The 119,459-nt window shown below is 35.9% G+C and overlaps 11 protein-coding genes and 1 non-coding gene across 33 annotated transcripts in view; 7 read left to right on the top strand and 5 right to left on the bottom strand.

Annotated features, from left to right (window-relative positions):
* Window positions 1-10,723: 10,723 nt before the first annotated feature.
* LOC140838570 (uncharacterized) lies at window positions 10,724-18,218 on the bottom strand. Its single transcript, XM_073204984.1, has 3 exons — window positions 17,427-18,218; window positions 11,213-13,297; window positions 10,724-11,123 (listed from the first exon to the last, which is right to left on the bottom strand). Exons 1-3 carry the CDS (start codon window positions 18,079-18,081, stop codon window positions 10,777-10,779), a joined length of 3,087 nt encoding a protein of 1,028 aa, XP_073061085.1. The 5' UTR covers window positions 18,082-18,218; the 3' UTR covers window positions 10,724-10,776.
* A 1,300-nt stretch (window positions 18,219-19,518) lies between these two features.
* On the bottom strand, window positions 19,519-25,472 carry LOC140838569 (protein DETOXIFICATION 40-like). The gene is made up of 7 exons (XM_073204983.1): window positions 25,003-25,472; window positions 22,450-23,081; window positions 21,430-21,486; window positions 20,832-21,070; window positions 20,597-20,715; window positions 20,381-20,467; window positions 19,519-19,867 (listed from the first exon to the last, which is right to left on the bottom strand). The coding sequence occupies exons 1-7, from the start codon at window positions 25,318-25,320 to the stop codon at window positions 19,802-19,804; spliced, it is 1,518 nt and encodes a 505-aa protein (XP_073061084.1). The 5' UTR covers window positions 25,321-25,472; the 3' UTR covers window positions 19,519-19,801.
* A 6,120-nt stretch (window positions 25,473-31,592) lies between these two features.
* LOC140838567 (uncharacterized) lies at window positions 31,593-34,429 on the top strand. Its single transcript, XM_073204980.1, has one exon. The coding sequence runs from the start codon at window positions 31,659-31,661 to the stop codon at window positions 34,131-34,133; it is 2,475 nt and encodes an 824-aa protein (XP_073061081.1). The 5' UTR covers window positions 31,593-31,658; the 3' UTR covers window positions 34,134-34,429.
* Window positions 34,430-34,604: 175 nt separating this feature from the next.
* LOC140838568 (basic leucine zipper 34) lies at window positions 34,605-37,279 on the bottom strand. Of its 2 annotated transcripts, none has more exons than XM_073204982.1 (5): window positions 36,596-37,279; window positions 36,368-36,458; window positions 36,135-36,261; window positions 35,259-35,439; window positions 34,605-34,981 (listed from the first exon to the last, which is right to left on the bottom strand). In XM_073204982.1, exons 1-4 carry the CDS (start codon window positions 37,159-37,161, stop codon window positions 35,276-35,278), a joined length of 948 nt encoding a protein of 315 aa, XP_073061083.1. In that variant the 5' UTR covers window positions 37,162-37,279; the 3' UTR covers window positions 34,605-34,981; window positions 35,259-35,275. The 2 variants fall into 2 exon arrangements, with proteins under 2 accessions (XP_073061083.1, XP_073061082.1); XM_073204981.1 differs by having other exon boundaries at window positions 35,263-35,439.
* Window positions 37,280-39,750: 2,471 nt separating this feature from the next.
* On the bottom strand, window positions 39,751-43,750 carry LOC140838565 (glucosidase 2 subunit beta). Of its 12 annotated transcripts, none has more exons than XR_012119617.1 (7): window positions 43,490-43,750; window positions 43,275-43,388; window positions 41,361-41,456; window positions 40,662-40,826; window positions 40,459-40,514; window positions 40,183-40,290; window positions 39,904-40,012 (listed from the first exon to the last, which is right to left on the bottom strand). XR_012119617.1 is itself a non-coding variant. In XM_073204970.1 (6 exons), exons 1-6 carry the CDS (start codon window positions 43,578-43,580, stop codon window positions 39,887-39,889), a joined length of 651 nt encoding a protein of 216 aa, XP_073061071.1. In that variant the 5' UTR covers window positions 43,581-43,750; the 3' UTR covers window positions 39,768-39,886. The 12 variants fall into 12 exon arrangements, 9 of the variants coding, with proteins under 9 accessions (XP_073061074.1, XP_073061071.1, XP_073061072.1 ...); XR_012119616.1 differs by having other exon boundaries at window positions 39,920-40,012; window positions 40,103-40,290; XR_012119618.1 differs by having other exon boundaries at window positions 39,932-40,015.
* Window positions 43,751-46,645: 2,895 nt separating this feature from the next.
* On the top strand, window positions 46,646-47,410 carry LOC140837709 (LOB domain-containing protein 2). The gene is made up of 2 exons (XM_073203823.1): window positions 46,646-47,261; window positions 47,349-47,410. The coding sequence occupies exons 1-2, from the start codon at window positions 46,646-46,648 to the stop codon at window positions 47,408-47,410; spliced, it is 678 nt and encodes a 225-aa protein (XP_073059924.1).
* A 2,019-nt stretch (window positions 47,411-49,429) lies between these two features.
* LOC140838564 (uncharacterized) lies at window positions 49,430-69,547 on the top strand. 2 transcript variants are annotated; one of them, XM_073204968.1, is made up of 19 exons: window positions 49,430-49,851; window positions 50,693-50,767; window positions 51,785-51,935; window positions 52,204-52,272; window positions 52,381-52,553; window positions 57,875-58,012; window positions 60,479-60,604; window positions 60,835-60,933; window positions 62,083-62,203; window positions 62,364-62,427; window positions 64,191-64,245; window positions 64,331-64,455; window positions 64,726-64,799; window positions 65,967-66,016; window positions 67,588-67,674; window positions 67,793-67,843; window positions 67,921-68,004; window positions 68,972-69,022; window positions 69,302-69,547. In XM_073204968.1, exons 1-19 carry the CDS (start codon window positions 49,504-49,506, stop codon window positions 69,383-69,385), a joined length of 2,025 nt encoding a protein of 674 aa, XP_073061069.1. In that variant the 5' UTR covers window positions 49,430-49,503; the 3' UTR covers window positions 69,386-69,547. The 2 variants fall into 2 exon arrangements, with proteins under 2 accessions (XP_073061069.1, XP_073061070.1); XM_073204969.1 differs by lacking the exon at window positions 49,430-49,851 and adding an exon at window positions 49,896-50,326.
* Window positions 50,250-50,345, top strand: LOC140840366 (small nucleolar RNA snoR113). The gene has a single exon (XR_012119954.1). It is a non-coding gene; the product is annotated as a small nucleolar RNA snoR113 (small nucleolar RNA).
* A 3,170-nt stretch (window positions 69,548-72,717) lies between the features above and the next one.
* Window positions 72,718-75,088, top strand: LOC140838563 (uncharacterized). The gene is made up of 2 exons (XM_073204967.1): window positions 72,718-73,900; window positions 74,742-75,088. Exons 1-2 carry the CDS (start codon window positions 72,880-72,882, stop codon window positions 74,753-74,755), a joined length of 1,035 nt encoding a protein of 344 aa, XP_073061068.1. The 5' UTR covers window positions 72,718-72,879; the 3' UTR covers window positions 74,756-75,088.
* Window positions 75,089-75,515: 427 nt separating this feature from the next.
* Window positions 75,516-79,692, bottom strand: LOC140838562 (14-3-3 protein 9-like). Its single transcript, XM_073204966.1, has 7 exons — window positions 79,436-79,692; window positions 78,678-78,984; window positions 78,511-78,598; window positions 77,505-77,614; window positions 77,268-77,416; window positions 75,871-75,911; window positions 75,516-75,781 (listed from the first exon to the last, which is right to left on the bottom strand). The coding sequence occupies exons 1-7, from the start codon at window positions 79,506-79,508 to the stop codon at window positions 75,779-75,781; spliced, it is 771 nt and encodes a 256-aa protein (XP_073061067.1). The 5' UTR covers window positions 79,509-79,692; the 3' UTR covers window positions 75,516-75,778.
* A 20,686-nt stretch (window positions 79,693-100,378) lies between these two features.
* Window positions 100,379-113,350, top strand: LOC140838559 (probable serine/threonine-protein kinase SIS8). Of its 9 annotated transcripts, none has more exons than XM_073204961.1 (17): window positions 100,380-100,596; window positions 102,166-102,554; window positions 103,906-104,109; window positions 104,746-104,937; window positions 105,069-105,328; window positions 105,469-105,585; window positions 105,727-105,804; window positions 106,706-106,801; window positions 108,310-108,396; window positions 108,686-108,803; window positions 110,156-110,447; window positions 110,859-110,982; window positions 111,079-111,098; window positions 111,593-111,749; window positions 112,499-112,787; window positions 112,886-112,958; window positions 113,063-113,350. In XM_073204961.1, the coding sequence occupies exons 2-17, from the start codon at window positions 102,306-102,308 to the stop codon at window positions 113,143-113,145; spliced, it is 2,439 nt and encodes an 812-aa protein (XP_073061062.1). In that variant the 5' UTR covers window positions 100,380-100,596; window positions 102,166-102,305; the 3' UTR covers window positions 113,146-113,350. The 9 variants fall into 9 exon arrangements, 7 of the variants coding, with proteins under 7 accessions (XP_073061065.1, XP_073061062.1, XP_073061059.1 ...); XM_073204958.1 differs by having other exon boundaries at window positions 105,715-105,804; XM_073204960.1 differs by having other exon boundaries at window positions 100,380-100,650; window positions 105,715-105,804.
* Window positions 113,351-116,226: 2,876 nt separating this feature from the next.
* Window positions 116,227-119,459, top strand: part of LOC140838558 (uncharacterized) — a 3,344-nt gene continuing 111 nt past the window's right edge. The window contains exons 1-9 of the mRNA XM_073204957.1: window positions 116,227-116,422; window positions 116,813-116,957; window positions 117,438-117,528; window positions 117,838-118,026; window positions 118,135-118,373; window positions 118,492-118,623; window positions 118,720-118,787; window positions 118,879-118,940; window positions 119,215-119,459. The exon at window positions 119,215-119,459 is cut by the window's right edge and continues 111 nt beyond it. Coding sequence (XP_073061058.1) covers window positions 116,295-116,422; window positions 116,813-116,957; window positions 117,438-117,528; window positions 117,838-118,026; window positions 118,135-118,373; window positions 118,492-118,623; window positions 118,720-118,787; window positions 118,879-118,940; window positions 119,215-119,351 — 1,191 coding nt within the window. The 5' untranslated portion in view covers window positions 116,227-116,294 and the 3' untranslated portion in view covers window positions 119,352-119,459. The remainder of the gene's footprint in view (window positions 116,423-116,812; window positions 116,958-117,437; window positions 117,529-117,837; window positions 118,027-118,134; window positions 118,374-118,491; window positions 118,624-118,719; window positions 118,788-118,878; window positions 118,941-119,214) is intronic.

Below are 119,459 nucleotides of genomic sequence, written 5' to 3'. Positions count from 1 at the left end.
TTGTGCCACCGAAACCAAGACTACTGCCTTCACCCAGGGTTTAAGAGAGGGTGAATTCTTCAAATCACTAACCAAAAGGTGCCCGGGGATTTTGAGGACCTGTTGTCCCGGGCAGAGAAGTACATAAATATGGAGGAAGCCCAGAAACAAAAGAGAGAAGCGGTGAGGAAAGAAAGAGGAGACCGGGTATCTAAACCCGAGGAGAGGGGACAAAAGAGGGGCAATTCAGGGCATTTCTCTCATCATGTGCCTCTGAAGATCGCCCGAGAGAGGGAGGTGCAAGAATGTAGTAGGGATTTGGCCCCGGATCATCAACTGACTCGGCCAGAGAAAAAGGGATTTTGTGTTCTTCACAAATTGGGATACCATAATACTGAGGATTGCAAAGTTCTGAAGGGAAATTATGGTGCGCCTTCTCTCCCAAAGCCTATTATCCATACACCAATGTCTAGGGTGCCGCCATGGACGTCCCGGCAGCCCGGATCTAGTTCTCGGGGAGGGGGTGTGAGAAGCAATCCTAGAATCGAAGCTGGAAGAAGAAGGGGGCCTGAACCCGAGCAAAGAAAGAAGTCACCCCCGGTTGTAGGAACGATTAAGATGATATCTGGAGGCTCTACTGATGGAGACTCCAATCGGGCGAGGAAGTCGAGGAGTAGGAGAGAATGTTTGGAGGTGGAAGGATTGAGGAAGAGTGAGGCAATCATCAGTTTCGGCCCGGAGGACCTGAGAGGGGTGAATCTACCCCACAACGATGCCTTGGTGATCCAAGCCCGAGTGGCGAATTATGACATTCTGCGGGTTTTCGTGGATTCAGGCAGTTCTGTGAATGTAATTTTCAAGGATGCTTTTGAGCAGATGGATTTACAGGGCTATCACCTGGAAACAGTGGAAACTGCTCTTTTCGGCTTCGCCGGGCACGTGGTTTATCCAGAAGGGGAGATTGTTTTACCTTTAACCCTGGGCTCTCACGATCTCAAGAAGACAGTGATGACTTCTTTTACTCTGGTGGACTCCCCATCATCGTATAACATCATCCTTGGGAGGCCGGCCATGAATGAGTTAAGGGCTGTAGCGTCTACCTACCACCAGAAAATAAAATTTCCTGTGGGAGCAAGGGTAGGAGAAGTCCGGGGAGATCAACCCTCTTCTCGAAAGTGTTATGTGGAAGCGGTCCGGGCGGATAAAAACAGATCTAAGAAGGAGGGGAAGAGGGCTAAGATAGGTGAGACAGGAGGAAGGATAGTGGAGAAAGGGGAGATACACTTTGTGGCCGAGGAAGAGCAGGAGGCGGTGGAGATTGGGCCAGGACAGCAAATCCGGGTGGCTCGGGATCTCAGCATGACCACCCGGGTGAGTTTAATTAAATGTTTAAAAACTAACATTCATGTGTTTGCCTGGTCCCAGCAGGAGCTTACGGGGATTTCTCCCTTTATATCGGAGCATCATTTAAACATCCTCCCGGGGTCTCACCCCGTAAAGCAGAAAAAGAGGCACTTTGGTCCTGAAAAGGACAAAGTCATATCAGAGCAAGTAAAGGAGCTCCTGAAGGCGGGGCATATTCGGGAAATTCAATTCCCTACCTGGCTTTCCAACGTGGTTTTAGTACCTAAATCCACTGGCAAATGGCGCATGTGCGTAGACTTCCGCGATCTAAACAAAGCATGCCCCAAAGATCATTATCCGCTGCCCCGGATTGACCAGCTGGTAGATTCCACCTCGGGTTATGAGCTGCTGAGCTTTATGGATGCATACCAGGGGTATCATCAGATCCCCTTGGCCAAAAAAGATCAAGATAAAGCTAGCTTCGTCACCTCGGGAGGTACATTTTGTTATATTGTAATGCCTTTCGGGTTGAAGAATGCAGGGGCTACCTATCAGCGTCTTATGGACAAAGTATTCGAGAAGCAGTTGGGGCGGAACGTGGAAGTCTATGTGGATGATATCTTAAGCAAGACCCGGGAAGTCACTACTTTTATTGATGATCTACAGGAAACTTTTGCCACCCTCATGCAACATGGGATCAAGCTTAACCCGGCCAAATGCATTTTTGGCGTAAAAAGTGGCAAATTTTTGGGATTCATGGTTACAGATCGGGGAATTGAGGTAAATCCGGAGAAGGTGAAGTCTGTCTTATGTATGCCCTCTCCCCAGTCTGTAAAAGAGGTGCAAAAGTTGACGGGAAGGATTGCTTCCCTTTCTCGATTCATATCCCGTTCAGCACACAGAAGTTATCCTTTCTTTCAAGTCTTGAGAAAGGCCCAGCACTTCGGATGGAACGATAAATGCGAACAAGCCTTCCAGGATTTGAAAGCCCACCTTGCAGAACTCCCGGTATTAGTAAAACCCGAGCCCGGGGAGCGATTATTCTTGTATTTATCCTCTACAGAGCATGCTGTCAGTTCGGTGTTAATCAAAGAAGAAGGCTCTGATCAGAAGCCTGTCTATTATGTTAGCCACGCTCTAAGAGGGCCCGAGCTCCGGTATACCGAGGTAGAAAAGATTGCATTGGCTTTGATCGTGACTGCTCGGAAGCTAAGACCTTACTTCTTATCGCATCAAATAGTGGTTCTTACCAACAGCCCTCTTGGTAGAATCATGACTCATGCTGAGGTATCCGGGCGAATGATTAAGTGGACGGTGGAATTGGGGGAGTACGATATCGAGTACAAACCACGAATGGCTATCAAAGCACAAGCTTTATCAGACTTTTTATCTGAGATGGTCCAGCCCAGTAGAGAGGAAGTGTGGAGAGTCTTTGTGGATGGGGCGTCTAGCCTAGCGGGATGTGGAGTAGGAGTCGTAATGATATCCCCCCCGGGAGAAAAAATCAAATTGGCAATAAGGATTGATTCCCGAGTAACTAATAATGAGGCCGAGTATGAGGCTGTGCTAGCTGGAATACGAGCTGCTCGGGAAGTGGGGGCTTCCCGGATAATTATATATTCCGATTCACAACTTATAACACAACAGATAAAGGGTGAGTATGAAGCTAAAGATGATAGGATGCTGAAATATCTACAGCTTATCAGAGCTCGAGCAGAAAGCTTTTCGGATTGGAGTATTGAACAAATCCCCCGAGAAGAAAACGACGAAGCAGATATTCTAGCAAAAATGGCAGCATCCCTAAGTGAAGTAAGCACCCGGGAGGTATTGCATGTCTCCCGCTTGATCCTCTCGACTGACGAGGAAGGGATACCCGAGCCCGAAAACTCCTGGATGACGCCCTTAATCAGATTTATTGAAAAAGGTGTACTACCCGAGGACAGAGGGCAAGCTCGGAAAATTAAGAGACAAGCTCCCAGGTTTGTTCTCTTAAACGCAATCTTGTATAAAAGATCATTTCAGGGGCCTCTTTTAAAATGCTTGCCTAAAAAGGAGGTAGATTATGTACTACGGGAAATTCATGAAGGATGTTGCGCGGAGCACCTCGGAGGAATGTCTCTAGCCCGAAAAACCATGCTCGCAGGATTTTGGTGGCCAACCCTGGGTCAAGACGCAGCTCGGGTGGTTCAAACCTGCGAAGGCTGTCAGCATCATGCAAATTTCAAACACAGCCCGGCTGCTCTTATGAAGCCTATTTGGGCATCCTGCCCTTTTGATCAATGGGGCATGGACATTGTAGGTCCTTTCCCGCTTGCCCGAGCTCAGAAGAAATTCTTATTAGTAGCAGTCGATTATTTTTCCAAATGGGTGGAAGCTGAACCTTTGGCCAGAATTACTGAAACGGAGGTATTGAAATTCTTGTGGAAAAATATTGTATGCCGATTTGGAGTGCCCCGGAGATTAATCTCAGATAATGGCAGACAATTCCAAGGCAAAGGAATTGTTTCTTGGTGCCAAGAAATGAAGATCACTCAATCCTTCACCTCTGTGGCTTATCCTCAGGCAAATGGTCAAACAGAAGTTGTCAATAGGATCATTGTACAGGCGTTGAAGACGAGACTTCAGGGTAAGGGGAAGGATTGGGTTGAAGAATTACCCAGTGTTCTTTGGGCCTACAGAACTACTCCGCGGGTACCGACTCAGGAAACCCCTTTCAGCCTCGTATACGGCTCGGAAGCAGTTCTCCCAGTTGAGATTGGAGAGACTTCTCCTCGGGTAGAATCTTACCCACGTGATAATAATGAAAGCAGAGCCGGGGAGTTGGATTTAGTCGAGGAAAAAAGAGACCGGGCATTTATCCGCATGGAAGCATACAGAAGTCGAGTGATGAAATCTTACAATAAGAAGGTCCGAATTCGAGATTTTCAAATTGGAGATTTAGTCATGAAAAAGGCCAATCCAGCGGGAGAAGTGGGAAAATTAGAGGCAAAATGGGAAGGGCCTTACAAAATCACTCGGAGAGTCAGCTCCGGATCTTTTTATCTAGAGGATGCACAAGGACGCCCTCTCAAAAGACCCTGAAATGTTGTATTCTCATCTCTCACATTCCGGGAAGAAACAAAAGCCCAGGGCACTACACCCTGGCTCGGGGCCACACACCTCGACCATTCCCAAGTCCCGGGACATGCTCCCCGGCCCAAGGCTCCGCACCTTGGTTCTAAAAAGCCCAGGGCACTACACCCTGGCTCGGGGCCACACACCTCGACCATTCCCAAGTCCCGGGACATGCTCCCCGGCCCAAGGCTCCGCACCTTGGTTCTAAAAAGCCCAGGGCACTACACCCTGGCTCGGGGCCACACACCTCGACCATTCCCAAGTCCCGGGACATGCTCCCCGGCCCAAGGCTCCGCACCTTGGTTCTAAAAAGCCCAGGGCACTACACCCTGGCTCGGGGCCACACACCTCGACCATTCCCAAGTCCCGGGACATGCTCCCCGGCCTAAGGCTCCGCACCTTGGTTCTAAAAAGCCCAGGGCACTACACCCTGGCTCGGGGCCACACACCTCGACCATTCCCAAGTCCCGGGACATGCTCCCCGGCCTAATGCTCCGCACCTTGGTTCTAAAAAGCCCAGGACACTACAACCTGGCTCGGGGCCACACACCTCGACCATTCCCAAGTCCCGGGACATGCTCCCCGGCCCAAGGCTCCGCACCTTGGTTCTAAAAAGCCCAGGGCACTACACCCTGGCTCGGGGCCACACACCTCGACCATTCCCAAGTCCCGGGACATGCTCCCCGGCCTAATGCTCTGCACCTTGGTTCTAAAAAGCCCAAGGATTCACACCCGGGCTCAAAACTCCGTATTTGGCAAGGTTCGCTTTCTTTACTTTCCTATCGAATATAAAATATTTGGTTCGCTAGAAATTAAGATATTGCACAAGGAAAAATAATTCTTGTGACCAGAGCCCGAGGGCAAGAATCACACGAGGAGATATGGAAACCTAAAAAAACAATCCTAAACTAGAAATACTGCAGTAGACTCCTCCCCGGTATTCTCAGGAGCCTTTTCGGTCTCCTTATCGGCATCGTCATCATCTTTGGGAAGAGAGTCAATGGCTCGATCTATGTCAGGAAAGCCCTCCTTGTTTGCCGGAATCAAGTCCTCCTCCTCAAATTGCTCCCGGCATTTCGCAAAGCCAACTTTGAAGTAGTTGTACGATCTATCTTCAACCGCCGCTTGGAAATCCGAGGATTGGAGGAAGACAGTCTTCCATTCCTCATGAGTGAGTTGGAAAAGCTTGAGTTTATCTTCAGCAGCCACAACCCGGTGTTGTTGAAGAGTGGCTTCTTCTTCAAGGAATCGAGCTCGGGATTCCAGAAAAGCAATTTGTCTTTGAGAGGCTTCTTCTCGAGCAAAACTCTCATCCCGAGCACGCTGAGTTGAAGCCAATTGTTGATTGGCTCTTTCCAAAGAGGCCAGGAGCCCGGCAACTTTCTCCTCGTGCAGCTTCTCGGCCCGGGCGATCTCCCCTCGGAGCTGGTCATGAACTTCTTGAGACGCCCGAGCCTGCCTGTTCGTCCTGGTGGCCACTGCCGCCACTTCTTCAAAGGCCGAGACCATCATATGAGCCGCCTGGACAAAGAAAAATCAGGAGAAATGGGTCGGTATCAGTATTAAGCCGTAAGGTGAAGAGCTTACCGAGAGAAGCCGGTTTGATCCTTCCAAAAATCTGTTAGGGGCAGGGATGCTCTTCAAGAATATTGCTTCAGTAGGACTGAGCATCTGCTTGAAGCATTTAGCACCACTGACCGTAGCTCCCTCGAAAAAAATATTGTTGGAAGGGAGCTCGGAGGATGAATCCCCAGTAGTTTGGGGGGGAGGACGAGGTTGTGCAGGTGGAGAGGTACAGGGGTCACCCTCAGAAGGGCCTTCCAGAACCACCAGCTCGGGCTCTGCCACCGCTTTTCTTTTCCTCTGGCTTAGAGGAATAAGATCTTCAGTTTCTTCTGAAGTCTCAGCCATCCCCCGAGGGGTGTCCTCCTGAGAAAGATCTTCCCGGGCAATTTCAACTCCCTGAGACACATTCTCGGCCGCTCGTTTCTTTTCCACTTCAACAGCTGCGCGACGAGCTGCAAGTTCCTTCTCTTGGGCATTTTTCTCAGCCGCCCTTCTTTTAGCAAAAGCAGCCTGCATCTCGGAATTATCTGCATGGAGAAGAAATAGTGATAAAAAAAAAAATATCGAGGAGGAAGAGCAACAGGGTAAAAGGTTGAATTACCGGGTTGAGAGCCCGAGCCCGCCACCTCATCAATAATGTGGTCTTCGAGATCCTCAGGCTGGGGACTCAACCCGTAGGTAGTCAAATTTTCATCCGAGATAAGGGTGGAGGATGAATATTTACGTCCCTCTACCAAATCTTGACTGATAAGGAAGGGTTCTTCGAATTTGTAAGTGCCGGGGAGGGAAGGTTGTGTAGGCAGAGAGGGGAGAAAGCCGGTCAAGCAGGGAAGATCCTCCGGGAGTTGAATAAAGAAGTATCTTCCTTTCCACCCTTTTTGAGAAGAAGGTATATCATCAAGGAAGCGAGTATTGTGCCGGGCAGTCAGGGAAAAGGCATTATCCCCGAGCCGACAAGAGAAATAGTAATGAAGGATGAGAGGAGTAATGAGAAAATCGTTCATACGGAAAAGAACGAAGGTGGCAGCCATTATTCTAAAGGAATTAGGGTGAAATTGGTTAATTGGTAAACCAAAAAATTTGGCGACTGCGATAAAGAAAGGATGAACAGGAAATCGTAGACCATTCTTAATTTGGTCTCGGAAAAAAGTGGTATACCCGGGAGGGGGGTTGTTGGCTCTATCAGAAGGCCCGGGTATCAAAATAGATAGAGCGGAGGGAATGTGACCCAAAGTCCTAAGTTCTCCATCCGCCCCTGAGCGCAGGGTGCTGCTCAAGGAGGAGAACCAGGGAACTCCCGGGGCCTCGGCAGGAGGAGGGCCCGTGACCCGAGCTTTACCCTTACCCTTCTTTTGGGCAAGAGCTCGGGAGTGACTTGGAAGGGAGGGTTTAGAAGAAGAGGGTCTGGTTGAAAGGACTGTTAGTTTCTTAGCGGGTTGGGTAATAAAGCGACGGGGTGAAGGAGATGGAGAAGCATCGGAGCGAAGTGCAGCAGATTCGACACTAGGCGAACCTCGCGCATTGGCCCCAGAAGTAGAAGAAGTAGAGTTAGACATTTTATGAAGAAAGACTTACAAAGTTTGAAGACAGGTGGTCGGGGAAACTGGCAGTATTAGAGGCGCACCGGAGACGAGAGAAACTTCGTAGAAAAGCTTTGAGAGGATTTTTTGCAAGGGCTTCGCCGGAGTTTCGAATTTGAAAATGATTCTCCAGGAAGAGGCGGTTAGAATTTATACGAGAGAAAATTGATCTGCATCGTTGATTAAAAGTAGATCGAAGGGGTGAAATAAACCTCGAAATCCGCGAGGATAGGTGAAGAGACACACGCCATGATTATTGTCAGATTTATGGACTCCTCGAAGTACGAAATGTTTGTGATCGTCGAGTAAAGGGGCGCGTGGCACCATGACACCCCTTGGGATTATCCCAAGACGCGGGTGTTTATTTCTTATCCCGGGAGGGTTTGAGGCCTCGGGTGTTTATTTCTTATCCCGGGAGGGTTTGAGGCCCCGGGTGTTTATTTCTTAGTCCGGGAGGGTTTTAGGCCCCGGATAGTTATTTCCCAGCCCGGGAGGGTTTTGAGGCCCCGGGTGTTCGTTATTTTTTAGTTCGGGAAGTTTTAGATTTTCGGGCGTGAATTTTGTAACGCAAAAAGAAGCTAAATCGAACCACCTCGGTTTGACAGATAAGTTCTTGTAATAGAAGAAAAGACAAATATGAACTAGAAATATTATATTTAAAGGTACATATTACATCTGGGCCATTTTCGAGGCCACATCGTTCTTCCATTCATTCATCCAGTCGGTCATTTCCTGGATAACGAGAGGAGTGAATGGCTCAGAAGCTAGTAGTTTGTTCAGCTGGTGCCATTCTTTCCAGAGCATTGCACGCAGTAGCACCTGATCGGTGGCTAAGTCTACAACTCGAGCTACTCCCAGCTCTCGCCTGTATTTTCTTGCTACTGCCCTTTGTGCGCGATTAAGGGCTAGGCCATTTTGGTGTGTAATGTTAATGTCATGTATCTTGTACCAGGTGGACATGACCTTCACTTCGATATATTCTTTGATTGTCCTTTTCAGAGTCTTCACATAAGGACGCAGTGCCACAGGTATTTGGCTATACTCACCAAGGGAGGAGACCGCACTACTACAATCGCTGGAGCTAGACATATTGAATGGGTGATTCCCCTATAAAGTTACTATCTTATTTATAGATGCGTGATACAGAGGATAAAAGAAGTTAAAGGGTCACGACCAGTTGAAGTGTTTCCAGCATTAAATACCCATTATTGAATTCACACACATGGATGATTAGGGTATGCCTCGTAAATTGTTCCGGGTAGTCAAAAAGGTGGTTTCAATTATCGAGGTCACGGCATCATCATAACCTAGGAGGTGTGGGTATATCCTCCCCATGCGAGCGTTTCCATGTGGAAAGCTATTTTACTATGGCATTTTGTTTTATTACCCGGGTATCCCGAGCCCGGTATTTTATCACCTAAGAACTCGAGGCTGGAATACCCTATCTTATATCTGGAGGGTTTTTAGATTTCGTTTTTAAGAATTGATTATTAGTTGAGAAAATAATAATAATAGTATTAAAGTGCAAGCAAGGGGAATAAAATAGGACAAGATTTTATTCATTCGGGAAGGGTCTACCCGCTACATTACAAAACTCCTTTTCAACCGATTTCATCCATGCAGCGAGCAGGGTCTTCACCGAGCTACCGGTAAACGCCTTGGCAAAGCCATCCGAGGAGAGAAGCTTATGCAGGATCCTCCTCTCCTTGTAAAGCATAAGTTGAAGGATGTAGCGGTCTTCAAAGAGATTTTCCTCATCAGGAATCTGCAAGCGTTCCCGATATTTGGCCAGTTTAGCCACCAGTTGAGGAGTGATAGCCTCCTCCCACTCATGTATAAGCTCGAGCCCTTGTAGTTCCCTCCAGTAATGAAGGATTTGATGGAAGACCTTATCTTCCAGTTCAGACTTGCTCTTTGCAAAAGCGGTTTGCATAAACTCTTCCGCCATATCAGGAGCTTTGGAACTGCTGGGACCTGCCATTGTATGCTTTGAAAATAGAATTACTGGATGGGCTAAAAAAGGAAGCAAGCAACCCATTATATAAACGAACGGTAATCAATCTCTACCGTGGATTTGAATCCAATCGAACGATCAGAAAAGTCTGGGAAAATGGGCCAACAGATGAAAAGACATGTATGGATATCGAGGGAGCAGGCTCATCATTACCTCAGCATATGAAGAGATTTTTCGGCGGTATCCTTACTCATGCATGAGTAATGATGTGTTTGATTGATTTCCTTGGAAATAGTAATTGGCAGATATTGAGGAATTCGAAGTATGGGATGTAAGGCACTTAGATGGAATTCCTTCGCTTCGTATTTATTCGCCATGACCATCCAAGAGTAAACAGGAAGGATTGAATCGGGACAGCGAGTCAAGCTCTAGCCCGACTATTTTAGGGATGGGTGGTGATACCCCCATTAGGATCCGGGTAGGAGCGTCCAGGTAAGTCTACCCGACCGGTTGAAGTTTTCAGTTATTAGCCCGGGTCCTCGTAAAGTGGACCGTGTCCTTCTCATCTTTCCTGGTAAGTTTCCCGGTTGCATAACCACTTGGGCAATCTCGAGAATAGCACCATCTCGATAAGTGCACCACACTCGAGTGCAATCATTACACGCCATCCCATCTGTCAGAACAATTTGGGCTTGGAGTGTCCGAGAAGTCATCAGAAGCTAGTATGGTAAACCGACTTAATAGGTGACGCAGGAATTAAGGTAACTACCCATTCCTCACCTATAAATAGCAGGTATTAATATCATTAAATGATCCTGAAAAACCTTTGAACTTTAAGCACTCTACGTATTTCTCCTCAAATATTGTTCGAAGTTCATCATCAAAAAAACTTCTGACTTTATCATCGGAGTGGCTACGTCGGAAACCTCTGCTTCCATTCACGAGTTCTTTTCATTGTTTGCAGGTGTCATTCAAGCCATTGTCTTCGTTCAAAATTCCCAAAACATTATAAATTGTTGATTTGATCCGATTGGAGCTCCTTACCCGGCTCACCCCTTTCCAGCGGATCTCATCACCCAGCAACATTAACATTAGTTCTTATTTAACCTCACAAACGAAACATGAGTATCAAACATTACCGTTCGATCAATTAGTTCTTATTTAAAAAACATGAGTTTTTTAAGAACGTAAAAAACATAAACACGTAATTATTTAACTCTTCCTCCAGTTATGATCTAATTAGCAAAGAACTTCAATCTTGATCTTGTTCATCTTTGCTACAATATCTTTCATATTGGGTCTCCCTTCAGGTAAATCTGTTGTGCATTCCAAAGCCAGCCCCATGATTGATCTCAAGCAATTTTCATATTTAACTATCACGGCCGATTCTTCACTTGTATTCAGCAAATTAGCATCACTAATCCGTATAACAGCATTGGGAAATGACTCGGAAACCCATTTCTTGAAGGTTAACTCTCCAAAAAACATCTCATCTGATGGCTTCTTTCTTGTAAATGTTTCCATCAACAAAATCCCGTAGCTGTAAACATCCACCATTGTCGATACTATGCCTGTTGATCCGTACTCTAACATCCAAAGAAAACGAGTGAAATGAACTTGGCCCACTTCGAGAATCGAAAACAACTAACTAAAAATTCAATGAGAAGAGCCTTACCTGGTGCCATGTACCCAATGGAGCCCAAAGTCTTAGTTTGTGCCATCCTATGATCTTCTGATAGGAGTTTAGCGATGCCAAAATCGCCTATGTACGCAACCATGTCTTCATCCAGGAGGACATTACTTGGCTTCAAATCACAATGGACGATTGGTGATGAATAACCAATATGTAGATACTCTATGGCACATGCCACATCTATCATTATCTCCAATCTTTGACCAATGCTCAAGGACTTTTCAGGAGAATAAAGCCATCTGTCAAGGTTGCCGTTAGAAATATATGTCATCACCAACGCCTTAAAGTCGATATTGGAGCAACTTGTAACGATTTTGACTATGTTTCGGTGCCGAATGCGACGCATGACTTGACACTCAGTGTCGAAGCTCTCAAGTGCACACTGCATGTCTTGATTGAAAACCTTGATAGCATACGTTTTCTCATTAGGAAAGAATCCTTTGTACACCGATCCGTAGCCGCCACTTCCTATCAAATTCTCCTGGTCAAAGTTTCTTGTGGCTCGAAGAATTTCACGGTACGAAATCCTTTCGTGCTTAGGGCCTAGAGGCAAGTTGGACAGCGCTGAAAGCAATGATCGTTCAGCCCGATATTTTAAAAACAAGCTTATAAGAAACATGGCTGCAACAACTACAATTAAAGCTATTGGTGGCAGTATATATCTCAAAAGCTTATTGTTTCTTGAAGCTTCAGCAATACTATCCAATTTGCACTGGGGGACATTGAATCGGGAAGCTCCACACAACTCTATATTACCTCTGAAAGAATCGGCTGTGAAGTTCACGAAATTCCCTCCATTTGGAATTTCACCGCTGAGTTCGTTGAAAGAAACATTGAAGTAACTAAGATATACAAGTGGCTCCAATGACTTTGGGATTGAACCGGATAGACTATTGACGGACAGGTCCAAGTATTCCAAGCCTTTTAACTTGCCAAATGAATCGGGTATGGAGGCATTGAACTTGTTATCCGACAGTGATACATAGCTTAAGCTTTGAAGATTTCCAATATTTGTTGGAATTTTCCCAGAGAGTTTATTTCCTTTCAAACGTAACTCTGCCAAGCTATCCATATTCCCCATTTCTTCAGTCAGTAAACCATCAAAGAAGTTGTTAGATAAATCCAGGCTCTGAATTGCCTTATTTAACCAAAAAGTGGACGGTATATTAGAATTGAAGGCATTGTCCGCAGCATCGATCATTTTCAGGGAAGGAAGGCTTCCTAAACAATTGGGTAGCTGTCCAGATAGCTTATTAGCCGAAAAAGATGCTCGAAAAATATTTCTCAGGTTGCAAAAGCTCTGGGAAATGGGGCCCACCAGCGTATTGATGGTAACATCAATCACTTGCAAGTTGCTTAAATGCTGTAAAGTCTCCGGAATAACTCCCGTGAAGTAATTATCTCCAATGCTAATCAAAGTCAAGCTGCTTAGATTACCGATTTCATCCGGGATCGTGCCGGTTATTCTGCAAGAAAACGCGTAAAAACTCACAAGTGATGCAGATAGATTGTTCGAGCCTAAGGATTTCGGTAGCATTCCTGTTATGGGATTAATGGGAAACTGCAATAGCTCCAGATTCTCGCATTTTGTCAGAGGAGTGATAAATTCTTGTTCGGGTATGGACAGATCATTGGTGAAATAATTCTCTGCCAAGTCTAGCACTTGTAGCAGGCGTAAATTCCCGAGAGTAACGGGTATGAGTCCACTGAAAGAATTGTTAGAGACACTTAGAGCCACTAATCCTGAGATATTCGAGATGGAATTTGGGATCGTTCCATTGATTCGATTACGGCCCAGATATAGAGCTCCAAGATTTGGAAGATCTTCATCTATGGAAGAAGGGAGGTTTCCGGATAACTGATTCTTGAGAAGCGAAAGCATTTGCAAGGTTGAGAGATTGAAGATGGATTGCGGTATATCTCCGTGCAGCATATTTTCTCCCAAATCCAACCATTTTATACTCCGTAAGCGCCCAATTTCGACAGGAACTCCTCCTTGAATAGAGGTATCCCTGATCACCAGTGTCACCAAATTTGACAAATTGCCAATTGATGATGGAATAGTGCCTGCATGTATATCCACGTGTGGCTCAAGAGTTTTGTCAATTACTTTTGGCAAATCAAATACGAAGCAAGTGAATATTTTCGGCAGTTTATGTCACGCCCCGAGTCTGGCTCGTGTCTGTGTGACAGTTCAATATATCCCTATAGCAACTATTTCGTATATGTCATCGCTTTATGAAAATGATGAATTCAAGTTAGAATCTAGAGGTAGCTCCTACAGGGTCAAAATGTGACTCTCGTCATGTAGCACTTTGTCCCGCAGGTTCAAGAGGTGACTCTCATGCACGTAGCACTTTGCCCCACATAACACTTATTTCTCGGTGTTTCTTGCTGATGACCGCCTATGATATCATTCTGTCGCGCCTTGAGCCCGGGGTCGCGCCTGCGTGACTATACAATGAGCCCCTATAACAAATACTTTGTATTTGTCATCACTTTACAAAATGATTAACTGAAGTTGTTATAGAAGTCCAATGTAGCTCGTTATAAACTCATTTTAAATCTTTAATTATAAGATGTGGGACAAAAGGTATTACAGGTGATTGTAATATCCTTTGTCTGACATCTTAAAATTTAAATATTTAAAATGAGTTTATAATGAGTTACAATTAGGGGTGGGCATAAAACCTGAAAAACCGAAAAAAACCGACCGAACCGAATAATTCGGTTTAAATGGTTCGGTTTTATCGGTTTTTCGGTCGGTTATGGTTTTAAAATATATAAAGTTCGGTTTTTCGGTTCGATTTTCGGTTTTAAGCCCCAAACAAACCGAAAAACAGAACCGGCCATATTTTTGTTAAATATAAGGTTTTTATGTATAATGGGTCATATTATTGTTAAATATAAGTCTTTTTATATATAATGGGCCTATTAAGATTTAGGAACTTAGTATCATTAACCCTCAATTTTTCAATCCGATCGTTTTCTCTTATTTCTCATCACTCATCAGTCGACGTTCTCTTTTTTTCTGTATATATTTCTTTAATATTTCGTAAGATTATTTGTGTTTCATTCGAGCTAATTGACACCTTGTTATCATTCTTATTATTGAATATTCCGTTGGATTCAGACATTTTCCGTGTTTACATGGTTAATTAGTTATATATAGTTATTATATTCGTATGACATGTTTATACACAACACATGTAATAAATATATATAAATATATATATATATATACATGATCAAGCCTCACAAATTAAATATTTGAAAAATACTATGATTTAGATTTTAAAGACATAAAGTGACATATGATTTTATCTCTCGACAAATTTTAGCCAACCGTATATAACCGGCCGTAAAAACCGAACCGTATTACAAAAAAGCCGAACCGAACCGTAATAAAAAGGTTCGGTTTTGGACTAGAAATATTCAAAACCGAAAACCGAAAAACCGAACCGTTGTAGACTAAAATCGAACCAAACCGATCGTTGCCAACCCCTAGTTACAATGAACTTCTAAAGCAACTTAAGTTAATCATTTTCGTAAAGTGAAAACGAATATGAAATAGGTGTTATAGGGATCCATTGTGCAGTCACGCAAGCACGAATCCGAGCTCAGGACATGACAGTTGATGTTATAAATGAGAGCTTTGTTTCTACCAATATTTTGTTCGATATCTATAAAGAATTAGAGTTGTAAATTATTTTGTTGTTCATATATATTGATTTGTCGTTTATGTACTATACATCATTCGTCAATCACATCACATGAACCAAAAAATGCCTCATTGTGTAAATCAAATTTAATGATTAACATAATTATTTCTTTCCGCCCAAGATATATAAATTTTCGAAAAATTGCTAAAATTTATTTCATATGCTTAGAAATAGGGAAATACATATTTTTGTTTTATAACTTGTATGTTTTTTTTTGTTAAAAACTTGTGTGAGACGGTCTAACGGATTGTATTTTGTGATACAAATCTTTTATTTGAGTTATCCATGAAAAAATATTACTTTTTATGCTAAGAGTGTTACTTTTTATCGTGAATATCGTAGGGTTAACTCGTCTCACATATAAAGATTCGTGAGACCGTTTCACAAGAGATCTCTTTTTTTTTGTCATCTTATCCGTCAATTGATAATCTTAGTTCAATAACTTGTTTTTTTTTTTTTTTGCAATTTTAGTCATTTTTCACTGGATATTGGCATGACACCAGACAAGTTAGTAATGTTTGTCGCCATGATAGAAATTTTGGTGACATGTTAAAAATTAAAAATTGAATAATGCCTACAAATCACACTTTATTCTCGTTTATTGGTTGGTTTATTGTCGTAGATTATGAATTATACATATTTGAGGTAAAATTCACCAACTCTAAAATTATTTTGAATATTCAGTTGTGATTATTTGAGTTGCATTAATATTGTCTTATGATGTATATAATTTTCGAGTTTAAATTTTTACCTGAAAAATCTATTGTTGTAAATTTTGGGAAAAAGAATCAATTGGTTGAGATATTGAGAATTATTGATGTTGCAATTATTATTGGATTGTGTTGCTATTTTTCTAGGGCAAAGACTTGTGTGATACGGTCTCACGGGTCGTATTTGTGAGATTGATCTCTTATTTGGGTCACCCATGAAAAGTATTACTTTTTATGCTAAGAGTATTACTTTTTATTGTGAATATGGGTAGAGTTGACCCGTCTCACGGATCATGGCCTGTGAGACGGTCTCACATGAGACTCACTCTTTTTCTAGTTAGAATAACCAAAAAAATGAATAATTATGAGATTTGAAAAAAATTGGGATAATAGGATTTTTCTAGTTGGATAACTCAAGGAATAAAAAATATCAAGTTATTTTCAAACCAAAAGGGCAGACATCGACAAGGGGAGGGCTTACATCAATTACAATATGAGTGGGTCTCATGTGAGACCGTCTCACGGATCATAATCTGTGAGACGGGTCAACCATACACATAGTCACAATAAAAAGTAGGCAAAAACTTGTGTGAGACGGTCTTACGGGTCGAATTTGTGAGACAGATCTCTTATTTGGATTATCCTTGAAAAAGTATAATTTTTTATGCTAAGAGTATTACTTTTTATTGTAAATATGGGTAAGGTTGACTCGTCTCACAGATTAGTATCCGTGAGACGGTCTTACATGAGACCCACTCTAAAAATTAATATTCTTAGCATAAAAAGTAATATTTTTTCATGGGTGACCCAAATAAGATATCTGTCTCACAAATACGATCCGTGAGCCCTTGTCACACAAGTTTTTGCCTTATAATGAGTGGATCTCATGTGAGATCATCTCACGGATCATAATCTGTGAGACGGATCAATCATATTCATAGTCACAATATTTGTTTCAACCAAAACCACTGAGCAAATTGAATTAATTTGAAAAATCGGTTTGATTTACTTGGAAGTTCGATTATAGTTTTTTAAATATCGGTTAATTCGATTTGATTTTAATGTTAAATAAAATTTTGGTTAACTGGACAAACCTAACTTTTATAAAAAAAAATTAAAATTATAAAATTTTCTAGTAATGTTTTTAAGGATATAAATATTATAAATTTCTGATAAAATTTATTAGCTAGTAGAATTATATTTAAAATATTTTTAATAAAAAATTTATATTATTTAATTCAATTTTATATTAAATTTTTAATTAAAACTTGTTTTTTTAAAAAAAAAATCTTAAAATTCAGGTTACCGACAAAAATAACCAATTTTTTTAGTTTGATTTGTTCAATTTACGTAGTAAAGTTCAGTTCGGTTAATTGGAAAAAAAAAGCTTTGTTTTTTTCTATTTTAAAAAATTCAGTTTGGTTTTAATAAATCTTCACCTATATTAATATTACTGTCTAACATGGGTCGGAGTCAGACCAGATACTTTTGAATCCTAGATCCGTCCTGCACATCATCATTTTTTGTTGCCACAATAGCATACTAAAACTCTAAATTTATAGAGTGTTGACAATATATATATATATATATATATATATATATATATATATATATATATATATATATATATTTCCCCTTTAAAAAATCCTCTAACATTGTGCGGTTTCTATTATATAAAAAACTTAAGAAACCTATATCATCTCTTCAACATTTTTCACATATGAAAACCTTTCTGAAATAATTTCTTCTAATTTTTTGACATACCCGTTAGCGCACTTCGTCCTACAACTAGGAACTGGAGCTGTGACAAGTTTCCTATTGCCATTGGTATGCTTCCAGTGAATTTGTTGGTAAAGAGATCTAGTTTCTGGAGTTGTACGCAGTTGCATAGACTATTCGGAATTTCCCCACCAATTTGATTAACTCTAAGACGTAAAATTTGCAGGTTTCGTAAATGATTATCGCAAATATCCAAAGGCAGTGTCCCAGATAACTGGTTCGTTAGAAGATCCATTTCTTTCAGCGCGGAAAGTTTGAAAACACTCGACGGTATTGCACCACTGAGAAGGTTTCCCGACAAATTAAGCCTTTCAAGATTGATTAGAGATCCGAAACTAAGCGGAATCTGACCAGTAAGCTGATTGTTGGCCATTCTCAACACAAGAAGGCGTCTCAAACCCCCCATCTCGTCTGGTATTTGGCCATAGAAGCTGTTGTTACTGACGTCCAGGTACGTCAGAAAGGAGAGGTTCCCGATTTCTTGTGCTATCGTACCTTCTAAACCCATGCCGAAAAGATCCAATCCCGTTACTCTAAGGTGCCTTGGACTGCAAGTGACCCCAATCCAGTGGCAAAAATCGGTCCCTTGTGACCAATTTTTAGCCAATATGGAGTTTGGTGTCACTGTCGAGCGAGCCATGACGGCTAGAAGGGAAGATTCGTCGTCGAGAATAGCTGCGGCCGAGCAAATGCTGACCAAGAACACTATTACAAGTTGCGATTTATTGTCTTGGTTTCCATTAGTTTAGAATCTAATCGGAAGCAAGAGATACACAAGAAGATACCCTCCAAAATGTGGTGTTTACTAAACTATAACCATTGCAATAGAACTAAATTATTGCATGTATTACGATGGATTTGACGTGCAATCTCAATGATTGATTATTAAATTAAACGAACAAAAGTCACATCTTAGGCCAGACGTTTGTTACCTAGGGCGGTACGATACATCGTAGTGTATAAAAAATTCTAAATCGTATATTATATCGAAAATATAGTATAAGAAAATTTTATATATCGTTTTATACCAAAACAACCTTATTTTTTTATAAATTTATATTTTGGTCTTTTAATTTTCAATTTTTTTACTTTCTGTCTTGCATGTTATCAGTCAATTTATGGTTTTAGTTCATTAATAAGTACTTTTTTTCTAATTTATTCATTTTCATATGTGTGTTGACTTGTCAACACTATATCTGGTGTCATATCATCAATTTTCAATGACGACACGTCACCATTTCTCGACGACGTGTCGTCATTTCATTTAGCAACGTCACGTCAGCACTCCGACAAAAAATGACTAAAATCGAAAAAATGTGCAAATTTGTTGACAGACTGTAAATTGACTGATGGCGTTACTCAAAATAGAAAACATGCAAGTTACGTAACAAATTAAAAACGCGATTTTTCCTAGTTCAAAGTTTTATGAAATTTTAATATTTTTTTTACAATTGATAGTTAATGTGCACTTCAAGAACATTAAGTGATAATATTCAGGTTCAAGTTTTTAGCCGAAAGAGAACGTTTAAGTTTTAACAGACCATCGAGAACTTAGACTTTCTAATTATTCAAGAATTGTCATAAAAAACGAAATAGTTCGAACTTCGTTTCTACACGCAATTTATAAAAGATCTTTAATAAATCATGAGTGTTCGAAAACGACCTCAAATAAGTCAACGAATCAACCTGACGTATGTTATTCATGTACAATTTTAAGACATTGCATCGACTTTTTTTTTACGATATAATTTGTCACCTTCTGAAAATCGACAAAGAAGAATGTTTGAAATGACTCCGGATTATTGTCATAAATCAGAGTCTATACCATAGGTAAAGTCGTCGTTAGATAAATGTCAATATACAATTTATTTAAAATAATTAAGAATGTTTTCGAAAACTTTTATAACGCAATACCATAAGTTTTTTTTTGTTGATCAGTGATATGTGTACAACCAATAGAAACTTGCCAACGGTATTGATTATATAGTAAGTCTCTTGTGAAACGACCTCACGAATTTTTATCTGTGAAAACGGTCAACCCTACCGATATTCACAATAAAATGTAATACAATTAACATAAAAAATAATATTTTTTCAAGGATGACCCGAATAAGAGACTCGTCTTACAAAATAAGACACGTGATACCGTCTCAGATAAGTTTTTGCTTTGATTGTAAAAAGTTAAAAGAAGTATCGACTCATTAATTACGAATGTGATGGAAAATGATACATCGATTGTTGATGGAGATTTTTTTTCCTCATATTAGGTTTTTGCCACGGTACGTACTCAGAAACTGAATGGAGGAAACAAAAGAAATCAAATGTTGAGGCACAATCATTGTAATCGTGCATTTTTTTTGTCATTTGTCGCAATTTTCTTCCTTTACGCCAGCCCATTTGTCCAATCGACTCCTTGCTTTATCCACCTGAATATTCCAAAATATGATATTATATATAATGGTGTATTTTATAATAATATAAAGAATAATTATATTAATAAATAACGTCATAGAAAAATATTAATGAATAATTCACAAATTATCCCTTAGTTTTTAAATTTGTTTGACTTCGTCATCCTTAAATTTTTGAGTAATTTAATGTTTACCTGCCATTGGACAGAAAATATTTGTTTCTGTGAAATAAACATGAAATCAATTTATCACTTTTCAAAATTGATTAAGAGTTGGTTCTAAGAAATCACTAAAAAAACTCTTATGAAAATGAAAAAATAAAAATCATGTAAAATTAATTTACTCTAAGGAAAAAAAAAAATTAATTAAGCAATCTATATTTTCAAGAAAAGATTATATATAGATAGGGTATCAAATATATTTTTATTTTATGGTAAAAAATAATATAATTACTAATAGATTATTTCATATTAATAGAAATTATGATAAATCGTATTTTTATAAATTAGCAAAATAAAGAACGAGTACCTCTTTATTCCAGTCGGTGCGAATGGTGACCCATATTAAGATTATGGTCTGCATGGCTGTCCCTCCCATCATGCCCAACCATACCCCCTGGCACATAAATCAATCCTTACCATTCCTATCACCCAACTAAATAAGAACCTACCATACCCCACAATCCAATGAATAATGGGAGAATTTTTGAAGTATAGAATTTGCCCTTTGTAGCAACGTACGTACCTTGGCACCGAGGTTGAATTTGAAGCCAAGAACAGCGCCCACTGGAATACCAACTATGTAGTAACAACCAATGTTCACGTAAGCAACAAATGCTTGCCATCCACATCCAACAGCAACACCTTTATAAGTAACTCATGTATTATTGTAAGCATATACATACAATAATACATATGTGTGTGTGTGTGTGTGTGTGTGTGTGTCACTCGCAGCGTCTGCAGGCCTATATCGATCATACCAGATAAAACGGGTTGAACCCCATTAAGCAGAATGGCTCCAGCTAAAAATGGTGCAAGATCTGAGACAGCATCAGAAACAACTTGGCCAGAGGTGAAGGCGTAACTGAGCTGATGACGGAACACGAGGGAGACGATGCCGAACATGAATGCAATAATTAAAGAGGTTAAGGTCACCACCAACACACTAAATGCAGCCGATTTCGGGTGCCCCGCTCCAAGCTCATTGCTAACCCTAACACTATTTATTCAAATCAAAGCAACAACAGAATATAAGTTACATTTATATTTTTAAAAAATTTACTTATGTTCTGGACGTGACAATAGTAGAAATCAAAGTACATGCTTAATTAACTCAACGCTCAAGGTGCAAAAATAACTGGTCATATATGTTTGTTTACTTACGATTTTGATATTTTGAATTGACGCATTTCTATTTTAGCAATGTATCTTTCAATTTTCGATAATTTTAATTTTTTTTCTCGTGATTCCTGATATGCCACTGCATGCATCGATTACAATTTCTCCTATCAATAATGCACTTTAATTAGATTTAGAATAATTAAATAGCCACTGAAAGAAACAAAAACTTATACTAACCTCGCTGCAGCGTTGAACCCCACAGACACCATAAACACCCATCCGAGGATAGTCACACTGCATGCATGTAAAGTGAAATCATGTAAACTGCATTTTTAATTAGGTTTCCATCAAGGAAAGGGTCGATGAGATTGTACGCACTTCTTGTCTTGTAAACAGTTATATTACAATAAATTGATTCTCATCGTATATCAATTAAAGTTTGTTTCGACAGAGAAACGAACCTTAAACAATTAGGAAAAAAGATTCAAATTTACGATAGTTTAACTCAGATTAAGAAAATTCAGGAGTTCTCATGGAGGTCTTTGTGCTTGTTGGTTCACTATGCTTTGTGCTTGCAAGAGCAAGAGGGATGTTTCTATGATATAATCTCTATTTTATTACAAAGCATGAGGATGAGGGGCTACTAAGAAGAAAGAAAACTCCATTGATACAGAAGTTCTTCGTTGTAGGAGTCAGGAGAAAGAACAGATAATATCATCTGTATATCACAAATCTGAAAAATGAATGGATGTCATTTAATTGCAGAAAGGCATTATTGTTTGCAGCTTGAGCTCCCTTCACCATTGGAAGAAATCAGATGCCAAGGAGAAAAACAGAATTCAGAGTTACGAGACCTAGCGCTCTGATACCATATTATAAGGAAAAGGAGAAAACTCCATCGACGCAGAAGAAGTTCTTCGTTGTAGGAGAAAGAACAGAGAATATGTTTTGTATATTACCAATCATAAAATGAATCAATGTCATTTAATTACAGAAAGGCTGGCTTTGACCTTATATATTGTGCAAATAAAAGAAATCCTCCTAGCAAAATATCTGACTAGATTGATCGTTTTTTGTATGACCTATTGCACCAATTTCTACCCATCCCTTATTTGATACTTAGATTAAACTTCATAGACTTATTAATATTCTTACTTCATAAATGGGAAAAATTCGTTTCATGGATTTTTCGGATATAAAAACTTTTATGATGAAAGAAAACCGAGAAATGAAGAGTTGGGTTTGTTGTTTGGTTACCAGACAGACAAAGAGTCGAGTGTCACTTCGGGATCAGGCAGCAAACCAGCAATCAACATTATAATCTGATAATACCAAGCCTCCAAGCACAGCATAACAGCAGATGCAACCGACAGTTTAAAGAACCCCCACAGCCCGGAAAACGCCAACATACTGAACCCGGTCCACGTCTCCTTACACCGGTCTGATACCAAAATGTAAATAAACTGCCCCACAACTATAATCCACCATGACAGACTAAGTACAAAACCAGCACCCAAAAGACCCCAATTAAACACATACAACACGAGCCACGTCAAGAAAAGGTGCACAACCAATGCTCCTGCCGAGATATAAGCGCTCGGGTTCACTATGCTCTGTGCTTGCAAGAATTTTTGGATGGGGAAATTTGCAGCGTATGCAAATACTTGAGGTATTAGGCCATACACAAATAGTGCGGCTGCTGATGCGACTGTCTTTGATTCCCCGAGGAAGATCAAGATTTGCTTGGAAAATATGTAGATGGTCAGTAGGGGGATGCCTGTGAGCGTGAGGAGGATTGTTGATCTTTGCATATATATTCCGAGCATTTCATGTTTGTTCGCTCCGTATGCTTGCCCACACAAGGTTTCTACCGCACTTCCCATTCCGAGCTACTCATATAGAGGAGATTCAAAGGAAAAAATTGAGCAAGTACACAACACATGCATACCTATTGATGAATTGCATTTTTTTTCTAATTTTAGTGAAAAACGAGTGCTGACATGCGATTTACAGAACAATATCATCATTTTTCGGTATCACGTATATATTTATTTTCGGTGTAATGTCGTCGATCAAATGAAAAAAACTAAAATTGAAAAAAAAAAATCGCAAACTAGTGGCATAAAATCGTAAATTAACTGAGAGACAAATCTTAATGCCCTATTACTAATATAAATATATTTTTACAAAAATCAAATAATATTGCAAAAATCATTTCATGAAAAATATTTATGACTATTTATCATATACAATTACTATTTTTATGATAGTAAATTACACGTCAAGTCCAAAAATAAATTAAGATAAAGAAAAATGTGAAATATGGCCATTTTTTAGGATTTTTAAATAATCTAAGGTTATATGATAAAAAAATTAAGTAAACAAGGCTATTTTAAAAAATAAAAGTTTAAATGGGTCATTACAACTAATTTATGTGTGTTTACACATAATCCGAGACATGGATTTGATCCTCGCGAGTTCAGGTTCGAGGATTCCTCAAATCCGAAAGAAACAAAGATGAAGATTGATATGAGAATGATAATACAATTCAAAGTCGAAGATGAGAACGACAAATCTATCAAATAATGTTGTCATCCCCGTATGATGACACGAGTACAATATGTATTTATGAGGGACCTTAAATTAAAGTCGGTACACTCTATTAACCAAACAAGTGGGCCGAGTGTAAATTTATATTTTTATTCCAAAAAAGTCGCACACAATAATAATATATAAATAACGCCTTAAAAAAATAACATATAAAAAACAGCTCATGATTCAATAGTCAATTAAACTTAAAATACTAGTTAGAGATTGAGACAAAAAAAAAATTTAACACTTTATAAAATTTGAAACTAGATTCGGGCATGCTTTTATGTTTTTTCAGACATAATTAGTACACCTTTCTTTCCAGGTTCATATTAGTTGATTGCTTTTTTTAAACTTAGTGATGTAAGATTTGTTATAATTAATACTCGAATCTTATACTTAGCATCAAATTTGAGATTTCGTTGTCAGATATGTTACAAGCAGTATATGATCGGCCCTGTTAGTTGATCTAAAAGTAATATATAGCATATAATTTTTTTTAAATTTAATCCCTTATTAAGGTAACAATATTACAAATTATTGTAAAAAAATTTAAATATAAATTTCAAAATAAAAATGTATTGCATTTTTACAAAAGATATCAAGTGTCAACTCAACAATCAACAATTTGGTAGGAAAAAGGTGAGACGACAAAGAACAAATCTTTTTGAAATTTTACTGGTGTATCACGTGCTCTCCCAAATGGTTTTCTCTTTTTAAAAAGCAAGAAAAAAAAAACGGGAAATTTGGGTTCAGTGCCCAGCCGCCATTTTTTTTTTGTGTTCAGTCCCTAGGAACTTTTTTAGTACCATATTTCCACATGAAGTGTACCACATTTCCACATGAAGTATATCACATTTTATATGACATAGTACCACAATTTTGTGAGTAGAGAGTGAAGCCAAAGAAATTTTTTAATTGGAAATTTTTCAAAAACTTCCCCAAAAAAAAAAGGCAACCTGATTCGATCAAATTCAGCCTGCTTGTTTTGTAGAGATTAATCATTAGTTATAATATATATGTATATATTTGCGCAAACTCATTTTCAGTAGCTACCCGAACATATGGATCTACTGTGTATAAAAATCAGAGATAACCTTGGGTACGGTCGGGTTTGTCATCTCCATTCTCGTTCTCGAATTTTATCTCAACGAAAAACTGTTGTCTCTTAGAACATAAACATGAAATTTAGAGTCTAATTTATTGGTTCGAAGTATTTACCATGACTCCATACGTCAAAAGCTGGATGCCACTGTTTCCCAAAGTAGAAGCAGCGAGTTCCAGATTACCGAGATGCCCGCAAAATATCTGGGAAGACACGGAAACAATATTATTCAGCAGATAAACTACGATCGCAGGACCTGCAAGCCTGAATAGATAGCGGAGCTCGAGTGCTGTGGCTTTCTGGAGGCGGCGGCGCCGTGACAAGGATGTATCCGAAAGGATGCCCTCGAGCTCCGAGCTAACCTCCGCATCCTGTATTTGGGATTTCAACAAAGATTCGTTCACTCCTTGATCTAGAGACGACGATGAATCCATTTTTGGTCGATTTAAAATTATCTTAAAATGTGCGCTGAGTGATAAAAATGTGTGATTCAGAAGTGTCGCTGAGTATGAGAGTTATTGGAGGATTGTTTGACTCGAAAGAGAATTTCGTCAAGGTGGATGTGTTGTAGATGATAACCAAATACTTGGGGAAAATGATTTTTTTAGTCTATTTATTTGTTTGGTTGAATAAGTTTCCAGAAATTTAGTTTGGGTGTGATAAATTTTAATTTTATGTTATTTTGGTTTAGTCGATGAATTGATATCTGACAAGTCAATAATTTATAATTTTACGATGTTATATCAATGTTTTTTCGATGTCATGTTATCATTTGACCAAATTAGTTTAAAATTAAAGTTAATTTACAAAAATTCAATTTTTGAAATTTAATAGACCAAAACGTAGAGTTGAGCAAATTAATGAACTAAAAACTATTTTACTAAATTTATTTTAATTAATGAAAACCTAAAATTGAACAAAATAACGAAATAATAAATATTTTACCAAATTTATTCAACCATATCGTGGCGTGCGGATGTTGGACCCTATTTAGGAAATGATTTGGCTCCCTCTAAGCCACTGGATCTCCGGTCGCTGTATTATTATTCTCAATATAGCTAGCATCAAATTAACCAATAAGTCAATTTTGTGAGATAAATATTTTATTTAAGTTATCAGCATAAATATACTTTTTTATCGTAAATATGAATAACATTGATTCATCTTACGAATAAATATCTATGAGATATTTATGATAAAAAATAATATTTTTATTGATCCATCTCCTCTCTACGAGTCTACGTCTTTAAGCTAAGTTTTATTTCTGATTCACATGATATTTTTACTATTTCAATTCATCATCGAGAGGCTTTTTGCACTTTAATTTAATATTCATTTTTGTTCAAGTATTTGTTGATTTATGATTTATTTATAAGAAAGTTGTATGTTGATTAATCTCACAATTTAATTTGATATATAATTTTCTACTGTTAACCATGAATTTAGTTATTCGTAATTGTCGTGAATGATTAATACGTGAGTAACATAGATTAGATGTGTTGTGCTATCATAATATATTTAATCTAAATAAATCGATGAAACTCGATCTATCAATTGCATTTATCTCGATTGTTAGATTTTAGGATTAACTGTTTTCATAAAAAAAATGCTATTTTTAATTAATATGGAACGCTATCGTGCTCAGTTAGTTATTAATATTTTTTTACTGGAAGCTTGGTTTGGTCAGTTAAATTAAGAAAATACAAAAATTTAACGGCTATCCATATAATTCTAAGATTAATTATTTGTAATTGTATGAATAAATAATATGTTAACCGATGAACACTGACACAATTGAATAGTAAAAATCCCCTTGAATCAAAGTTTATTAATTTAATTCTCATTTAGATTTATTATTTTTTATTGCTTTCTAGTTTTAATATTTTATTTTGTTCTTGTATATCCAATCAAACTCCGTATTATTTTTTTCCTCGAAAGAAATCATCTTATGTTCCTTGTGGATTCGACCCTACTCAGCATTACACCTATTTTACTTAGAGATTATGAATTTAAGTTTGGTTGTTAAACGACAGTACACCAATGACTCTGATATCACTTGCAGTGTCATGACAATCACATATTTATATACAATGGCATATATTATCCACTTTGGATTTAAGCACTCGTGAGTTTGTTTTTGAACTTTATCCGAAAGTATATTACTAATAAAAAAATCATTTTATCTTATTAGCACACGATCTTACTCTTGATCTTCTAATATAAGATTTGGTTGCATGCAGAACAAATCATGGGTATAAGGAATTGTATGAAGATTTTATTCAATTCTTATCCCATTATCTTCTCTCCATCATACAATAATAAATAAATAAATAAATTGGACAAGAATGTGTGACTCGAGCTGGACATCAAGGAATAAACAAATCGATACTTCAAAAACACATAGAATTCTTCCATCGAATGGTTAAGTCGCTTGCTAAAGTTTGCTAATATTTTATTTTAATCACGCTAAATTAAGTTTTCATATATTTAGGTAATTGCTTCTTTTAATTTTAATGTATTTTATTAATTTTAATGCAGCAAAAAATCTCAAAATTTCTTTTACACGTGTCTAATTTTAGAACCTATAATGAGATTCTAAATTTTTTCTTCTTTTTTTTTAAAAAAAAGTCTCATTCATATTTTTTAGAAAAAGAAAAGAATTAATCATCTAGTCAAAATTTATGGAGTAAACAGACCCAAATTAAACCCAAATAATGGAATTATCTTCCACTCCACACTGTGAAAACATGTCATTTTGGCGGGTTAACCCGTAACAAGCAGCAATTCGTCGTTAGGCGGAGCGGAGCTGAGTTGGTCGAGCTTTCATTTTGGTTGGTGGCAAAATTACTTGAATTGTCTATTTTGTACGATGAGACAAACGTATCGATTTTGTGTTGAGTTTAGTGGGTGGCGATCAATCCGTCCCGAACCGACACTTATTTTGGCGGTTAGAAATAATATCGACTCAATTTATCTATTTTACGGGACATAATAGATGGGTCGATGGACCTAACTCGTTTTGAAAGTTCAATCATCTAAGATAGAGAAATTGAATTTTGAAAATATTTCAAAAGATATATTAATGTTTTATTTTCTTTGTAAAATGGTAAGAAAAAATTTAATTATAATAACCAAATCAAGTAAGTATTGTTTTATAATTAATTTTCAATATTATGTAAATTGTCATACCTGCTCTGTTTATTAAAATAATAAAAAAATAGGTAACGTGAGAGAATCAATATTTGTTGATTTTATAGTAAATTAATTGTCCAGTCGACAAGTTATATGTCACATCGTTGACGTCACGTCTTTAATGAATTATGAAGGAGACATATATTATATTTTAATACATCAAACTAATTAAATAATTGATATTTATATTTATATTTTCCATATTAAGTAAAATATAGATATTAAAAAAAACAAAATATATATAATATAAATAGACTCGGAGCTCATTAATAGGAAGTTGATATCTTGTCCCATAATAAATTATATTCAGCCCATGACTCAAGCCAGAGGTTATAAATTTAGTGAAAATGACCCAAACTGCGAGCGGGCCAACATCCATGAATTTAATGGCTCACCCATGCGTGTGGACCTTCTCAGCCCTAGCTAGCTCATCACTTCTACGATTATTGATGGATGCACCAGAAACGTATGATCTGAAAATTCACCCGGCTGAGTCCCTTCCTCTCGACATAAATCCAATTAAAATGCAAGTGTTCGAGTTAGTAGAGCAAGTGATGTTTATTAATGGTCAGAACTTCGATTCTTAATATCAACATCTTCTCGGGTGAGTTAGAGCTTGCTCAATGTGATTTATCTGACTAGCGCGGTTTGCAAGCTACATCTTGGATCGCCAACTTTCTCTCTTCGTGGCAAGAAAGTCCAGTTCGAGTACTTAGTGGAACGAGTGTCACACAGGATTAAGGGCTGGTGCGACAACTTTTTTTCTGTTGGTGCCAAAGAAACCCTAATTAAATCGATGCTACAATTAATGCCTACCAAAGCAATGTCATGATTTCGTCTTACTACGACAACATGTGCTTCTATTGAAAGGGAGTGCGCAAATTTCTGGTGGAGGTTGAAAATGAGAGACGGGAAATGCACTAGAAAACAAGTGACTTCCTTTGTGAAGCCAAATGCTTAATTAGTAGGAATGGGATTCGGGAAAAATGAGAGTTTTTAACAAGAGTGGATCTCATGTGAGACCGTCTCACGGATATTAATCTGTGAGAGGGTCAATCTTACCTATATTCACAATAAAAAGTAATACTCTTAGCATAACAAGTAATACATTTTCATGGATAATCCAAATAAGAGATCCGTCTCACAAATGCGACCCGTGAGACCGTCTCACACAAGTTTTTGCCTTTTAACAAAGCACCACTGGATGAACATGTGTGGCGATTAATTCGGAACCCAAATTCCTTAATTGTGACTGTCCTTAATAATATCCAGTTATTCTTTCTTTCTTTTTTTCATATTCTCAATTTCCATTGCTTTTGAATTTTGATAATATCCAGGCTCTTTCTTCTGCATACGTACCTATTGGAGCTGTTCTTATGAGCCCTGAATTTTACGATGTCATATATTCTCAGAGCAACAAGCTTGGTTGGTGGTGACATTTAAACTTTTAATCTGATATGATTTTCATCATAAATCCTATGTACCGACTACCGAGTTGCTCAAAAATTTGTTTTGTTCAAGGTTCTTTCTCCCATGGATTCACCTATTCTGGACACCCTGTATCCTGTGCTGTTGCTTTGGAGGCACTTAAGATCTACAAGTATGTTGTCATTTTTATTTCCTTTACAATTGATCATTATCTTGATCGAAAGATTGATAGACTTCTCTGCTACAATCAATGTAAGGAGTGAACTTGCACAAAGAAAGAATCTCAGAAAACAGAACATTTATTACGGGATCAAATTTGATTTACTGAGAATATAAGCATGCTGGAAATACTCGTCTTGGAAAAGTGAAGCTGACGATTTTGGGTTCTATGATTGGTTTCAGGCGTTAAGCAAATCATGTAATTAGTGAACAATCGTCGAATTTAGGGCATTGCAGTAAATATGTAAAACTGTGGTTATAGGGAAGTTTAAGTCACAGAGTTGAAGGTCGAAACCCACTTTTGATCGACTCTAGAGCACTCGTGTGCGTGTACAATATTTATTAATTAATTTAAAATATATTCAAATAAAGATAATATTATAGTTGTAAAAATTAACGAAAGATCATCATTTGAATTGATTATATTTATATGAACGTCATATAATAATTTTAAAAATTATTAAAGACCTAAACAAAAAAAAAACAAAATATAATATTTACATCATTTTAAAGATAAAAAATATGATTTATTTTTCTCTCTATTAGGAAGATTATTTATATATCTAAATATAGATGAGACGTTGATAAGTTAAGTTCGCATTTTGGTAACCCAAAAAAGGATGTATAAATCATTATTACCACTTAAGATGCAACTATTAGATAGATGATTTTGATTTGGGAGGGATACGAAGAGTGGGTCTCACGTGAGACCGTCGCACGGATCTTAATATATGAGACGGGTCAACCCTACCCATATTCACAATAAAAAATAATACTTTTAGCATAAAAAGTAGTGACTTTTTCGTGGATGATCCAAATAAGAGATCCGTCTCACAAATAAGACCCGTGAGACCGTCTCACACAAGTTTTTGACGGATACGAAAATCTATTATAATTATTATTGAAAATATTAACTTGAATATATTAAATTTAAAATTTAAGTAGTCAATTTATGTTTGACTGATCGGATCAATAAACACATCATTTTAAAATGTTGGTTGAATTATGGTTTTAAGAACCGTTTGATCTGCCATTTTTAAAAAATTAAAATATCTATTAGTTATTAAACATTAAAATTCCAATTAATTGTTCTATTAGATTTATGAGAGTGTATTATGTACGTATACAAAGATTTATATAAGTAACCAAGTTAAGTGTGATTTTATTTATAATATTTGCAAAATTAAACTAGTAGCGTTCAAAAGATAACATAAAATTGAAGTAGAAAATTATTTTATGAAACAAATAACATTTTGTAGATGGGGAAAAAATTAAAAAGAAATAAATATTTTTTTGAAAAAAATTAAATTTAGTAATTGTCATAGAACATATTTAATAATATATATATATATATATAATTAAGTTTTCATAATGATAAGTAATAATAGGTTCGATTTTTTTAGTCATGTAAATAGTCAGTTTCATCAAATATTTGAGAATTTTCGTTATGAACTTATTATTACTTATCATTATGAAAACTTAATTAAAAAAAAATTAATTATTAAATTATGTAAGTCAATAAAATTTTATGGCTTTCCTATGTCTAGGGTAATGATTTCATTAAAATAAATCATAACTTTAAATTTAAAACTCGTGATATTTTAAGATTAGAAGTAATAAAATAAAGAGAAATAATAAAATATAAATGAAATAAAGTTTATAATTTAAAAAACACAACTTTAATGACTTATTTAAGCTATATAAGTAAACTTTTTACAGACGCCAATATCAAAAAACTTAAAAAATAAAGAAGATTAAAAAACGAACGGGCTGGCCCAGCCCTGCTAGATATGGGCCAACCCAAGCTAAAGGAGCGTTAAATTAAATTTTCTTACCCAAAAAAAAAAAGGAATTAATTCTGCAGTTTGAGTAGTCTTTTCACTTGTTTTTTCCTTGAAAGTGTAATCGTCTGTGGCTGCACAGAGAACGAAACATGTCCAGTCCCTCGCACTGCCCAGAATCTGTAAAGCAGCAACAGATCAATGAATCCGGCGAGGATCCTCTCTCACTAAACCTAACTCGAGAAACCCCTAATCAACCCGACCCACCATCAAATCCCGACGGTGAAGAGGGGGAAGGAGAAGAACAAGAACAAGAGCAAGAGCAAGAACCGGAAGAACAAGAAGAAGAGGGGGAAGAACAAGAAACCCCCCAAAACCCATTACTTCAAATGGGTATGAATCTCGATGTCGTCCCGCCTATTGTTGACCCCCACGAGTCAGTTTCTGGTGTCACTCTCGCGTCACCCTCCGACAACCCAAACCCTCGGCGAGGACCGAACAAGCGAAAGAAGGCTAAGCCCAACCTGAGAAAACAGCGGTCCATCCTGAGAAAGTTAGAATCTTTGAAGGTAAACTTTAATCCCATTCCCTTCATACCCGTAAAGATTCTTGATTTTTCCAAGCATGAGAAGCTTTTGAAGAAGCTTGGCCTGTGGGATTTCGTTCACATTGATTTCGATAGGAATATAAGGGTGGACTTGATTGGGCAGTTGGTTGTTAGTTATGATCCCAAATTGCAGTGTGGTTACGTGGATGGTCACCGCATTTCTTTCATCAGGGGTGACTTTGCTCGTGCGTTCAAGCTGCCTTCAAAAAAGAAAGCCAATGTGGGTGGGGTGGAAGCTGCGGTGTTGGATGTTGAGGATGTGTCGGACGATTCAATAGGGTTCATTCTGGAGTTTGTATCGGATTGGGTTCTTTTGCACGAAGACGCGTGGATAACACCGAACCCGGTTATGAAGTGGTTAAGTTTGATAAAGGGTGGACAACCTGAGAAGGTGGACTGGGCTGGATTGTTTAGGTTCATGGTGGAGAATGAGTTGAAGCAGGGGGGTCAGTTGGGGGATTGCTACTATGCATCTCATTTGCAGTACTTGTTGAAGTTTCAGCGTGAGACGGTGTTCACAAGGCAGGATGATCTGGTGGCTGAAAAGGTGGAGGTGGAGGTGGAAGCAGAAACCAAGGGAGAAGAAAAAGAAATCAATGAGGAGAATGTGATTGCCGGTAGTTCAATATTGGATGATCAGGGTGAGAAAAGTTATGTTGTCGAGGCGCCGAGCATTGAACTCACCCTTGGACAAGATGGTGGGAAGGAAGTAATCATGCAAGATCTTGAGATGACTGATGTTGAAATGACAGATGTTGAGAAATGCAAGGGTGATGGTGATGGTGATGGTGATGGTGATGATGATAATGATGAAGATGATGTTGATGACGAAGATCGGGAGGAGGTGGGCAAGGAGCAAGGACAGTGGCTTTTACGTGGGGAGAACAATCTGGGAGAGCATTTCTTACAACCTTGCAGCGTGGAAGATGGTGAAGGCTTTGAAAACCTTGAGGATGAAGATGGTCAAGGCTTTGACAACCTTGAGGATGGCAAAGAAGATGACGTAGAGGAGACAGAAGGGGATGGCGATGGTCAAGACTTTGACAACCTTGAGGATGGCAAAGAAGATGACGTAGAGGAGACAGAAGGGGATGGCGGTGATCATGGATTTGATGTTTTTCCTGCTGTTAATGATCTTGATGGTGAAGGGCTCACGGGTAATTTTCTTCAAGCCATGGAAGCAAACCAGGCTGCCTTTAATTCACAGGAGCGGCTTCATGGCCCTTCTTCGGTGGATACTACTAGGGATGATATGCGGTGCATGGATCCTAGCCCATCTTTCTTTGACCCCTCGGGTAAAAGGGTTATTGAACATGACACTGATATGGGCCACGATTCACTCGATGATAGCAACAAGAGATCGAGGATCAATGAATCCTGGAACCATAAACCTATAGATTTTCATACCTGTATGGAAGAAATTCAGCAACTGGTGGGAAAAACTAGGATGTTGTATGAAGAGAGGGAACAAGCACTGGAACAGGTAAATATGAATCAACAGATCTTGCTCAATGAGTTGCAGAAACGGGATGCCCTGATGGAACATTTGCACAAGAGTAGAATGGAAGAGATGCAAAAGAAAGACGGGCTGATTTATCGCCTGGAGCGTGAATTATATCTAGCGGAGAGTGTCATCGACGGTTACCGCAAGGCTTTGAAAGAAACCCGTAAGACATTTGCAGAGTACAGGCAGAGCGTTCAACTTACTGAAGAGCCGACATACAAGGATGCTGGACCTGGGGGTCTTATGTTGAGCACAACCGAAATAGAGAAGATACGCCAGAAGCAGGAGGAGTATAATACGAACTGTTTACTTGTGGAACAAAAGTTCAAGGAGGCAGAAGAGCAACGTATGCATGAGTTTAATGCATACGTCGATAAAATCAATATTCTTGATAAGAAGTTGACAGATGTAGAGGCGGCTGCTAAAGAACTCATTCAATCCTATGGAACTCGAAATGTTCAACCAACTGAAGACAAAGTAGATGAAGTTTCAACGCCGCCTCATCCGATTGAATGATTTCTAAGCTGAAACATTTCCTTTTGTCCTGTACAATTTGCTAAGATGCACTTTTGCTTTGGTGTGAAAATGCTCCGGAATTTGGTCTGCTATTATTGTTTGCCTGCTCCTCCTTGTTGATAGCTTACCTATCTTAGTATCTCTAACGGTAATATCAGTCAGATAAGCTGACTGATGTAAAATGGTTTATATCTAGATTCATGTTGTTCATCTTATTGTTGTGCAACTTGTAGGCCATTTGCGCCTTTCATTTTGCTGCGTTAGTACCTTGTATCATGAATGGTATTCATTGTTTATCAGCCTTCTAACAGGCTCGTGGGGAATGATATTGAAGAAAATCAAAATATTTGGGTTTTTTAAATTTGGATTAAAAGTTTGGGATCATTTTTGTTTCCCCCCAATACATGAATATAAATGTCTCATTGTAATAATGTATTATTTTTTTATATATATATAGTAAAGATGAATGAATATTCACGGAGAATTCTTTATTTCATTTCTTAAAGAATACAAAGACATGCATGCACCAGTGCAGGCGAAAAAATACTGAAAAGGTACAGTAGACCGACACTGATCAGCAAGAAAAACACACTATCAATATAGCAAACCAAGACTGGCAAACAAAGATTAATAAATAAATAAACAACACTCATCCAAATTAAATTTAAAAAAAAAAAAAAAGATAACGATAAAGGGAAAAAAAAGTGGAATTTCCCCGAACCCAGATAAAAAGAACGAAAATAAATTAAATTAAGCCTTCTCATTGAGTAATTTCACCTCTCATGGATATCCTTTTTCCAGCACAACTAACATTTTGCAAGCAAGCTGAGTTACATATGATGATGATCCTGCATGATCAATGATTGTCATTAGTGAAAATCTTGAATATGAATAGACGTACAAAATTAAAAACATTATCTCATTTTTAACTGTATATGTGGCGCTGACACACGTAATCTAGTATCAACATTCACAATTGTTAGTTGTCTCACATCAGTTGGATAAAATTCCTAGAACTTATATATATGAGCTTGAACAATCCCCTCTATGCGTTGTCTTTCATTCGAATTAATTTAATTATGTGAAATTTAAAAAATAAAAATAAAAAGAAACATAAGCATAAACATACCTTAAAACTTCCATCAGTTAACTAGTTGCTCAATATTCTCAGAAGCACGGTTAGTATCAGCGGTCCCCAGTGGTGATTTCGGCAGTGGCACGTTAGAGTTGTCCATGTTCTTTATATTTTGTTCACAATATATTATCCTCAGCCTCTCAATTTCTCTTTTTAACGCTTCTTGATGGGCTATATATTCAAAATCAATACAAAGGAATTAGAAAGGCTATATATATAACCACGCATGCCTAATTTTTTTTATACGGATATATGAAGAATTTACTCAACAATTAAACATCTCGCACGCAAGCAATTGGATTCGAACCGAACCAAGACCACCAGGGTCTTGGAACCATGCATATCAGATTCTATAACCAGGGGTGAAGCCACAGTACTTTTCACCCAGGCTTTAGCCCGGTGGTCCAAAAAATTTTAAAAAAATTTATATTTTTTATTAATTTTGGATAAATTTGATATTAGCACGGGTAGATAAATTTAAATTATTAAAAGATTTTAGAGTTTAAAATTCTAGTCCGAGTAGAATCGGATTCTTGACTCCGCCAGTGTACTATAATTCAGAGCTCGTAACAATGATTTTGTTTCGATAATTATTATCTTGCAAAATTTATTGCTTAAAGTTTTTGACAATCGTATATGTGTTTTTGTGTTATAGGGATGGTCAATAGAGGATCGATGGGAGCGCGTCGTTGCATCACATGAAAAAATTATATAAATTTCTATAGCTGATACACACATACATATACACACACATACCTACCTATAAAATATCTATAATGAGTAGTTAAATACATAAGCTCCACCATTTCACCAATTTTATATGTATGTATGTAAGTTTTTTTTAAAAAAAAATGACAGATATATACCTTCTTTAAAAACTTGATCTTGGGCTAAAGCTGCAATTCTTTGCTTGAGAACACTGTTGTCAACATTGAGTACCAGGCGCTGGTGGTCCAGAAAAGCTACCCTCGGGGACAACACTGAAACTTCAGCCTTCACATGAGTTTCATAAAATTAATTATATGATTGATTTTAAATAATATATGTAAATCATGGATTATTATACGAAACTTAAAGTAAAAAATAGATGTTAACATACTTGAAGCGAAGTAACACTGCGTTCTAGCTCGGATACGTACTGTAGTTTCCTGACTCTTGACCTTTGAGCAGATTGCCGATTGGCAAGAATTCTGATGATGATGATGATGATAAAGAATTAAGCAATGATTTTGATTTCGAGTTGCTTTTGTATTTTTCATGCAAATTGGTATGTGAAATTTAATTAATTATGCAAGAGCTAACTAGCTAGCATGATCATGATGATTACCTCTTAATCCTTTTTGGATCAAAAATTTTCTCATTTGAATTATCTGGAGTATGCTCGGCGTTGAGCTCGTCGGATTTGCATGAGCTTTGCACTTCCTCGGGTTCACTCTTAGGCTTCAGATGACAGTACGACGAACCTAGTTTCTGCACATCGTCATCCATGCTGTTATGATCAGACGGAGATGGAGACGAAGGGTTCGAGCACGACATCGTGGGCCCCGCCTCGTCGGTGAACATGGACATGAACTGCTCATCGTCGAATCTTTCGAACTCGTCACAACCCATATCATCATTCGTGTTGATCAGAATGCTCCCATTTGGTACTATTGATGATTGCCTCCAGCATTCTTCGACTATCGGCGGATCAAGAAACGCGACGGAGTCGCTGGCAGACCTCCGGTGTGATCCGCGACGAACCGATGAGTAGTTGAGAAACTCATCGATATTCCACGATGGGTTTGACGTGAGATTGTTTATTGATAAGTTGTGATCATTTGACATGCTTTGCGGTGAAAATTGAGGCCAATTCTGTGTCATGCTCGGCACTTTTGGAGGCAACTGCGCCATGTTCGCTAGAACTAGGTAAACACATACGGTATTGATATCAAGTATATATAATCTAGCATAATATGAACCAAACCATTGGAAAGTTCACACAACAGGGTAATAACATATTATAACACACACACACTCGAAAATTAATGACACAATATATGCTAGAATAAAAGTATTAATTTTTTATGATAAGAATATTACTTTTTATTTGAATATCGATATGGTTGACTCGTCTCACGGATAAAGATTCGTGATACCGTCTCACAAAAACCTACTCGACACCAAAATTTAAACTTAAAATTTTCACTTTTGGTCTAATTATAATCTATATCAACATTTCCTAATTATGAAGTTATAATATTCATAATTTTTTTTTACCACTGCAAGTTCATGTATAGATACATGGAATGCATAAAATATAACATATTTCAGTTGATAATAAAGGGAATGGAATTAATATTATGTGAAGGTGGGGTCACATGGGTAGATTAGGACAGCTGGGAACAGATAATACGGAAGTTGAGACCCAACCATATTTACTGGAAAAGTAGTCAGAAACCACGTGCATGCCTCTGTGTATTCCAACCTTAAATAAACAATTTCGTATATCCTCTAAGCCAAAACTATATTGAGATGGTCTCACGAGTCGTATTTATGAGACGGATCTCTTATTTGGGTCACCCATAAAAATGTGAATATGGATAGGATTGATCTGTCTCACAGATTATGATCCGTGAAACGGTCTCACATGAGACCCACTCTATCCTCTATTATATGCATTATATATATATATATATATATATATATATATATATATATATATATATATATATATATATATATATATTTATATTGGATGAATTATATATAGTGAAAATAGCATGTTTTATTTTATTTTCTAAAAAAAAAGACATATTTTATATTTTTATTACCTAAAATAGTGGAATTTGAAAATACGAATTTTATGAGCAAAACCTAATTAATAACAGTGCTTCGTATTTATGAAGAAAGACTGCTACAAGGTACATGCACTTCTTTAGTGTATTTGCACTCAGCATTCCCATGCTTTGATCCAACACCATGTGCTCTCTTCTGGAGGAACTTGTACCTAAACTAATAAAAACACCTCTTTAGAAAAAAAACATGAAGTTTATATTTTTATTATTAGATACTTTTCACAAAATATTTTCAAAAAAAAAAGTTATAATCTCATCCCCGGATACTTATATGTATCATATATGAAAAATTCCAATTTTGATCATAAATGTTAGTTTTTTCACATGTTTGATCAGCTCTGTATGGTCAAAATTGAGTTTTAGTCATGTATTTTTTTAATTTTTAAATTTTTTCCGATGAAAACTGATGAGACATTGTACATGTCAACAAGGTTGTGCCATGTGGAAATGATTGAAACTATATACATATAAAAAGGAGAAAATAGCAGTTTATGACTAAAATTTTTACTACATTATTGCTATTAGACAATAATCGCAAAAAAGATAAATATATTTGACAAAATTGTAAATTTCCGTGCATACACACATATATATATACACACACACAGCAAGTAACGTGATCATTGATATCTTTTTTTCCATGACCACCAAAGTGATGCTTTGCAGTGCACTAAAGTTTGTTCCCACAAGAGGGCATGCCATGTGATCCATCTTCCAATATTTCAATCACTTTTTCCATTTGTAGCTAACTAGCAAACCGAACCAACAAATTTTTAAATCACTTATATGTATAAACATATGTAATCAAAGTGGGCATATTATATGATATTTAAAAGAACTTTTATTGATTGTCTCACTGGAAAACTTAAACTATCAAATTTTGATATATTTAAACAATGAACATTTCAACTAAAAGCATAATGTACACATAAAAAATTTATGATGTCCAAAAAAAAATGTCCAAATGGAATTCATGAACATAAAGTGTGTAGTTCTGTTCAAGCACATTCGACGCGTAATCAAATATCAACCAAGATCATGCATGTGTAGTAGCATCGGAGTAAAAAAAATTCAAATAGTTATGGTATGAACATGTATATAGACGGTCGATGCGTCGATGCCATGTTCCAAGGCTTGAGCTATGAGGGGAAGAAACAGAAAAAGAGAGTCGGGGGATTATAGCAGGGAAGATGAGGATGGATGAAAGGTGATAATGCGTCCTCATGTGAACATTGCCCCCCAAATGGTATCCACATGTAGGGCATCTCTTATTCTATGCTGTTTCCTCTATTTCAATGCAACTTCTTGAAATTGGACTTTTGATCATTTATTTATCTTTACTAATCGTGATTTATAATTTGAAGCCACTTGTGGAATAATATATATCCTTATTTTATATAATGATAAGATCACGTTCTCCAAAGAGTTAGAGTTAAAAATCGTTATGTTATCTTTATATATTGATTTATCATATTTACATCATACATCATCCTCTCCCGACTTGCAAAACAGTGTCTTATAAGTCATAAGTTACGTTTGTCAAGGGGATCCATGATACCCCGAAAGAACAATACAAATGGGATGCCAATGTTTAGGAAAATAGAAGAACAATGCCCACCAAACCGAGGGAACCAAATAATGCTTCAACCATTATGATCATGTATATATTCACACCAATTCCCAATTCCGGTACGAAGCTCATACCACCACTTATTATAATATTTTCAAGTAACGAGTTATATTTCATGGAAGTATAAATTACTTGGTGATATGTTGTTATTTCAGGTGGCGACTAACCTCGGTCGGCTCTTCCTATCATACCCCTCAGTTGAACCAAATCTCCTATGGTCGTCAAGGCGTCCATTCCCTAAGACTCCCCGAAAGGAAATGGAATTGATGTCGCATACCTGCTTCCAATTGTGTTATAATAATTTATCTAATGCTTTTGGATGAATGAAAAGTATATATTTTATGAATTACAAACAAGAGTCATTTACCTCTCTATTACATAAGAAAACAAGCGACGATAGCATCAAAGTACTCAAAAAAGATGATGAAACATCATCTAAAACAATACCAATGTTGCAGTCACAATCAAGATATCAAGGGGCATTTAATCCATCAGGAGTCATAGCTAAAGATCTTTATCAGGCTTCTTGACTGATTGTGAGAGAACAATTTTCATCTGCAGTATCTCAGTCATAATTTACTTGGGTTCTACATAACCTACACTCATAAAACCAATTTTCAGAATCCAAAGTCAAGTGAATACCCTATCAATTAAGGGTTATGTCAAATAAGACTTACCTTAACAAAAAAACGAGTAAATACAAAGAGATGAAGGATAGTATACCAAGTTTAGAGAAAGATTCCAGTGGTGAACCCATTCAACGAGTTCTTCTTCTGGCTCTACGTTTGCAAAATAGTCGAAAGGTCACAAAAAAAACAACAAAACCCAGCTGGAGCCAGACCAAAGCCTTCAAACCTGGAATTGTATCTTACTGATCACCATCATAAAATTATTTAAATGCAACTTGATACCACTCAAACATGTACCTCTAAGTTTATGTGTCGACTCCTCCGTATTAATCCCAGGTTTACTTTTTCTTGAATTACCAAATGAGTCGTAATCTCTTGTTTGGTAAACAATATTTCCACCCATGACGCAGGTGTTGGGACAGATTACAGTTCCATCATATTCATCACTCCCATCACAACAATCTAAAATAAGAGGAAAAAATAAATTGTAAACCTTATACTTCAAAGACATAAATTTAAATTGATTATTCACAAGACAAACAATACTAATTAACGTTCATCAGATTGCTATAAAAAAATTCTATGACTTGTAGGGAAAAATGAGGGCTAGGACAAATATTGTACTTCTTTGCATGGTCACTTACTGATGTGACACTCTCAATCAAAGAGGAGTGCTTGGGCATGGAAATTGGGGATGAGAATTATGCAATATAAGAAAAAGCACTACTAGGTAGTTCATGTCAAAGACACCTCGCACCCAAGTATGATGTAATCCAAATGCATATAGAATATCGACTGACAAATCTTTGACTAAATAAAGACAAAACTGTAAATCCATCAAAGTTATTCATGAATGGTTTGCATTAAATTGCAAGTATTATGCATCTAATAACTTATCTTGTCGCTTGGCTTTTTGGTTTTTTACACTTCAAGGACTTGTATTGTCGCTTACCTGATGTTATATTCAGAAAACTTTTAACTCAAACTACCACTCACCACAAATATCATCATTCACACGAGATGAAAATAAGAATCTTGGAGTACTTCCTGCATTTCTGCAGTAGAATTTACCAGCTGGGCATGCAGAAGTTCCTGCATATCCAAAATGAAAGGCCAAAAGAGCTAATCAGTGGATGACTTTCTCAAGGGCATTCAAATCAAAATCACACAGCTTGCGAAAACATAAAGAGTATGATACTGAGGTTCATAAAGCAACTACCACCTTCCAAAAAGTCATGCACGTAGATATTCCGTGCACCCTTTTCTTCTTTTGTTAATATGTCCGAGCACAAATACTTGGTATTAATCAAGTGAAAATTTATGCTCAAGAGTTCCAACCCTCGCATTTGATGACCAAAAATTATTTTAGACTAAAACAATAATCAGTGAAGTGTTGCTATATTAAGATTATTAGAGTGAGCCCAATGCAACAAAACTTTATATGGTTTGGAAGGCTCAAAAGTGCTTACACACAATCATTTGTTTTTTTCCACTAAGAATCCACTAAATAATCTTTAAACAATACACTGAAGCAATATAAGAATATGCTATCAATTGTCAAAATCACTTGGAACCATATGACTGGACAACTAAGATAAACTGAGACTCTAATCTTTTAAGCCGTTAACAAAGATTATCCTATACGACCAGTCAACCAGTCAGAAAATTTTGGATTCACGCATGACTCGATGATTGTTCACTTTTATTTAAGTACCTCAAAATGCAAAGTGAGTGAAAACCCAAAGTAACCTCAAAAAACAGATTTTTGAAGTCCAAAGAGTCCACATTGTTTTTGCTTATGAAGAGATGAGGCAATTACACATCGAGCTTGACTGATTAAACTCTCAGTAGTCTCAATATTTGACAAACTTGCATATTCATAGGCAATTTTTTCAATGGTCAGATTTCAAAACTTGAAAATACGGCAGCGACTGTCCTGAAAATCCCCAAAAGGTATCACGGGTTAGTTGCCTTGTTTTATCTTTATTGCGGAAATTAGAGTCTAGGATCACTAGCCTCCACCGCAATCCTTCTAAAAGCCTGTAATTTCAACTTTGATTCAGCATAAACAATTTGGCCCTCAGCCATGTCCAAAAGATAACCTGGAAGTCACATCATCTCTATTACCTTAAAAGGAAACTTCCAGTAGGCATAATCAACCGGATACCCTTGATGTCAATGCCTTCAATACCAGAGCATAATCCTATCTAAAAAGACTAAAACACGAAACGTACTCACTTCTAAGTTTTTGTCATCATCCCAAAACCTACAGACAATAATGATTGTAACAAGGCCATTTCAATGTTATATAATTAAAAAGGGTATACTCATGGACATTTTAAATGCTTTCGCTGTATAAAAGTATCATGTGATATATTCTTACAAAATTAAGAAAAAAATTTAGTTTATGAAAAGCATGTGAATTTTTTTAATATGAAGAAAATAATCTATATGCCCAGAAATGAATGGACCCATTTGCTTGGTGGCTAGTTTTATATGATATGTACTGTATACAAGTTCCATACAGACCAACTTATTAATACATCATAATTGCGATATCTATACTGATATATTGGTCTATAGTATATTGCAAGAGGCGGTTTATGGACGTTTTTCCTTTGCTTAAGTAACTCCTCTTTCCTTTTAAATCCTCATTCTATTTAATATTCTAAGAGAAGAGACGCTAGTAGACTATAAGCTTACATTTTTCCCTTTGATCGTCAAATTCTGTTTCTTTTGCGTAAGTGAATTAATGTTATCAACGAATTCCTCCGCCAATTAGTTCGTAGCTCACTAAATTTTGGCACTTGTGTCACCTGCTAGTAAGAAATGGAAACCCACTATCCCAACAAACAAACAAAATTTGGAAAAAAAAAACAGGAATTAAACTTTTCAGGGGAAAGGAGTAACCAGGTTCATCGGTTCCATCTAAGCAATCGCAGAAGTTGTCATTGAGACGTTCTCTGGAAAAGGATTTGGACCCATCTTTACATCTGATGAAATCTCCATGGTAGTACTTTTCATCTGCAATCGCAAACACCAATGCTGCAATTTAAGCAAAAACCGCATATCTGTCTTGTAAGTGTGCCTTTAGAGGGAGACAACAAAAGGAGAGAAAAATTTACCTAAGGGATGGATCCCATGCGAAGAAGACGAGGAACAAGGGACTTGAATGCAGAGAGAAAAAAGGAACAGACAAACAGCAAAAGCTGCCATATGGGTTAGCTTCGCTGATTTTACTGAATCCACGACTGCATCAGCAGAAACCCGTGGAAAAAAATTCACGAGAGGCAGCCCCAACTGCTAATCGTATGCCGGAGAAGAGAGCAGCGGGTGGACCCTTTGGAGTTGTGTGCGCCACCAGTCGAGTTGAAATCAGAATTTTAAAATTAATAATTTAGATGTATTTATTTTTCTAAAATTAAGTGAAAATGCCACCAATCACATTTATAATTTTGTTCACATAAATTCTTATGACATCATATTACATGTTAATTTTATAAAAATATATTTCTAATCCGACCTATTTCATAAAAAAATTATTACCTTAAATATAGAATTGATTGATCTTTCTTACGAAAATAAATTTGTGATATCGTCTCATAAGATACCTACTTAATTTTTTTTCTTTTGAGGTGAGTCGATTTTGTTCTATATCTCAAATTTAATGTATGATCTCATCAACTCATCTTCTAAACATGTGTAATTTATTTTCTATCTGAATCTAAATATAAAAAATAAGTCTGTTAAACAAAAGTAGATGTCTCGGTGCTTTCTCTATTAAAGTATTATTAACAAGTTGGACTTTCGAAAAAATCTCATCCTCACAAATAAGATAAATACTATTATTTAGTTGTTTTCTTAAAAATAGTTTGCATATTTTCACACCTCCGGTTGAAACCAATTTTTTTTTTTAACCAAACTCTCATAATTTACAAAAATATTTTAATATTTATGTATTATCCAATTAGAGAACATCCGGATACTAAGTAGATATCCGAGTAATCGACTAATACTCGATAGTTCAAAGAAAGAACTTGTGGATTGTCACTTACACCACTAAGTAGAGCGATCAATGTCGAGAGTGGTCGTCGAAAACACTCCTCAGTAAAATTTACAAAAAAACTAGAACATTTGACATAATAAAATAGTATACCTTGAAAATGAGGTGACTTATCTATTTATACATGGGTAAAAAAATTTTATGCTAAGAGTATTATTTTTTATTGTAACTATGGGTAGAGTTGACTCGTCTCATAAATTAAGATCCATGAGACCCACTCTTATACATTTTAAGAGAGTTTTGCGGCTTTTGGCCAATATGAGCTTAGTTGAATTTTTTGGTCTTGATAAATGATCTCAATAATAAATAATAATAAAAAAGAAGTTTGAGCTCAATTTAGTGGGCTAAATAAATATTGAGTCATTACCAATCAAATATCATATTATATTTAACATAATACATCGTGACTTAAATTTTTTTAGCACTTATTCCTAAGTATTAGTGGAAAACAAATTAATTTAGATATAACCTAATAGCATTTATAAATAAAAAATAATTCTATCAAAAGAATCACATGTACACATTTCATAATAGACAATATTATTGAACAAATTAATTAATGTTTAATCTAATCACGTTTAACAATATTATTAAGTAATTATATAATTAAGAAAATTTGTATTTTTGATAGGCATGTTACGATAAACAAATTTGGGTCCTATAACCAATAAATTTTTAAATGCTGTCCTTTCTGCTTTCCATAAATTATATAATTGACAAAAAGGTCTTATATTTTTTGCGTGGTATATATTTGGTCCTATATTAAATTTTATATATAAGTGAAATCAATGTCTTTTTATATTAAAATACGTATTAATTAGAACTTGAAATTAATTATTTTTCATTACATAGGGGGGATAAGAAGCTGCTTTATATATTGTTGATGTTTGGTTTCTCGTTAAGAAAATATTATTATCGTAGATTATATAAAAAAATTATAACTAATGATAATAATACAATTGAAATCTTATAAATTATACAACAATTCAAACATCGTGATTTAATTTTCTAATACAGCTCATCAATAATCGATATATGGTTGGTTATATGAGGATTGAAAAGACACTGGAATAATACAAAGCTCAAAATTGTGTTTAAATCATGTGTTTTGATTTTTCTCAAAGAAATAAAAAACTTGTAAGAAATTTTCAATATCTAAAACAAATCCAAATAAATGAATCTCATATATGTGGAAAATTATTATTATTATTTTATCTTGTAACTTGTGATTTTTCAACTTTTGTACTTGCTAACAATGATTTAAATTTTTGTCTTATAATCTGTATGTTTTTTTTTTTTTTCATTTTTGTCACTATTAGGATGAATTTGCATTTTTATATAGTTATGCAACTTGTAGTTTGTTTCAATTTTATTTTTTTGTTTTGTTAACGGTGCATTTGCAATTAAAGACTTGTAACTTTGTTTTTTTTTTTTTTTTGTTTTCATTTTTGATCTTCTTTTAACAATAACCCGTCACATTTTCTTCCAAATAATAAAAAATCACGACACATATGTAACTTTTCTTCCAAAATCAATATCAACACCACGTCCGCAAAACAAAAATGTAAAATATGCAAGTTATATGAATAAAAATGTAAATTTACCGTTAGCGGCAGGACCAAAAATGAAAAAAAAAGAAAGAATATGCAAGACAAGTCTACAAATGTAAATTCACTTTAACATAACCAAAAGAAAAAAAAAACATATAAGTTACATGACCAAAAATATAAATTCATTGTTGACATGACCAACGTGGAAAAAGCGCAATTTACATAAAAAAAAATGTAATTATCCAATATATATACACACACACACAAAAGTTTAAAATTCTTTTTTCATAAATCTAAATGCATTGATATTGATATAGATTCAACAAAAATTTTAATAAATCCAGGCCACAACTCATGATTTAAAACTTCAATTGGTTGCTATTCATGTGAGTTACCTACAACTAAGAAAAAGAAGTTTAGCTTTAATGAATTGACTATCTTTTCATGCTCTCTATTAAACAATTTCTGGACCACTACCAGTCTTCTACTTGTTATGCCTTATCTATATTGGCACTCTTTTCATTCTTTCCAAACTAACAAGTATTTAAATGTGTTGCATTTTTTTTTATTAATTAGATTCCTTATTACATCATTAAACTTTCTCACATATATACGAAACCTTATTAAAATTTTTATTTTTTAGGGATCAAATTTATGTAGTGGTAATCATGCAAAGAACTACAAATACAACATCTGCATGCTCATCGTGCAAGCATCAGAGGAAGAAATGCACCGATAAGTGTATATTGGCACCATTTTTCCCAGCGACTAAAGCCCTTGAATTCCAGGCCGTTCACAAGGTATTTGGCGTGAGTAATGTGACGAAAATCGTGACGAATCTCAAGGAGGAAGATCGGAAGATAGCCGTGGATTCACTCGTATGGGAAGCCTTGTGCCGGCAAAAAGACCCTGTGCTTGGCCCCTACGCCGACTACCGAAGAGTATGTGAAGAGCTTAGGCTATACAAAAACCAATTTCGCCAACTCCCCATCACTCAAGGGAGTTTAGTTTACAAACCAACGCAAGGGCTAACCGGGTGGAATTATAACAACAAGGTTGCGAGAGACGACGACGACGACGGCGTCGATAATAATAGTTCTATGAATAATATTCACATAAACGGGAATTCTGTGATGGATTTTTACCCCTTCAGCTATAACGATTCTGCACATAATATTCAAGATTCGAACAAATTTATAAGACCCGAAAAACAGAATGACTCTTCTTTGATTCTTCCTCAACAATATCTGCCGAATGGTTTCAACCAGCAGTACTTCCTTACAGGTATACGATTTATAATAATCAACTTTTTTGATAGTAAATAAATTAAAGTTTATGATTTTAATATTGTTTTTATGTATTTAATTACAGGCAAATACAATCTAATGGATTCCAAATCCATGGAAAGCACGTTATGGGAAGGCAGCTCTTAGTTCTTCTAAATTTGCTTAGCTTTATGCCTTTATCTTCTCGTTTATATACAACGTTGTACTTTTGTAAAAGAAACGTTGAATAAAAAAATCAATAAATTTAGATACATACCATTAATTATTAATACTCTTGGGCTTCGTTTGGTACATGCGATGAGATAAGTAAATGATTAGTAATTAAAGTGATTAAAAAATGAGATATATGGATTAATATTATGGTGGGATAAATAACATGGTGTTTGGTATTATTTTAAAATGATATATTAATTTTGTAAATTTTATTGCAATGACAAAATGCCCCAAGTGTTAATTAAATATATATTCTTAAAATAATTGGATAGATAATTAAATATTTATAATTATAAATTACATTTATTAAAATTATTTAAATATATTTATTAGAAATAAATTTGTAAATATACATTTATTTTAATAATTAAAATAGCAATAATATTTTGAATGTTAATATTAAATAAAATTTAGTAATAATTATAATATTATTGTTTTTTAAAATAATATAATTATAATTTATATTTATTAAAATTAATTTAAATATATTTATTAGAAATATATTTGAAAATATTATCGTAATTATTAAACAAAATAAATTAGAATTTAATAAATATTTATTTTCATAAAAAAATTCATTAACAAGATTAAAAATTTATAAAATTTAATTTAAGATAAATTTATATTATAATTTATTTTTTTAAAATTATTGGAAATAATAAAAATATATGAAATTAATTTATAAAAAAATATAATAAAAATTTAAATATTATATTAATTATTAAATTTTTACTAATTTTAATTTTTATATTATATTGAAGAAGATAATTCAAAGGTATTATGGTTAATATACAATTTTATCATTATTACTAAAAATTATACGTTATCACTCTTTTGAGGAGGGATATTTAATCACACAAATAACATAAATAGTGAGGGCTTTCAATCATAATCAATGGCCTCTATGCTAAATTAAAAATGAACCAAACATGAGATAAGAGATTATTATTTAATAATCATTCTCTTATCATGAGTACCAAGCATAGCCTTAAGGATTTAATATTTTTCAATAAGTTTTGACAATTTAATTCTCCGATATCCCCTGAATTTTGTCCACTTGGTACAATGTCGAGAGATGTTAGCATAGATTGTCATCCCCTTGTTATTCATGCTAGTGTACTCTCGCATACTTGTACATTCTTTTTTTTTTTTTTTTTTTTGTAATTAATTTGGTTTATGTTCAAATATGAGTAATATCGTAATTGTAAAAATTAACGAGGAGTCGTACTTCAATTTGAAACGATAATTTTTTTAAAAAAAAAAAAAAATGAGTCATACTTCAATTTGAAACGATAAATTTTTTTTTTAAAAAAAAACACTGATCAAACGCCAAATTTATATATGTTATCCAGATTTTTAATAATAGTATTAGATAAAAATATATTTTATTTATAGTTTGTAATGGTTTAGGAAAAAAAGTTATAAAATATTACAAATATTCTTATGAGATCGTCTCACGGACCGATTGATAAAAATATATTATTTTTTATGTCAAAAATATTTTACCCCAAATATGAATTGAGCCAAACTCATTTCACATATATAGCTAGATAAATGAGACTCTCTTACAAGAAACTTAATCAACAAAAAATTTATTAACTCGTGATAAAAGATGTAGAGAATTAATGGTTTTTGAATTTTTAGGAATATGACTTTTTTGGTTGAGTGGGTCTCATGTGAGACCGTCTCACGGATCTTAATTAATCTGTGAGATATGTCAACCCTACCCATATTCACTATATGTTCGAATATTAAAATCTCTACATATTATTTTAATGATGAAAAATAAAAATCGAATGAAAGATCAGAGAGTGAGTTCCTCAAACTCTTCAACCCAAAAGAAATATGAATAAAACTGGAAATCCACGTAAGCCCTAAAACGTAAAAAAAAAATAATTTTTTAAAAATATATATTTTTCCAAAAAAATAAAAATCCACGTGAACCCTAAACCCCGGTGCTATATCATAGAGCACCGGGTCTCCTCCTACCTCAAGCTCTTCAGCTGGTAGCCATTCCGTAATCCGTTATGGTCGGTCCCTTGTTTCGCACTCTATTCTCATCTACCAGCAGGAAATTCTGCTCCAATTACTTCCAGCGCCACGGGTTTTCACGGGCTTTGGGCTTCACTCGGCCCTTCTCACAGGTCGCCGCCGCCACCTCCGCCTCTGTCGCCTCATCATCGCATGAGGCCGCTGGAAGCGGTGATTTGGACCCTTGTCGGCTGCGAAATGTAGCCGTTATCGCGCATGTTGACCACGGGAAGACCACACTCATGGACCGGCTCCTACGGCAATGTGGCGCCGATGTCCCCCATGAACGGGCCATGGATTCGATCACCCTCGAACGAGAGCGTGGAATCACCATTGCGTCGAAGGTTCTTTAGTACTTTCCTGATTTCATGTTTTGTGATTGTGATTATGTGAAGGAATCAGTTTTTATTTGTACTTGATGTTTTTTTTAATATTACTTGAATTTCATTTCGATTGTACTTCATTACCTTGTTAAGGTTTTACTTTGTGCATGTTCCTGTTATTGAGGAGTGATTTGGAGTTTTCAGGGTTTAAGTGTTTTATTTAATTGGTATTGTTGGTACGAGTAAGGTGTAATATCCTTATCCTAGTTTTTCTTCAATTATTACTTCTTATTATCCTTCACCTCAAGGTAATGAAGTTCATTAGTGCATAGCATCTTCTGAAGTTTCATTTTAAGATGCGGTATTTTTTACTGTTGAATTACATTGTTGAATCCATATGTTGAGATTCCATCGGCTGTGGGCTGTGATGAAAAAAAGGCCGGGCTTACGGCTGCTGCCATGTGGTTGGTAGTAGATTGATGAAAGCTTGTGCAAGGTATCTTTTTCTGAGCCATCTGCATAATGATGTAAATTCATGCATAGTCTACTATTACTTTGTGAAAAGGTACAAATTATTGTTTCTACCATCCTGCGTATGTTTCCTATTGCAATACAAATTGGTTTTCTGAAGGGCGAATTAAACTAGACTTCCAATTGTGGATTATGAATATTTCTTACGGAATGTAACTTTAAGTAACATGACATTCACCAGTTGAAGATTACATTTTCACTTTATGATATGGGAAATATGTGGCTTCCTTTAACCTTGTACTTCTATATTTTATAGTGTTGGATTCTTGATATAGTGTTGGATTCTTGATAGCTTTTCATTCACTATGTTTATCATCATAATCATATGCAGGTTACATCTATTTCGTGGAAAGAGAATGAACTGAATATGGTTGACACACCTGGACATGCAGATTTTGGTGGTGAAGTATGCTATTAAGACTCCTTCACACCGCACTTTAAACACAATGACATCTTCGAAGAGCTTAGAAATTATGTAACATAATGTTTGTTTTAATGATGATAATTGGTTCAAAGTATCACTGCTTCAGCTACTTGGCACTGATAAAAATTCATTTCTCTGAATTTTTACTTATAAATTTGTTGTTCGGTTGTTCCTTTTTCTTAGGAATGGGGAAAATGAGAGATGTTGACTAAAATTTATTTTTCGATTTTGCTGCAGCTGTCAGTAATGGGCAATATACAATCCCACGACGTTGTGATTGAAATAGTCACTTTGATATATAGCAAGTATATGTGGGTTTGGCACTGATAATTAGCTGGTTAAATTTTCAGTTTCAAAATATTGGCAAATAAATTATCTATGTGTATCAATATTCAGCTTCCCTTTGTCTTTGCCAAGTGATTTGTATCAAATATTTATAAAATGGGCCTAAACCTCATAGAAAAATGCGAAGCAGTCCAAATACCATGGAAAATGTTTCATGATACAACTCTTGGTGAAGGCGTGAAAAAAAATAGTTTCATAAATCGAGTGTAAATTTTAAGCTGGATAGGACCAATTTAAATAATTTCTCCCCTTTGATAATTTTTAATCCTTTCAGTATTGCTATGTTCCCTCATTCAGTAAATCAGTTATTCACAGCCATTATCAGAACTAATATCTCCATGGCAACCTTCTGGAATTCTGACCCATATAACACCAAATCTAAATTTTCTTCCAGTCTTTGCCTGGTAACTGTTTCTGTTCCTGTTCCTGTTCCGTAATGAACTAAACAGTGCAATTTTCATTATTCTAAAAGTTACATGTTACACATCAGTTCACCTTACTCGGCTCATTATTACTCTTGCTGAATAATAATAGTTTTATTGACTTGTCGGTCATTCCTTAGAAATAATACTTGGAGCTTGAAGTGATGCCTTGTCTCATCTTTCCCTTTGCTATAAGTTAACCTTTTATCATTCATCATCTATTATGTCATAGGTTGAGCGGGTTGTGGGCATGGTTGAGGGAGCAGTTTTAGTTGTTGATGCTGGTGAAGGCCCCCTTGCACAGACTAAGTTTGTTCTTGCAAAGGCTTTAAAATATGGTCTACGTCCTCTACTTCTTCTAAATAAAGTAGATCGACCCTCAGGTACAATGTATTCTGTCTTGTGGGTTGGTAAAACTTCTCGTGGTGTTTACATTCTCTTCAAGCATGTCAATGCTAAAAAGAAATATTTGGAATTAGTTGAAATGATCAAGATTCAAGACACATACATATGTTCACTGGGGTATTGAAAATATATAGGAATATCTAAATTGTTAATAATTAGAGAATCCATCTTCTTCATGAATAAAACATGATTTCTTCTATTTTAAAATTTTGAAAAAAATTTAAACTTGCTTTTCACACATTATAGTGACCGAAGAGAGGTGCAATGAAGTCGAAAGTTTGGTGTTTGACCTTTTTGCCAATCTTGGTGCTACAGGTGATTATCATATTGCTAAATTTTTAGTAATTTTCTTGATTTTGATTGCCATTTTTAACAATGATTGTGCAACCAGTATTTTTCATTTGCTTGGTACGATTTCCTCAGAGGAGCAATTAGAGTTTCCTGTTCTGTATGCATCTGCAAAAGAAGGATGGGCTTCATCCACCTATACAAAATGTCCTACTGATGATGCCAAGAATATGTCTGACTTGCTTGATGCAATCATAAGACACGTTCCTCCTCCAAGTGCTAGCCTTGATGCACCCTTTCAAATGCTGGTTAGTTAGGGTCTCTATTTAGCATATTTTCTTCCGAAAGAAGCACTCTCTGGAACATAGTTGTCAATAGCCCCCGTAGCCCTCGCTATAGCGAATAGCGTAGCGAAGCGAAACCACATCGCTACGGACCGCTACGCGCCATGTACTTTGCAATAGCGCTCGCTATCCTCGCTATTGGCACTATAGCGACAACCGCGATAGCTGAGATAGCGGTGCTATTGTAAAGGGAAGCTACATGCCTATTTTCTGTCCTTTTTTTTCTTCTAATTTTTGTTTTTTTTTGCATGCACTTAGTTATGTTTTTGCTGGAAATTATATTTTTCTGCATTTCTTGCTTTATTTTTGTGTCTTCTATGATATTTCAATGAAAAAACTTAAAACAATTTCAGGTTTTAGTATTTTACAATTAAAGTTGATGGAATATTATGCTGAAAATTAAGGTTTTTGAATTGATGTTAGTATATGCTTTATATTATATATTTATATACTTGTAGCGCTTTACTTTCAAATAACCCTCGCTACGCTATTCGCTATGCGCTATAGCCATGGACAACCTTTTCGCTATGGGGCGCTATGCGCGATTGACAACTATGCTCTGGAATTAATTTGTTGCATCATTATTGATTTGTTTTTGATGTTGATAAATCCTTGACAAAGAAAAGCCTGCTGGCTTCAGGTTCCAGATTTCTAACAAGTTATGATACTCTTATGTATCTTGTTGGAAAATAATGGAAGTATTTTAAATGTAATAAATTAGGAATGTATATTATTGACTTCATAGAATTATGTTGTAACTAGTGGTAATTAGTCTTGTGTCATCCATCGATTTACATTATTCTAGGACATCCAATAAATTAGGTTTGATACAGTGCAGCGCAGGTCTAGGACATCCGATTAGTCTTGGTTTCAATGCACCTGTAGTGGTCTAGTTCCTGCCACAAGCTTTGCAAATATACATAATTCTATGGAGTCAATAAGTCTTGGTTTCAATGCACCTGTAGTGGTCTAGTTCCTGCCACAACCTTTGCAAATATATATAATTCTATGAAGTCAATAATATCCGATAAATTAGGAATGTATATTATTGCCACAAGCTTTATCATTTTAGACTAGGACATCCATCGTTTGGGATCCTAAAAATTAGGTTTCCTGCTCTGTTTAAGGGATTGAGGAATGAGCATTTTCATTGTGAGATTTGCAAGCTAACAAAACATAATCGTGTACCATTCCCAATTCAAAATAAAAAATATTCTATTCCATTTTACTTACTTCATAGTAATATTTGGGGATCTTCCACGGTCTCAAACGTGTGGCTCATGGTGGTTTGTTTCATTTATCGACGATTGCACGAGATTCTCTTGGATCTCTCTTCTCAAATATGTATCTGATGTTAGCAGTGTACTCCCAAAATTCCATGACATGATCCAAAATCAGTTTGAAGTGAAAATAAAAGGGTTCAGGTCTGATAATGCGAGATTATTTCAATCAACCACCTGAGCTTTTCTTTTACATCAAAATGTTCCAAAGAACTATTGGGGTGAAACCGTTCTTTGAGCCACATGTTCGATCAATCAATTACCTTCCAAGGGTTTTGGCGTTTAAAACACCAATAGAGACTCTTTCTAAATTCTATATTTCTATCTAGACAACAAATAATCTCACTCCTAGAATTTTGGATGCACTGCATTTGTTCATATTCACAGTCATAAGGGGGGAAAATTAGATCCGAGAGCTATTAAGTTTCGACTCAGAGGAATCCTTCAACAAGAAAGATGTTTATTTCCGTCGATGCCGTGTTTGAAGAGCAACTACCTTATTTCTCTTATTCTTATCTTCAAGGGGAGACATTGTCCTCTATGGAAGATAAGGATATGAATTTATTTCTACTTGATCTACCCTCTGCAATATCACGTCCATCCAATCTCATGAACATGTATTGTTTTCTCCAATTGAGTCCACCACAGCCAAGCGCAGTGTCAAATATCTCACCCACTACAGAGGATAAAGCCCTTAGTGACTCATTTAGGTTTGACCAAGTTTACTCCAGACGTTTAGACCGACTTCCAGCTCGTGTGCAAGCTCAAGAGTCACACCCTATTCCTGGAAATGAGGTAAGTGCAGTTTCAAATATTGATTCCGATTCTCATCAATTAGTAACTGGTGATCATTTGCTAGTTGCTGTTAGAAAAGTCACAAGGGATTGTACCAAGCCTCTAATATATTCTATGACAAATTTTGTGTCATTCAAAAATTTCTCACCATCACACAAGAACTTCCCAGTCAAACTAAATACAATTCATATTCCTAATACTATTTTTGAGGCATTATCTGATGAGAAATGGAAAACTGATATGACAGAAGAAATGCAGGCTCTTGAGAAGAACAACACATGGGAAATATTAGAACTGTCGTTAGGAAAGAACGTAGTTGGATGCAAATGGGTGTTCGTTGTGAAATACAAATTAGATGGCTCGTTGGAAAAATATAGGGCTAGGGTTGTGGCAAATGGGAATTGACTCTCCCGTGGCAAAAATGAACACAGTTAGAATTTTGATATCACTGTCAGCCTACTTCAATAGGTACTTAGAATAGTTTGATGTGAAAAATGTGTTTCTTCATGGAGACTTGGAATACGAGATTTATATGGAACTTCCTTCGGGATTCAAAGGGAATTCAAAGAATAACAAGGTTTGCAGGTTAAAGAAGGCAATATATGGTCTCAAACAATTTCCTAGAGCTTGGTTTGGAAGATTTTCCAAAGTGATGATAGCCTCAGGATATAAATAGAGTCAAGGTGATCACACCCTCTTTATCATGCACTCAGAGCCAGGGTGAGCGATAGTTCTCTTGGTGTATGTTGATGATATAATTGTGATAGGTAATGACGAGAAGTAAAAAATAAGCCTTGTATAACCAAGGAGTTTGAGATAAAAAGCTTGGTAGGCTCAATATTTCTTGGGAATCAAAGTAGTGCATTTCAGTGAAGGAATTCTCATTTCACAACAAAAGTATGTCACCAATCTCTTGAGAGAAACAATAAAGTCATGTAAACAAGCATCTACGTCGATTGATCCGAATCACAAACTTGGTGAAGCAAATGAAGATCTAGTTGTGGACAAAGAGATGTATCAGAGGTTGGTAGCGAAGCTCATATATCTGGCTCATACTCGACCAGATATTGCATTTGCTGTTAGTGTAGTGAGCCAATTTATGCATAGTGTAGTGAGCCAATTTATGCAAAATCCCAAAGAGCTTCATTTGCAAGTAGTTAGCAGGATACTACAATATCTAAAAGAGAATCCTGGTAAAGGTATATAATTTAGGAAAAACGGGGGACTGACACTCGAAGTTTATACCAATGCTGATTATGCAGGCTTACCTATTGATAAAAGATCAACCTCTGGTTATTTTTTTTTGATCAGAAACTAATATATATTAGAATAATTATGTTAAAAGTTTACAATACAAGTGGATGAGCCATCCACGAAATACGAAAACAACCCTGAAATACGAAAACAACCCATAAATGTAATTTGTTCAACAAAAAATATAACACCAATCCCTAATCAAATCAGATAAAAGGTATGTCCGAAACTTTGGTACGTTAATCGTCCACGTCGCCACCCTTGAATCTTTTCTCCCAAACGTCATCTCTCGATTCTTCTTTGTCACTGAATAATCTGTTGTTGCGCTCCAACCAAATCGACCAAAAAACACAGTGAACGATTATGTACCAGAATTCTTTGAATCCCTTTCCTGTGAGAAATTCATTCTCCAAAATGAACATATCTCTTGACGATTCTGGAAATGTCCACTCGAAACCCAAATGTTTCATTACCTTGTTCCAGACACTCGTCGTGAATGAACAGTGAATCAAAATATGGTCCTGATCTTCCTCGTGTTTCTTGCATAGGTAGCACCAATGTGGGTTCAAAACATGGTCCGGCCGTCTCCTCTGTATGCTGTCACAAGTTTGCAGTTTTCCCAAAGCTACTATCCAGGAGAATACCTTCACTTTTTGTGGGATAAGAACTTTCCATATGTTGTAATAGTAAGGAAAGAAAAGGTTGGTACTACTCTGAAAAAATGATGAGTATAAAGAACTGACATAGAAAACACCGGATGAATCTCCTAACCAAACCCTGACATCCCCAGAACCCACACTCAAAGATACTGACTCTAAAACCCCTAAAAGATCAGTGTACTCGCCCAACTCGACATCGTTCAACCCTCTCCTGAACCTAATATCCCATGATATGACTGAATTACCTTGAGTACTGGACACCGTGAAGAACTGAGAAATAGTTTTGTCTCTGACGGTAGATAATAAATAAATGTGAGGATAAGCAACTTTGAAGGACAATAAACCCACCCACCTATCCTCCCAAAACCTAATGAGATTCCCCCCCTTGAGCACCATACTAATCAGTGTTTGACAAGTCGAATAGGACCGAGAAATAAACTTCCAAGGGCTTTTAAAAGTCGTGTTCCTTGCGACCCTTTAATTTCCAACCATTATTGTGAAATCCGTAAATGCTACCAACGACTGTTTTCCAAAGAGAGTTATCTTCCACAGCGCATCTCCACCGCCATTTCCCTAACAGTGCCATGTTCCTCAGTAGAATTTAGAACAATGGCTTTGGGAATATGCAAGCTTCTATGGATTAAAATAATTTTAGAGGACAAGATCATGTGGGAAGAGCTGATGAGATTATAATGTGACAAGTCTGCGATCAAAATGTTCAACACGATAGAACAAAACATATTGAGGTAGACTGACATTTCATAAAGGAGCCGGATAATAGACTGATTTGCACCCTTTATATCTCGACCAAGGACCAACTTGCCGACATACTTACCAGGGGACTTGATGGCACAACATTTCAAGGATTTGTCACCAAGCTGGGATTAAAAGATATATATTCTCCAGCTTGAAGGTGTGTTGGAAAATAAGGGAAATATTTAAAGGTAATAAATTAGGAATGTATATTATTGACTTCCTAGAATTATGTTGTAATTTGTCTTCTTGATTGTATAGGAGATTTATTTTTCCATTTTCTTTTTACCGTAGTCAAGGCTAGAGATTATTGTTCGCTCTTATATAAATAGAGGTGTCGGCCTCATTCAAAGATATATATTAGAAATATTATTCTCTCGACTTCGCTTTTGTTCTGGGTATCTACCTAGCGATTGCTTACTTTATTTTAAAATTTTCGTTTGCCTTAGTTAACTTACTGTTTCAGAATATGCAAATTGGTTTCTATGGTGGATTTACACGTTACTGAGAAACATTAAGGAAGATGGTTAACAGTTCCTTTCAGGTGTCAATGATGGAAAGAGATAATTATGTTGGACGAATTTTGACGGGTCGTATCTCCTCCGGGATTCTCCATGTTGGTGATAAAGTACACGGACTTCATAAAACAGATTCTGGAATTGCCAAAATTGAAGAAGGGAAGGTTTGTAGCCCAGTACTTTGCTCCTAACTTTACATATCTACCTATCATCCTATCTTGTTGATATGCCTGATTTCATGGATCTTGTAGAATCTTGTTAAAGTTTTATGTGAGACTGGATACAAAGTTATTTATAAGCCAGTGGTCCATGTCATTCTACTTACTTCTTGTAAGAGCAATCCAATTTTACTTTACTTAGCTTTGTGCTACACATATGCACATATTTGGAGATGAAAAAGAAAAAAAAAGGAATTTAAATTAGAGAGAGTGCTACTGGAGTTACCTTTTCTTTCGTAGACAAGACGTAATTCTGCAAAGTAACCCCATATGAAGTATAGTAATTATCTGGACTGAAAAAAGCGTTGGAAAGTTCCTCTTGCTACTTTATTTGGAACTCGGTCATGAGCTAAGGTAGATTTTCATACATGGATTCCCTAAACTAGGACCAATCTCTTTTAGACATCACAATTGTCAAGAAGTTTGTAATTATATTGAAAACACAAGTTCTCTGGGTAAACGCTTCTGAATCTGGTGGTCATGGATCAAAAGCTCATCAGCTTGCTCCTTATTCTGAGGTTGTTAAAGTGAACCACGCTCCTTGTTTGTCCAAGAATGTGATGTGCATGAAGAAAGGTGAAAAACACTCTTACAGAGATCTACAATGACATAATCTGCTAGAGTCTAATTGTGTCTCCACCCATTACTAATTGTCTTACTAAATAGTAATCCTACCCTGCCCAGTCAAATTGTCGTCTATTTATTTTCGAAAGCTGTATAGCTACACCAGGTTGGGAGATTCCTGATATGTGCGCTAAACTATGTACTTCTTTGTGAATATCAGGCCTTGCCAGGATGAGAAGGTAGTTTAACAACTACTTCATCCATGTGGTTACCCTTTATAACAAATATTCACCATCGGATTCTGTAAAATTATGTTTAGAAGTTTTAGGAATGTCTTTGTCACGTTCCATGCTCACCGGCTCGCACAATGTGACATTAAATTATTAGCTCCACTAGCAGTTTTTGCGTGTTCATCCTTAATTTGCAATCATAGTTAACTTAATTTGCTAGACATTCAATTGCTTTCTTAAAAAGTAATTCCTATATAGGCCACAATTCAGTGTGGGATCCTTCAGATTGCAACAACCTCATCATGGCTTAACCGACTAAATCGGCTATGTTTAGTAGTGGCTTCTATTGGTTTGGGAAATGGTCCCTGTGCGCCCAGTATTTTCTCTCTCACTTCGAATCATGGCTCCCGTGCAAAAATATCTTGTCCCACAAAGCAACTACCTTCTGGTTTTCATGCTTGTGGCAGTCTCCTATACTATTTTGTCTACCACCCTGAACCTTTAAATATATTGCAAGTTCAACTTTAACTCCTCTAGCAGTCATTTTGTATTTGTGCTCAATCTGCAGAAGTGATTAGCTCAAGTTGCTAGAAAATCAATTGCATTTTCTAACGAGTTTCTTCACACTTTTCCTGCAATCTAATATGAGGCAAGTATTAATACAATGCCTGTCAAAACCTCTCCCCTTGGTTTGGTGGTTGGAAAGTGTATTGGAAAAGATAGATCTATTGAACTTATCTGTGAGCTGTTGACATGATTGTATGGAGATGGATGTGATAACCAACACAATCACCAGGGGAGGAGCTAGACATTTTTATTAAGGGGGCGAGAATAAATTTTCTAGAAATAATTTATTGTTAAGAAAATGTAATAGTGTTTAATATGTATTAACAAAATATAGCAATAACAATATTTACTATATTTGACATATATCATTAAAAATTGATTCTAAAACATAATCTTAATTTAACACAATTAAAATTCAAAACGAAAAATTCAAATTAAATTATAAAAAAATTTAACATAATGAAAACATCAAAATTTCCAGTACTTTGACAGTCACAGTTTGTAATCTGCTGCTTGTCATTGAAACAAATTTATATTGGGCCTTGTAAAAATATTCTAGCTTGATTCACCTCAAGCAATGGTCATGATGCTTACTTCTGAGTTAAAAAACATTTTATCTGGCTAGGAGTTGAGTGAACCTTAAAACATGGCCAATCAGCGTTTCAAGTAGACAAAATCACTTTTTTAGTTGACAAAAGTAACCCTTGGACAAGAAAGCCAATATGAACAAGAGAAAATAGTAGTACAGTGGAAGAATGTCCAGTTCCTAACTTTCACATAGTTCGTAATATTAAATGATCTATTTGTATGCAATATATGCATATAAGGTATCAAAATGAAGGCTTGATGGATTTATGTATGAGTTCTTGTTAGTATTGATATTATTGATTGGTATTTGGGAATCACCATTATTAAAAATGTTATTTTGGAGGAAATAAATGAATATTAAAGACTTCTTCTGCAATGGCTGTTGAGAACTAATAATTTATTAATGACGACCTTAATTATTGTCAATGGTTATGCGCATCAACATTTGTTTGATATTTTTCAGGTTGTGAAACTGATGAAAAAGAAGGGCACCAACATTATTTCTATTGATAGAGCTGGTGCTGGTGCTATAGTGTCTATGGCCGGGTTAGCTAGTCCGGCTATAGGGCATACAATTGCAAATGTTGAGGTACATAGACCCCTTCCCAATTGTTTGTTTTGAATTCTTGAGCATTAATTTTTCATATTTCTTTTTTGGCTTAGCCACTTTCCTATTTACCCCTTTTTATGAAAATATATTCATTTATTGTGATAAAATGTACTTGTGAGGATAAGAGGTCGTAGTGCTGCAACTAGTAAATACTAGACTGTCAACATTTTTACATAAATTTTAAATTGACGTTCTTAGGTTTCTGGTAGGTCATGACTGCTTTGCCTAATGTTGAGCTTGATCCTCCAACCATTTCCATGACTTTTGGCGTGAATGATTCACCGTTGGCTGGTCGAGAGGGTACTTACGTAAGTGCCATATATTTTTGTTGTCTTGTATCTTTTGTTACATGTCTTACTTGACAGTTTCTTGTGATATTCGTCTTTACAAGATACTGATGTGGGAAAAAATATTTCACACTATTTTCTACTAATTCAATTGTGAGACACATGATTTGGGACAACATTCTTTTCTACTTCTTCCTTCTTAACTCGCTTTTATGCTGCCCAAATGGACTTTTTTATACTGGAGAGTTTATCCACATAAAAAGAATATAGAAGTCTTTATTTCTGTATAATATGTTACGTGTCTGCTTTTAGTCCTTTGTAGGCATGCAAATGAACAAAATTTAGCTGAATATTAGCTTAAGTTTCATGTTTTGAACTATTTTCTAGCAGACTCAAGCTAAATTAGAGTTTGAACTCCTATAGTGCGCCTAGAAGATTTTCTCTTTGTGGTGGAACAAAGTAAGTGAAAGGAAAAGGACAAAATAGTGAAATTTGCAAAAAAGAAACTTAGATTTCTTTTCCAAGATCTGCAAATTTCTATGTTCCGCTACCATATGGTGATTTTTAGATCTGTGGGATCCAGTAGTGCTTAAGGCTTTACTGCACTCCATGGATTTTGGAAATAATGGATTTAGTTTCTGAAAGCATGGAACTTGTTCGTCATGAATCATGATATTTTAAAGCAAATAAGATTTTCATTACGGTTTGGTTTCGATTGAATGTAGGGGATAAAAATGGATATACAGAGTTAAAGAAAAATTAGCTAGCTTTTCTAGGGATTGAGCAGCAAGAATCCAGATAGGGTGGCTGCATTGGAGAGAAGAAATTTAGGATCAGATAATTTCTTAGTTCCCATAGAGTTGGTTTACATTTGCAATATACATAGAGTTGGTTTACATTTGCGATATAAAGTATTTTACCGTAAAACTATAAAAACATTGATTAATTAAAGTTTGCGACCAGCTCAAGAGCTATTGAAAATATTTGGCTCGAATCTGGCTTTAAATTGATCCTAACATATTATAGTTCGGTTCGAGTTTGATAATTCTGTACACGAATCAAATATTATTCAAATGGGTTTGACGAGCTGATATGGTTTCTTCTCACCCCGATCCTGGGATTCATTTGGCAATAAATGTGCTGAATATGCAATTATCCTCTCGTAAAAAGCTGACTGGAAGGCAAATTGGTGATCGGCTAAATGCTGAAGCTGAAAGAAATCTTGCAATAAATGTTCTCCCTGGTATGTCGGATTCATATGAAGTTCAGGGCAGGGGAGAGCTGCAATTGGGTTAGTTCTTGTGTTGAGATATTTCTAAATGAATTATTTGCTCTTATCTCATACAATAATATTTTCAAACGCATGACTCTGGGTGTTGTCAGTTGCAATTATTTCTCTTTGCATATCATTTAGTCCCCTAAGTTTGTATTTCTATTAACTATTTAAACAGGTATTCTAATCGAGAACATGAGGCGTGAAAAATTTGAGCTCTCTGTCTCACCCCCGAAAGTCATGTGAGTTTCTTGTCTTCAACTTTTTTTTCATACTTTTTCTTCTCGTCTTTTAACAGTTATTTCATTGATTGATTTATATTTATAATTATATAGCTGCTGTCTTTATCTGCAAACTTTTATTAAAACCAATTTAGGGAGGTACTTGGGGGTTGGGGAACCCTTTATGATGCTTCTCAAGAAACATCTAAATTTCTCCACTTCAATCTATTGGAATGATTTTCTCTTGCAAAGCAATGCGTTAAGAAGTTTAGTTATGTTTTTATGAAGCATTAAGGGGTGGGGGTGGGGTGTTTTCCTATAGCTGCGACGTGCGACTAAAATGGATATAATTGATGCTTATAGCCAGAGTTTGATATGTGTGTCATCTAGTTAAATAATATGCTTGTCAATTTGTTCAATTAAAATGTTTTCTTGTGGAGTTTCAACTGTGCACTTTTGCTCTGGTAAAGTAAATTCTTTAAGGAACACCTTGATCATTTTACCTGTTTTTATTTTGTAATTTTTTTTTGTAAAGCAAGTTGGTTTGCGGGTTTTCAGTTCAATGAATGCTCACTAACTCTTCTATAAAAAATTTGGTTAACTGTCGTTTATGTTCAAGGGTGTGACAGTTTTAGTCTTTTACTTATGACTATCACGTATTATAACGCAATAATTGATTCTTGTTCTTCTAGCCAAAGTCTTTTAACGTTCCCTCCGAAATTTCTTGATTTATATCTTTAACGTTCCCTCCAAAATTTCTTGATTTATATCTTTTAATTAATGCCTGAAATTGATCATCAGGTCATAATCATAGGCTTAAACTTATTTTTTTTCTAAATTTAAAGGTTATGTAATTCATTGTTTAATTTATTATTTTCGTTTATCAGAAATTTTGAGTGTATATGGTTATCAATTGCAGTTTAACATTTCCATTCAAATAATCAAATATTAATTATTCTTGTTGAATCTTAACTTGAAAATATTTTGCTGGAAAACTACAACACTTTGTTGACAAAGATTAAAATTGATTGATCCATAGTTGTCAACAGCGTGCGCTTGGCTTCCATGAGGCGAGCGCTTTTTTGCGCTTCATAGAAAAAATGTTTTTTTAAAACAATTATGACATAATAGAGATCGCACAATAAAAGTATTATTTCTCCTCTATTTATTAAAAAATAGTGCATGGAAAATGTTTTCTATGTCACATGTCTCCTTTGTCTTTTGCCCTCACATTTTAATATTTGATACTTGGAAGATAAAAATTGATAGATGATTTAATATTTGATTTCTCATGTTTCATATTTTTTAAAATAAATTGATTTTTTTTATCTTCTTAGAATATTTTATTCATAGCGCTTTACTTCCCTAAAGCGTGTGCTTTGCTTTGTGATTTAAACCTAGGACATCTGAGCACTTTAATGCGCCTTGCGCTTTTGACAACTATGATTGATACAGAATATTTATGGGACTAAAATTGATAATTTCACATGTAAATGATTAAAATGTCACCTATCTCGGCATATAGGGCCAACCATAAAAAAATTTCTAAATATCAAGCTACCAGATGTGCCTTTCTAATGAAGTGGTTATATGTAATATATTCCCAACATCGATCAAATCAAGCTAATATTATTTGGTTCAGTGTCTATTAGAAATTGCCATTGAAGGCTAATTAGCCTTGAATTTGTGATTTTGAAGTATAAATGAATAATCATATATTTTTTCAAACAAAAAGCTTGTTCCAGTGATATTTTCATCTTTTGATAATTTCTATTCCTAATTAGGTATAAGATGGAAAAAGGACAAAAGCTGGAGCCAATTGAAGAAGTGACCATTGAGGTTATAGCTGTGTGATTCTCGATTCATAGGCTTCTTTGTCTTTCATAGCTTAATAACCGACTTGTGAACCACTTTTTATTGCCAGGTAAACGAAGAGCATGTAGGTTTAGTTATGGAAGCACTTTCTCATCGGCGAGGAGAGATTACTGACATGGGTCCAGTCCGTGGCCATGTTGGTAGGACTAGAATTTGTCTGACTTGTCCTTCAAGGCATGCACTACTTTATAACTCTGTTATGATATTTGTTTGTTTTTCAAACACTTGTTGGTTTTATTTTTAAATTCATTTCGTTCTTTCTTTGTTTTACTTTCCTCTTTCATCATGAGTTCTAGGTTTTTTTTTAAGTTTGCAATCTCTTAGATGTTCTTCTGCCTGCGATTTCTTTTATATTCCTGCATTTTTCTGTCCATGATTTTAAAAGACTGGATAGAATTTTCGCTCTTTTGAATATTTGCTTTCTTCTTGTCTGGTTAACTACAGGGGGTTGGTTGGGTATAGAAGTGTTTTCAACAGTGATACAAGAGGCACTGGATTCATGCACCGTGCATTTCTGAGTATGCCTTCATGTCTTTAAGACTTTTCATTCTGTGATTTGGATTTCTTTCAGGGTGATGATGGTTTATCTTATGTGTACTCCTCTATTTTGGTATTTTCTCTTTTCCTTTGAATTAAAGGACTTTTTGGCTGGAAGTTTCGCATATTTAAACTTGACGTGTGTTAAATGTTCTACGTCAGTTGAACAATCTTCCCCCGTTGAGCTAAATTTTGTGATTGAGTTAGACTCAAATCTCAATCTTGTCATGATATCAAAGCCTAGTCCACCATTTTGTATTGGACTGCCCAATGGGCCACCATTTAATGTTTTGTTTCATGCTCCAGTTATAGCAACTCTATTTTTTCCTTATATCAGTTTACATTGTTTTTTTTGGGAGGCGTGTATGCAGTTCTTAGATAACCTGCATTGCAAAAAGAAAGCTTCAAGTGGAAAGAAAATTGTTCTTGAAAAGGAGTCTTGAACTGGGGTAGAAAGAAGATTTGCTTATAAATCACATCTTCTAACTTTTTCTTGAAGTTTGTATAAAACTGGGATCAGAGGACAGGTTAGGGTTTTGGGCAGGGGGTGGGTTAGATTTTGACAGAAGATAAAGAACGGAAAAAGGAAAAGAAGGAATAGTAATTGAGGGGTATAAATGTAATTTTCTTATTCACTACTTATTTTTTTATACGGGAGTAGTAATGATATGTAAAATAGTTAGTCTAAACGTTGGTGCAGCCATTTTGAAATCACAAAATAGGTACATGTAGGTATGATTGTCAGCGATGGGGTTTACTAGTTTTGATGAGGGAGATTGATGTAGTGTAGCCTATACAGGATGACTTTCCTATATCATGTTGGGAGAACAGAAAAAAGAACCTCAGCCAGTTCACTTGTCCAAATCCGTTCTTGTGCTTGTTCTTACTTTGGATGTGGCGTTGATTGAATGTTGTAAGATTGCTGCATGATTGGAATCTGTTAGTATCTAGGATCTGGTTACATATGGATAAGTGGAATATCTTCAATTGATGCAAATTTTAACTTGTTAAGGCTTATTTTTTAGCTTCTTTAACAATACTTGCCTCAATCTATTGGTAGATCGTGTTTGATTACTGTCCGTGCCAGATATTTGAATTATCACAATTTTTTACGAGTTTTCGTTTTGACCAATATTATATTAATGCAGTTTATGAGAAACACCGGGGTCCTCTTGGAAATGTCAGAAAAGGAGTACTGGTTTGTTAACACACCACCTTTCATTGATGTATCGAGATACTGCCCTTATTGCTGTTTATGTTTTTTTAAAAGCAATTCTGTCTATACTACATCCCCTTGATAAATTAATACTCAATAAATTACTTACTTATATTAGATATTAACTTTTTTCGGTCCCAACATAGGGCTAAAAGGTAAACTTAATAATTTCGATAAACGGATAAGGTGATATTTTTTAAAATAGAACCTATGTAACTCTACCATTCACGTAATAACTCAATAAATTATGAAAATTATTGCTGTCATATTTTATTGAAGTATTAACTTATTGTTATATGCTCTTTATTAATCTCACATATTACTTAACGCATGTCTTCGGTCCTGGCTGAATGCCTTTTAGATGGAAAGCCATTTTATTTAGAAAATATTATAAAATTTGAATTTGTTTTTATAGGAATTATTTTCACTGTATATAATAAAATCAATAAATATTGTTTATTTTAAATTAATATTATTTAATTATGATGAACTAAATCAATCAAATACATAAATAAATAGATAATTGATGTATTTTGAATGTCAGTTGGAAAATATATCTTAATAATTTGGAAAATGTACTTCTTGATTATTTAGATTTAATTACATTTTTTTAATTATATTAAAACTTTAAATTGATTTATTGTCCTGTATATTTAGATCTTTATTTATTATTTATTCTTTTATTGATGAAAAATATGCAATAATATAATTTTTTTTATCTATTTATTGTTTTGGTTTGTTCTTTTTTTAAAAAATTTAGGGATAATAGCATCTTCGTCTCTCGAGGTTTGTCATAGTTATAAAAAAAATCTAGCTATATTTAAATCTTATATTTATCCACTTGAGATATGTGAAAAGTAACCAATAAATCCAATAATTTCTAAAATTGCAAACATTTCCATCAAGTTTGTATTATCTTACATTTTACGCCCTCAGGTTTGCATTTATCTTACATTTTTAGGGTGTTAAATGTAAGAAAAATACCAATCTTTGAGGGGGTGTATGTATTGTTAGAAGTTATCATATTTATTTGTTATTTTTCGCAAACCTAAAGGGAAGTATATGCAACATTTATATATAGTTGGGTTTTTTTTGTTATTTTGACAAACCTCTTGGGAGGTGGATGTAATTAACCCATAATTTTATGACATTTTAGTGGATTAGGTATTATTTAATTGATTTAATAGTAGAATAAATATGAGTTCTTAGTGTACATACTTGATTGATATTTACCGATTAATTCATACCTGTTTTATTTAATAAAATTTAGATTGTCCTAACCTATTAATCTATAGAGGTCATGGTGTATTTTCCATCAAGTTCTTAAATGTTGCATCTCTACTGTATGGTCAGCCAAGCAACTCATTTAGTCTGACCGTCTATTTCACATTATCAAGCACTTTCTTATTTTATTTTCACAGCAAAAGTGCTTCTTTTCTCATCACAATGGTGGTAATTTCTGAAATCTGAGACGATCATACTCATTTCCATAAAGTCAGACAGGTGAAGGCTTCAAAAAATGATTGAATCCGTGTCCGTTTCTTATTTGGCAGGTCTCTATGGGATATGGAACTATCACTGCTCATGCTTTGATGGGTTTGGAAGCTCGTGGAATGCTTTTCGTCAAGCCCGGGATGGAGGTTGTAATGATTACATTTCTAGTTTTAAATGTGGAAAGAAAATTATAGATGAAATTTCAACATTTTCATCATTCTCTACATCCAGTTAAATTTTGACCTATATTTCTCATGGTTGCAGACTTATGATGGGATGATTATTGGTGAACATTCACGAGATACAGATCTTGATGTAAGCAAAACATATTTTTGCTGTTACTATGAAATTTTCTTTACCTAGGTGGTTAACTTGAATTTTTTACTCAACAGGTTAATCCAGTTCGATCCAAGGAGCTAACAAATATTCGCGCTGCTAGCAAGGATGAGAATGTTAAGCTAACTCCTCCTCGCCTTGTAAGTACAGAGGATCCAATTCCTTTGCTAACGTCTTCTCTTTTTTTTAATGTGGGACTCCGAGAAACAAGGTATGAAATGAACTTAAGATTCAACTGAGTCAATAAAACTAAAGTCATGCGTCGATTTGAAGATTCGATTAAAAGTCGTGTATGTATTGACGTACAAACCTATTTGGACGGGCACCTCGCCTTCGTCTTTATACAGATCAAATCCAACCCTTAATGGCTGATTTTCAAGGGTATTAAAGGCTGGAGTATATATAATTGATGATTTCGGTGAAATTTTGTATATGTAATAGAGGCTGGAGTAGTTTTAAAGTCATGCATTGATTTGAGACACAATTAAAATTCATATATATATTGAAATATGAACCTATTTGGACAGGCGCCTTACTTTTGTCTTTTTTATAGATTGATATCAGTGAATTTGTGTCCGTTTTTTTCTTTGTTCCCATCCTCTCTTTAATGAGTCACGCGATTTATTCATGAATGTTAGGCCTAGTCCGCGCAAGCGCGATTGCACAATGGGTTATTGTACTAACTACTTTTCATCTTTCCCCTCTTTACGAAAATGGTTTGCACAAGCTTTGGCTTGGCGCATGACGAATTGGTATCAAGGATGGTAAGCAGCAAGAACACCGGAACTAAGTGTTATGCACCTCTGGATTTCTGATGTTGGTGGATCGAGAGATCAGGTGGCGACGTCCTTGTCGCTTCCTAAAAGAGGGATAATTGTGATACCACGTTACACATGGATAAAAATTGGAGGTTTAAAAGGATTTTTAATAGCTTACAGTGTACTCTTGTGACAAATTGGATTAACATTTTTCGTAGAATGGAGACGAATATGAAGTAGTTGTTTATGCAGTCATGTATGCGCGGACTTGGCCCCGGGGCGTGACACCTGACCAAGAAACATTCAGTTCAACTGATTTTGTTTAATTCCTATGCATTTTTTGTTGCAGATTAATCTGGAAGAAGCCATAGGCTATGTTGCCTCCGATGAGCTCATTGAGGCAAGTACATTTAAACATCTCATTCTATTGTCTTTGTTAATGCGACCATACCGTGTCTTTGTTTTTGTTTTTCTGAGCCTCCCAATGCTGAACAATTTGGAAATTGGAGCTTACTGCTGATAGTGTAATTTGATCCTCACCTTTGCCCCTCACATGATGATTTCCAACACTTGCAGTCTATATTCTAAACCGATATCATATCCATGCTATTTGCTATAGCTCTTTGCAAAACGGTAAACTGAGATGAATCCATCGGAATCACGAGTCTTTGCTATTCAGGTTACCCCTAATGCTATCCGGTTAAGGAAGAAATACCTGGACGTTAACAAGCGCAAGACGATGAGTAAAAGACCTAAAGAGTGATCTTCGAATGCACCACAGTTTAGCAAGCCTAAATCATATTTTCTCTTAATTGTTAGCATATAACAATGTGTTGTACCATATATATGTCTGTAGTGGGGGAGTGGCTGACTACTATTTATATGTTAATACAAAAGAAATAAAGGATGATAAATAATTTATTTATATTTTTTGCAATCATTTTGCAGCTGTCTTTGTGGCATCCCTCTCCATGTGTGCATGAAGTTTTTGGACTTTAAACATCTCATGAAAAATCCTGTGGGTACACTCGCCCTCGGGTTGCTTGCCTTACCTGTTTTTTTTCTTCTTTTAAGGAGCCGTAGATGTTCATTAATTGGTAAAAATAAATAACATTTAGCAAATGCTCTGAGCATGTCCAGACGAATACAGTGGCAAGTTAGTTAATTACATCACAATAAGTATCATAAGAAAAAGGAAGAATATTGACATCGAAACGTGTCCAGAATCCGAGCTCTATTGGAACTGTACAAAGCTTCTTAAACATTTAGGGATGACAAACACTACCTTAATTGTCTATTCGGGTTTTCTTTAAAAAAATAATTGCAATGATCTAATCAATTATTGTGTGTGGGTTGATAAAATATATATTAGCAATCGGGCATACACATGTTTTATTTTGAAAGTTTCGATTTAGTTACGATGTTCAACAAAATTAAATATGACTAGATTTAGCGAGATGCTTTTTATAAAATTATAAATATTAAATTTAATCATATTCTACCAATTAAGTATATATTATAGTTAAATGTGCGAATAAACCGTTTTAAAAAAAAAAATTTAAAAAAAGTATTACCAAATGTGGTTGCTATTTAACCATCTTGCATTATTAATAGTATGTGTGTACACCTACAGTAAAATCCACAAAAAAAAATTTATGTTTCGGAACTAAAGAAAGTTGGCTGCTGCTCAGCTTAAACATGCAACCTACAGTAAAAGCCACAAAAATAATATATATATATATATATATATGTATATATATATATATAGTCTAGCTCAATGCAAAATCTTAGACCTCCGTAGAAAACAAAAAAAAAAATATTATATATATATATATATATATATATATATATATATATATATATATATATATATATATATATAATTGTATTGAATAGAATGTATTCTGTATATTCTCACTTAAAACTTTCATGAGTCTGTTCAGTACAATATATATATACATGCTCTCTAATGCTACTAACTGACGGAGTAATTAACCAACTCTAATTAACCAATTAACTAATCTAACTAACTAACTAACTGAAAGGTTAAGCTAAGCTACAGCTGTACATTAGCTGTAGCTGTAATAAATTGAATGACCGATGTTTGGATTGTTTGATCTTAGATGAAGTCTTGATTCATTTGAACACAAAAAAATTCGTCACATTGATTTCACCCTGCTTGGACTAAGGTTCTTAGTCACATCCTAGCAGTTTTCTTTTTTGTTGTAATATTGTTTCATGACTGTGTATTTGTAGCATGAAACTTAAAAGTGGCACTTTGGGTTCTAATCTCTATCTTACTTAGGTTAATACCCTATTCCAGGGAACTCAACAAATAAAAAAATTTTAAGGCTAGACTGCCAATGAGGGAAGGAGTCATTCAATCTACTTCGAGTGGAGAGAAAGGAAAGTTCTCACTTTTCATGTTGGGATAGGAAGTAAGAAAATCAATCGAAAATAGGAATTGATGCATTTGATTTGAAGAAAGGTGTGATGAATAAATTTTAAGTGAAATTCATATTGAGTTTATTTGAAATACATCATAATTACCATTCAAATTATTTTAATTTTGATAAATCGTGGGTTCGAAATTCACTTAAATTTTGACAGTCTAAGCAAGACGAGAAATTTGAAATCAAATCCATATTTTCAAATTTATCAATCTAAGCACAACTTAAAATTTTTCATATTCATCGATCCAAGCATACCATATGATGTCTTGGATAGTTGTTGGGCCCATTAAAACATAGATCGATTTCCTTGAACCAACTAAGAAAGTGACCGACGTAATCGTTGTCCGAGGGGAAGAAGGTCGGGCAGCCTGATAGAAGTTGGGCTCGTAGCTAGCATGAGTTATCATGCTCCACGATAATTAAAATGTTTGGTGATATCCCTGAAGTCCATAAACGAACCAAGGCAAGAGATGGTCGAGGTGGTTATTGTCTGAAGTAGTTGAGGATAGACTGAGTTCAAGAAGTCGAGAAGTCTCGGAGTTCAGAAATTGATAGACTCGTGGTACCAGACTTTTGAGTTCTACAATCAATTAATTTTCTCATGTAAATACACATGTTTAGGCGTTCCTCCATTCATTCAACTGATCATATCACATTTTATATGTATTTATATATTATGAGTGATCTATCTTTCGTGAGCCTCATTGTGACTTGAGCATCGAAATAATAACGTTGGAAAACTCTTCTGGCATACCATTCACGAAGTTGTTGTTTGAGCGTGTGTGTAGGAGTCCAACTTTCGGAGCTCGACCCTTAGAGCTCAGTTGTTATTCGCATACCTCGGTCATCACCTTCAGGATGGTTGGATTTGGTTAGACACAAATCATTTAGGACCAGTTACATCAACAATCCTGTAAAAATTCAAAAAACAAAATACACCATATATAAACTTAATAGCATTTTAGACTCTATGTTATTTAAAATCAACTATAAAATCTTCTACCAGAACCAGAGTTGGTAAATGTGTCTGAGTTTTTTATAAAGTGAAATATATTTGATTTTTAAAAAACTGAAGGATGTGGTTTTATGTTTTCTAGATTTTTTTATTTTTCACAATGGAGGGTTGATGCAATTAGACCAAATAATTTATGCCGTATTTGACGTGGGAGTTGAACAATCAATCGATATGATATCAAACACACCAAAGTGAGAGTACAAATGGCTTAATATATTGTTTACTTATTTCAACTCAAATAAATAAATTGTATGATGGATTTCAGTGAAAATAAAATGGAATTGTCACATAAACAATTTAAATTGGCTTTTTAAAGAAACCGATGTCGCAAGAGCAAGTTTTATGTGAGACGGTCTTACGAGTTTGTATTTATGAGACGAGTTGATCTGATCCATATTTATTAAAAAATTATGATATTTTTGACATAAAAACTAATATATTTTTCATCAATCGGATTGGGTCGAAAATTCGTCTCATAAAACTGAATTGTGAAACGATTTTATAGAAGTTTTTATTATAAACCAAAATTGTGTTTTTTCCTTCAAAAAAATGTAATATAATATTCAAATTGTAATATATATGTGTGTATGAATGAATGCATTTATTATATACATATTAAATTAAAATTTTAGGGGGAAGAGTAAAAATTGAAAGGCCACGCCCTTGGTTTTTGGCCTGGGCTAGTGGCTACCTGCCTACTCGTTACCGGTGCTCGCCGCGAGCTGATTTTCTCAATTCTCGTAGGCCAAAAATTAAACTCTGAGACTAAAGCCGCCGATCGCCGCCTACATGTCGCCCTCACGTACCCCTTCTCCTCCTCTCTCTGCCAGCACCTCTCCAATCTCCGACGACGACAAAAACGTCCATTCTTCCCCTCCCTCATCTGCAAAACCGGAACTTCCACAGCCGGCAACACGAACCTCGGTTTTTCCCACCCGAGAGGACTGTTGGTCGGAGGATGCTAGCCGGACGCTCATTGAAGCCTGGGGGTCCCACTATCTGGTTCTCAACCGAGGAAACCTCCGCCAGAAGCACTGGCAGGAAGTCGCCGACGCCGTCAACAGCGTCCACGGCGCCTCCTTCAAGCTCCGCCGCACCGACGTCCAGTGTAAGAACCGTGTAGACACCATCAAGAAGAAGTACAAGATCGAGAAGTCCAAGGTCGTCCAATCCAAGGGGCGATACTCCTCCACGTGGCCCCACTTCGACAGCCTTGACTCGCTCATCGGCGACACCTTCGTCAAGGTTAATGACAGAAACTCTAATGGTCATAGAAGGAACCTTCGCCGGAGAGTTTCCCCGTCGCCGGATGTCTCGCCATCTCCGCCGCGGCTACCAGATACGTTGACCCATTACCGTAAAAGTTCACTGGACATGATCCCACACGTTATAAAAGATCCGGAACCGAGTCAGCTTTTGAGGCTCCCGTGGTCTGTGCCGGTAGGTCCCAGGACGAGGCGCTCCGGACCTCCAACCTTGACTGAGAGGAATTTCTCAGTAATGGCAGCGGCGGCGGCAGCAATGAAGGCTAAAGAGGATGATGACGATTCTGATGATTGTTGTGGTCAGCCGCCAGTGGTGGGGATCAAAAGGAAGGGGATAGCGGCGGTGGAGGGGTACCGGAAGTTAGCGGAGGCAATAGGGAGATTAGGAACTATGTATGAGAAAGTGGAAGAGGCCAAGCAGAGGCAACTTTTGGAGTTGGAGAAGCAAAGAATGCAATTTGCCAAGGATTTAGAGATCCAGAGAATGAAGGTCTTCATGGTCCAGCTCGAGAAGCTTAAGCGAGTTAAGAGCAACGATTCACATAGTAAGTCTTAAAGAACCTCCATTTAACCATTATTTTTTGTAGCTCCTACCGATTTACTGAAGCTCAAGTTAATGTTCCAAGTATACAATCACACAATGTCTCGAATCATGTCGGATTCTTGAAAGAGAAGTGGCTTTTGCTAATGCTTTTTCACCTGTTAATCATGTAGTTTCGAATGATTGATGGGAAAAATATCGTATGAATCCGTTGTACATTGTCTTTGTCAATGAATTCTGTTTCTTGTCAAAAAAAAAAAAATTTGCATCATGGTAAAAATAATGTTCGTTGCTAATGTAAAAAGTGTAGACTGTGGATATTTGGTGCATATCATGCCCATTGATGAATATGAATTGGTGCTTGTGCTGTTACTACTAATTAGGGGTGACACATATGATTTACAAGAGATGGACAGGTTCATGTTTTTTTGAGGTACAAACTCAAATCTATCAAGAAATTTAGATATGAAATTTGATATTAACATCCCCTGTTCTTCTGGCCCAACTCTGCTGTTGCCATTGATATCGTGTCTATGGGATTCCTCTTACTGTTAATTCTTTTGCATTTGAAAGTTGCAAGTTTTTTATTAGGTTGTGGTGGCAGTAAAAGGTCCCTACTATATATTTTGGATCATTAGATGTGATTAATCAAATTCTGTTTTATAAATGAGTTAGGATTCATCCAAACATGATTCTTTTAACTATGTTTTGTCATCTCATATGTTTGTTGACGTTGTAAGGTGAACTAGGTAGAGTTGCGATGTGCACACAACAGAACCGAAATATTCTCTACATTATCTATATTGGTTTAACGACTGATTCTTGATGTTTTTTTGATGCAACAGAAAGTTACTTGTAAATGCAATAGCAGACAATTGGCTGGGGGGATCCATCTCAGAAAATATTGGTTTTGCCAGCGATCAATCTCAAAAGTATTTATTTATTCCAGTTAGCTCTGCATATACAGGTCCAGTGAATTTAGAATAGTGGTAAGCTTCTGTGGGTGTAGTTATGTTCTGGGACTCGGTGTAGTGTGAAGTAGGAAGTGCTGCTTTATTATCTTACGTACCACTTGTAACATATCATTGCATGCTTCTTGTTTTCATGTCCAGAATTTTGTTTTCTGGCACCACATATAGTTCCATAAAAGAATCTTATTCTGGTTAAATGGTTGGAAAAACATGTTTTTTTTTTCACCTCTAAGTGCTTAAATTACGTATTCTTGCTTACAAACCAGACGCAGTTGGAAGAATCCAACGTTGAATAGCGTCGTAAGGTTGTCGTGAAGCGTTGTATTAGTACTTTATTTTCACCACTTTAATGAATCAATAGCTCGAGAGTTTTTTGGGCATTACCAGGATAATATAATTAATCATGTGTAGAGGAAAAGTGAAATAAATGTATAACTTTATTCGTTGTTAAAGCGTTTTGAATATCATGGGCCTGGGTGATGTCCAAGAAGAATCTAAAAGACTGAATTCAAATTGGAAGGGCCGATATAAAATTTCTCTTTGGATCTATATTCGAACATTTAATCCCAAAAACTGTTATTGTTTCGGGGAATAATGATGGATTTATGACACAATCAAGTTCAACAAATGAGGACAAAGTAGACAAGATTACCGAACACACAGACAAACAAATTTCTTATTTAGGCTAAGGTAGTCACTAAAAATTAACCACCTATTAGGCCAAATCAAATCGGCAGCATAGCTCCATTCACAACAATTGAACAATATGACAGACAACAATCTCAAAGAGACCAATTAATACAAAGATCACACCCATAAAAACAAGTATCTATTAATACTTAAAGTGAACATTCCAAAGCATATCATCTATTCTTCTGAGATGTCGAAAGCTCTATAGTCATCCATTAGTTTCACTGCAATGAAGCAAGAAATATATGTGTATTCAAGCATATGCGAAACCACGAAAAACCACTAACAGTCTATAAAAGATGGGAACTGCTACCTCTCCAGCTTTGGTGGAAGCATCATATTTTTGCCCTTCTTCTGTAAACAAGAAAGCGGTTTTAAAGACTACAAAAAAAGGTTCAACTTTAGGAGCTATGTCGAATTACAAGTACACAGAATCCAAATGTTCTTTCATTAAAAGGCGATGATTCCTTTTCGTCGAGACTTCTAAAGATTGACCAAAACAATGTATCAATAATCCAAAAAGCGAGTAGAGAGTTCAGTTCTCGCACTTGTATCTCCTACCCTTTTATCTAACCTAAAAGCAGAGGCAGAACCCAAGAGTTTTTAATCTATTTTCTAGCTGGAAGGGTGAGAAAGTTCAATGCAATTCCAAATTCTAATTATCTACATCTTTAACAAAACGACTGGCACTAAGACCCCTCTTGTTTCAAGTGGTCTCGGTGCTTCCTATCACAAATTTGCATGTAACTTTATGAGTCCAATGAGAAATTTTCAATCTGTCATGTAAGCCAAAAAAACATGTGATATTTTATCCTCACTTGAAGGTGGGAAGGAAGCAGTTTGAATTGAATGAAGAACTGTCCTCAATAACAATACCGCAATATGTAGGAAGCTTTAATTGGGAGTAGTTTCTTCCATTAAAGTGGCAAGTATTGTTTGTGCTACTGATATAGAGTAAACAATGAATGTCATATATAAATATTCATACCCAGATTATCTAATCACTGCAAGCGCACATCAAACTGATTTTACAAATCAGGATCGTATTGCCATATCACAAAGTACAGTTCTTATTCAACCATTTCGTTGAAGAGGCGTACGTTTACAATCTCAATTTTTCGTTCATGATGATAACTATGAATGGAGTATCATAGCCAATACTAAAAATGAAGAAAAAGTTAGCTGAAGCCGCGTGAGATAACAAATCAATTTAGGTCATTATTTATATTGTCAATGCACACAAAATAATAAATGAAATCATTTTATACTAAATTATGCCAGCGTAACAACTGCTGTATTGAAATACCAAAGAACGTGGAAATTATAATCTAAAGTTGCACGTAACATTAATTAATTATTCGAAAAGAAACGTGGCTTCATTTATATTTCCAAACTGACATATAAATTTCACAAATCCCAGCAGCCAGCATGATCGCCAACACGTTTACGATTTACATGCATCTCAATCATGTAATGGACTCAAAATTAACTCACGAAAATTAACATCGTAGATCTTAGCCGGTTCTGATTAAAGGCTTTCCATCCTACTAAAATCCAAACAAGTATAACACAGTCACAAAAGAATTACAAAATGAAAGGCATTAAAACACAAATGGAGGGGGAAAACTAACATAAAAAATAATAACATTACAAAAAATCAACGAATTGCAAAATCTAAGCTGTGTAAGTTGGTCATAATTACTACATCACCTGCTTCCTCTGATATGTCGGAGGTCCACAGGGTGAGATTATCCCTAAGAAGCTGCATAATCAAGGTGCTGTCTTTGTATGACTCTTCATTCAAGGTATCAAGCTCAGAGATTGCTTCATCAAAGGCTTGCTTTGCAAGATGGCATGCCCTGGGAAACAAGTGAATCATTTGATAGAGTGACAAACTGTACCCTACTAATGCTAATGAGACAAAACTAAATTGCTAAATGGACACACCTTTCAGGTGAATTCATAATCTCATAGTAGAAGACTGAAAAATTCAATGCCAAACCCAAGCGAATTGGATGAGTAGGTGGTAAATCTGCCTCAGCAGTGGTGGTAGCTGTCTGCAGACAAGTCTCAAAATGTAAAATAAGCATAAAACTGGTGATGGGTATTTAGGTTAACAGAGACGGTGTCATGCCAATGTTCAAAGTTAAAAAATGGCTTCTAAATTCCATTATACTCTCTAAATACTTCAAGTTAAACTATTCATTCTTGAAATTACATTGCCAAAAAGAGGACAATCATTCTAAATTCACTGCAAACAATTTAGAAGCTCCATTCAGAGCAACAAAAAAAGCTTCAGCGACAAATTAATAGGAGAATAACAAGGAAATTAAAACTGAAAGTGAACACTTTTCAATGCAGGAGAAGAAAATGTACATATCCTATTAGCTGCATCATGAAATAATAATGGACCATGATGATACACACCTAATAATCTACCCCTTTTTAAATGCTCAGAATGATTTTTTTTTTCTTTTCACTTCCCTTGTCTGCCTACCAAAATTTGGTCCTCCAAATTCGAATGACCAACTAAACTAACTGCAAAAATGAGAAGCAAACATGTTTGGCAGCACAGGGAACAACCAAATTAACTGGGCAAAAGACTCCATGTATGCTTCCACAGCTCACTGGCAGTAACCCCAACAACTGCATGTATTGTCATCTAACAGCATAAAATGAAACAGAGTATAAAATGCAGCTCGTTCTGGGAAGGACATAACAAGCCAGACACCACATATTCCAATTATCGTTTGAATTTTGGGTATTTAGGTCATCGTTCTTCTATTCAAGCTCCAATAATTTCTCAAACAAAAGAATAGAGCGCACACACACCAATAACAACAGTGCCCAAGGAAGGCTTCACAGGGATGAGAAGTTAATCAATATCTATGCATGAGTGGTAGTTAGAAAAGTCAAATAAACATTGCAACCCAATATTAGACCTAAATTATACCTCATATGCTTTCAGTGATTCATCCGCAACAGCTTTTCTATCATTACCAGTCTTAAACTCTGCAAGATACCTATAGTAATCACCTTTCCTGCATAGAAAAAGAAAACCAACTTCTCAACTACATGACATTCACACAACTGCAAACCAAATGATACACTGCAACTCACATCTTGTAATAAAACACTCTGGACTCGCCAGCAGTGCATGAGGGAATGAGATGTTCATCGATGACAGCCAAAATGTCATTACAAATGTTAATGAGCTCTGTTTCCACCTTCTGTCTGTACTCCTTGATCCGCTTAGTATTCTGTTCATTGCCTCTCAACTCTTCTTTCTGTTCAATTGATGACAAGATTCTCCACGAAGCTCTTCGAGATCCAATCACGTTCTTGTAGCCAACTGATAACAAGTTCCTCTCCTCAACTGTCAATTCCACATCCATTTTAGCCACGTTTTTCATTGCTTCCACCATCTCTGTTAAAATCCAGCCAATATCGAACCAAAATTCAAATTCACTCTATATAATTAGCATGACATAACTTGCAACAATGATAAAATTCAACCTAAATCACTTAGATTTCTTTCAGTCTGCTACTTCCATCTCACGAGGAACTGACAAATATACTGAATGAAGGAAACCATAACAAAATTAACCACACCCACACTTTTGGTGAAATCTACACACGAAGTAACTTTCCAATCATAGCCCCACAAAATTGCAGCGGACACTACAGTTTCTAAGGTCAAACCAGTAAGCAGCTTAACAAATGTATCAGCAACAACTGAAAGCAATTAAAACTCTAATAATCCACCTGAACCATAAATTAAAATTTTTTTTTTAAAAAAGAGAGAAACTGGAACTTAGATTCATAACCTCTCAGTTGCATCAGTACCGACACACCCATAAATAAAATCGAGGGTTTACCATCGTAGCGTTCGGCTTGCTCGGCAAGCTTAGCGGTGTAGACTGCGGTTTCACGGTCCGAGGAGGAAGCCATCGCAGTTCCGAGCTGGAATTCTTGATCACTCCGCACGATTTGTACAGTAGAAAAATATGGTAAAATGTAATAAAAAAAGAGAGATCGGGACGGAAGACAGAAAAGTGGAAAAATATTGCAGAAATGATCGATTTTGTGACCAACACTTATTTTCTGTACTTTCCCTGCGGTTCCTGTGGTTTCAACTGAAGTCGTTAGTTAATCGTTCCTAACAAAAACATACCGGGTGTTGCACGATATCTATTCAAATCAAGGTGTTTTCTCTTCTTTTTTCTTTTTTCTTTTTTTTGGTAAAATATAGATTATATTTCAGTATTTAAATAGGATTTTGAGCAACCACCCAATTGGCCCAGTTGATTGAAGGGTTTTTTTTTTTTAAATATTACAAATTAATAAAATCATTGTAAAAATATGGATGTAAAATTTTGTAAAACTAGTACAATCCGGGACAATATGTCCCGGATTCAAATTTTTTTTAAAAAAAAAAAAAGGAAAGAAAGTGGGGCTCGGATTAAAAAAAGAAAATAAAAAGGAGATCGGCGACAATTTGTGAAACACCGTCGCTATTGGCAACGGTTTAACCACAAACTGTTGCTTTTAGCGACGGTTTTACAGAAAGCCGTCGCTAAAATAAATCCGTGTAACACTATCACGGAGTCTAAGAAGCCGTGTCAGTTTTTCTTCTCTAGGTAGAAATGCGGGTATTCTTTCTATCATCGTCGAATATAATTGTTCCTCATATTTATTCTCGCAACTTATTTATTTCATTCGATTTATATGTACAAAATCCATCTTTTCTACTTCGATCATATGTTAATATTATTTATTTATTTTATCGTCCATTTCATTTGAAGACATACGAAGATGTAATGTTTAATTTCGTTGATAATATTATAATTATATATTAAGAAATAAATTTTTTGTGTAATTTTTTTTATAATACTTGTCATTTATTTCAGATATTAGCATCGTCTGTTGATATTATTACAAGTTCCGTATAATTACGTCTGAGAAGATAATTTAATTAATTTTTTTAATATTTTGTTTGTATTATTTATATTATATGATTAATTATAATTTAGTTAAATAATATATTTTTAATATTAATCGCGATAGTAAAAAATAGTTTGAATATTAAAAAAATAATAAATATGGTACATGCAATTAACAAGAATTATTAATAAATACAAAATTTTAATACGTAATTTTATAATTACATCAATAACTTCATATGTTATAGTTTTTTTATTTATAATATTTTTTCAAAAAAACCCGTTCATTATACCAGTTTTAAGTTTTAAGTAATAACAATAGTTATAATACTAATTGTATTATTGAAATTTTAATAATGTAATTTATAATAATTATATTTACGTGATATAATATTATATCTACACTAATTACAATAGTTATATTTAATTTACGTGATATAATATTATATCTATAATAATTAAATAATTATATTTAATTTACGTAATATAATATTATATCTACAATAATTACAAAACTTAATTAATATACTTAATTTAATTACAATAATTATATTTACTTGATATGATATTATATCTACGATAATTACAATAGTTATATTTAATTTACGTGATATAATACAACAATTACAATAATTATAATAATTATAATATTAATTGTTTTATTCGAATTTGAATATGTATATAAATTACGAACTTTATATTTACGTGAAATTTTATATATAGTATATGTATAATTATAATATTAATTGTATTATAAATTACGACGGTTAATTTCTCAATATACTTTAAAAACGTAACAAAATACTTTATAATTTCATTAGTATTAAGTACACTAATATTAACTAATTCTTATATTAAATTAAATTATTTATATTAAAAATACTAACCTTGAAATATTTTCAAAAATCAAAAAATCATATTTATTATTTTTTTAATATTCAAACTATTTTTTAATATCGTGATTAATATTAAAAATATACTATTGAACTAAATTATATTTAATCATATAATATTAGTGAACAAAATTATAATTACATTAATATAATATAAATAATACAAACAAAATATTAAAAAAATTAATTAAATTATCTTCGAAGACGTAATTATACGGAACTTGTAATAATATCCACGGACGATGTTAATATCTGAAATAAATGATAAGTATTATAAAAAAAAATTACACAAAAAAATACTTCTTAATATATAATTATAATATTATCAACGAAATTAAACATTACATCTGCGTATCTCTTCAAATAAAATAGACGATAAAATGAACAAATAATATTAATATATGATCGAAGTAGAAAAGATGGATTTTGCATATATAAATCGAATGAAAAAAAATAAGTTGCGAGAATGAATATGAGGAACAATTATTTTCGACGATGATAGAAAGAATACCCGTATTTCTACCTAGAGGAAGAAAACTGACACGGCTTCTTAGATTCCGTGACAGTGATTCACGGATTTACTTTCGCGACGGTTTATGAAAAACCAGTCGCCAAAAGCAACGGTTTGTGGATAAACCGTCGCAAATAGCGACGGGTTTTTACAAGCCGTCGCCGATCGCCCTTTTTATTTTTTTAAAAAAATCCGAGCCCCACTTTCTTTCCTTTTAAAAAAAAAAAAATTGAATCCGGGACAGTAAGTCCCAGATTGTACTAGTTTTACAAAGTTTTACAATTTGCAACATTTTTACAAAGATTTTATTAATTTGTAATATTTTTTTTAAAAAAACCCTTGATTGAAAATAGAGTAGTGAGACAGTCTCACGGATATGTGAGACGGGTCAACCCTATCGATATTTACAATAAAAAGTAATACTATAAGCATAAAAAATAATATTTTTTCGTGGATGACTCAAATAAGATATATGTCTCACAAATACGACCTGTGAGACCGTCTCACACAAGTTTTTTCCTTGAAAATATTATTTTCTTTTATCTTTTAAAACTTGTGAATTTTATTGAAAAAATATTTATTGGATTACAAATATAAAATAAATTATTTTTCTTCACATTTTTCTCATTTTATTTAATTTCATATAATATAAATTCTAAATTACAAACTTACAACTGTGAGGTTTCTGTTCCACAGGGCAAGGAAGTGGCAGCATAGTGACCCGACTAATTGGATAGAGTGCAGACCGAAACAAAGTTATTACATGAATTAATCGAGTTAAAATAAAACTTGGACTACCTCCACAAGCCTCTTGATATTATAGTGGTATATACAATGGTTTTAGATAAATTTAAAATTCTAATTTCATGTAATATATCCCTAACTCATTTCAACCATTTTGTTGGATCTTTTAGGTTTAATGAATGAAAATATAAAGGGAAAGTTAGAAAAAACTCGAAATGATAGCACTCGGAGATAACTTGAGCTCTGAATGCATGTAGAAGGCATCGGACGCCCAACGTGCTCCCTGAAAAAAAAAATCCAGGCTACAAAGCTCGTGTTCGGGCAACCTTTTATGGCCCCGCCCTAATACCATGAGAGCTGTCTAGATTTTTCTATTAGTGGACAGCACACTAAGACGGTAAAATATCGTTCATATTTAACCGTCCCAACATCAAATTTCGAGTTTTCAGACATTTTTCCAACAAAATAGTGTCTCCATACCTTTTAATCCAAGAGATACACCAAATGATGTAAGAACATGTCCCTACATATTAAACTCTAAAAGACAATCTTTGGTCATTTGAAGAAATTTTTTGATCCACTTACATACATATTGTTTCTCCTCGTATTTTTTATGAACAAAAGAGAGTATATAACATTTCTGGTTTATTGTTATTGCAAATCACTGTGATATATTTGTAATATTAATTGTTTTATCTTGGAAGAAGATTGCAACAAACCGAAGAATCAAGACGAAACAAATTTTTTTTTAAGAGATAGTGTTCAACAATTGTATCAACTCATCATCGATACATAATGCATTTGCCGTTTTCGAAGCTATTTAATCACGTCAAACATGTTTTTGTAGCCGTGTAGAGGAGACGGAGGACTTCTATATATATATTACTATTAAGCTAGAAAGACTACAAAAACAATGTTAATAATAGCTGAGGTTTTCCCATGGGAAATTGAAAACATGTAAATATATTTGGATAGAGTGAGTCTCATGTGAGACCGTCTCACGGGTCATAATCCGTGAGACGGGTCAACCCTACCCATATTCACAATAAAAAGTAATACTCTTAGCATAAAAAGTAATACTTTTTCATGGGTGATCCAAATAAGAGATCCGTCTCACAAATATGACCCGTGAGACCGTCTCACACAAGTTTTTGCCATTTGGATAAACCTGCGCTCGATCATATATTTGCCTTTAATGGCCAAAAATAGATTTGTTCTCCAATCCGGATCCCAGGATGCCCACAAAAGTGCGAAAGTGATTGAACCAAATAGAGGAAAAGACGTCACCTCATTATGTTAGCATATCGTATTAATGGTAGGACGTTTTAGGCTTTTATCTTCACCGATGATACTCAAGAGATTATGTCCCTTGTATTTAATCTTTGACATTGTTTGTTGTGAATAATGTATACATCTTTTTTTTTAATCTAATGTTCAACTCGATCTTTATTTATCACTTTGATACCTCATGGATAGGCCCGCTAAGGTTAGGCTCAAGCTAAATTTAGGACCCCTGGCCCATCCCCAACCAAGGTGGAAGGCCTGTCACGGTCATATATTCTCCTATAAATACCATGTTCGAGTTCTAATTCGGCATTCACTATATTATTTTTCAGCAGCACCCTTAGCTGCTCTCTTCTTATATCATCGGTCTCTGAATTGAGCGTCGGATGGGCTACGCCGGTAGACTTGTCAAAATAGGTTAGGTCCGTCAGGCCAGCCCGCCCCGCCATGAAAATTGAACGGGTTGGGTTGATAAAATAGCAGTCCGTTTGGAGGCGGGCCAAATGGGTTGAGCCCATTTGGGTTGCAGGTCGAGACGGGTCGGGCCCAAACAAGGCGAGCTGGCCCGCCAAATTAGGATAACATTTAATATTTTTAAGTTTTAAATTTTATATAAAAATCGGAATAAGTTTCATGCGCTCCCATGTTTTAGAACAAATATATTGATAATTTATTCTTAGAACAAATATACATAAAGAAAATAAAAAGAGATAAATTTACAGATATACATAAAGAAAACAAAAGAGAAGAAATTCCTACAAATTTTATTCATGAATCTTAAAATAATTATTAAGCATAGCAGTTTTTTGTGCACCCAATAGCGGTTTCGTTTGAAGTCCGACGAGTTGCAGTGAAATTTTGTGGACTCGGCAAAGGTTTGCTAATTATGTGTATTGTTGAAGATATAATATTTTTTAAAATTTACAACCGTCTCTTTCCTCGACTTTATGTTCTCTTCCATGTCTCAATCTTCATGTTTGGTTTAAACACTTTACTTTTTATGGATTATGTTGTATGCTTTCTTAATTTCTTATTTCAATGTTTTTAATTATTTGATGAAACTATTTGACTGAAATATATTTTTCTTCTATGTTCACTACGATACTCTTTATAATTTTTTTTAAAAAAAATAAGCAGGTTGGCCCGCCTAACCCGCGACCCAAGATGGGTTGGGCTGGGTTGACTATTTAGAGGCCCTCCCCGCCCCGCCCCGTCAACCGGTTTTGACATGTTTATACGTCGGGACACTCTACCGGTCCCCTTCTAACAGTCTTCTTCATGATTTCAAGCTCAGAGCAAATTCGAAGCCTGCGTTTAGACTAGTGTCACTTACTGGAATCAGACCCCAAATTATCAATAAGTATCAATCTTTATATCATACATCCTCCATTATCCAATCTCATGAGCCAAACGATGCTTTAAAGTTTTAAGCTTGATTTCATGATAATACGACAGTAAGTTATACTGATATCCAAATAATTTCAGTACATTTTTTTAATAACCGAGCCTGGTGTACGGTACGGTTTAAGTTTTCATAAGTTTATTGACTACTTGGTCAAGTTTAGGTATAGTTTGGATGTTAAGAGTTTCGATTTATGATTTATAGTATGGTTGGTTATAGATGATGTGTAGTGCTATTGTAGCGGCGTTACGATTTAATTCATGATAATTCGTATGTTGAGCCAATTGGTATGAGACCAATTGGAGTGGTTAGATAAGACATAGAGGTATAACTTTCTAATTTTGAGTTTTGTTCAAATCATTGTGGAAGGTAAGCCAAAAGAGCCCCGAAGTGTGTCGTGTGTTTCGACGTTTCTCCAGTGACACATGTTGGGATAATGAGCATAACTTTTTACTCAGAGCTCCAAATGATCTGAAATTTTGAGAGATTGAAGATAAGACATAGGGCTACAACTTTGTAGTTTACCACTTTTTCTAATTCGGACGGGAAGAGGCGGTTATGAAGCGATCTTTAACGTGGCAGTGCGCAGAGTGGCGCCCGAGCGGTAATGTTTGGCCGCCCGAGCGCCACTCATTCTGGATTTTTGGGTTTCGGGCAGAAACATTGGCGCCCGAGCGGTAATTTTCGACCGCCCGAGCGCCGGGTACAGTATAAGCGTGTTTTGGCGATTTTAGTGCTTAAATATGAGAGTTGGTCTTATTCTTCTCATTTCCTCCTCCCCCATTTTCGAATTTTCTCTCCTTGGGAGACTAGGGTTCCAATTTCTTTTCAATTCCTTTCTTTGATTCTTGCTCTTGGTGGATTTTTGTTGAGGGAACTAAGTTATTTTGGGATCAAGAAAGCTAAGGTAAGCTTTTGGTTTGGTTATTTTTTAGTTTTTGGTGTTGGAGATGATATGGGTTTGTTGATGGTGTTGGTTTATGGATTAATTGATATGGGTTTATGATTATTGAGTTGTTGATGCTCAATACTTGGTTTATTGTGTAGGAATTCAACCAAGGGTTTAGATTCAAGGTTCCAAGTGGTAGTAAGTGGAATTTCATTCCTTGTGCTCACATAATAGTATATGTATTGTGTTTCAATGATTTTAACATGTTATTCCATTCCATTTGATTCATATTATGTATTGATATACTTGTTGGTATATTAGAGGCAATTGAATGTCTCAATTGTGTAAAAAGAGAATACAAGAGAATAGTGTATTCAAAGTGTTTGATAAAATGCCAAAGAGAGATTTCAAATGATTTATGGATTGATAGATACATAGTCAGAGATTGCATGCAATTAGTTGATCAACGCCCATAGGCTTATATCCCTCAGAGTTGTCGATTTATATCGATGGGATACGAGCACCATAGACAGAGTTACTATTGATATCAATCCAACCAGAGTAAAGTTAAATAACATCTCATTGTTATTCTATTGCTATGATATTTATGTTTCAGAGTTGATGGTATTTAATGATTTCAAAGCTATGTTTTCAGAGTATGATATGATCATTGCTATGTAAGAGTTCCACTTGTTGAGTTTTATACTCATTTCAGTTATTTTCATGTGATGCAGATAAGAGCGACGGGCCGGGACGTTGATTGTGGGCTGGAGTCATATGCATACCAAAGATGGAAGGAAGAAGTTATTTTGCTAGCATTTTGACATGATCACAAGAATGATATTTTGCTTTTTGTTGTATCATTTTATTGATCATGTGTATACTTTTGAATATATATATATATGAAATGTATTTTGAATCCTTCTTCCATTTTAAAGAAAATTTTAAATTCCGCTGTGTTATTTATTAAATTGGGTCAAGGTGTCACATTTAGTGGTATCAGAGCACCGTTCTTCGGACCAATGCATATGACTTCGTCTACTTTCAACGGTCCGGGTATGTCTTCTTCTACATCTATTCATTGTTATTTATTGATTTGTATTTTGTGAGCACATTGTAGAGTATGCCTCCTAAGAGGAAAGCCGTAGAGGGTGAGGATAGTTCTTCCTCTAGAGTTGTCGATGAATTCGGCAAGTTGTTGAAAGAGCAAGCCAAGGTCCATGGTGAGCAGATTCAGCAGTTGCTCCGTATGCAAGGAACAGGTCAAGGTAGAGGACAGGGTAGAGGCCAAATAGCTCAAGCCGTTGGTACCGATAGCATCTTTTCTGCTTTCAAGAGGATGGATCCGCCTGAGTTTGCAGGGAGCACCGATCCGTTAGTGGCTGTGGAGTGGATCAAGGCTCTTGAGGCTATCTTTGATCATCTCAACTACGAGGACAAGGACAGAATCAGTTGTGCAGTGTTCATGTTAGTCAAGGCTGCACGTATTTGGTGGAATGCGACCAAGGTTGGTGTTGATCTACCGGCTTTGAAGTGGTCAGAGTTTACTGATCTGTTTTATGACAAGTACTTCCCAGACGCACTTCGAGCTAGGAAGGTGACAGAGTTCTTGGAGTTTCGACAGGGAGGTATGAACGTTGATGAGTACATCTTGAAGTTCGAGGAGGGTTGTCTTTTTGCTCCGTATATTGCTTCCAACGACAAAGACAAGGGTGCTCATTTCATTAGAGGCCTTCGAGCAGAGATCAGAAGGGACATCAATATGTCCAAAGCTGTGACATTCAAGGAGATTGTGTCTAAGGCGTTGTTGGCCGAGCAAGACGAGAAAGACATTGCCAGAGAGAGGCAAGCGAGACAGCAGGCCATTGCTCAGAGAGGCCAGGGATCGAACCAAAGAGGCAAAGATCGTTTCAAGGGGAAAGGCAAGATAGAGCCGAGTCCTAAACCACCGGCAGTTCCATTTGATTCTGAGAAGCCTTTGTGTCCCAAGTGTAATCGACATCATAGAGGAGAGTGCAGATTTGGCACTCATACTTGTTACCGTTGTGGCACTGCAGGCCATATTGCCAAAGACTGTCCAAGAGGAGCGAGTAAGGAGAAGGTTCAGGGACGCATCTTTACCATGACAAAGGAAGGTATAAACAATGATTCTTCTGTGATCTCTAGCGCTATTTTAATTTCAGGCAGAGTAGCTACGACTTTGATTGATACTGGTGCTACTCATTCTTTTATGTCTGAATTGTTTTTGAGATCTTTGGGTATAGTTCCTTCTGTTCTTCCCCTCCAGTTTAATGTTGTTTTGCCTTCGGGGGATGTATTGTGCCCGAAATCTATTGTGTATGCGTGCTCTGTTCAAATTGATGGACAAATGGTTTTTGCTGATTTAATTGTCATCCCGATGGTTGCATTTGATGTTATACTTGGCATGGATTGGCTATCAACCTATCGTGCAGTGATTGATTGCGTTGCTAAGACGGTGATTTTTGCAGATGATGGCAATAGGGAAGGTATGCTCGCCAGTGCAGGTACTTCGCTGGTCCTTTCTTTTATTTCTTGTCTTGAGGCTGAGAAGTTGCTGTGTAGAGGTTGTGATGTGTTTCTGGCTTCGATTGTGGATGTGGATAGAATGATTAAGTTGAATATTGATGATATCGATGTGGTGAGGGAGTTTTCTGATGTGTTTGAGGATGATGTGCCGGGTTTGCCGCCGGACAGGGATGTTGAGTTTGTGATTGATCTAGCTCCAAGTACGGTTCCTATTTCTAAGGCTCCGTACCGAATGGCCCCTACTGAGATGAAGGAGTTGAAGACGCAGTTGCAGGATCTATTGGACAAGGGTTTTATTCGACCGAGTTCTTCGCCTTGGGGAGCTCCGGTTCTGTTTGTCAAAAAGAAAGATGGGTCGTTGCGGCTGTGTATTGATTATAGGGAGCTCAACAAAGTGACGATCAAGAATAAGTATCCGTTGCCACGGATTGACGATCTATTTGACCAACTTCAGGGTGCTACTGTATTTTCGAAGATTGATCTTCGGTCTGGCTACTATCAGTTGAAGGTTAGGGAGTCTGATATCCCTAAGACAGCGTTCCGGACCAGGTATGGTCACTATGAGTTTCTTGTGATGTCTTTTGATCTGACTAATGCTCCTTCAGTCTTTATGGACTTGATGAACCGTGTGTTCAAGCCTTATTTGGATAGTTTCGTCATTGTCTTCATCGACGACATCTTGATCTATTCCAAGACCAGAGAGCTTCATGCAGAGCATCTCAGAGTTGTTCTCCGATTGTTGAGAGAGAAGAGGTTGTTTGCCAAGTTGAAGAAGTGTGAGTTCTGGTTGGAGCAGATTTCTTTTCTAGGCCATGTTGTTTCGAAGGATGGCATAGCAGTTGATCCAGTGAAGATTGAGGCGATTCAGATGTGGCCTATTCCTACCATTGTGTCAGAGGTATGCAGTTTTCTTGGTTTGGCGGGTTATTATCGTCGCTTTATTTCAGATTTTTCCAAGATTGCTCTGCCATTGACCAATCTGACGAGGAAGGCTGTGAAGTTCGAGTGGTCCAATGATTGCCAGAGTGCATTTCAAGAGTTGAAGGATAAGTTGACGACAGCTCCTGTTCTTTCTTTGCCCAGTGGTTCAGAGGATTTTGTTGTGTATACTGATGCATCGAAGAAGGGTCTTGGTGCAGTGCTGATGCAGCAAGGTAAGGTTATCGCCTATGCTTCTCGCCAGTTGAAAGATTATGAGAAGAATTGTAGTGACCCGTTCCAGAATCACCTACTAATCAAAAACTAAGCATGCAATTAACCTAATAAACAATAATCAGAGATAACAGCGGAAAAAGTCAACAACTATACCGATTATACAACCCAATCGAAGTCTAGAATAACTCAAAAATAAAATATCCAATACAACCATATCGAATCAAAACAATACCGATAAACTAAACCAACCAGATACTCAACGTCCTCCTCCTGCTCCTCCTGAGCTGTCCAACCTGAGGCCTGCCCCGTGGGAATGGGGTGTCCAAGAATAAACAAAACCGAGGACGTGAGCGATAAGAACGCCCAGTACAAAAGTATGAGTATACAGACCTATATGAAATGCACATGCTATGATCATGATACCGGGGTAGTCAAGAAACAGGAATCACAAAGGATCTCAAAATGCTCAGTCTAGAGGCGCCAAGTGGATAGTGCCGCGCGGTCCAACCTCTGGGTCACTGCATCCACTACAAGACAGACGTGGACCTAAAATGTCCCGGACCACCGAAGCCCTCCCGACCCGTCGGCCACTGTGTACTCTCGGTGTCCATGCGTCCACAAGACAGGGCTGAGCGGTCCCAAGATATAGCTTATCTCGAAAGAGATACAGCTCAACAGTAAAGGCTATCTCGAAGGAGAATACGGCTCAACATGAAATGCAACGTGCAGTAATAAACGTGACATAATAGCATGCATCATATGACATATAACAATGCACCACATACTCATGCAACACATATATGAATGTATACTCAACCAGGATATCTCGGATAGTACTTTCGTACCTCTAACACAGCAATCCTAATCCACTGGAACCACCAGACAACAGGTCTAATCCAAGCCTATTCATCAAGTGAAAACCATCACTAAACTTATCTACCAGACTTAACTAGATAATCCTGAGATAAATACTGATAAAATTCCAAACCTTCGTCCGTCGCTAGCCCGCTGATGCCGCTAGCTCCCAACTAGAGCACAGCTCTGCTACAAGACCAGCAGCTCCCCGCTAGTGCCCAAATCTCGGAACAAGACTAGAACCTGTCAGAAACGACTGAAATGCTATGGAATTCTCTGAATTGGCGAGTCAAAATGAGGAAAATCCGACCACTATTTATAGGCCATGTTCGGATCCTCCGAACACCACTTCGGAACGTCCGAACGCTACGTGTCCATTGGCTCTTGACAGCTCATGATCGGATCCTCCGATCATACACTTCGGACCGTCCGAACATGCACGTGTCCAGCTGCTCTTGACACCTCATGATCGGATCCACCGAACCCACTTCGGACCTTCCGAACTCCCACGTGTCGATCAACTCTTGACACCTAATGATCGGATCCACCGAACTCACTTCGGACCTTACGAACTCTTCGGTGCTTCCGAACCATCTTCGGTCCGTCCGATCATGACTCGGTCAAAATTACACATTAAACCTTCTTAATCACCATTACTCCGTTAATTACCCAATTTGGAATTCGGGCTACTACATTCTCCCTCCCTTAAAACGATTTCGTCCTCGAAATCTAGGCAAGAGAATGAACAAAACGAAAATAACAACATCATTACCCTCCAAATCTAAGGAACAACCCATCACTAGACGCTTAGCTAACCCCGAATGACCCATCGGAGTAGAAACAGAAAGAATGACATCTAGAGAAACATGCGGTAACTTATGACGCTTAACAGATCGTCCTGGTCACCCCAACGACCTACACTTCCCTGACTACTCTCATTACCAAAGTGGTCAGCCATTGCTACAACATAGAATAGGGAAACTAGTAAATTGGTCAACGGAAATCCCAAAACAGAATCTATATCCCAAAATCGTACGCATGCTCTGATACCATAAATGTAGTGACCCGTTCCAGAATCACCTACTAATCAAAAACTAAGCATGCAATTAACCTAATAAACAATAATCAGAGATAACAGCGGAAAAAGTCAACAACTATACCGATTATACAACCCAATCGAAGTCTAGAATAACTCAAAAATAAAATATCCAATACAACCATATCGAATCAAAACAATACCGATAAACTAAACCAACCAGATACTCAACGTCCTCCTCCTGCTCCTCCTGAGCTGTCCAACCTGAGGCCTGCCCCGTGGGAATGGGGTGTCCAAGAATAAACAAAACCGAGGACGTGAGCGATAAGAACGCCCAGTACAAAAGTATGAGTATACAGACCTATATGAAATGCACATGCTATGATCATGATACCGGGGTAGTCAAGAAACAGGAATCACAAAGGATCTCAAAATGCTCAGTCTAGAGGCGCCAAGTGGATAGTGCCGCGCGGTCCAACCTCTGGGTCACTGCATCCACTACAAGACAGACGTGGACCTAAAATGTCCCGGACCACCGAAGCCCTCCCGACCCGTCGGCCACTGTGTACTCTCGGTGTCCATGCGTCCACAAGACAGGGCTGAGCGGTCCCAAGATATAGCTTATCTCGAAAGAGATACAGCTCAACAGTAAAGGCTATCTCGAAGGAGAATACGGCTCAACATGAAATGCAACGTGCAGTAATAAACGTGACATAATAGCATGCATCATATGACATATAACAATGCACCACATACTCATGCAACACATATATGAATGTATACTCAACCAGGATATCTCGGATAGTACTTTCGTACCTCTAACACAGCAATCCTAATCCACTGGAACCACCAGACAACAGGTCTAATCCAAGCCTATTCATCAAGTGAAAACCATCACTAAACTTATCTACCAGACTTAACTAGATAATCCTGAGATAAATACTGATAAAATTCCAAACCTTCGTCCGTCGCTAGCCCGCTGATGCCGCTAGCTCCCAACTAGAGCACAGCTCTGCTACAAGACCAGCAGCTCCCCGCTAGTGCCCAAATCTCGGAACAAGACTAGAACCTGTCAGAAACGACTGAAATGCTATGGAATTCTCTGAATTGGCGAGTCAAAATGAGGAAAATCCGACCACTATTTATAGGCCATGTTCGGATCCTCCGAACACCACTTCGGAACGTCCGAACGCTACGTGTCCATTGGCTCTTGACAGCTCATGATCGGATCCTCCGATCATACACTTCGGACCGTCCGAACATGCACGTGTCCAGCTGCTCTTGACACCTCATGATCGGATCCACCGAACCCACTTCGGACCTTCCGAACTCCCACGTGTCGATCAACTCTTGACACCTAATGATCGGATCCACCGAACTCACTTCGGACCTTACGAACTCTTCGGTGCTTCCGAACCATCTTCGGTCCGTCCGATCATGACTCGGTCAAAATTACACATTAAACCTTCTTAATCACCATTACTCCGTTAATTACCCAATTTGGAATTCGGGCTACTACAAGAATTATCCTACGCACGATTTGGAGCTGGCAGCTGTGGTTTTCGCCCTGAAGATTTGGAGACACTACTTATATGGCGAAAAGTGTGAGATTTTCACAGACCACAAGAGTTTGAAGTATCTGTTTTCTCAGAAAGAGCTCAATATGCGGCAGAGACGGTGGTTAGAGCTTGTTAAAGACTATGATGTGACTATCAGTTACCACCCGGGAAAGGCGAATGTTGTGGCTGATGCTTTGAGCCGTAAGTCGAGTTCTTCCTTAAGTTCGATGATTCAGCAGCCGTTGTTGATGGATTTGCAGCGAGAGGAGATTTCTTTGGTAGTCCCTGGAACCATTGCTCGCTTTTCAGCGTTGGTTATTCGGGCTACTTTGACGGACAGGATCCGTAGAGAGCAGGCTGATGATTTCAGTTGACAGAGTTGAGAGCTAGAGCAGAGGAAAGAGGGAAATCAGAGTTTGGTTTGAATGGAGACGGTTTGGTGACTTTCAGAGGCCGTATTTATGTTCCTGTTGGCGATGATATTCGGCGAGATGTCTTGGCAGAGGCTCATACCGCGCCATATTCGATACATCCAGGTAGCACGAAAATGTATCAGGATCTTCGTAGACTCTATTGGTGGCCAGGTATGAAGAAAGATATTGCTATGTTCATTTCTCAGTGCCTAACTTGTCAGCAGGTGAAGATTGAGCATCAGAGACCTGCTGGGACATTGCTATCTTTGCCGATTCCTCAGTGGAAGTGGGAGCATATTACGATGGATTTCGTGACTGGTCTTCCTAGAACGCAGAAAGGTTTTAACTCTATTTGGGTTATTGTTGATCGATTGACCAAGTCAGCGCATTTTCTCCCAGTCAAGACGACGTATTCCATGAACCAGTATGCCGAGGATTATATTGCAGAGATTGTTAGACTTCACGGTGTCCCTGTGTCGATTGTGTCTGATCGTGACCCCAGATTTACTTCAGAGTTTTGGAAGAGTTTGCACAGAGCTATGGGTTCACGGTTAGCTTTCAGTACAGCATATCACCCTCAGAGCGACGGTCAATCAGAGAGAGTTATTCAGATTCTAGAGGATATGCTCAGAGCTTGTACTATTGATTATTTTGGTAGCTGGGATTCTAAATTGCCTCTTGTTGAGTTCACGTATAATAACAATTACCAAGCGACGATTGGCATGGCACCGTATGAAGCACTTTATGGCAGAAAGTGTAGATCTCCCTTGTATTGGGATGAGATTGGTGAGAGGAAGATGTTGGGTCCAGAGTTGGTCCAACAGACAGCTGATGTTGTTGCTGTTATTCGAGAGAGGATGAAGACAGCGCAGTCGAGACAGAAGAGCTATGCAGATGTGTGCCGTAGGCCGTTGCAGTTTGAGGTTGGCGACCATGTGTTTTTGAAGATTGCGCCTCTTAAGGGTCTAATGCGATTTGGCAAGAAGCTAGCTCAATTGATACCAGGATTGTGCCAAGTATCTATATATCCATGTGATCTTGGGTTCGATCCTGGGGAGGCACATACTTAAGTTCATGGGCTTAAGAGTTCTATGAGTAACCCATACGACGCCTATGGAAAGCCCGTGAGTGACACCACAGGGTGGGCAAGCCCACTGGGCCTACGGGCCAAGTCACAAGATCGGGATAGCCTTGGGTCGATTGGGGCAGTGGGCCGTATGGGCGGTCCACTGGGCCTGTAATGGGTCGTTACAATTTTCTTGGAAAAAAAAAAGTTAAGATATGTTGGCTTTAAATATATCAAGAAAAATTATCACGCCATAATAGTCTTCAAGTATCAAGTAATATATCGCATCATGTCTTGTTGCTAGACATTGTGTGGCAAGTTATATTTTTGGGGGTATAACTTCTCTTATGTCTCGAGTTTGAAGATGCTTTCAGGATTTTATTAAATGGTTGGATGCTAACAAGTATTTGTGTTTATGAATCCTTATATGCGTCTAGGTTTCATTTAGACATGTATTTTAAGTTTTTTTTAGTAGGTCTTATGTGAGACCGTCTCACGGATCTCAATCTGTGAGACGGGTCAACTCTACCAATATTCACAATAAAAAGAAATACTATTAGCATAAAAAATAATACTTTTCATGTATGACCCAAATAAGATATCTATCTCACAAATACGACACGAGACTGTTTCACACAAGTTTTTGTCATTTTTTTTAATAAGTGAAAAAGCTTAACGTATGTGTTGGACAAGGTTTTTGTAAAATGTTTTTGAAAATATTTTTATAAAATTGTTCTCGGAGTATAGCTTTTAAAGAACAAATAAGATATGTTTTTAATAATTTTAAAATTAAAAATAACGATGAAAATCAAAACATATTATTTTTAAATTTTAAAAACGTTTTTATAGAGTAATTATCCAAATACATATTTATTCTTAAAACAAAATTTAAAACATTTTATGAAATAAAATTTAAAAATTTCATAAAATGTTTTTAAAATAATTTTATAAAAATGTTTTATAAATATTTGTCCAAACAGATCATACAACATGATATTGGTTTTGGTTTGATTTTGGTTGGGGTTGGAGTTAATAATTGTGGCATTATTGGACTTAAATTGAGATTTAAAATTGTAAAGATCGGGTAGTGGATAAGATTTAGTGCTTTTCATGATATTTTGTGATTACTTGTTAAATAATTTGAGAAGATGTGTAATTCAATAAATAAGGAAAAAATGTACATGTGATGGAGAAATTTTATTACTATGTTATAATATTGATTTGAAACTCGGTTGCGCTTCTTTTTCCTATTCGATTAGTGGTGGTTTTGAATGAGATGGTAAAGGCAATAAATTATATATTATTATCAAAATAAAGAAAATTGATATTTTAAGGATAAGTTAATGATAAATAAGATGTAAGATATTATATTTAATGTTTGGTATGATTTTAATAAGAGTATTTAAATTTTTATATTAGATTGTAATGACAAAATTAACCTTATCATAATAAATTTTATAATTTCAAATTTTTTGTTTGAGTTCATATTTCTTATTTGTTCATACGCCGACATTGTTTGCATGATTTATTTTTATTTTACCTAATTTTATATATTATATAATATGATAATTGAGCCCTTAATTTTGTGAATCAAGTTAAATATAAATTTTTAAGGTTAATCGAGTGATACTAATAATTTTATTGAGATTGTTGGGATCGGTTAGGGGGAGCAACGTTGAGCTACAATAGCCCGGTTCTTGAAATATTGAACACCGATGAATTAAATCGAGTTTGGTTAAAAACCAAGCGGAAGATACTCGAAATAATCCTTCGTAGAAACCGATTAAATATTTTGTAAATCATTTAAAATATATGCAAGTTGAATGAGTAAAAGTATTTCAGTTGAAGCATTTTATCAAACACTTGGTAAACAATATTTTGGTATTTGAAGAACACATAAAATGCTTCAACAATGCTTCTTTAAAACTATGGAAATGATAAGTAAATGCAATAAACAAATAGACACGAATTTGTTTATGGATGTTCGGAGATTAACAACTTCTACGTCACCCCTTCTTTCCCTTAGGAATGATTCACTAGAAGACTTTGATTTATACAACTACTTGTACTAACCCATTCCGGAAGGGCAGAACCCAACTAGAACTCCTAGCACTCAAGATTGTAGGCATCACCTCACAATCAGCATATTGTTTAATGTCTCATATGCAAAGACTATATACACAAATTTATTGTCTTTGTGCAAGACTCACTCAACTAATCTTTGAACTTCAACTCTCTTGTATATATGTGAGTGATTGTGTGTGAGGAATATATCAGTTACAGTGTACATCTCAAATGTATCCTCACACAAGGGCTTGTGCTCTCAACTGGCTGATTTATTCATGCTAACTGCCCATGCTTTGAATCCCCTTCCAAAGCTCTTGTTTGATCTTCAATATGTTGTATTATAGGCTCCAACACTGATATATATGTTAGACACAAGAATATGACCGTTTGAAAAGTTTCTGTACTGTTTCCGAGATTGCAACGGTCAAATTCAGCTTGCTGGGCATTTTCCCGACTGGTCAACTCTGGTCAACTGGTCAACTCTGGTCAACTCAACTGGTCATTCAGTCGGACTGGTTCAGTTGGTCTGGTTCAGTTCAACTGGTTCAGTTGGACTGGTTAAACTGGTCTTCAGCTGGTTCAGTTTCAGCTGGTGTGCTGAAATCAGCCTAGCTGATTTCAGTTTGTGCAGAACCAGTAGCTTCATCGTCATTTATCAGCATCGTAAGCTTCGATTCAGACTTTGACTTATAATAATGATTTGTAGATCTTTGTCTTATCTTTTCAACGCATACTGAATCGCTTCGTTTCGATAACCGAGCTGAGAGATATGACCAAAATACGGTAGCTGCTCAAACACAACTGATTGCTGTTTTTGTGTGATCAGTTTGGTAATTGAGCGATCAGTTAGACCATGATAACATCCGATTTTGCCCAACTGACGTGAAATACGATTTGTGCCAAATTGAGTTTTCTAATCAGTCCAATTGGCGGATTGTCATTTGGATAATCCAGTTGAGAGATATCATCAAAATACAGAAGCTCGCCAGAAATTCAGTTTGTGCAAAATTCAGTTTCAGCTAGCTTCTTGTGTTTGCAATTTCACACTTGAGTAAATATGTTAGAAACACAATAACAAGTTTTGTTAACATCAAAATCAAGATTACGAACATAAACTGTTCCAACAGAGATTTATACAAATAATTTATATAATTATCTCAAGTTCATTTATATATTTATATATTTATCATATTATTAAATATATAAAAATAAATAAAAATATTTATTTGATTTTAATTTCCACCTACAAGTAAAATGAGAGAACAATAGGGTTTATGATTTTTATGTATTGAGGGCAATTAAGTCATTTGTGGTGTTTTTATTATTAGATTTAAATCATCACATCTCATAAAAGAGATATTTATATCCATCAGCTTTCTAAAAATGTACAAATGTAGGATAAGAGAGGATTATTTATCGATCCCTTTTTTATCTCATGTACCAAACTATACTTAAGAGTAGCTCACGAGCAAACACTGAGTTCAAATCGAGTTTTGACCGATTTATTCGTACTGAACACAATATTTAGATTAAAAACTTAGTACAGGAGTTGTTAATGCGATTATCTCATAATACATGGATTAAAACTACAAATTTACCTCCCCTTTTATTACTTGTAGTGCATGCACGATATAATTATATCCGAATTGATTCCAACGAAAGCCTCTTATATTATGGTTCTTTGAATCTGTTGAGTAAAATAATTGTACATACTTGATAGAGTAATCGAACCGTGATGCTTGAGCTACTGTGCAGTTTAAAAGATTTGAGTTGCACCATTACCACTAGCTATAGCTTTTGGTAAAGCGACAAGCACTCGGTCCTACAGAATCCCAAAATAGTCTCGCTTCCTCGATATCACTCTAAAGTGTAAATCGTGACTATTAATATTCAATAAAATATATTTCTTTTATGACGATGAAATCTGTTATATAACAACGAAATTCATGACCATTACTTTTCAATATATCGAATAAAGGAGAGGGACTTGTTATTCGAACTAAATGAAAGGAGAAATGAGAAAATAAAATGAAATATCTATACTATATTATTAAGTGTGAGACGGTCTCACATGAGAAACACTCAAGTGTGAGATATTTAGAATAACTATCTTAGAGAATATCAAAATATTTAACTATATAATTATTCTTCTTACCCTACTAAAAACTTAATCAAGTCTCTCCATGTTTTAAACAGCAAAAAATCTAAACAAAACTTTTCTTTTAAATCGAAGAACTCTTCTAAATTGAAAATAATTTCTTGTTAATTGTTTAATATTATTCGATCAAATTAAAAATAATAATAACACAACATATAACACGTGTGTATCTTTTACTAATATAATAATTATGATTGGAAGAGAATAGGGATAAATATATTATATTATATGTATGTTATGGGGGCCCAATTAAAAGCGTGCATAATTGAATGGGCTTTCAAAAGGTTTCACGCGTAGGAAGCTGTGGATGTTGGGAAGCCACCACTTCGCCAGCTGGCTGTCGGAGATCTCACCCGTATTTCGCTCTAACCACGTGAGTCACTAATAATAATAAATAAATAAATAAAAAACAATTCTCGTTTATTAATTATTACAAGATGCGATTTGACTAAGCCGTCGTGCTGTTTCCATTTTAAAACTATTTAAACATGCAGTATTAAACGAAAATCCAGTGGTTTCATTTTCTTTTTCTCCGGTTTTTTTTTTAATAAGTCAACTGATCAAATACTTGTCTTAATACTAATCAATAATTAATTAATGTGGCAAAACAAATTATCATGTTTTGCGTTGTTTACAAACTTTTTGATATTGAATTTTCGTATTATTTTATAATTTGATTAGAAAAAGGAGACAAAATTGAAGCATTCATCTTTCATTATATTGTAGATCAACCTTTTTTTTTTCCAATCCTGAGATATGAGGGGATTTATCATTATTTGATTGAATTAGCTCCAAATTTAATATTTAGATTTTGTTTAAAGTTTTTTTTTCCAAAACAAAAACTTTAAACAAAATCTAAATATTAAATTTGGAGCTAATTCAATCAAATAATGATAAATCCCCTCATATCTCAGGATTGATTGGATGGTAGGATGTGAGTAGCTCAAATTAAGACGTCATATGTTCAATTTTTCTTTGTCATCATAACTATTTTTGAGTTTGCTCATAACGCATAAAAAATAGAAACATACGATAAATTTATTTCTGTAATATATAAAATAAATAATTACTAATTATAAGATTATTACACCGATTCTTTGTACATCGTGCATTGCATATTGCACCTTTACTTATATATATTTTCCAAAAAAGAGAATATCAGGTATCAACCCAACCCCTTTTCTTCGTCTGTATTTTTTTTTTTTAAAAAAAGAGAAAATCTAATTCCGGACGATTTTAATACCACTAACTAATGTTAATTATACTTATAATAATAATAATAATAATAATAATAATCGAACAAGAATAAATCCCCCGCCTCCCCCTCTCGTTGTATAAATCACCTCGTTTACATCTACATTCTCTATCACATGATACCAAGTTTGTATCTACAAAATTTGCATTTCAAATTCGCATTAGTTCTGAATCTTTTTTATTTTTAATCCAGAGGATTGAGTTTATTGTGGGTGGATTCAAATGTGAGTTGATTCAGCTACTGGAGCTGAGATCTGCTTCTGGTAAGCTTATCGATCACGATTCCTTCACCAGTTTGCTTTTTGCTATGTGAGGAGGTATATTTTGTTTTTAAATTCTGTGTGTTTAGTTTGAATTTGCTTTTTTTTTTTTGTTTCCTTCCATTTTTTTGCGGATTTGTTTGTAGAATTGTTATTACCGGATTTGTGCTGAAGTGCAGTGATTGAAGCATTGCGTGATAGGGGGAAAAAGCGGATGAGTGATTTGAATGTTGATATTGAACTAGTTGTTGGTGTGATTGAAGATCTGATGTGCGATTTGTGAGATTTTGGCTAGTGATTTTATTTATTTAAATGATGCATGGTTGGAATTCATTTGTGTTTCTTCGGCAGCTACATTTACTTAGTTTTATGGTTACCCGATAAATTTGATTTTTCGGGGGTTCGATTAAATGACTTAGAGTAGACTTGTGTACTTCAATGTGTACTTTCTCCAGTTGAATGGAAACAAATTTAGTCCTGAATGTGTTTGACTGTAATTGGTTGCATGTGGTGGTATTCGATGACCTTTTTTTGTCAATTGGAACAGCGATTTGCTGGAACTATTGAGCTGGCAGCACTAGTACGTTGGGAATTGGGATCTACTTTTTCTCTATGGATCACCTATTTTACTGAAGGGCACATCCGAAAACATATGCTTATGTATGCTGCTTGACTAAAAAAGTTTGCTGAAAGATTTTAAGTCCTATATTGACAGAAATCTCGAGTGGCGTTGTTAGTGTAATTACGTTGTATGCTTGCTATTGAATATGTTTTGCCTATGATTGTGTTTCTTATATCAGTAGTTGCATTCTCTTGCATTGTGAGTGGCACCAAAGAATAACATTGTAGGCATGGGTAAATACCAAAATATATGTTTGTTGTTGAGTACTTCGTGCGTGGATTACTAATTAAGGTTGAGGAGTGAAAAAAAATTAATTTACCCAGCGTATTTATAAGGTCATTTTTTCAACTCACAATACAAAGACCAATACTTATTTTGGAAGAGCATTGACGATAACAATCCTCATGTGCTTCTTGAATTTGAAGACACTTTGGAGTCTTTTTTTTTTTTAGATTCACATTCACACCACAACTATCGAATGCTTCTATTGCTTCCTTAAGATTTCACAATACTTGCATTCTTCAAAAGAGCAATTTCCTGTCCAAGAGAACCCATGCTTAAATGTAAAGATGTGGCAATTAATATCTCTTCGCCATAAGGCAAGATGTAAATACATCAAAACTTGTAGGGTTCAATTTTCATTTGAAACTTGGTTTCAATGAAATCAGGCTTTCACTTATGGCTTTACATTTTTTGTCTGGAGTGGGGATGGCTGATGTTTCTTGGCGCCATAATCTTCAAATTTGGTTTTAAAGATTTCATCCAGTTCCACGTTTTTGCATTTAGGTAACTGGGTTCCCTATGGGTACGCCTGAAATTTGTATTTCTGTTGTCATGCAATAGTTACTCCCTATAATTTTATTGGTGACTTTGATCCTAAAATGATTTAGTACTGATTTAGTGGTGGACATACTTTTTCATTCAAATTTAAATCTCCTTCCAAATTTCAGGTCGTATGAGTGCAGCAGAGGGTAGCTTGAAGAAATTTTGTACATCAATGACTGTTTCTTTATTAAATGGTGCACCTATTAGTTTTTTGATGGGTTGAAAGCGAGATTGAAATGGTCATGCGCTTTGAGAATATACTATCATGGAGGATTCACGAGATGATGCAGAATCTTCAGGGCAGAGGGTTTTCAGTACTGAATGGTGGCCTACGGATTTTGTTGACAATTTTGGATCTGTATCTTTGGACTCCGTTAAAGAAACTACGAGGGATAAAGAATTAGTTGAAAAAGACAACTATGATAGATTGTCATATAAAACGGCATCACAAATCCTGTGGAGCACAGGAATGCTTTCCGAGCCCCTCCCAAATGGTTTCTACTCTGTTGTCCCTGTGAGCACCAAGACTTATCGCATAGGTTTCCATGCATATTTTTTTCTAGTTTAAGGAATTTCCATTCATGAATAAATGCTCCTCACTTGCTGGTTAACACCTGTTTGAGCTAAATGTTGTTAGTTGTTACTTACACTGTTGTAAAGGGGTAGAGGTCTTATTAGTCCTTGAATATACTAGAGATATCCAAATTATATCACTTTTTGGTGGAAGAACTTTGAAACTTCATTTTTTTTTGGATATTTAGATGGGTTTTCCTTTTTTGATTTGAAAACAGAGTTTCTCATGTGGATATATTTTCGTACCAAGTACCGTGAGGCATGCTAGGTATGAATAGGTTAATGAGTCAATTTGTTCAAGATAAATTTGGTCTAATATAAAACAAATTTTACAAAAGCATGAATTCACAAAATATCTCTTGTAGGGGTGGGTTTTGATTTTTAATTTATTTTTCCTCACATGGATGGGCCATCAGTGGACTCCCAACAAGCTGATCAAGGAGACGGGAATGCACTCTCGACTTGAACTTTTTCCCTATATATATGTAGAAACATGTTAATCCCAAAAGCTTGACTTTGAGGGAGGCGGGATGGTCAATATTTTTGTTCTTTAATATGCTCCATACGTGTATGCGCTTGGAATTAGTATCCTAAGCCTATGCTATTGCTATGCATGCAAGTTGGTTGGACATTAGGCGACAAAGGTATCCAACACTAACTCAAGAAAATTGTGGGTGTTTTTGGTACCATATACCATGTTGAAACAACTTGCCTCAAAAGCTTAAGCTTGCAGATTAGTTTTATGTTTTAACATTATATATATTATTACTAAGTAAAGTTAGTTGAAGCCCCATAATTTAGTGATTCTTGTATAGCATATTAGCATATGTGATCATGGTCCTCTTTTTTATTTAAGGTGATTTTTGCATGGATTGTGGGTCATAGTTATACTTTTTCTTTCTATTTCTTATTTGATTTTTCCAGTGTTTATGTTTCCATTTCCACTTTTTTCATGTAAAAGCACACATTTTAAATGCATAATAACTTGTAGGTTTAGAAGTAAATTTTTTGGTGAGCAATGCTGGGATGGGATTTTTTAAAGTATGATGACATTTACATCTTGCACTAGTGTGCACATATCTTCTACTGTTGTTTAGCTGAAGTATCACAATTTTGTTGCCTCTTAACCCGGGAAAAGTTCCCTTTCGTTATCATAACCAGAAATAATTTGACCAGTATGAAGAGGTCTACATGCTTTCCACCTGCAATTTTTGCATTATGTTTTCTGGTGAATTGCTTGCATCTTCCTTTCCAATATCAGTGACTGTTTTTATTAATGTTTTCATCAACAGGAGAAAAAGCTTAAGGAACTTTATGAAGATATACCTACCTTGGAGGAGCTTCGTGGGTTGGAGCATGAGGGACTGAGAGCTGAGGTGATTCTTGTGGATGCTGAGAAAGACAAGAAACTTTCAATGCTAAAGCAGTATATTGTGTCTGTGGTTAAGGGTTTAAACAGAAATCCTGCTGCTATGATAAAAAAGATTGCTGGCTTGGTGAGTACATAGTCTTCTTCTTTAAAAATATTTCATGCACCTCCATCAGGAATTTGTTGAAATTTTTTTTATATGCCCTTGCCCTTGTGTTTGAAGTTCTGAGTAAAGATACAATATATTTCATAGTTGAAGAAATTGTTTTGTTTGAAAACTGAATTCTTTGAAGTCATATCCCTTTCATTGAGGCTCATGCTTGGTCCTTGGATATGGCTTTTTAGTTTACCATGACCACTCTGAGGTTCTGCCCTATTTGTCCTATCCTTTTGTGTAGTGAATCTGTTCGACCAACTCTTCCCAGAAATTCATCTTTGCCCTTTTTGTAGTTGCTAAAAAACAATGTCTTTTTTTGCTTGTAGAATAAATTACCTTTCAAGTATATCATATGATGTTATGTTATGTAACTTGCTCTTGTCACACACGCAATACATATTGGGCTTAGGGATTGAAAGACACTAAAGAGCGGATTGGAGTACATAGTGACTGGTTTTTACCGAGTCCACGTTCAGTTAATTTCAGTTTTCATCACCATGTTATTGAAATTTGGTCCTTCATTTTTTTTTGATGAGCAAAAATGATGTTGAGTTCAACGACTATAGAAAACGATGATGTGGTGCTCCCATATAATTTCCTTACTAGGTGTCTGATTTTTACAAAAGGCCAAATTCCGAACTAAGTCCCAAGAAAGCTGCTGTTGACGATACTTCATATTTGTCTGAGAATCGCGGGGTGCAGATGCTTGGGCACATAAAGCATGGTTCATGCAGACCTCGAGCAATATTATTTAAATTTCTCGCGGATGCTGTAGGACTTGAAAGCCGGCTTGTGGTGGTTAGATTTTGACCAGAAATGCTTTACTTCTTTTGCTCAATTTTCCAGTTTTTCTTATCATCGAGAAGAACTTTGAAAGCTTTAATTTTCTCTCTTTAGCTCATACACTTTTCTTGGGTTTGTCTTGCTAGGGTTTACCTACAGAAGGAGTTTCTGATTGTGTGGACTCATACAGGCATATGTCTGTCTTAGTTGTATTGAATTCTGTGGAATTGCTTGTTGATCTAATGCGGTTTCCTGGCCAACTGATTCCACGATCAACCAAGGCTATCTTTATGACTCATATATCTGCTGCCGGGGAGAGTGATTCAGCAGAAAATGATTCTTGTGATTCCCCTATGGAACCAAACAGCCCTCTCTATGGGGTTCCAGAGAAAGTTGACACTGAAAGGTTAGGAGGAAAACTTATTTTTAAACTTGCATACCACAATATCTATTATGGCTTCTTTAGTCATCTTTGGAGAAGACAATGCATCAATATTTGATTGGCATCTTCTTTGAATAATACTGAAATTTTTTTGGCCTATGCAGTGCTGAGAAGGATGACGGTCTGCTCTATCAGCGTAGACTAGAGTCGTCTTCAAATGCAGCAGGACCCTCATTAAGAAATATCATGTTGCGGTCAAACTCGATTGATAGAAAGCTGAGGTATTATACTTGCTCAATTTCTCCTCCTGTTTTTGCATTTGAAGTGTTCCTGTTTCTCATATGCAAAATGTCTCTTGTCTCTTGAGATGCAGGAGAGTTGTTTTTATTGGATTAATGTTATTGTTTCAGTGTGTCACACAGTGAACCAAACATTGCTGCTACATTCTGGCGAAGGAGCCGAAGAAAGGTCGCTACAGAACAAAGGACTGCTAGTTCAAGGTTTGTGTTTTTGGAAACTCATGAATTTTGTCACATCACCCACTACATAATCTAATTCTGAACTTTCTTCTTCTAAACTTTTATAGCTCTGAAAGATGTTATGTAGATACTCTTATCTGTTTTTTTCCATTAATATTTTTAGCTTGCAAAAGTCAATGATCATGTGTCCCTTGACACATGTTTTTTTTAATGATAAAATGGTCATATTTTTGTTTCCTTGTAACACTATCTTTTTTGGGCTGTAATCACATCCCTCATGATAGTAGCTCAATTGGTACTGAATCTCTTTAATTCAAATACTTATGGCCTGGACGAGGTATTGAGTTCGAGACTTTGGAAGACATGTACTCCATTCTCATGAATGGGGAGTTTTGTGGGTAAAGAGATTTAATATCAATTGAGTGCCTTTTATTGTAAAGCTCATGACACTAGCTCTTTTGGGCCTGCAATCACATCCCTCATAGTATAACTCAATTGATACCAAGTCTCTTTAATCCAACTACTTATACGATGTCTTAGGTCCAAGATTTGGGGAGCCATATACTCCACTGTCAGAGGTGAGAAGTTCTGTGAGTAATGTTCCATGGGCAACCATGAATTAATGTGATTGTAGACCAAAATGGGTAGTGTCATTGTCTTATATTCCTGGTGCAACAAGTCCACAGTTTTACTATATTTAAGCTTAATATTTTTAAATTTTTGGCAACAAAACAATTACAAATATATGATATTTGTATTGTTCGGAATTTACCTGACAAAGTGCGCTTGCATGCCTTGATATACTCTATCAATATGGTAAAAGTTTATTTTTTCTATTCTTATAATTTTTTTAAACAATTCCCACGAACTAAAGTTGAATATCACAATTGGTGTACACTTCTATAATGTTTCAAGTTTACAGCCCAGAGCATCCTTCACTTCCATCACGGGGCCGATCAATGCTTAGTGGAGATAACAAATCGTTTAGAGACTACTCGGATGACATCACTGCGTCAAGGTACTTATTATTATTATTATTATTTTCATTTTTAGCTGACATACATTTATTTTCATATTTTATGTCCATTAATATGGAAAAAGTATTAAGCAAACAGTGGTTTAAACTATTTAAATGGATAATTTTTTTAAAAAAATCATCAACAAAGTTTTCATATCGAAAGAACACCAGTGGAGTCTGTTTTGAAACTATTTCTTCCATTTTTCTTACTGAAAGCCCAAATATCAAAATAATGAATTTTTTCCTAAACGTCCTTCATTACGTGATTTGAAACAATTAAATAGCACAAGCTAACTAATTCAAATATATTTTTAAATAATTAACGATGACTAGTGGCACTTAACACTTAACAATGTCCTAATTTTGGACAATCTCGAGTTCAAGCTGTAAATCCCCTCCCCGAATATCAAAAAGAAAATGTTGAAAATTTAACATTTTCCTATATTTGTATAAATGTTTGACAAAAAAGGAATTATCATTTTTATTGTTTTCGTGGTAAACTTTAATTTATCAATTTCATGTATAAAAATTTTAATTAAATAGTTTTTAGTTAATTTGAATTTATATCAGTTGATTTTTTTAAGTGTAAGAAAAATAAAATTTCGCTTGTGCAGAAATGTACACTAAAAAACATGTTAAAGAAAACCGTTTATGAAAAAAAATCATATTTAATTAATTAATGTATTACAATTATGGAATAGATGCATGTGTCAGAAAGTAAAATATTTTCATAGTTTTTTTAACAATTAAGTTAGGACAATATAGGAAAGAACTATATAATTTTAACTTCGTTTTATGTAGTGTGGAAACATTTGATAAAGCGTTTATAAGTTAAATGGAAGTTACGTGGATTCTTTGGATAAAAAAATTTATTGAAATTGTTTTAAAGAATTTTTGGTAACTTATACTATTTGTTGATTTTTGCATACTACTCATATAAATTTGTTGGTAGCAACATCTAAATTTTCATTTTGGAATGGCGCGGAATCTTTACATTAAGTAGGTCGCTATGCGCGGAAGATTTCTGATTGAATGTTATTTTAGGTTGACTGGTTCTACCCATTCAACTTGTTTTGAATCACTAAACCAAATTTAGGAAAATTCGCTGTGCGGAATTCCTTATTCAACACTTTACTTAAGTTTTTAATCCAAGATTGTTCAATTTTTGAACTCCCGAATACGAGTTTATCTTTCACTCTCTTCAACCCAAATATATAGGCTTGTTTGCTTTTCTACGCAGATTAAGAAAATAATTAGAAAAACAAATGCTACAAACAAGCTTCCTATTTTATGTTTATTTAATTCATTCAAAAAATAATTGCACGTTTTCCAATACTTAATTGATAGGGGTGTATTAGTAAAAAATAAGAAAAAATGTTACTAGATATTGAAACTGAAATATATATTTGGGACAGCCGAAAAAAGAAATGAAACCTATATAATTGGGTCGAAGGGAGTAATTGTTTTTCATTTGAAGTTTTTGATCTTTATGTGTAATGTTCCTGTAGGTCAGAAGGCGCTTCAATGTTAGAGACGCGTAGGATAAGAAGAAGAAGCATAAGCATGACCCCAGAAATTGGCGATGACATAGTAAGGTTAATATTCTTTCATAAATTTAAGCTACCTTTTTAATATTAAATGTCTCTATTGTGTGAAAAGCTTGTCTGATAAATTACTTGAGCAATTTGGCCATTATTAGAAGTATGGTTCAAATTTTTAAAAAGAGCAGCGCTAGTGTTAATTTTGTTATGTTCTCCTGCAAGTCACCCTTTATTGATGCAAAGAAGTACAGAGATAGTTAAAGCCTGTTTAATCTATTCAATCAGCTTATTCTGTTCCGTTCTCTCTTGTTACCTTACGTAATTATCTTGCTAATGACTTTAGGGCTGTGCGAGCAATGAATGAATCACTGAAGCAAAATCGTCTTTTGAGGGAAGGAGGTGAAAGTACCTCATGTTCATTGGATTCCAATGACCAACATAACGAAAGTCAATCAAAAGATGTATACTCTCTTAACCTGAATAGTTGTTTCTATTGCATCTTGCTACATGGTTTGTGATAAAGTTTATGGGTAAACATGTTTTAAGGACGTTTTTCTTTATGCATAGCTTCTGTAGCTGATTGCGTGACTACTCAGTTTTAGAACACAAATAGTACTAGATCCTAGTTTGTATTACTTGGCTTCTTTGAAATTCGTAATTTTCTGCTAAACTTGGGACCAAGTTTGTGATCATGTTAGTCCGTTTTTGGTGTTAGTTTTATTTTTCCCAAAATGAACCAGGGTCTTAATGTCTCTATAAATAAGTGATTGTCATAAATTTTCATCACTAATTCATATACGTTGCTTTCATATTTTTCTTCATCGTTGTGTTTTTGAAGATGAGATTTTCAGCTTTTGCTATGGTACACTTAATTATGTAATTCGTAATCTGAAAATTATATTTTCGAAAAACATTTTCTGAAATGTATTTTTAGGAAATGAATTGGGAAATGCGATGGTTTGGGTATGCTTTCAGGATGAGGCATTTTTGTCAATGTGTTGGATTATATAGTTTCATGATTATTAAGTGATTATTTTAAAATTTAGAAAACTTAAGCGTGTCTTAGAATATGATATGATAATAGAATTGTTTATGGGAGTCATTAAAAGATGAATATAAAGCAATGATTATGTAGGAGTACATATAAGTTGGTTGAAAATGTATTTTGGAAAAAGAATAATAAAACAATTTGGGTGGATTTGCTTGTTTCCACGAAGTTAAAAATATTTCCCAGAAACATAAACAAACATACCTGATTTTCTCTTTTCAGCAGCCTTTCAATTTATTTTCATTTCTTTTTTCTATGTAGATTTATTATTTTGAAAAGCAATCCCCGTCTTTCAAATAACCTCTGTTGTGCATGTTAGGTTACATGGGATTGGCTGGAGATGGATTCCTCACATCTAGATCAACTCCTACACTGTTTGTTTTCTTTTTCTGATGAAAAAAATCTAGTGCAACGGAAAGGCTGATTTTACTGTTTTTTTTAATGGGATTCTATAGGTGGTTTATCCAATAAGAACTTATATTTTCCTATATCAATCACCCCCTTGTTTTATAATTCCGTGAAGTATAGGCATTCATTTTGATTGTACGACTCAACAGACAACATTAAAAATTGGAACTTGCATTTAGTTGTTGAGTATTATACTCTTATTTGTTTTACATATTTGTTTCTTGTCCCTGTGGTAGGATCTGGTAATCTAGGCAATCTAAATGCAAGCTAATCTTTCTCATTTTTCATTGCATCTGTCATCAACGTTTCATGTTCGAAACCTTGGTTTGTGTTTCAGTGGTTTTATACAATCTCCAGGTTACAGACATCTGCCTTGATGATCGTGCCAAAGTGTCTGACAGAGGGTCTTCCTTGTATGCTCCTCTGAGACAGCTCAGTTCTCATAAGGCAATGTCATTACCTTCATCTCCGCATGAGTTTACTAGTCATACTTCAGAAAGGAGTGCAACTGATAGGGTAAATGAAGAAATGGTTTCAACCTGGAACAGAGTTCTGGATTTACCTGTCTTCCAGAATAAGCCTCTGCTACCATTTGAAGAGTGGAATATTGATTTCTCAGAGTTAACTGTAGGCACTCGAGTTGGAATCGGTGAGCACTGTCATTCTGGATAACAGTACTGCTATTCATTCATAAAGCTGAAAATTAGCGACAGAACAAAGAGCTTGACCCCCAATGTGACAGGCCTCTAATTTTCTAATCTGGAACTAGACAGTATGGTGGTGTTATTTTTTTTTTTCTGAAACACGAATATTATCTAATTGATTACTGCAATTTTGTGTTTTTTCCCTGAAAATTATAAGTTTCCTTTTCCATGCGGAGAAAGAAGATATGAGTGTGAGAATTGGCTCATTCATGACTAGGTTAAATCTCCCTGATATGCCATGCTTTGTTTCCTACTAAAAGTTATCAATTTTTGCCATTTAGACTTTAGTAATAACATACTACTTGTCTGAGTATATACGCATGCTCTTGTTTTTCCTTATGTGGATACAATTCCAGGGTTCTTTGGCGAAGTTTTTCGTGGTGTTTGGAATGGAACTGAAGTTGCTATTAAAGTGTTTTTGGAGCAAGATCTCACTGCAGAAAACATGGAAGATTTTTGCAATGAAATATCCATCCTCAGGTATGGTATGTGTTCCTTCGCTGGTATTGTTTTTTTCCCCTCTTTTTCTGATACAGCATTGCAACTCAACTATTTTTGTCTGTTTTTTGGCTGCAGTCGCCTTCGGCATCCAAATGGTACTTCTCTTCGCCCACTTTTTTTTAGCAGTTCTCCGTGCTACTTTTACTTGAATCTCAACTCGATTTTAGAGGAAATACATCGAATAGGATGCACAGAACGTGATTATGGCTATAAATCAGGAAAGAAAAGCATCTTGCATGTGTTATATTGTGTCAAAGAGGTGATGATTCTAATAATTAGGACTTCTCGTGAGTAGACTGTTCAAGTAGGCATATAAGACTTACTCAAGGTATTTTGAAATTAACGTAAAAATAGAACTGTAAGCCCTTGTATGAAACAGTGATCCCTAGTATAAGGTTCTCCCAAATCATATTAGTCTCTCCATAAAGTGTTCAGCTTTGGTGACCACAGTGTGGTGAATGTGGAATCAACAGCTTGATGAAAACATATAGTTGTTGTCTATTCAAACATATGGCGTATGTATTAAAAAGTTGAGTTTACTATATCTTGAGATTTAGGTTTATAGTATAACAGGATGTTTTTGGTGCAGTCATATTATTTATTGGCGCATGCACAAAACCTCCACGGTTGTCTATGGTCACTGAATACATGGAGATGGGATCACTATACTATTTGATTCACCTAAGCGGTCAGAAGAAGAAATTGAGCTGGCGGAGGAGAATCAAGATGCTGCGCGACATATGCAGGTTACTTAAACTCTTTGATGCATGCCTAATTTGATTGGTTGAAAGATTGTTGTTCTTAATTAAGTCATTCATATGGTTGTTTTACTGAAGCTGTATACTCTGTGCTAAGGATCTGGGATCTTATCTATTGTTAGAATTAAAGTTCAAACTCAATTACAGTTAACTAGTCTAATAGATTCTTACCTGTGTGGGTATCAAACATCTTTTATGGCTAATGCTTTACTTTGATCTTACTCTGACTGAGGTCTAATACTGTTTCTTTTAGCTTAGTTCTTGTCCTGCCTTTCCTACCATGCAGAATTAGCTTTTAGAATTAAAGCGTTCCATGAACTTTTAAGTAATGCAGTGAAATTAGTCTGACAGATTGCTGCTAACTCGGCTGTCTTACTGACATGATGGGTTAGTAAAGCTACCAAAGCTGGTGATTCTTTGACGTGTTATTTTTTTGTTTTGGAAATATTCTCTCGATGGTATTTGGCTCATTAGACAAACATTAAGTTGTCAGGCATGGCAATCGAGTTATCGCATTGTCAGGTAAATGTGAAGGTGTACAGAATTTCTTTATTACTACAATCTGAATTTTGGGGAGTAGAAGAGGAAGATGTAGTCAAGGATGAACTGAGGAATTGAATTGGGGGGAGGGAAGCAAGGATCCATCTTGTAATCCTATCCCTTTTTCATTTTTCTTATTGAAGTATTAAATAAATTTCGTCTGCAGTCTCATTTTCTTGCCTACTGTTGCCACTCAGAGGGATGATGTGCATACATCGCATGAAGATAATCCACCGTGATCTTAAAAGTGCCAACTGCCTAGTGAACAAGCACTGGACGGTTAAGATCTGCGACTTTGGGCTCTCAAAGGTCATGACCGATGCTCCCATGAAAGACTCCTCATCGGCTGGGACACCAGAGTGGATGGCTCCTGAACTTATTCGGAATGAACCCTTCACAGAGAAATGCGACATTTTTAGCCTCGGAATGATAATGTGGGAACTATGCACTCTTAATAGACCTTGGGATCGAATTCCACCCGAGCGGGTACGCTGGAATTTCCTTTCATTTTTTCTTGCCCTTACCAGTCTCATCTATTTGTCGATGTTTTCCTTGGATCTCAACATAGCTCATTCCCTCTTCAGGTTGTTTATGCCGTTGCACATGAGGGATCAAGATTGGAGATACCTGAAGGGCCCCTGGGCAGGCTAATTGCAGGTACCTAGTTATCTTGAAGACCTACAAAAACTTCACTTGTTCTCTTTTTGGTCAGGACACTCAAACATAATATCTGATAACAACCGTATCTTTCTCTCTCTCAGATTGTTGGGCAGAACCGCATTTACGACCAAGTTGTGAGGAAATACTTGTCCGTCTGCTAGACTGCGAACTAGCACTTAGCTAATGCAGCATGTTTGTTGTATAAAAATACAAGAGTTGAGGTTTTTTAATCATTCCGGCTCATTTGTAAACTCGTGTGTCAATTTCAGCATCTAATTTTTTTTTTTTTTTGTTTTTTGTGCCATCAAATCATCAAGTTTTCAACTTGTCAAGTGTCGTCCCATATTTGAACAGTGACAATTGTTGAAATTGTAATACAACATTTCTTACTTGAGCTGTTCTACATGTATAAGAAAAACAAAATAATGCAGGTGCAGAGACTAAAAAAAGTTCGTTCTATTTCGAGTCAGTTTCTATTCATAAGAATCCGGCACCTATTCCTCAGCTGGGTGCTCAAACCATTCCCCGATACAGGATAACAGTCTATTTTCAACTGCTCGTCAATTCCCTTAGATCTGAAATCTTTCGCAGGCACTGTGAAATGGCCGTGAATGAAGCGTTTCCTGAGCCCAAAACAACCCTGCTGCCGAGTCTCACAAACCCCGGTCTTTCAGAAGCCAACAAGGGTATTGATGACTAATACGATTAGTTAAAACCACTCTCAAGGGCTGAAGTCCATGTACCCAGAAGGTGCAGTTGGGGGTTCAGACTTGTACAGTAGCGGTCACCCCAATCCAAACACATGTTCGTTAGCTGGGTAGCTCCAGGCTCTGTGGGCTTCAACATTGTTAGAGTATCGTTTCCTCACACTCATTTTAACGTTCAGATTTAAACCATTCATATGGGGTATTTTAAAATAGTTTATCTTTATGTATAAAACGTTGGTCCTCACTATTCCGAATTTTAAACGGAAATAATCCTTATTATTAATCCCTACGAACAAATCTTCCTTCTTTTTTAATGGTCTAACCATGTCCATGATCAGAATCTTGTGTATACTAGTCACCATTACTAATTTATTATTTAATTCGTATATTCTACATTTACTAAATAAATAATTATGAACTCATTATAACACCGATCGACGTTCAAACAATGTCGATGTATCGATGATACAACTCTTGTTCATATAATGGAAATTAAAAATTTCAAAGATCAAATTTTCACTGATCCATTTTTAGCAGCTATCAGTTTTGTGAAGTCTTTCACTAAAACAGGCAGTTTCGCTTTCCTCACTTGATTTGTACTTAAGCTAACTTTCACAACTTCCAATAATGAAATATACTTGTAAATTCTTTTATAATCAATTTGCTTGATTTCTGTCAAACTACATTTTCCAAATTCAAATTCTTGAATTCGGCTATCTCAACGGGAATACATAATATAATACTTGTGTGACTCTTGGTTCAGTGATACAACTAGTCGCGAGTTCATGACTTCATGTGATTTAAAATAATATTTATTCTTATTCGGACTTACCCCAATAATACTTGTGTAGACATAATTGATGAATAAATATCAAAATTATATATATGGGTTTTTATTAAAAATAATTTAATTTTTAAAATTAATTTCAAAAATACTTTTAAAAAAAACGTTTGCAAAACTACCTCAATCCGCGCTTACGAAGCGCGGACGCTGCTCACGTGGCGCAGCGTCCGTGCTTCGTAAGCGCGGACGCTGCAAACGTGGAGCAGCGTCCGTGCTTACGAAGCACGGATGGTGTTTGCGACGGAATTTAGCGACGGACTATATATAGACCCGTCGCTAAAATTGAATCAGCGACGGTTCTAAAACACCGTCGCTAAATATGAATCGGCGACGGTTACCTTTGCGACGGATAAAACCGTCGCTAAGTTTAGAGTTCGAAATTTCTTACGTTGCACGCTAATAATATTATTAACAGCACTGCGAAAAACCATTTTTGTTGTAGTGAAGACATTGAAAAAAAAACAGACAAAAATTAATCCCAAAATAAGTTTTTTCAGGAACTTCTACTATTCAACCTGGTTTTTTCAGTGAATCGGGGATGACTGTCTAAGCTGATATATTGAATACAAAATCTCGCGATATAACCGTAAAATCTTATGATATAATAGTAAAATCTTGTGATATAATAATTATAAATATCGTTCTAACAATATATTGGTGGTACATTTAATATTATTCATAAAAAATAGACTATAATTTATAAGTCAGCAGGATTTTCACATTCCGTCTTTGTCGAAAATCCTGCTGCCTAAACAAACCAAAGTCAGTCATCTCTGACTCACTGAAAAAACCAGGTTGAATAGTAGAAGTTAGGGGTGGGAAAAAATACCGAAATACCGAAATATCGTGTCGAAAAAAATACCGAACTTACCGAAAAATCAGGATACCGAAAATTTCGGATTTTCGTTATCGGTATCGGTACGAAATATTTTTTTTCCGTATTTCGGTATATACTGAAATACCGAAAATAATTTTTTATTATTATTATTTTTAAAATTTAAGTTCGGTATACCGAAAAAATGTCTGTATAGCGAAAATTTTTTGGTATACCGGCATTTTTTCGGTATTTTGACAAAATTTTTCGGTGTCGGTACGGTACCGGTATGAACTTTTTCATACTGAAAATTCGATATACCGCAGTATCGGTATCGGTATGGAAAAATTCTATACCGATATTTTCGGTACAGTATACGGTACCGTAGTACGGTATACCCCGTACCGTACCAACCCCTAGTAAAAGTATCTGAAAAAACTTATTTCGTGATTAATTTTTGTCTGTTTTTTTTCAATATCTTCACTACAACAAAAATGGTTTTTCGCAGTGCGCACATTGCATGCTGGCTGTAAGGTCAATGAGCGACGGTTTTGAAACCGTCGCAAAGGCAACCGTCGCCGATTCATATTTAGCGACGGTATTTTAGAACCGTCGCTGATTCAATTTTAGCGACGGGTCTATATATAGTCCGTCGCTAAATTCCGTTGCAAGCACCATCCGTGCTTCGTAAGCACGGACGCTGCTCCACGTTTACAGCGTCCGCGCTTACGAAGCACGGACGCTGCGCCACGTGAGCAACGTCCGCGCTTCGTAAGCGCGGATTGAGGTAGTTTTGCAAACTTTTTTTTTTAAAGTATTTTTGAAATTAATTTTAAAAATTAAATTATTTTTAATAAAAACCCTTATATATATTCATGATTTTAATTTTTTAATTATTTTTAATCCAAATAAAGTTCTGACTAGGGAACCACCAGCAACCCCAGCTGCCCCCGCTACGACTCAGAGCAATGGATGAGAAGGCGGCGTCTGTGAGTAAATTACCTCTACCCGCGCCCTTTCTTGAATTTCTTGCTCGAAACGGTGTGGATCCTTCAATTTACATCGCTGCTTCTCAGTCCACACCTCGTTACATTAGGTAACTTTTATTGGGATTTATAGGCAATAATTGGTTTGGTTATTGTGCCTTTCTACGAGTTCAGATCAAATTATACGATCATTCGACGCCTCTTGCCCATGAATGCCTCTCTTATTTTAAAGTTTTGGGACTTGTTCAAGTGGCCTTGCTGGCCATGTTTTTAATTTTACTGGTTTTCCTAGTTCTTAGGTAGTGTGTGATAAAAGGGAGGATGGAGCAATTTAGTTGGGAGTATTTCATTTATTTCCTGATGAAATATACATTTTTAGGAAAAAAAATCAATCATGATGTCCTTTCATTTGGAATGCGACTCTTTCGTGACTGTAGTCATTCATTTTCTTTTATGTTAATGATTTCTGTAAATTGTGTATATTTTGGTGCTCTGGGAAGACTAAAACCAGGTTGTGGAACCCGGATTACAGAAATTGAAGAAGAGGTTAAATGTAAGGTTCGAAAAGTGTCTTGGCTACCCAATTTCTATTTTCTTCAGCCTGATGTCCAAATTGCCAGCACAAAGGCTTATCAAGAAGGAAAGGTGACAACAATAACTCTCCGTTTTCGATGTCGCATGAACGTCTGTTTTTTTTTTTTTTTTGCAGAATATGAAATTTTCCATTAAGTGGGGATATGTCATACATGTCAGCTTTCTAGGTGCAATCTTTTGTTGATGATATTGTTCTATTGGGGGTATTGATAATTTTCTTCTTCTTTTTTCGCCTTGTAATTGCTTTGTTTTACTACTGTAATTCAGCTCCTTGTAGTGGCTGGCTCAATGAGGTAAGGGTACTCCGTGCTCTGATGTGTAATTTTTAATCATCTATGTTTAATGTTTCAAACTACCTGAACTAAAATCTCGAGTGTGCCCATGGTCGCTTGTCCTACATTGTCTGGTCTGGACTTTCATGTTAATGATGTGTGTGTGTGTGTTTTTTTTTTTACATTATATTGGTATATAAACTGAAAGCGAAAGAGCAACTGTCCGACACTTTTTATTAACCTTGACTCCATCTTGCAGATATATGGCATTGATGCAGCTTCTGGAGCTGCTGTAGTAGCTTTGAATGTTTTGCCAGGCGATCACATTCTTGACCTTTGTGCAGCGCCTGGTAATCTCAGATGGTTTTTACCGAAGCTTTGTGTGTTTGTGACTTGGAAAAACTTATCCCAACTGATTTCGATTTAATTTTATTTTCTTATACATTCCTGCGTTGTGAAATCTGTGTGTTGAAATTTTAATCAAGGATGTTGACCTTGAATTAGAAGGGATGCTGCATTACCTGCTGAGAAATAACATTGGAACTTACTTATCTTTTAAAAGGTTTTAATTTGAAATTTTGTATAGAGAATTTTTAATCATTTTGTACACATTAAAACTGTTGACAGGTTCAGCAACTTAATTTTTTTTTCCGCTGCAGGTGCTAAACTCTGTATGATATTGGACCTCATTGGATGCTCAGGCTCAGTCACTGGTGTTGATGTTGCTAGACATAGGCTGGCAGCTTCAAGAACTATGCTGCGAAAATATGGGCTAGGTGACCGATGTCGTCTTTTTGTTGCAGATGGAACGATTTTCTCCTTTATTCCACCAAGGGTTCAGTCAAATTGTGAGTTGTGTAATGAAATATGGTGTCTTTTAGTTTTATTTCTTCTTAAACTTAGTTTATATATGTATTCATGCTTCCTTTTCTAAGAAATATGTTTCTTTGTAACAGTCATTTTGGGAATGGAAGAAGAATCAGAGATATACAAGGAATGGACACATCGTAGACCATGTAAAGAACGAAAGAGAGTGGCTAAAGCTAGAGAAAATGCTTCTTCTCAACCTTTTGTGAAAACTCAAGATCCTGAGCTTATATTTTATGGGAGTAATTCTGGGGTGGTTGGTTTGAGAAAATCCGAAGTGTTCCGAAGTGTTGATGATCTTGATATTTTGCAATTTGGCTATGACAAGGTAAAGTTAAAGTACCATTCTGAATTATGGAATTTTCTTCTTTAGGTTGGATGGAATTTGTGCTGTTAGTCGCATTCTTTCTTATTTACAGACGTTTGACTGATGGAAATTTAGTTAGGTTCTTGTGGATGCAGAATGTACACATGATGGTTCAGTCAGACACATCCAGAAGTTTGAACAATGGGGTTGGGCAACACTTTCACGTCGAGTACTAGATGCTGAGAGAACTGATGACATAACTGTCCTTCAGGTTCTCATATTCTTTAATTAAATATCACGGGATCCTTCTTCCAGTACTAATCCTCACTTATTACGAATATAAAGGTGATTGCTTGTGTTGTTGCAGTTGAAACTTTTGACCAATGGATTCAGATTGCTCAAGGCTGGGGGATTTCTCGTCTACAGCACCTGCAGGTGCCTCCTTAAACTCCATGAAATAATCACACCCATCATTTTTCATTAGCTTTGTATTAACCTTTGACTTTTTGTTTGCCTTGTGAGGAAGTTTAACTGTTGCTCAGAATGAAGATGTGGTAGAGCAGTTCCTTTCACAAAATTTAGCTGCAGGTTGGTTGTTAACCCCGTGTTTTTTTGAATCCAGGGATAATTCCCTATCTTATGGTTGCAGTCATTTCCATGTGATAATCAAACTAGGGGCTAGGGGGAGGATCAGAGTTGTTGCCCCTTTCTTCAAATCTTCACGATTCAATTAATAATTTCCAAGATTCTATGTTTTTTCTCCATGTTACTCTCCCCATCTAAAATTGTGGGTTTGGCATTGAATCATACCCAACTTCCCATCTTGGTGACCCTCTTAATTATATTGTCACCGTTTTTACAGAAATGGTAGAGGTAGAAGATGCTACGGGTTGGCCTTGCAGCCCTGCAAGAATACCAAAGACGCTGCGTTTTGATCCATCAAGTTCGTTTACGAGTGGACTTTTCATTGCTAAGTTCACCAAGTTAACAATTCGATAACAGTTTTTTTTATCTGTGTATCAATCATAATTTTTTAGCTGACGATTGATGATGGTTGCTACTTAGAGAAGCACAGGCAAGTCTGCATTAAGAAATCAAGAACTGATC

Source organism: Primulina eburnea, chromosome 8 (genome assembly GCF_022965805.1).
Source record: "Primulina eburnea isolate SZY01 chromosome 8, ASM2296580v1, whole genome shotgun sequence".
Lineage (NCBI taxonomy): Eukaryota > Viridiplantae > Streptophyta > Magnoliopsida > Lamiales > Gesneriaceae > Primulina > Primulina eburnea.
This window is presented reverse-complemented; position numbering and strand designations above follow the sequence as displayed.

Excerpts from the sequence above, each read along its gene's own strand:
- LOC140838570 (XM_073204984.1), bottom strand. The coding sequence starts at position 18,081 with ATGGCTCGCTCGACAGTGACACCAAACTCCATATTGGCTAAAAATTGG. Across the intron at positions 13,298-17,426 it reads AGGACGAAGTGCGCTAACGG|GCACTATTCCATCATCAATT; the intron begins GTATGTCAAAAA and ends ATATACATGCAG. Across the intron at positions 11,124-11,212 it reads CATTGGGTACATGGCACCAG|AGTACGGATCAACAGGCATA; the intron begins GTAAGGCTCTTC and ends TTTGGATGTTAG.
- LOC140838569 (XM_073204983.1), bottom strand. The coding sequence starts at position 25,320 with ATGGATTCATCGTCGTCTCTAGATCAAGGAGTGAACGAATCTTTGTTG. Across the intron at positions 21,487-22,449 it reads CTCGACTCTTTGTCTGTCTG|TGTGACTATCCTCGGATGGG; the intron begins GTAACCAAACAA and ends ACATGCATGCAG. Across the intron at positions 21,071-21,429 it reads GGGTTCAACGCTGCAGCGAG|TGTTAGGGTTAGCAATGAGC; the intron begins GTTAGTATAAGT and ends TTGAATAAATAG.
- LOC140838567 (XM_073204980.1), top strand. The coding sequence starts at position 31,659 with ATGTCCAGTCCCTCGCACTGCCCAGAATCTGTAAAGCAGCAACAGATC.
- LOC140838568 (XM_073204982.1), bottom strand. The coding sequence starts at position 37,161 with ATGGCGCAGTTGCCTCCAAAAGTGCCGAGCATGACACAGAATTGGCCT. Across the intron at positions 36,459-36,595 it reads GATCCAAAAAGGATTAAGAG|AATTCTTGCCAATCGGCAAT; the intron begins GTAATCATCATG and ends CATCATCATCAG. Across the intron at positions 35,440-36,134 it reads AGATCAAGTTTTTAAAGAAG|CCCATCAAGAAGCGTTAAAA; the intron begins GTATATATCTGT and ends TTGAATATATAG.
- LOC140838565 (XM_073204970.1), bottom strand. The coding sequence starts at position 43,580 with ATGGCAGCTTTTGCTGTTTGTCTGTTCCTTTTTTCTCTCTGCATTCAA. Across the intron at positions 40,515-40,661 it reads GTCGACACATAAACTTAGAG|AGCCAGAAGAAGAACTCGTT; the intron begins GTACATGTTTGA and ends TTGCAAACGTAG. Across the intron at positions 40,016-40,458 it reads GGAATCTTTCTCTAAACTTG|CAGGTATGCGACATCAATTC; the intron begins GTATACTATCCT and ends CACAATTGGAAG.
- LOC140837709 (XM_073203823.1), top strand. The coding sequence starts at position 46,646 with ATGCAAAGAACTACAAATACAACATCTGCATGCTCATCGTGCAAGCAT. Across the intron at positions 47,262-47,348 it reads CCAGCAGTACTTCCTTACAG|GCAAATACAATCTAATGGAT; the intron begins GTATACGATTTA and ends ATTTAATTACAG.
- LOC140838564 (XM_073204968.1), top strand. The coding sequence starts at position 49,504 with ATGGTCGGTCCCTTGTTTCGCACTCTATTCTCATCTACCAGCAGGAAA. Across the intron at positions 52,554-57,874 it reads ATGCACCCTTTCAAATGCTG|GTGTCAATGATGGAAAGAGA; the intron begins GTTAGTTAGGGT and ends AGTTCCTTTCAG. Across the intron at positions 67,675-67,792 it reads TCGTCAAGCCCGGGATGGAG|ACTTATGATGGGATGATTAT; the intron begins GTTGTAATGATT and ends TCATGGTTGCAG.
- LOC140838563 (XM_073204967.1), top strand. The coding sequence starts at position 72,880 with ATGTCGCCCTCACGTACCCCTTCTCCTCCTCTCTCTGCCAGCACCTCT.
- LOC140838562 (XM_073204966.1), bottom strand. The coding sequence starts at position 79,508 with ATGGCTTCCTCCTCGGACCGTGAAACCGCAGTCTACACCGCTAAGCTT. Across the intron at positions 78,599-78,677 it reads AGAGTGTTTTATTACAAGAT|GAAAGGTGATTACTATAGGT; the intron begins GTGAGTTGCAGT and ends TTTTCTATGCAG. Across the intron at positions 77,615-78,510 it reads AATCACTGAAAGCATATGAG|ACAGCTACCACCACTGCTGA; the intron begins GTATAATTTAGG and ends ACTTGTCTGCAG.
- LOC140838559 (XM_073204958.1), top strand. The coding sequence starts at position 102,306 with ATGGAGGATTCACGAGATGATGCAGAATCTTCAGGGCAGAGGGTTTTC. Across the intron at positions 105,805-106,705 it reads CAAAGGACTGCTAGTTCAAG|CCCAGAGCATCCTTCACTTC; the intron begins GTTTGTGTTTTT and ends TCAAGTTTACAG. Across the intron at positions 106,802-108,309 it reads GATGACATCACTGCGTCAAG|GTCAGAAGGCGCTTCAATGT; the intron begins GTACTTATTATT and ends ATGTTCCTGTAG.